Below are 122,898 nucleotides of genomic sequence, written 5' to 3' on the forward strand. Positions count from 1 at the left end.
TTTAAAACCGAAAACCGAAATAAAATCGAACCGAACCGACCGATGAACACCCCTAGTGCCTAATGAAGATAGAGAAAAAAACCGACCGATGAACACCCTATTTCTTGATGAATTTCTTTTCTGTTTTTTTCTCTGTCTTCACTACAACAAAAATGGCTTTTCCAGCCCGCAAATTATCTTATAAAATTATGCGCATTTAGCGACGGTTTTATGCACATTTAGCGACGGTTAAATAACTGTCGCTAAATGATTCCATTACAGCGATGGTTTATAAACCGTCGCTAAATTAGCGACGGTTTTGATATAGATTACGTCGCCAAAATAATCTGTTGCTTACATGGACCTTCGTCCGTGCTTACGAAGCGCGGGAGCGCGGATTGCATTAGTTTTGAAAATGTGTTTTTTTTTAATTATTTTTGAAAAAAATTCTGTGTGAGTTTCATTTTTGTGTGACAATACAATTCAACACACGAGCTCAGTAAAAGGCCAAAATCTAATATAAAACTGCGTTCAACAAGCACTTCCGAGACTTGCATCTCACTTTTCTCCTATCCTGAACCGTCATCTATCTGAGAAAAAAAGGTTCTTCCTTTTCTGATCACTGCTACTGTGTGAGTTTCATTTTCTTGGAAAGCTATTCGAACTCTGAATTTGCTAAATTTTTTTGATCTTTCTCATGGATTTCTTCTGTTTTAACCTGAAATTCTTTCTTGGGTCTTTTTGGTTCCTTCTGAACCATATTTTCATATTCAACTTGTTATTTGTAGATGGGTTGATGGAATTTAGCTGAAGGGTTTTCTAGTGTGTTTGTTTGTCTCTATTTTTTGCTGCACTCAACCGTTATTTCTCAAATAGCTGTACTTTACATGTTTTTGAATTTAAGAATGTTAATTTTAAATTTTTTATCAGTTAAATTCAGGTGGGATGGCAAAGCGTTCGTTCAGGGAAGAGCATGACCTCGGTTTGTGCTTTTATTTAGTCTCTTCAACTTCTTATTGGATTTCCCATTCTTTTTCTTGCGTAATGAATTTGTAACTCAATTGTGTTTCAGCGAAAAGACATGATGAGGCTGCTAGAATCAGGGAGAAATACCCAGATAGAATCCCGGTGCGAATACAGACAAATTTTTTTAAATGCCGATAATTGTAGTTTCGGTTGCTTGTTTGGAAATTTGGATCAAAATTTTTGTGCACGATTGTGTGATAGTTTTCAACTAATCCGAATATGTTTTGAACCTTATCAAGGTTTCAAATCTTTAGGTCGAGCTCTAAGCTTTAACGGATGGATTTCCTTGGTCTCTGTATTTTCTTGTTTCATTGGGTTCGAGGCATATGAAAAGAAAAATCAAAATGCTTATAGTCGGCAGACCATCAAATGATCAATGAACTAATAATTCGATCATTAGTATTGCCCAAGTGTTGGAAACAAGGTTTGTAATGGTGAAGTAACCTCAAGTCAATATCTGGGATCAAGACAAAATATAATTTAATCAATGAAGATTCCTCCACGGGGGTGGGCTGCAGGGTTACTGAGAGATATGACTGTTCACGCTGGAACTTATCGTGAGTGAAGTATATCTTGGTTTGTAAATTGGAATACATGGTAGGTTCTGATATTTTTTTGTGGTGATGTTTCAAAGATTTTTGGAGTTTTTCTTTCAAGAGTGTAAAAACTCAAGCGCCATTTAACGACCTATCAAGCTGCGGAATTTTAAATATTCATCCACAACTTGTGTTTTTATGATGTAGGTGATTGTTGAGAAGGCAGAAAACAGTAATATCCCCAGTATTGACAAGAAAAAGTTGGTATCAGCTCTACCTTATGCAATTACAACTTAATTTTAATTTTACTTTTTACTCAGCTTTCTCAACTTAAAACGGCGATGAGTTGTATGGTACCTAGAGTTGTTGGAAATAAAATAGTTCACCCAATGATGTTTCCCTTCCCTCCAAAATTTCTGTCGTTTTTGTTTTGCTCCCTATGCTTACTTCCTGGCTTCTCTGATGAGCTTATAGATGTATGTTTTGGAAGGCACGAGGATTGATATAATTCACGACATTATCGATCAAGCATCCATTTTATTTTTGGTCGCTTATTATTCATTTGTATTTGTCTGACTTTTAGTTTCATGTTTGGCTAGAACTTGATGGGCTTAGTGAATATATTGTCATACCAATCAATTCATTTCCTCTAGATTACTGATTCTTTAGTTCATTTCAAACATGCAAACCTCTTTAGCTTATAATCGAGACAATTATAGGTATCTGGTACCGGCTGACTTAACTGTTGGACAGTTTGTCTATGTGATACGCAGAAGGATCAAACTGAGTGCCGAAAAGGCAATTTTCATATTTATGGACAACATGTTGCCGCCAACAGGTAGCCCTTTTTGTAAAATACACATACACAAATATTCACAAATATTCGTATACACATGCACACACGGCACATTTATTTGGCTGTCGGCAGTTGCAACTTGCAATTTGATATGAATGGGGTGGATGATTGCTCGTCGGTTACTGGTATCGTGCTGCTTGTTTTTTTCTTCTTCAGGCGCTCTAATGTCGACTGTGTACGAGGAAAAGCAGGATGAAGATGGTTTCCTTTACGTAACCTACAGCGGAGAGAACACAGTTTGGGGACCAGATTCTATCATAGCTGCCCTTGATTACAACATGCTTTGATTTCTTTAACTATACATGGCGCTGCTATATTTGGCTGATAATCATGCTTGTGCATATCGCATCTACAAAGTATTTCTATATATAGTTTCCAAGTCTCGAAGACCATGAACGATGACTGCATTTCCCAATTCCCATTGTGGATACTGTTTTCACTTTCACTCTTTCTTCATTGCTGCGTGTGTTCTCCCACACGAAACTTGTTTAATTCTCGATAAGGGACTATTAGACTTCCCAATGCTGTCAAATGGCTAAGAGAGCAATGTAGATTTTCAATTTCATGTGGTTATGTAGGAACATGAAAGCTGATAGCTAAAAATAAATTCAATCTTGATATTCAATTTCAAAACGATTACTGTTACTTGACATTTTTTGGGGTTTCGTAGGAGTGCAAGTGTTTATATGTTTGTTTTTATTATGTATAATATGATATATAATAAATTAATGTCAGGCACCAAAAGCATTTATAATTTGCAAGTTTGAGGGATATTTTTAAACACATTATAAATAAGATTGATCAAAATATTTGTTGGAGCCCAAAAATAATCACCTTATTGTTTTGAAACTCGTAGAAGGCCCAATGAAGTCACTTTATTTCGTCTGGTGGTACAAAGTATTTTACATGGGATTGTTTCAATGTACAAGGATAGTGCGACAAAATATGAGCAAGTGTAAAAATATGAAATACTCACATGATCCAATGATCAAATCCAATGGCTTTTGATCATAAACTAGATAGCTAAAAACCATCAATCTGAAGTTTTTGAAATGACAAAGGATCGTAGAGATAGATGAGATTTTGGGATGACAAACCACCACCAAGTTCACAACACAACTACGTAAAGGGAACCTAGTAACATTCATGTACTTGGGTAAAAATCATTGAGCCATTCGATGAAATTTCCTTGAATAGAAGAATGTCATGCGAATATATCGAGTCGTGGTTATTCTCTGAACGAAATGATTATGCCAACTCGGATATTTTCCTACACCTGGAAACGGGACACCAGACGGTGTTGTTTCCTTGAAAACAAATAAGGTTGCTCGGTCTAATATTAAAGAAGTAACAGATGAAATTCTCAACTACTGCTACAGTTGACAACAAATGGCTTTACAAAATCAATGAATTGTGAAGTCCTGATCCCCAACTTAAGATCAATTTCTCCACCTCCCAACCAGAAGAAATCTGGTTTGAGCTTCACAATCGCTTCATCCAAAATCACCTGAACATATTTTAGTCAGTTCACCCAACGATGACGTACAGTAAAACATTATATTGTAAGAGACATGCATCCTATTGCAATTACATCAAAGTAATTATTGACGGATTTCAAGTTTCAAATATACTTGTGAGTATAAATTTAGCCAGGAAATCAGAGGAACAGTAATGGTACCATAAAGGCATAAACAGTATATTTTCAATGTTGAACCATGTATATATATAAACTTTATCTCTCTAAATACAATTATTACATCAAAAGGTTATAGATACATGCAAATAGTTTTATTATGCTCTGCTCAACCACATAAAGAGAGCTGACATCACAGGACAGATACCAAAGTGGTATGATTAATGCAGTCACAAAATCCTTCAACCAAGTTTGGAATTCAGTTACCCCAGAAAGCAGGCAGAAGCTCTCTCCCGTAAATAGGCAATGAGAAAACACAAAAACCTTTATACAAACCCTATAACTCGTAACAGAATATAGAAATCCTTGACCTTATGTGGTCGAGCACCTCCCGGAAGAAAGAAGGCCCAAACAAAAAAAAAAAGAGATTAGCCTCTTAATCGATCAATTGATTGACCACTTTCACATGCTTGTCAAAAAAATTGAATTCCATACAAGATTTTTTTTGCGTACCGGTATATCAGTTTTCATGCCAATGCAGGTCACTCCATTGTGTTCATAACCAGTCAACTTTGCCGATGCTGCTTCTGGAGCAAGTCTCACTGCAAAGTTCGAATCTCCAAAATCAATTGACAAAATAATCTCGAGAACTTTTTTTGGTGCATATAACTTTGAAGCGGTCAAATCAGAAAAAAAATAGACATACACATCCCGATTTGAAATCACAGCTCAAACAGATTGATATCTTTACAGTAAAAACTAAGTCCATGGCACATAAATGGGAGATATTGCATGAGCTTGTAGACGATTTAGAATAGGCCATGCAAAAGTTATTTTCCAAGCTATATATAATCTGCTCCCAATATCTCAAAAAAAACTCCAAGAATTTTTTCTCACCAGTTAGGCCTATATGTTTTCTCACCCAGTCTCCAGTTCGGGCATAACTAAGTTACTAACATATTTTCTAAAAACAAGTATTACTAGCAAGAATTGAGGGGTAAAACACAGTCCAATCAATGAAGATAAAGTCTCAATGGTCGAAATTGTTTTGCTGATATGGGATGAGTTCCAAAAGTTGACAACCTCATAATTATTGGCTGTGTAAATGACACCAGGCCAAAAATGAGGATAAAAGAAAATAATCTCACAATAAAGTAGAAAATGAAACTAATTGATTGACAATAGATGAACTCCACAAACCTGAAAAACCTCTTCAAATAGATAACTTTCAGGGACAGTTACTAAAGCATCTGCGCAGGAAAAATGCTATATCTACAATGAGAGTTACAAATTGGGTTACAAAATGCATTTGAGATGACAAAATTATTCTTGCATTTTATTTGAAAAACCCATTCAAAAATGCCTTTATGATAGTTTTGTCATTTCAAATACACTTTGTGACCCAATGTTTAAACCTCATTATAAATGTAGCATGATCCTCTGCACATATACAAAACTAACACATAATTTTTTGCCATAATAAAAAGCCTCTACGTCACACCACGATCTTCTCCATTCCAGACACACACAAGACAAAAAGCGACTCCGAACGTGCAATGGCATAGCAATTTGAAACACCATCACTTCAAAATGCTGCGATCTGTTAACTTACTGTTGATTTTCTTTTTCGATATTTTGCCATCGTTGAGTGCGTACAAAAAGTTCTTGACACTCTCAGCATTAAATCGAGCAGTATACTGCAACAAATGAGATGCACAAAGGATCCATAAATCATGGTTTTCGTTCATAACTTGGGATGGATCTCATAAGAAATTAAGCACACTAAATAACTTTTGTAACCTGAACAATGACTACATAGTACTTGGAATAATTCCGATCACCACAATCAGTAACATCGGAAGGGGCTTGAGTGTTTACCTGTTCAACGCAAATTTACGACTGAATCGCAAAACTACGGAGAAATCACTAACAAATTAAAACATTAAAGCGGGTTTCGAAAAAACAAAGGCTACAAAACTGCATTACACGAAAAAAGGTACGGTCCCATACGAAAATCGAAAGCATGCTTAGGAATGATGAGACTATCAAACAAATTTAAAAGCTAAATACATTTTACTTCAATTCAATATCCTTTGCCCAAGTATCTGATTTATAAAAAAAATAAACAAAAGGAATGCAGGAAAAGCAAGTACCAAAACAATGCTCTTGCAAAGATGATGAATAGAGGCGGCAGAGAGGACATCTCGGCGGGCTTCGAGAGGCCGGCAGTAGTAATCAGAGGGGACGCGTTTGAATGCGAAGTCTCGAACGCCGTTGGCGCAGAGTATGGAGGAGAGGCGGACTTCGGTGGTGACATCGGCAGCTGCACTGGCGGAGGCGGCGGTGGCTGGAGAGAGAGAGAGAGATTGGGAGAAGTGTTGGGGTAAATGAGAGCGTTCGAGTTTCGATATCCGGTGCAGGATTCGGGTCTGGATTCTCTCTAGCTCCGCCAGAGTCTCCATTATGTAGCGTGAGGAACCAAAACAACAGCGGAGTTAACCATTTTGTGCCCCATTTTTTTTTTTTTTAAAGATTTTATTAAATGATAATAAAAAAAATATTTATTCTGTTGTTCATCCATAATCAAGTATGAATGTGCCCGACGGGTTATGACATGTGCCAAAAAAATGACACATGATTCTGACATAGATTTTGTGTCCTGATCATGAACGGACACATGCCGCGGGAGTATGATCCAAGAAACCGGAATTATATTGTGGCACATTCACAAACCACAAAAATTACAACCAGGAATGTGGAGGTTGTAAGTGCGCAACTTTCTTGATCAAAATACTCTGTACATCTTACACAGATTCACAAAATCAATAATGAATAAATAAAACGAAGCAACAACTTGTTGAAGTTTCTATAATATCTGATCCTCTACTGTTTTCATTATATGGATTTTCAGGGTTGTGGGTGAAACACGGCCTGGTTTCTTGGAGGTGTAAAACTATACTGTTCTTGGTGTTGATTTGGGCTGTCGGGTGTGGCGATTATGGCATCTCCATGGGCCTCCATCCCCACATATTGTTGCACGACAAGCACTGAATATGTGGCCGCAAAATCTGATGAGGCCAATAAATCTCCAATGGCACCGAGTTCCGGGCACTCGCTCCAGTCAGTAAGTCCAGCAGTCACCGAGGATACGATGCCCTGTCCTCTACCTACTATAAACAAATCATGGATTGTGTCTATTGATCTTATCGCTGCTACTGTTTCTTCTCCATGATTCACCACTTTCTCAGTGTAGACTACAGAGGAATCATGCATAGTTCTTGCCCGGAACTCGTTTATATAGTCCTCGTCTAGCTGTTTTTCTCTATCCTTATCGGTCACTACAGTCAAGATTTGGCGGCCATTTTGATTAATTCGGCCTTCCTGAGTTGGTTCCACTATACTTTCTCCGGGAAGGAAACGCAATACGGAGAGACTGATCCTGGGATGTTCACACATCCTCCATGCATATGCTAATGCTTCTCTGTCGTCTGCTCCACCAAAGAATAGTACCGCTACATGGTGAGTTACTTGATTTGCGGCCAATCTTGTGGATCCGTTGAGTCCTCTATCCACAAGGATCCCAACCGAGCAAGGGGCATTGGCTAATACATTTTGGTTAATTGTTTGAAATGCTGGATTGGTTGCTTCCATTCCTCCATCCACTGTTTGTTGCTTATGGAAAGGGATTATGATTAAGGCAACTCGCTTGTCCTCTGAGACGCTGCAAATGTCTTCATGCATGGTTGAGTAAGGGGATATGGCGGTGAGGGGGTTGACGGAGACGAAACCAGCGTGTTGCTCAAAGTTTTCAAATGCGTTGATGATGTGATCGGATTGAGCTTGCGTACGGTTGAGGGCTGGGCGTCCTGATTTCCTAGTGTTGTGCACTATAAGCATGGCTGATGCACGGCCCGTGAGCTCGACAAGGTGCAGAATGTATGCCCCAATGGGGGATTTCTTGGTAGGATGAGAGGCTTCAAGGAGGTTGATGACAGTTGGGACATTTCTTGGAGAGTGAACACACACGAGGACACGAAACTCGCCGTCCCGTTTCGTTCTCTGAATCGTTCTCCTTTTGTATGGTATGAATTTTCTCGCCGGCCTGTAGATCTTGATGACAACTGGTGCGATTATCGAAGTCATAATCACTGCTGCAACTACCATGACAGAAAAAGACTGATCATCCAAGACCTGCATTATGGTAAAAACATCACAGAAATCAGCTATTAGTATTTTTACATAAAATGTGATTTATTTATGCCGATATCAGCTGTGCATCTTATACCTTTTGGTCTTTGCCGACGTTGAGAACAATAATCTCTACAAGCCCTTTCGTGTTCATCAGGAAACCTAGAGCAAGCCCTTCGTTGAACGGCATCTTGTAATAAAGAGCGACGAGAAGTGTTCCCGCGATTTTACCGGCACATGCAAGAACAATTATAACGGCTAAAATGGCCCATGTTTTCACTCCTGTTATCAAAGTAATATCTGTTTTGAGGCCGCTAATGGCGAAGAAAAGGGGCAGCAGGAGCCCTGAAACGAAGTCTTCAAGCTTCTCTATGAGGGTTACACCAAGAGGTCCATTGGGTACCACTAAGCCAAAAACGAAAGCTCCAAAAACAGAATGTGTTCCTATAGCATCTGTGATGAAACCGGATATCATAACCCCGGTGAGGATAAGGCAGATGTAGAATTCACTGATGGATTCTCCTTCTGGGGTCCTTCGTATCAACCATGAAATGACCGGACGTACCACATAAACACAGAAAATAACAAAGGCTACGCTTGACAATATCACCCAAACTGAAGCCAATGACATTGCCTCATTCTCAGCCATGGCAATGGCAAATGCTAAGAGAATCCATGCAAACATGTCATTGATCAGAGCCGCAGACATGGCAATTCTTCCGATGTCCGTGTTGAGAAGTTTAAGCTCTGCTAATATACGCGCAAGAACAGGGAAAGCGGTGACAGAAAGCGAAACCCCAAGGAAGAGCACGAAAGTGCCCATCTTTAGGATATGTGTGTCTGAAAGCAGAATAAAAGCGAAAGCAAAGCCAACAAGAAACGGTAAAATCATGCCCGCAGCAGCAATGACTAAAGCCTTTTTGCCACTCCGACGAATCACAGCAATGTCCATTTCTACTCCAACAAGAAAAAGGAAATAGAGAAGGCCTACATTTGCCATAGTTTCAAGAACCATTACACTCCTTAAAGGAAAAATGGTGTTTGCGAATCGGGTGCTTTGTCCTAGCAGTGATGGACCCAAGATCACTCCTCCCTGCAACAATTCGAAAAATACAACAATTTAATATTTTCTGTTAGAAATGGAAGACATCAAATCCCCTAGTACTTGTCTGATTATCTTCACTTTCCTTCACATGTCAAATTAATCCTATCATATAAGTTTATTTTTTCACATTTCATTGTACTGTGGAACTCTTATGAGTTCGTTACGCAAGTATTACAACAGACACATTGAAAATTATATCAATCGATTTGCGATTCAACAAAAACAACCATTCACGTCAAGAAATTGAGTAAACATAAGGCAAATGACAGAAAAGGTTTAATAGCTAGACTTACAAGGATCTCAGAAATGACACGAGGCTGGCGAAATGGTTTCAAGACGAAAACAAGAATACGAGTTATGACGACGACGAGCGACAATTGCAATATGAAGAGTGGCAAAGAATAATCCAAAGGGTTATCGCCTTGCCAAATCCCGTTGGTGGTTATCATGGTCGGAGCATAGCATATTATCGTATCGTCCGTTTTGTTGATGGTTGTCGCCCCTGCATCCGACATTTTTCGAAATTTGGATAAAAAAAAAGTTGCACACACCTCCCTCCTCCTCTTCTTGTTGTTGTTCTTCTAGCCCGGCCTTATATGATATACATATAGAGATCTAACCTTGTATGATCGATATATAAGCTTGTTTGTCTCCGAAAACGAGTACTTGCCAAATCTTTATCTTACGTTAATGTATGTATTGTCTGAACTAGTGCATCATCACTCCATAAAGATGCAGATTGGGAATAAAATATTTTAGATTAGGAGAAGGATAAAAATGAAACAGAAACTGTAAAAAATCATTATGCTGCATGTCTTGGTGTTTGATGTGGTTTGAAAAATGTTAGGTTCATTCGGGTGGTGGCCCGGTTAATGAGGGTTCTAACTCATGTGTGGTCGATACTTTTCTAGACAAATTTAATCTTGGATTATGCTTATACAATGTACCGTAACTATTGGAAATTCATGGAAAAACTATGAGCTTGAAAATTAGTAGAAACTTTCATTGGTACGATATTTTTTTGTTAAAATACATGTATAAATCTATAATGATTTATGTTAAAGTGAACAATATATTATCATCGTAAAAATAATTGATTTGATAGATATTATACTCTTGCAATTTGTGTCCGTTTGTAAAATTTTGAGATTTTTTTAATGAGTAGATCTATTGTGAGACGGTCTAGCAAATATTTATTTATGAGATGAATCAACTTTACCTATATTCACAATAAAAAATAAAAATACGACCTTGAGATCTTCTCACGTAAGTTTTTACATATTTTAATAATATGTGCAACTTTCTAGTTTAACTATACCACTTGTATACAAGTAGAATTTGAACCCAAATCTGATTTGTTTGGATCTCACCCTCGTTATATGATACAAATATCACTGACTTTTAGAGTCCTAAGAACGCCAATAAAATTAAAAAAAAAAATTTGTTATATGCAACTATGATTGAATTTTTTTTTTGATAAATCAATTATTTCTTACAAAACCACCGAAAAAGTTGTATATATCGTTCGTTAAGGTAAGAGTGGACAAAGAGAATGGATATGATCACTGAGAAGAAAGTGCTGGAGTAGATCCAATCTCATCATCAACTGAATGACCGTAAAAATCAATGGAGTGAACGAAGTTTTTAACTTTCTTGTCTAATTTCATCAAATCAGGTCAAAGTAGCAGCTCATGACAATAAACAGCCCCACCGCGACGGTCCAGTTCTCCCTCCAGGCAATGCCAGTGATCGCCTCCAGAACAGTAGCTGTGATTGGCGCTGGCGCTGCCGGTCTCGCTGCGGCCCGGGAGCTTGTGCTCCAAGGCCATAGCGTCGTGGTTTACGAGCGGGACACACAACTCGGCGGCACGTGGGCCTACACTCCCGAGAGCGAGTCCGACCTTATGGGACTCGATCCGATGCGACAAATCGTTCATTCCAGCCTCTATGCATCCCTCCGTACGAACCTCCCCCGGGAAGTAATGGGTTTCAGGGCCTTCCCGTTTTCCGCTAGCCAAAAACCCGGGAGGGATGCTCGGAGGTTTCCGGGCCACGCGGAGGTGTTGGAGTATTTGAAGGATTTCGCGGATGAGTTTGGGTTGCGGGACTTGGTGAGGTTTGGGTGTGAGGTATGTCATGTGAGGATGATGGAAGATCACAAATGGATGGTGAGATCAAGAAAGAGAAATGAATTTGGTGACAGTCGTGAAGATGATAAAGTTTATGATGCTGTGGTAGTTTGCAACGGACATTATACGGAGCCTCGGATTGCTGAAATACCAGGTAGTTTCGTTTAGCGCAAGATAAAATATTGGATGATGATTACGTTTTTCCGGTATATGCACATGCTTGATTGTTGTTAATTTGATTAATGTTCTTGTTTTCAGAGTTTTGATTAACTTGGTAAAAATTCAGGAATCTGCTTTTGTACAAGTTAAATTGAAGACTTTGTTTGCATCCAACACAGGTTTTGAAACTCTTTGTTTTGGTACATGCTGATGGGGGGGCTAGAACTCTTGTATGTTTAGTTGCTAGTGCATTTTTGTTTTATTTAATATCTTCTTGTAATGGCATTTATTTAGATTTTATTATTGGAGCACTTTTTAAATGCTCTGTAGCTGTAAAAATAGGAACTTGAGTTGCAACACGTTGTGCATTAAGTTTTAGTGCTGGGGTTGGCATCACTGCAGTCAGCAACCTTGACCTTTCTCTGCTGCTGCTTAGAGTGGTTACGAGTACTGCTGAAAGGTTATGTGAAAGAGATCATCTTTGCATGTTTTACACAACTCACTATTAGTTTCAGGATGCTCTTTCAACAGGGCTTACCAAATTTGAAAATTGAAAAAAAAAAATATGTTCTTTCTGTTGAGAAAAGAACACGAGATACTGGATTTTATTTTAGTATATTGTTTCATTTTCAAGGTCTGGAGTATTATTTTCCCTATGAACCTGACAATATAGGTTTTTTTCTATATATTTATCTCAGCCTCTCTAACTTTCTTACTTCTTGATATTATCAGAACTAAAGGAAATATTTGTTACTACATACCTGAAAATTGATTTGCTAGAAGCAGAGAGGACCAACTCGTGTGGATTTAGAGAAACATATTAGGAGATTTAAAATTTTTGTCACGAGTAATTGCAGTCTCTGGTGTTCTTTCACTTCTGTACAACGTGCAACTTTGTATTTGATCCTGGAACAAGCTTTTGAATATAAAATTGTGGTTTCAGAATTCTTATTTTAGTTTTAGAAATGCTTTAAATTTTTTAGTTCAGCTTGGAATTTTGATTGTCAGTCACATTTTAAAACATTCAGGGATTGATGAGTGGCCAGGGAAACAAATTCATAGCCACAATTATCGTGGTCCCGAGCCCTATCGCAATCAAGTATGTGCCAAGTGCATTACTTTAATTTTTAACATACTTGCATGTACTATTTTCATTACCTCCCTTCCATTACTTTAAGATAGATGAAGCCAGTTAGCCACAGGCCCACAGCTTAATTCAAATGAATGACTGGAAGATTCTTAACTGAATCTAGATTAAGAAGGCTGAGCGAACTGTGGATTTGATGATTTGAATGTGCTGTTGGTCCACGAAATTTACAGAAAATGACAGAAAGTCCTGTGAGTTTTAAACGAGTCAAGTAGAGGATGTAATGGAAATGGCTCTACCTGTTCATGAACACACAGCGTTTGTTTTGGAATTTCATGAACTTTAAGCAACGCATAGAGGTTGGCTGTTACGATTTTGTCAAAGAATTGACCCTTAGGACCATAATGTTCAAACTCAAAATGCTGAGGGACCAATTCTATTAAGCCCTAAACATTGGTAACCAATCTGTTTTTAGGGTAATAATTAGGGACAAAAGATTATTCTGCCGCCAAACTTCTAGGATGGCCGCCAAATTTTGACGGATGGTGGTGACAAAGACCTGCTCAAATTTGAAATGTCACACCCAGTCTGTTTTTAGGGCAAAGATAAGAGACTAAATATGATTGTCTGTGCGGTATTTTGCGGGAAGAAAGTGGGTTTCATTTTTGTGGTTATTTCGCAGATTGTGGTACTGATTGGGAGTGCTGCAAGTGCTAATGATATCTCCAGAGATATTGCTGAAGTGGCTAAAGAAGTTCACATTGCATCCAGATCAGTCCAAATTGAAGAACTTGGAAAACTCTCGGGTCATGAAAATATTTGGCTCCATTCAATGGTACAATCAATGTGTCCTACGGGCCACTAGTATGTGTAACAAGAGACTTGAATTCATGTGGTTTGTCTTCAAATTACCAGATAACTTTGTCATATCAAATTTTGCAGATCAGCTATGTCTGTAAAGATGGTACTGTGGCTTTTGACGATGGAAAAGAAGTGTGTGCCGATGTTATCCTTCACTGCACAGGGTGGACATGAAAATGAGAAAAGATATTCTTATGCTAAACTGAAATGGAGAAAGGTTTGTTTTAACCAGTTTTTGTTTTTTATCCAGGTACAGGTATCACTTCCCATTTCTTGAAACAAACGGAGTTGTGACTGTGGATGACAACCGTGTCGGTCCACTGTACAAGCACATTTTTCCACCAGCCTTAGCCCCATGGATTTCATTTGTTGGCTTGCCATGGAAGGTTTTAATAATATCTTACACTATCCTTGTTTTATAGATAAATGTATTGTGACAATTTTAAAATCGAATTAGAACCACCTCAGTGTTAAATTGGATCCAGGTTGTACCTTTCCCCATGTTTGAATACCAATGCAAGTGGTTAGCTGGAGTTTTATCCGGTCAAATTCCCCTCCCAACAATAAATGAAATGATGGCTGATGTTGAAGGTTTTTACTCATCAATGGAAGCATCTGGCATTGCTAAGCGGTTCACTCATAGAGTCGGCGACCTTCAGGTAAATTACTTATGCACCTAATGGATTCATCCAAAAATAATTTATTACTTCAGATTTTATTGGTTTACCACGATATTAGGTGAGATACTCGTAGATCAACTCTACTTTAAAGGTTATGTTCTCGCTCTAGTTTGCTTGAGTATCTTGTTTCTTTGCAGTTTGTGTTTTATTCTGTATCTGTGCTGTACCTGGGAATAATAGTCGCAGTCAAATGGTACAAATCAAATTCGCTTTTGATCGGTCTACGTTTCGATCATAGATGCTTTTCAAATAAGTTGCTTGTATTCTCCATTTTGAAAATCTTTCCGGTATCAGTAGTAGGCTATGTTCAACTCACCGCGCTTTATGGTTGAAGATTTTATTTTTATAGCAAACCATTGTATCCCAAGTCTGGAATATTAACATCCTTCCTCTGTGCTTGCCCCTTGTAACATCCCAATTCTTGATTGTAGTTCGAGTATAATGACTGGTTAGCTGGCCAGAGTGGCTCTCCTCCAACCGAAGAATGGAGAAAGCCAATGTATTTGGTGGCTAGCAGGAAAAAGAGAAGTGCACCAGAGACATACCGCGACGAGTGGGAAGAGGAAGATTTGATCTCCCTGGCTCATCTGGACTTCGAAAAATACATTTCCAATGTCAAGATCTCTTTGTAGCCTCATCTATTAAATAATTTTTGCACCATGATTTACATAAAGACTCAAACCACGTCTTTCGTAATCGTGGATTAGGAGCTATACAAATATATTTTTTTTGTCGAAAAAAAATCAAACCAATTTGCATATTCCTGATTTGGACATCCCATTTGGGTTATTAGAAAGAAAAATATCGTAATGTAGCTTGAAATATAAACGCATTGCAATATAAATACATAGCCATAATTAATCCAAGAAAGCTTTTTACAGTAAGCGAGAGAAAATTCCATATAATCAACCGGTTTTAGAATAATAAGTTAAAGAAACTACCAAAAGCCTGATCTATGTGACATAAGCATTGGTCACATAAATGGAAAAACTTCGAAGATAGATATACTAAACATGTATCATACGAAGATGGCTCTACACTCCTCTCAGAGTTTCTCTATGCATCATCTTGTTGCACCGTTTTGACGAGGGATTCGAGGAAATATTGGACCTGCATTCATGTAGTTTCAAGTGTTTGCCCCTCAACATTTTGAGGAATATATGCACTATAGGACACGGGTAAAGATATTAATCTAAACCTTACATGATGAAATTTAAGCATGATCATAAGATTTTTGCAATTGCCTGAACATACAAGAACTGTTGGTAAAGATATTGATAAATCTCACCTCTGAAGGGTCCCTCAGAGAGAAGAAAGCGTTGCTTTCTTTAGGGACAGCAGAAACAAGAATCCCGTGTCCTCGATATTCCTTCCTCAGTACCTAACAAGTAAATCATGGAATTAAATCAGTCTCGAATCTCGGTCAACGGTTATGCGTCAAAGATAGTATATCCTCAAAACCATTGTCAAATTAGGATGTTACCTTGAAAGCATCTTCGTCGGTTCTGTCATCTCCAATATATATAGGAAGCACATCTCTATGATTACTAAATCCTGTAAGAAATTTTCCAGTGAATTTATGAATTATCAATCACAATTTTGTTACAACCCATTTTGAAGTGTTACCAACCTAACGATTTCAGAAGAAATTCGACTGCTTTTCCTTTATCCCACTCGATCACCGGCCGAACCTCTAATACCTATCAGAGCAGAAAATAAAAATAACATTTTTCAATAAAAAAAATTTGCCAAGAGAATTCTCTTTTAGGTAAGATTTTGTACGTAAGATTTACACTCCAAGAAGGTTGGGACGTAAAATACCTTTCGTCCATGTGTTAGTCTTAATCGAGGATGTTCCTTCATAATGTCATGAACATACTGTGCAATTACAGGCCAACTCTGCAAGGTCAAACTCAAGAAAATAATTTTAGCACAAAACAGTCTAACGATTCCCAGAGTGATAAAAATTCTATAACATGAAGAAAGCGGGATCAAACGAATGCCTACATTTTCATCTACGTTACGATAATGTACAGAGACGCAAAATTTATGGTTCTCCACTTTTGAACCTTTAATGTCTTTTGTAATCTCAACAAGGGCGGTATAAACCTGGAAAATAGACAAATGAAAAACATGTGACATAATTATTCATTGGTCGAAACATTACTATTTTTTAACATAGCGTTGTTAATTAGGCAAAGCACAATTTACCTCATTGATCATGGGTAAAAATTCACTCGCGGGCTGGAACAGATTCACCTCCTTCCCCTGTAGAACGTGTGAATTGAGAAGATGTATAAGTAGCATGTCATAGAACAAGGAAAAACGAGCAGTGGGAGTGAGGGCTATCAAATTCAAACCTCTGTATCAGTACCCTTGACACAGTTTAAATCGTTTCCAGACACCGTGTCTTTGGCCGGAAGCATGATGTCCATGCCATGACTACCGGCGTAATAGAGTTCTTTAAGTCCTACTAATTCATAAACCTGGGAAAATATTTGAGTTAGTGTTATATCTTGAATCAATAGCTGCACTAGTGTGAACTATGAAACATATATAGGACTAAAACTATGAAATTTACAACTGCTTGTAAAGAGTAATTTCTGCATATACAAACCTTATTTCGGCTTCTTCCACTGATGATGGCTGTTGGAAAATGATTTGCTACATTTTTTACAGCAAGACGCATCTGAAAATAAGATTGTTTTAATTAATATAAGAAAATAAACACAAATTCATTAAGATAGCAATGTTTGAAAGCTCAGAACTTCTTACTTCGCCAGACATAAAAGCCAGATCAGGGTCGTCCACAATGGGGGAAAGAGTTCCATCATAGTCCAAGAATATCACTAATTTCCTATTCCTCGCAACATCCATGATTAGTTGGAAGGAGTTGAGAGCCGATGGATATCTAATCTGCCAGAAGAAAAGAATGCGGTAAATTGTATCAATAAAGATTCCGAAATGATAAATAATTAGATAACCAATCGCTACATCATTAATTCAGAAGAATAGAAACTAAACCATCCAAGACAGGTAAGCAATATCTGTTTCGTCCGATAAACTGTTGAAATCCTTGACAGCCTTTTTACGAGGAGGGGATGATGATATCATTGCATCGAGCCAGCCGTTAGATCGAACATCGTCTAGCTTTCCGGGCTTTTTTCTTGGAGCTGCAGAAATACTATTCGAGAATGATGGTAAGAGACTAGAATGGATCCCCAGCCTCGATTTGTTCACTGGTGTAGGATCCGCAAGAACAGGAGACACTTTTGACGACTTCAAATCCATCAGGTTTTTATATACTTCCAACTGGAATTGGCAGAAAATGAGTTCTGAATTCTCTTTTATCAGATTGTTTTATCAATGGAAAACCAACTCTTCAATGCATTTTTATCACTGATGCAAGGCGAGTGGGAGGAGCAGTCCATTTAGGAGATGAATGCAGTAACACATTTAAACGAGGAACACAAATATTTTTCTGAAAGAATTTAATACAAGATTGACGTAATGTGGCTGGAACACCTTTTCCTGAAACGTGAACCGCTACTAATTATCAGTGAATTATTGCTGAATAAATAGAACCAATCAACACAAAATTGACTGTGAAGCACAAGCACTCGAAAACACGAACAACAAATAAAGTTGACATTATGCTAGATTCTCTTTTAAATCAATAAAATTTCAGATTCACACAAGTTGTGGAAAGTAATTAAGGCAAATGATCTTCCCCAAGAGAGTGTACATCATATTTCACCCTGAATCTATAAATTTTAACCATATTTTACTCATTTTGAATCCGAAAGAACAAATTAGAACAATATATTTATAGAAAGATTTCTGGATGATAAATACAAGTATCTCTGTCAAAATCAAGCTAAAGCCAAAGAGATTTAAAAAAATAGAAACAGGAACAAAAATTAGTGAAATACATGCTTGCAGCAAATATTCTAAAAGTCTCTTGCTTGCTACTGATAGCTGCAAACTCACAATGTGCGTTATATTTATGCTAAGTCTCCCTTATTTTATAGACGAAAAAAGCAATCTATGAGATAATATGTTCAAGTAACCTTAAGGAACAAAACAAATTTTGCCGAGCCCGAAAGTAGTTGAAACAAAATGTAAGAGCAAACATCACACGTGATACAAGAAATGCTTGCGTCGGTATCTCCTTGGTCACAAAGATGACGGAATATGCGCGACTATAATATTGCTTACGTTATGTCATTGACAACTGACTTACAGATCTATTTGTTAATTTTGTATCAATGTTCCTAACAAAAGAAGAAATTAAGCGTATGTGAAAGAAACTCCCATTTTTCACGAGAGTTTTTTCCCACGGTTTTTCAGTCTCATCATATACAAAAAAATCCCATTTTGCTTCTCCAAGTATTTAATTTTTAAGATGTGGAAGTTGGAACCTTCCAAAAGACCAAAAATGTGATAACTAAGACACAATTTAAGGAAGAAAAAAGTATATTTTAAATCTCTAAAATAATCTACGATAAAGTAAATTGAATTCGTTTTATAAAAAATCTCCAAGATAAAGGGCTATCTCCTTTCAAGAGACAACTAGATTATACACATGTATGTCTTCATTTTCTCCTTAAACGGCATAATAGAAAGCCCTTTGTCAATAACATGAATCATAATAACAGTTTTCGTTATGTTCATTTCTTGACTTGCGTAAGATCCCGTAAAAGGACAACATTTTAATGTAACTCCTGCAATCTGTAAATCAACTTTTCGAATCATGAATGACTTTGGCAGAACATATATCAAATCTAATCTAATTATCTAAATAAAGTTAAGAATTGAAGTAAACTCATATTTCAAGTTCTTTGCACCTTCTTATTATGAGGGTATGACTCCACAACTACCTAAAGCTTATTAAGGCAGATCAAACAAGTAGTTGTTGTTTACTAATTACTTCCAAATATTTTAAAAAAAAAAAAAAAAACCAAAGAAAAATCAAGGCAATGTTTGATTATCATTCCGGAAAATAATTTTCCCACATTATTTTATAAATATTTCCCAAAGATATATTTTCAACTTGGCAAAAACTTGTGTGAGACGGATCTCTTATTTGGGTCATCCATAAAAAAATATTACTTTTTATGCTAAGAGTATTACTTTTTATTGTTAATATCGGTAAGGTTGACCCGTCTCACAAGAGACCTACTCTTTCAACTTACATCCACATTCCTCGATACAGTCATTATTTATATCTAATTTTCGTTAGGCTTCAAAATTATTCATTATTAATATTGTATTCTAAAACAATACATTATATCATAAAATTTTAAAAAACAAATATATATATATATATTTATTTAAAACTTAAATAAGTGTTAATTCTGATGTAACATGACATTTATGGTAGATAACATCTCCTTCCTGAAACATAATCAAACGTACTCCACGATCTCCGATTTTTCCAAAAAAATACTGGAAAACTAACCAAATATACCCCCAATTCCCTTGAATAATTTATTTATGGAAAATATATTTCCTCTAAGCTTATATGAACCGCTTAACTTGTATGATTTTTATGTTTCTTTACGAACGAACGCATAGAGCGGTCATTAAAAATCATTAGGAAAAAACACAGTAGGCCTATTGGATATGATTTCCTCTACTTTTCTTGTAAAAGCACGCCTAGCGCGTTTTTTTCAAAAAAAAAAAAAGGGGAAACGAAGAAGAAGAAGCAGCCAATTGATGTGCCATCTCTCTATGACAGTTTTAGGTCGACCCATCACCATGAAATAAAAATTTGCCATGGACCATGCATAGTGATGGTCCTCACTTCTCCTTTTTCACATTCATATGCCAGAGAAATTATATTTTTTTAAAAAAAAATTGCATCAACTGCCAGCTGTGACGCTGAGACTTAGTTATATCAGAAACAAAATATACAATAACAATTCTTGAAAAATAATCCCAAAAACTAATTTTCCAAGAACATTAAGAGCCTATCACGAAACTTTGAACATATTCAAAAAAGAGCTAAAATTTTATTCAACTTGATTCAAATTAAGAAATATCAAAGAATTAACAGTAAAAATCATATGTCACCCGTCCCCCAAACATAAAAAGTATTAAGAAAGAAAGAAAGAAAGAAACGCAAAACATGTTCAAGAAAAAGCCAGGCTCGTTGGACACATCGAAACGGCGGTTTAAATCTCAAACAGAAAATGGATGCCAGAGACAAACTAATCAAAATAAATGGATTAATCAATCTCTCTTTTTTTATCACGGGGAACCACGAAAAAAAGGTTGAAAACGACATGAATAATCAAATATGTTTTCTCATACCAACCCAAGAAAAAACTGATTAAGACATCTAATCACACAATTAACCGACAACGTAAGAACCAACAAATAGTGGCTCTTGAAAAGTAGCTTTTCAAGACCAGGTTTTCGATTCTGCGAATGATCCAATGGGCCCCGAGTACACAAACTTACGCCGAAAGGATTAGTCACACGCATCGTAGCACAATCCGAAACATTGGTTACCACGAAAGGCGGTAAAAATAATCCGCGAACCAGATCAATTCAACCATTCTGGTGAAAACCCAGATAGGAAAAAAAATAAGAAGCAGCAAATTTGACCAAAATTGCTGATGCATGATTCCACAAGAAACAAATCCAGACCGGACAAAAGCAGATCCCATTGGAAGATTTATCACAAAAAGGAGACTCCATAATTTTATTTTTTTGGTTAATGATTGATTCACTAGAATATTAAAAAATCTCACACCTGAAAAAATACCCAGCAAAAAGATGACAAAGCTGATTCCGAACCTAAAGAGACTCCAACAAACCGAAAGACTCCATCAGAATAAAAAATAAACGCAAAGAAGAAAAGGGACACGAAAAACGAACAAGACAAGAGAAAGGAGAAAATGTTGTACCTGTGAAAGAAAAACCAGGGCTGGTGTAGGAGAAACCCTATCGTAACAGAAAACAGAAAAAGCAACCGGACAAAGGAAAAATGGTGTGGGAAAAAGCGAAGAATTTATAGAATTGGATGGCCGAGAAAAAAGACGTGCAAAACAAGGCAACACCTTCCCTTCCGGTCCTTGAGTTGGGAAACAATTCAATAAAATATTGTGATTTTATTTTATAATAATTATGTCTCCTCGTCTTTTCCTTGATAATAATGTTCCTTTTAATTTACATTTAAGTATGAACTCGTACGTTGTTTGAGTTATCTATGAAAAAATTACTTTTTATTTTAAGTGTTTTACTTTTTATTGTGAATATCGGTAGGATTGACCAGTATCACAGATAAAGGTTCGTGAAACGTCTCAGAAGAGACTTACTCAATACTCGTAAAAACTTGTGTGAGACAGTCTTACGGGCCGTATTTTGTGAGACGAATATCTTATTTGGATCATCCAAGACCGTATCACAACTCACAAGAGACCTACTCTTATATAAAACAATTTATAGCATTAATTTATTTGTTTCCATAAATATTAAATATTTTTCCTAAATTGTAGAGATATGCGCCTTATTTTAAATGCAACATATCCAATTAAACCATCAACAAAAATTTATATATCGATTCATCATTTATTTAAAAGACGGTATACTAATACCAGTATACCACATTATTTTTACCCAAAAAAGTAATAAAAAATCATTTGTTGGAAGAAAAAGGTTATTTAGCGTACTGGACACACTATATCACGAACAAAGCAAGTACTGTACTGGAAACTCCAGAGACAAAAAGTACTTTTGGACTCTAAAATACGCAAAAGCAATTCGAAGATTTTTCCTGGACGTTTGAAGAAGCAAAATAAAGGAAGCGATGACTTTTCCAACCCTCGAAATCAAAATAACAACACATTGAAGATCGTCGCTTACGTAAATAATCTACATTCAAGGATTCGTTCAGTTATTTTATTATTTGAAATTGAATCACGTGTTTTTTTCGGTGCGCATCAGATAAATTTGTCAACTAACAAAATATCTTGCAAACAATTAGATAAACTTTGTGTAATAAGTTTGTCCCAAAAAATGTCCACCTTGGATATTTTATTATACATAGAATTATAGATATTGTTATTTTATTGTTTATTTAATTTGATTTCAAATTTTACTCATCTCAAGGAGTTGAAATGCATTTTAGTATCATTGGCTGCCCCACCTTGGGCATTATATGTTGAATTACCGAGACAAATTCGAATCAAACGCGCCATATATTCGTATTATGATAATCATTTTAATATTTAGACATGTTTGTGTTGTGATTTTTCTAAATTTTAGTTTTGATCAAACCAAATATTTTCTGGAAATAAATCTAAAAATATTATATCCCTTGATGGTTTTCATCTGATTTTTTTTTTTATATAAAAAGATACTACGGATTGATATGATCTACAAATACATCATCAAAGAACAATATTAAAGACTATTTTTATTAGATTTTTCTGAATATATTTTGCACTAATATTGTTTGCATATTTTCCTTTTATTCTAAATGAAATCTTGCTTCATTTTTATTTATGAAAGCTGTGATTTGTAGATTATAATCACAAATTAGAAGTTATTGTATATCGAGAAAATATTATCATATATCGTCCGCATTGTGTATGAGACAAGTTCGTCTCAAAACAAAAAAAAAAAATCATGTCTCGAATTCAAATTTGGTGACATAATTTTACGAGTCTTGCCATACCAACACGTTTTCTCGTGTGTGAGGTCTCAAGCATCAACATCGAGCAGTCCGATTTTGAAATAAAATGTTAAATTCATGCTAACCTTTTAAGGTAATGTTCCGAAGATTACACTGAAATTTCCGATTGAATTCAATTTAACATTAACATATGTGCATCTAATAATCCAGGTTTATTCTTATATACGAGGTCTGTGATTTTTTCTGTATATCTCACATGTAAAAATGAATAAAGATAATCGAGAACAAAGACTAATATCACGTTGGTTAATGATATGCTATCGTTAGAGTAATCTTTAATCATGTATCAAATCGTCGATATATCAGCACATATTTAATATTTTGGTAACGTCAATATTGTAGCAAAACGTAAATCATTAGATCAAATCTTACAATAATATTTAAAGTTGATGTGGACCCGTGATAAGCAGTTGATGTGGTGTCCATGAATTTTTCTTATTTACAGTTTTCCCAAGCTGAAATAGTGTGATTTTGAATCCCTGATTGGTTTTGTACGTGCCCTTAATACACTCTTCAAACGAGACTGGCCTTGTAGTCCAATGATCTCACTCTCTTGTCGGTTTAGTCGGTTCTTCGGGTTCGATCCTCCCTTCTCGCGTGAGTTGTAATAAAAAAAAAAAAAAATACACTCTTCAACCTCTCAATTTTTATAACCTTCTGTTTTCACCTACCTCAGAAAAGTGGCCATTTAAATAATTATTCATAAGTTTGCTCCTCGTATAATATTAAAAAAATGCGAATTTATTTATTTTTTTAATCAACTAAGTCGACAATTTGGTTAAGTTATTGTTATTTATTTTGAAATTTTTTATTTTGGTTAACGTTTTGATTTTTAGTTGTTTTAAATTGAACAGACTAAACAAATCAAAATTATGGATAATTGTTTAATATGATTCGTGTCTCAATTACTTGTGTTTAATTTATCCCCACTTAGAATTTTCCAGGCATTACAATTTACAGCACAAAATTTTCGAGCCTCTACAGGAAAAAAACTCAAAAAATTCAATAAACTATATTCAATAATGGTACATTATCGATAATTGTAATTAATTCATTTTATTTAGTAAAAAAAAATGCTAACTTATGCATATTTCTGTGTTAATTTGACATTGATTCTAGACTGTGGTTAGATATAATTATATATACCATGAATTTTTTCTACTGATGTCAATTTTTATAATATTGTGTTTTTGAAAACATTAATGTTTTTTTCCCATAGGAAAATAGTATAAAAATATAGTAAATACTTACGACAAATTCCAACCATGGAAATTAATTATATTGGTGATTTGATATGTATCTCCTCTAAAATATTCAGTATTCTTTTCATATTTGAGTTTTCTAAAATTAATTAACTAAAATTTTCATTTAACACGTAATAGACCTAATTTTATTTTTTTTTAAAAAATGATTCTTATTATCCAGTTTAGTTTCCATTTTCCTAACTCAACTATGAACTGTGTCTCTAAGAAACTATGTAAGTAATGGGAAAAGTCCTGATTTGGCATTTGTGGCCATAGCAGGAACATTGTAGCTGTTTGGGATTCAAGTCGATCCACAATATTACAAACAAAATGTTTCCTTTTAACGTCAGAGCATACAAATTCGTTAAAAACGAAAAATAAGATATTGTAAAATCAATATAAAGGGATGGAAACGGGAGGTTTGGCTAAATCCGATACTCGTCTCACCTTACTTTAGACTGATATCCGTTAAAAATTATCTACTTTTTTAAAATTTAGTCATTATGTAATAAAAAAAAACTTATAAAAATTAATAAATCATTCAATTTAATTTTCAACTTTATATTAATAATATTTAAAAAAATATATCATCATAAGTTAAAATCTATTAATCTATATTCAATTTATAACTAAATACAAATTAAATTAGATATTTTTATTTTAAACAAATCATTATAAAATAAAATTGTTTCAATCTTAAAATATTGTGACTTAAAATTAAGATTTAAGATATATATTATTCAATAAATAAAAAAATATAAATTAAATATATTCGTAATAATGTATACATATGTCGATTGAACATTATTCAAATTATATAGAATAATTAAATTTTATTGATGAACATGTCGTTAATTTTAGAATAATAATAAATAAATCAATTTTATCAATTAGGCTGAGAAAAAGACTCATATCCTAGCCAACCCTCAAATGGGACAAAATAAAAATAACATAATAATATGTTTTATTTTATTTATTAAATTCGAGATAAGATAATTGTTTTTTCTATCAATTATTAATAAATATAAATAATTAAATAAAGATAAATTTAATAATTTGGTTGAGATTGGATATATATATATATATAAAATCCAATTTTGAGGAATAATTTGGTATAATGGTGAAGACTGTCACCCTTTCTAACTCCATCTCAGATCACGGGAGCTTGGGTATTTTCCACTTCATAGTGACAAATTGAAAATGTTAGCTGCTTTGCAATCTCCGCTATCCTCTTCTCTCCTATCTTCTTCCTCTCTCAAGGTAAATCTTGCAAGCTGACACGCTTTCGTGCCTGATTCCTGCATGCAAAATTCAATTCCAGGCTTTTGATTGTTATAGGTGTGTATTCTGTTGCTGAACGTCTAAATTTTTATTGTTTGATTGATTTGTGTAATATTTTTGTTGATCGGAACAGGGGAGGAAACTCCGATTAGCAGCCCAACCGGCGAAACCAAATCTCAATTTGGAGCCCCTGAGTGTTTTTCCTTTGATTCGAGCTTCTATTAACTTATCTTCGTCTCTCGACATTAGTAATATTCCAGTATCTGATTTACATTTCGTCCGATTTTATGCATTTTTTGTCGTAATTTATACCGTTGAGTTGTTTTTTTTTTTTTTTTTGTATTTCTAATAGGGTTGAGCACTGAGTTGGATGCAGTGACTAGTTTCAGTGAGATCGTTCCTGATACCGTCGTTTTCGATGATTTCGAGAGGCTAGATTTCTGATTATTTCTTAAATATAAAATTTCGTTATGCTTGCATCTTTCTTTGGGATTGTGTCATCCCAACGGATATGATTTTGAGTTTGGCCATCTGAATGAGGCGATGATTTGAAAACGATATTGGCCATAGGTTTCCTCCAACTGCTGCCACTGTCAGCTCGGCGCTACTTTTGGGTATTTGTAGCCTTCCTGACACGAAGTTCAGGGTAATTATATCGTTTATATTTGTTATTATTTTTCTGTGGAACGGACAAACAAACTCGAAGCATATTTTCTAAGAGTCGTGTACGGGCAACTATGTCGATGTTGTGTGCTGTTATTCGACTAGATTAAAATTGTAGACTCTTGTAGCAGTGTATGTCAGTAAGATGTAGGTTAAGATATTAATTTTTTTGAAGAGTGATATAAAAAGGCTTTTGATACATAGTAAGTATATTCCTCTTGCACACACACATTGCTATAATTTTTTTTTTTCATAATGTCCAGAGTTCAGTCGACTCTGCATTGGCAGATCCACGTTGTTATGCCTTAAAAAAGTCCGATGATCGCATGTCTTACTTCTTTAACAAGGTAGTCTTCTATAAATTGGAATATTATTAAAGTGCATGCTCTTGTTATCTTGAATGAAGATTTGATTGGGTGATCATAAAGATTGATATATGAATTATTAGGCTTTAGTAAATGTTGGGGGCGATCTTGCAAAGCTTGTACCTGGCCGTGTTTCTACTGAAGTTGACGCTCGTCTTGCCTATGATACAAATGGAATAGTCAACAAGGTAATTGTTCTCTTGGAAATTTCAACAGATTTTGTTAATACCACAATTTTTCTTATTTTATGCGTGGTTAAATTATCATAATTTTTGTTGTATGAATTGTACTTAGGCGTTAATAATTTATATTATATGCTGCTATCCTCATTACATTTGTTTTTGATCCATGTGATGAGACATCATGGTCTCACTGCCTCACTCATCTGTAATTGATTGTTAAGTTTCGGAGAGGGGTGAAACTTCTTTTGTCACTGAAATTTCTTTCTGCTCCATAGGATTTGGTGGTTGGCACCTTTGAAGTAGCCATCGAATGCTCTGAATGAGTCTTCCTTCTAATTAAATTTGGTTTGATGCATTGACATGCTTAGTCTACTGATGTCCCATCGCCTTTAATCAGTTATTTTGTTTTTAAATCTTTTCAGGTACACGACCTTCTGAAACTGTATCAAGAAATTGAAGTACCTCCAGAACGTTTGTTGTTCAAAATCCCTTCAACTTGGCAGGTTAGTGTCATAGGTCAAGGTTATTATTTGTCTTTTGAGGAGGAATGCAGGAGTTCTCAATGAACATTTCCTTCTTGCAAGTCATGCTGCTTCACCTTTGTATCTATATTGTTTGCTCTTTTCTAGGGGATTGAAGCATCACGGTTACTCGAGTCAGAGGGCATACAGACACATATGACTTTTGTCTACAGGTATAACATGATTTCTAGCCTTATTTTATTCAAAGAATTGAAGGTCTTGGTGAAAGATTTTGAATATTGCATGACATGGAAAAAAATGACTGCAGCAGTCCTTTTGATGTTACGAATGTATATAATGTTTGAATGTTTGTCCGCAATGTTTGTTTGTTTTTTTTTCCATTTGGCATAGGTCTTTTGCTCTTTCTCCTACTAGCTTGTTCATCCTTTAATCTATTGTTCTGGTTTTATGAGGGTTGGGGATGGTTTAAGAGAAAGCATTTACTTTTATTGGTAATTTCTTTGGCAGAGATTATGTACCATCTTTTCAATTGCTAAGAACTGCCTCAAAAGTGTAATTGGAGATGAAATGGAGCTTCAATTACTTTGTTGTGCTTTCTCTTGATTTGCTCTTACATGGTGCGAAAGCTTCCAAGAACTAGTTGTGAGTTGGTGGTGATCTTTATTTCCTTGTTTTAGGAAATGTTTTATGGTTTTTATACTTAAATAATACTGTTTGTTTATGCACCGACCTTGATAAGTACACTGTGAAGGCCAGTATCCATTTATAAACTAAGCAAACATTAAAATTCTTATGAGAGGTCCACAATCTTGTTTCTGGGAATATCAGCATCATTTCCGTAGTCCTGAGGTTCTGATTATTGGTATTGGTAATCTCCAGGACTGCCGTTTCAGCTCGTCTTGCTTTTAGTAATTATATATGATCTACTCGCCAGATTGTAAAACAATTCCACGCTTTTTCAAAATGTTCATCCAAGTGTTTTTAAGAATATTCATTTCTTATGCTATACTTTTGTAAAGTCTGCAGTATCTGTGATTACTGTGACTTATATGACTTACTAAAATTTCCAAGTCTTGTGCCACATTTAGATTGTATAAAGGTAATAATATGCCCCAACTTTGCTTAACTTTATGTCTTAAAAATCATGTTAGTGCACCCCTTCAGTTAATGCTGTTGAAAAAGGGTCCTGGAAGTATTTCCCTCTTTGAAGTGCTTAAATCTGGCGGCTGATACAGTTTTACAACCATCTTTGTTCTGAACCTGCAGTTTTTGTCAAGCGGCAGCTGCAGCTCAAGCTGGCGCTTCTGTTATTCAAATTTTTGTTGGTCGACTCAGGGTAATATTTTTCTCTGTAATGTGCTCGTTGACACTTTTACTGTTATAATAAAGATATGGTCATAACCTTGTGTAGGACTGGGCACGGAGTCATGCTGATGACCCTGAATTAGGAAATGCTCTTAGAAGAGGAGAAGATCCAGGGTTGGCCTTGGTCAGTTCAATGATCTGCTACTTTGCATATAACATTCACACGTTAATGGTCTCTACTCTCTACATGCTATCAAGTATGCCACATTCCACCGGGTTGATTGCCGCAATGACGGTGGCATTCATTGAACCAATGACTAGAACCTCTAGGATGCATTCACACTTGAGAAACAGAGAAATCACATTCCACCTTTTTTTCTCAGCATATAATTCAAAAGTTAAAGTCTTGAACGTTAAACAAACCATGAAATAAAAATGCACGAGACGTCGATCATTGTCATGCTTATTCATGTTTACTTTCAAGTTTACCTATCTGCTTAATTTTTCACCTTACTTTTCTCAACTTGTTAAAGGGTAAATCATGTTCTCCCTTCATAAATTTGATTTACTATGGTGACCCTCATATTTTCTTTCTTTTTCCTTACAAAGAGAGAGTGGACCAGAATAGTTGCTAATGCTTTGCGTGGTTTATATCCTTTGCCAAATAGGTGACGAAAGCCTACAATTTCATTCATAAATATGGACATAAGTCAAAATTGATGGTTGCAGCTATTCGTAACAAGCAGGATGTCTTTAACCTTTTAGGGTATTATTCCTTTGACCATGTTTCATTCTTTTTCAAGGTCTGGTTACCTGTTATATATTCATCTTTATATGCATGCAGGTTGACCACATTGTTTCTGGTTACCGGAGTTATATATTCATTTGTATTTGCAGGGTTGACTACATCATTTCCCCATTAAAGATATTGCAGTCTCTAAAGGATCCTGTGACACCTCCTGATGAGAAATATTCTCTCATAAGGCGGCTATCTCCACTGTCAGCTGCCTCCTATAATTTTAGTGATGAAGAGGTTTGATTTATATTCTGATCTTTTATTTTTCATGAGAAGTTGCCTCAATTGAAGAGTGTTTATTTTCTTGCCCTTGACCTGTCAAACAGTTTTACTCTTAATCAAATAAGTTAACTCTATTTCATTTGATCATTCCCGAATAATTTTCAGCTTGTTACGTGGGACCAGTATAGCTTCTCCTCGGCTATGGGTCCTGCGGCAGTGGAGCTTCTAGCTACTGGAATGGATGGGTACGCTAATCAATCGAAACGAGTGGAGGAATTATTTGGAAAGATGTGGCCACCTCCTAATGTGTAAGGTATTTGGCGAGTAACTCGTAATAAATGAGCCTGCGCTCGTGCAGATCCTCGGAAAGCCCATATATAATAAGAGTCGGTTTGCCGATGTTGAATTGAATCCTTTCCAATCTCTGGGCAGTGAAACTTGGTTGGTGTTCTTGGTACTAGATTGTACCTAGCTTGTTTCCAGTTATTTGAACTAACATGTAGCTCAATTTTATTTTTGTATATTCGTGATTTTTAAGCACAAAATATATATGATGATAAAATGACAGCTGTTCGTATATTTGCTGTAGTAAAATGTAGGATTATTTGGAATAATAGTCCTGTATAAAAAACTTTAAAAATATAGATCCCTTGGTGCAACGTATTGTATTGTAGTGTGTAAAAGTGAAATGAGGGTTTTTTTTTTAATTATATATATATACGAGTCTATCCTTGCAAATGACATGTAAAATGTATGTGGTTTCGGTTATCATGTACATCGGGATTGGTCATTTAATGACTAATATCAGGTTTTGAAGTATGGTTAAGATTTTATATACTAAATATTATATTCTTCGTGAATGAATTAATAAAAATCGTTTATTATTTCACGAGGAAAGTTTCTTTCGTATTTATCGGATAAACTATCGGGTTAACACAATAATTTGTAAACCACGTTAGTTAGGTAAATCGAATTAGGCAAGCTTTGTGTGAATGTGGTGACCGAGGAAATTGAACTCTTGATTACTTATCAAGCATTCATATGCACATCAACTTGGACACTCTTGAAATGCATTGAAGGAATAAATTCTTAGAAGAGATTTTTTTTTTTTGAAAAATTAAAAATGGGTTAGCACTGATTTTTTGAAACCAAATGGTACGAATTTGAGCTTTAAGATTGGTAATGGAAAAAGGGGAAAAGGGTGTAAAGCAAAAAAGTTGGTCTAAGTTTAAAACTAGCTCAATCACTGGGGCACAAAATCTTTCTGTTAAAATTGATGATGATCACACCTCAAAAAATTGACTATTTCTCAGCATTGGGGACAGTTTGTTAGTATTTGGGATGGTTCGTCGAGTAAGCGCTCAACTTTAGATAGCACGACGGATCGAATTAACATTATGAACAATACAAATGTATAGGATAAGAGGACCGACCACTGCAGTCCATTTTATTTTAGATTCATGCGAATTTGAGTAAACCGGCTATGATCTATTACTAATTCTGCTGGCCATTCACTCCCTTCAGCTCAAATCTATGACAGATTCCATTGAAGCGAAATTCATCGTAGCTCCTGTTAATATACGTACGTGATGACATGGATGATGGCTTGTAAAATCATGTAGCTTTTTGAACACTGAAGTTTTGGCCTTGACAAGGAGAGCTAGGCAGGCCATTGGCTGAATCAAATTTCTCTTTGCATGGAATTTTTGTTTTTTTACCAAGCTTTCTAGTCTGTGTTCTGATGATAAACGGTTCTTAGTTTCGAAGGTTTTTTTATGCCGATATGATCCGTCATTGGTATCTTTCGGTGACAAACCCCGAACATTTTTCTGATCTTACTTGTTAGGCTTCAATCTTCATGCTTAATTTCACTTTCTCTATCATGCAATGGTCGTTCCATGTTTGCATGTTGGATCAGGGTTCGGGGTAGCCAAATCTATTTATCTTTATATATTTTCATGAATAAATAACTTAAAATATATAATTTTTAACAAAACAAATTGATAGAGAAAACATAAAGAATACAAAAATATTTTTTAAACAAAAAAACTTTATTATTGGTGATCGGGCTGGGCTGATAACCCCGAATAAAAAAGAAAAAGAGAGAGAGAAAGAGACTCCGGATATGAAATTTTATCTGGTCGAATCTAATCAGATGGAATCCCATCAATATGTTTCGGATGTCCGGATTTGGGCAGACAACCCTAGCCAGTACAAAGGTAGGGTCTCAGCTTTCGTCATTATTTACTTAAACCAGCAGTCAAATTTGAACATGGAAACCTCTGTGCGCTACTTAGTTTTTATCGTTTTTGTTTTCAAAAAAAAAAAAGCTTTTATCGTTTTTGGTCATACATTTGCATATATTTTCTATGATGTAAAATTTAAATTTTAGTCTTATGTTTTCTAATGTTTTTTAATTTTTGATAATTTTAGTCTTTAAAATTGCCTTTAAATTTTAGTATTTAAATTACCTTTAAATTTTAGTTTTATGTTTTCTAATTTTTGATAATTTCAATATTTTTTTCGTGAAAATATTAATATGACAATACACATGTGTTCATCACATCAACCAGTGTCGCATCAACATCACGTCTTACAAAAGACTAAAGCTTAGAAAAAAAACGAACTAAAATTGAAATTTGACATTATCAAAATCACAAAATACAAATATAAAAGCACTGTTTTTCAAATTTAATTAAAATTACAAACCTTTTCATTAATCTAAATTCTTTGGTACTTCAACTGAGATATTTTTGTGTTGAATCGTTTTGCTTGACTTGTAATTTTCTACCATTTTTAAAAGTACAATTCGAGTAATAAAAATTAATCAACAAAAGGAATCTCATTATTAAAAATTGGTAGAAAATATGTTACAAATGAGGAGGCAGATGCGTTTGATACTAAGATTGTAGCCTTTCATTACAAGGGAGAAGTTATTGCTCAGCTTTAAGTAACACTCCCTTAGTTTTATCCCCTCAAAAATAAATTATAAAAAAAACTCCCACTGTATAAATTTATCACCATCATTCATTCAACAATGTCTAATTCATATTTACCAACTTTCTTGATTGTTAGAACAATCAACTTAACCTTGCCACCACCTTCAGCAAATTTTTTTACACTTAATTCGTGTGATCAGGCGGTAGGTATTTGGTTTCTCCACATTGCCTTTCATTCTCCACGGCAGAAAATGCGACATGAATGGAGCTTATAAAAGATAACTAATTCTGACCTAGGGTAGCATGGGGGTTTCGTCGAATCAACGAATCCGAGTTCTTCCAAGAGATGACGCTCCAATTTCAGTCTCGGTGTTCTGTTATATAACATTTTGATTGCGTTAGGTATCTTATGTAACAAAGAGTTGGGATATTTTACGTGGCACAAATCTGGAAAATAGCATAGCATACAAAACCAAAACATTTACCTTTAACCATATAAGGTTCAGCTTGTAGCATAACATTTATTTGCCTAATTACCGGACAAGACTATAGTACAAATTTCTGCGTATCTTTCATCAATTTTTTATGTCATAAATGGCGTGTTGTAGCCACCGCTGATTGCTGAATTTACATGTTGACGTTTTTTCCTGGTCCGGTATTGTAGGACAAATTCATACAGTATAAAGAGATTCAATATTAAGCAAGTATGCAATTTTATTTATCCCATGACTGGAACACGGAAAGGACAATCTTATACCTCTAAAAAGCTAGCATATTGAAACAGAGAACTCACCTGAGACTTGGGAGAAGGAAATACAGTCCAGAATCTGAGTGTTTCATCTCCTGCTCCAGTCACTATTGTCTGCAAAGATCATCAACATTATGATAAAGCAAAATCAGCTAATTAAATTATTACCGATAACAGTTAAGTCCATTAAAAAATCATATAAACAAAAGATAAAGGGAACAGCAGTTTCATTAGCATACCTGTCCATCTGGAGAGATAGCAAGATAAAGTACCCTGTATGTATGGCCAGTGAGAGTTGCCAGCTGCATTTTGGTTCAGAAAAATTATTCAAATTATTCTAAGACTATAGGATTCGTACAAAAATGGAGATCCCATATATTTCTTGCTCATCTACGGTTACCTTTGACATCGAAGGATATCTCCACACAATAATTTGATTCTGTGAATAACCATGAGTGCTAACAAGTTCATTCACATTCTTGGACCACACAAGGTTGCACACCTGCAATATTTTACATTTAAGGCAGAAATTTTTAAGGGAAATTGATTATTCTGGTCTATTTCAAAGTCATAATTTCAAAATTGGACTTTTTTATTACACATTTTGCATTATGTCTTATTTAATTAAAAAATCCTAAAATACCTTTTTTCTATGAACATACATGTTCCATTTTCATGATTCATTTATTTAATTATCTATTATTTCTTTTAAGAGTTGATTTAATATTTGTTCTGTTTTATTTAATTTATAATATATTAATTTTTTTAATACTACTTATTTATATCAATAAACATATTTTAATAAAATAATGAATTGTTAGTTTGAATTAGTGTATACGAAACCACCAAGGTTATAATATTTAATTATGATTCTTGCTAATCTAAAATAATATAAACAAAATCACCAATCACCATGGTTATGAAACGTAATAATTACATCAATGTGAGTTTATACAAATATAAACAAAAAATCTGATGATCTCAATTAAGTTTCTACTTTATAACATGCTAACAATTTATGAGTATGCACAACAAACCTTCAAAAAAATAAAATGCATAAAATGATACTCGACAAAAAAATTATCACAAATTATGACCACTCTATGTCCAAATGCATGAAATTCATAAGATTATTCGAGAAATTGCGAAATCAAATAAAGAGTTTGAGATAAAGAAATTGATGGTGAATAGAGTTTAAATGATAGGGGATATCTATGTAATTTGATATGATAAAAAGACTATTTTGGTAAATTAATTTAACTGAAGACTAAAATTGATTATAGTAATTGTGTGAAGTCTATTTAAGAAAATCTCCCAATTTTAAAAACTTCCATTCCTATAAATGGAAAATTCAATTGTGTCTTGCAGGAGTCTTTTCCTATCATACGGGGCGGAGGGTGGGAAGTGTGGTGGAGAAATAACATGTCAGGCATGTCACATAGAGCAGACAGTACTAAATCCAAAATAAAAAATACAAAAAACCACAAGATTAAGGAAATATATAAATTTCAGTTTCCCTCATTCTTTTAATCAACAAAGATTAATGAAAATTGAGAAATAACGCAACATGTCAAATTGAAGTTATTCAATCATATAATAAACTACCGACATTACATTATCATCAAACAGTTCACAGGCTACAAAATTCACCCGGAAACGTAAATACAGGAACATTACCTGACTCCCTGTATCCACACAACTTAGCTGTGAATTTGTAGTTGTGTTCCAGAAACGAATGCATCGATCTGCAGTGCCACCTCCAGAAGCAAGAAGTCCATGAAGGTGAGGCGACCAGGCTATAGCCTTTACAGCAGCAGTGTGTTCACAATATTTTAGTATTGGCTGACTCGAGTATTGGTTCCATACTAAAAGCTACAAAAGAAAATGGTAAATCCAATCTGAATGATTCGGATCAACAAACATTAATCTAAGTCAAATCAGAACAAAAGATACTCAAATTCAAGAAAAGATAACTAGTTACTCGATTGTCATTTCCACCAGATGCTAATTCGCGGTTGTCATAGGACCACTTCAAACCACATACCTAAAACACAAATGATTGACGTTAAATTAATGAAGCTAGCCATAATAGAAGGCCTGCTAAAAGTAGGTAAGGGTCTGACCTCTGATTTATGTCCACTCAGCTTACTAACATAGTCGTCCTGAGCTCGTACGTCACGCTGAAGAATACATTTGTCCCGGCTTCCTGATGACAGCAGAGATGAACTCCACACAAGAGCACCAACTCGCAACCGATGTCCCTCCATAGTTCTTATCTTCTTACAACGAGAAGCATCCCACAACTGCATGGCATAATGTTGTATCAGTTATCGTCGGAATGTGGAAATAAATACTAGACAAAACAACAATGACTGGTTTAGGCTTTTCAAAAAGCATTTTGATTCAATGCAAAGCAAAACAATTCAGAGCAAAATATTTAGAGTATATAACAAGAGACACAAAATTGTTCATTGCATACCTGGACTTTGCCATTGCTAGAGCCAATTGCAAGGTGTGTACCACGTTGTGCCCACCCAACAGAACAAACACTGTCGTCAATTCCCAACTCACACAACTTCACAACCTGTACAATTATTGATTAAAAAATCCTTCATTCCATGAGTGTAATGGCAAGAAAAAGAGAGTGAAGGGACAAAACTTACCTTGCTGCTAGAAGCATGCCATAGATAAACACAGTTGCCCAGCCCAACAGCCAACACATTATGTGAAGACCAGTCTACAAGATTAAGATAAAAATCGTCTTGCAGTGCTGGTGCATCCAAAACCTACGACAAAATTCCATACAACCTATAAGTTCTAAGCAGCTCAAATTGGCACACCCCGACAATAATATCCAACAAAAATGTCTCTAAAAAAAAACACAAGTTTTCAAAAGTAACTAAAATAGTCAAAACAACGCGCTAACGAGAAAAATACCTCACACAAAGCTAAGAACACATAAGAAATAGTAAATTATGCCACCCGGATTCAGTTAACCTCAGGCAAAGGAAACAAACACAAAAACACTATCGCACCTCAACGAAACCCCAAACCCATCGGCGGAGGAACCATAAATTCATAGCACTTCACAGCACTACCTCCACTTAAATGTATAATCTAAGAAATCCAAAATACGAATCTCAAATCGTTGAACAAAAGAAATATTTTATCAAGAGATTCTTTTTTTTTTTTGGGGAAAAACAAGAGATTCTAATAAACAAGAAATCTGGAAAAAAAACAAGAATAAAAAACCCTAGGAATTATAAAACTCTAACCTTGTTGGGAGACCTGGGAACTTTTCTGGGAACCTTAATAGGACTATGGGACACCCCAGGAAGCTGATCATCAAACCCAAACGGCGACAGAGAATGGAAAGATTTTCGAGTCTCGGTCTTGTACTTGAAAATGTTACAATTAGGAGGAGTAATGTGCCAAACGTTACCGTTATTATTAGCACCAAATCGACCCGTGTGAACAGATTTCTCCGGAGTCGATGGCTGAATCCCGTTAGCACCACCAGCGCATTCGGGTCCGAAAAGGGCAGACTTCAAAAGGGTAGTGTAAGCAGAATTAGAATCGTCAGAAGAAGTATCGGCATTGGAATTAGGCAGATTAAATAGGGCAAAGTTGGAAGAGGAACGGCTAGGGATGAAGCGGTCGCTGTAAATCGTGCGGGAGGATGAGGGGCGATGATAGGAAGAGCTGAGAAGCTCGGATGCGGTGATTCTCATTGGAGTTTTTGGGTCTGTAGACAATGCACTCGTGCTCGGGGTTTCCATATTTTTCTGGGACATTCTGAATTCCTATTCGAGAGGAAGTAGTACCTTTGCCGGCGGCGGTTGGGAGCGGCGGGTCTAGGTAGCAGGATGGGATGCGGTGGGCGATCGGGGGATGCCTTCTAGACAGCGCTGAGTAATTATGTTTACCGGGAAAAATAACAGAACACGGTTCAGAGTTGCGGGAAAAATTAACCGGTGCATAAGGGTAATTAAACCATTAACAAATAATTTTATTTTACTAGAAATTCACAAAAACTTTTGGCTTGTTAGATTTTCTGCACATAAATTTTGTGATCTCCATCTAAATTAACTTATAAAAAATATTATTTTTATATTAAATATATTATTTTTATTAATATTTTTTATGATGATAATAAATCGGATAATCTCACATATAAAAATCTCTGCCAAAATACTTATTTTTAAAAATTACACTTTCTAAGGAATTATAATTATAATTTTATCTAGATTGAGTTGGGTTTTTATAATTATTTATTTTTTACATAAATAATATAAAAAAAAGCATAAAAGTTTTTGTGTATAAATAAATAGCTAAACAAGTATTTTATTATTTCAAGGGCAGAAAATTATAAGATAATGCGAATATAAAATCTTTAAAATAATAAAAAAATTTATTAATTGAGTAACCTTATTGGACCGATATTATTAAAATAGAAAAAAAATCAGCAAGGATATAAATCAAATTTCATCCGGTTTAATTTAATTAGATCAAATTTTACCAAATTAAAATTGACTTTTCGAGTTTCGAAATTTCAGATGAGAACCATAAGATGATAACATGAATCAATAATTGTGTGTCTTGAAAATAAAAGGGAAAACTTAATTTTGAATAATGTATTTTTATTATTCTGTGATTTTGATCATCTATTTATCAAATTTCAATTTTAATTTTGTATCTTTCAATTTTTACAACTTTAATCTTTTTCATTAATAGTGTTGATATGTCACTGCACAATTTAGTGTTACATCATTATTATATCTCAAAAAAGGACTAATTTAAAAAAAAACAAAAATAAAAATGACTAAAATTGTTTAAAAAAATAAATATGATGGATCATTACTTTAAGTTTGAAAATATAAAAAAAATTAAAATTGACACATAATCAAAAATACAATTTTTCTAAAATAAGAACTGAGTATTTCCACTTGAAATAATTAAACCAATGAAGTAAAATACGATTTCCTAGGCTTCTTTATTAATCAAGTTCTAATACTTTTTAAAAGATAATTCAAATGTATGTTCTCTTTGGCTGATACAATGAGATCGAAGTAGTGTGCATGGTGAGTTTCACCAACCACCTTTGCATGGTGACTGAAACCTCTTCAACAGTGTTTCCATCGGTGTTGTTGTAACATCCATTGGAGGATTCGAACTACTACCCTGTTTTGGTATTCTTCGGGGAGGCATATCTGATTACCAAAAAGGTTAGTAACCAAATACAACAAACATGTTTCAGTCCTCCACTGACTGCTGATCAAGAATCGGTTCTGATTCATTCTTAATAATACACGTTACAAATCAAATCAGATAGTCAAGTAAACATGTATTATATAAAGCAGTAACACATGCTAGCAATCACAAGCAAGGAAAGAAAACTCATTCTACCCCGCTCACTAGCTCATATCTCAGTCTAAAGGATCTATCGCTCTGATACCACCTGTTATGGGGACCCGGACGCTAATCGTATTCTTAATCATCATTGGGACAACTTAATCAATTATAATAAATAGGGTCTAATTTTTTTTTCTTTTTAAAATACTATTATTAAATGCGGAACGTAATGACATACCTTCTAATATATATGTCAGTATTAAAGTACAAGTCTTGTACTATATACAATCATTCAAACTAAGGTTTAACGACTACAAATCAAGTGTTTAAACTCTATCTTAATCAAAGTCCGTAGTCTCCACTCTAATCACGATCTCTCTTCATCTCCTCGACCCTGAACATGTCCCACCTGTTGTCATGCACACATACAAACACGACAACTGCCAAATAACTCCGGTGAGATATATATCCCAGTATAAACAGTGTAAACATGCAGTCATATAAAAGCATATATAAAAGCATGAAACACATATCAATAACATGTATCAAATCTGCAAAACATGTATCAATACAATCTCTGAATCACACTCTGTGACTCCTAGACTCTGACTCGACTCATCGTAATCTAGGGATCCCGATCTGAATAAGAACGCAACGTTCTCCCATCTACTTTACCCTAGCTAGATGGTGGTACGTTCTTAGTCCCAGACTTTGGCTGTCTATATTGAAGATCTGCAATAGGAGTCGGTCTTCTCCTCAGTCTATCAATATATATCCAAAAGTCCAGTAACTTGGCGGTTCTACCAAAGACTAGGCGGATCTGCCCAACTATAACTCATGCTTTGCTACAATTCAATAGAGTAAGCATATCAATATCAAGCATTGCAAATATCAAATGCAATAATCATTCAGTATGTGATTTTGGGAAACTCAAGTCAAATCTACTCGAGTTCTGCAATCCCGAATCAACATTTATTTATACCTTTCTTTCTGTCAATCTGACTCTGTCAAAGTCCCGAACTCAAATCTGTCAATACTCAATCTGACAATAACAATAATGAGGAATACAATATCAATACCACACTTAATCAATACTGGATATAATCAGAATTGAATCAAATCCTGTTTCAACAGCATCACTGTACAATCTCAATATACCCAGCAATATCCATCAACATATATCAATTCCAACATCTCATAATCGATAGAATACAAATCTGATATCAAATCTCAATCAAATCAACTCCGAAAATCATAGCAATTCTATACGGTATCCGTTCTTCAATCCGGTTTTGATTATACGATGTCTAACATATCAGAAACACCATATATGAATCATATCTGATTCCTTCAACATCATATTTTCAAATCATATCAGAACATAATAAAACTTACGTCCAGTTGAAGCCTGCGTCGATAGAACTCAGTACTGAAGTCGGATTCAAAATCAGACGGACGGATCGAAATATAAAGGCGTAAGAATTCTTCAATTCTTTCTCGTGCTTCCCTTTCTTCGTTTCTTCCTTTTTCTTTCTGAGGAATGAATTTTGATATGTTTATATATATCCTGCATGTTTTTAAGCTAGGTGGCTCATTTCTTTGCGCAGCACGTCTCGCGCATATGCGCGACCCTCCTCGGCGCATATGCGCGAGACAATATGTCTCGGCGCGTCTGTCTCACGGTAGCTCGCGCATATGCGCGTCCCTCTTCCGCGCATATGCGCGAGGTCCTCTGGAATTTTACTTGGCTTCTCGGATGACTCGCGCAAATGCGCGCACCACTTCCGGGCATATGCGCGCACCACGAGGTTCTCTGGACATGGTGTTTGCCAATACACCTCCTCGCGCATATGCGCGAGGTCCTCTGCCTTCCTCGCGCATGTGCGCGCATCATGTCGCGCATGTGCGCGAGAGACACTGTCCTTGTACATTCGACCTCACATGCTGAATCAAATCGTGTCCCGATTAATCCTCTCCTAATCATATCAATTCACAATAAATCATTTCGTAGATTAACGGATAAAAATTCCGGGCATTACACCCGGCCAACCCAATCATAAATAATATTTGAACAAGTATTACACCAATTTTCAAATATCTAACTATGCAAACACATCGACAATAATTACGTTTATTAACATTATTAAAATCCAAACATACATGAGAAATTATAACTCACTCATTCCGTTCTTGACTTCTTGCATAAGCAAGTTTCCAAGCACTCGGTCGAAAGACCGGTGTCGAATATCCGACAGCAGTTGCAGCAATCAACATCAAGAAGAAGCTAAGCAGTCGCCATGTACGAATCAAAGAAGCCATGAATTTTCCTCAGTTCATCTCTCCAATATATGTCCAAATTGACTTGAAAATGTAATATTTATACATATCAGAAATAGAATACATGAAAGTACAACCTTAGTGACCATCACGAACATGTGGCTGCTCAAGTCAAAGTAGAACACTAAACATTTTATGACATATAAAAACGTAAAAACATTGATTTTCATGATTAATGCATAATATGGAGCGATTTATCAATTATGGGTATATGATTTGGTTACATTTTGGAAATCTTCGCTTTCAAAAATTATACGGTAAGCAAATCCAGTGTAAGACTTCCTTGCAATTTCGATCAAATTTTGTGACCAAAATTGAAATTGACTATCGAAAATTGCTTAGCTGATCAGATATGTAGATTTTTTTAAATAAATCCCACTTAAGCAAATAAAAATCAGTTCAATAATTAAGCTGAGATAAAAACAACTCGCGCTGAAATTCAAAGTTCACGTCAAGCCGAAACTAGTCCCTTTTCTGAGATTCCAATAGGCTAGAAAAATTCAAGCTCAAACTCGAACAATTAATTCAGTTAAATTTCTAATTTGTTTATTTTGTTATGAACATACGCATGATACAAGCTGCCACATATAAACACTCAAAACTATCAAGCATTTGCCATTATAATCTTTTTTGAGCTGAAAACTCTTCTTCTCTAAATATATCCTCAGATATACATAATTTGTACATTTTCTCCTCTTCCACATCCATGTATCCACTATATTCTGCATAAAATTCGAAAATCTTCGGTTATTTACATAAATAGACTGAAGAACAAAATCTCATGCAGGTTTCAAATGAAAAAACTGCCTACTTGAGAGAGGGAGCTAGCCGGAGCGTACGTACCAGAACTCATGCCTCACTTCCTTCAGGCAATGTGATCAACCGTGACTTCGAGTCGTACAACATCTCCGTCCCACAACTAAACAATGTTTCATGATCACAATTGGAAAGGGGAACAATTTAGCTAAAGTCCGAAACTAGACCCGAGCACAGTTCAAATTGAACTGTGAATCGATATCAAAAAAATTGTCATAGCTAGAGAAAGGCATAAAATCATCGAACTTACTTTGAACATTTTACTTTGTTGGTGTCACCCCCACTTGATACAGATAATATGGTACCAAAGAATGAATTGTTTTCTGTGCCACAGTTTGGACAGAGGCCCTGAAATATTAAATTTCATCCGTTGAAGAATATGTAGCGCGAGATTGCAAATTTCATATCTTTATTCAAATCTTACCACCAAGATCAAGAAATCTTTCACAATGAAGTTTGTGAGCGTGTAAGACAACCATAATATCACGGGGATAGCTGCAAACCATGTGAAAATGAAACTGAATGGCTCTGGCAGCTGCAATGATAATGCTTTTAGAGTTTATGCAACAGAGTATCCAAGTTAATGTAGATCATCCGAAGCATCTGAATATTTATTTGAATTAATATTCCAGTTTGAGCAAGTGGATCTTTGTGTCAAATTGTAGCAATACGCGCTACCGTATACAAGGAACATTTTGTATAATGCTGTCAGATGCAAGAAAGATCTGTCTCCAATTAACAGTTTTGGTATCGAGAATACAAAAGGATTATCAAATTTGTACTACTTTATTACCTCTAAAAGATAGGTGATTTCAAATCCCGTCAAATCGTCAAGAAAGAAAAACCTAAAAAGGAGAGTTGAATAAATCAGTTAACACAAGTATTATGTTCTTCACAAAAAGAAAAAACAAATGATACAACACCAGGGTAGGTATATTAGAATCCAATAATAAAGTTGATCTTGATTGCATATTAATTCAAAATCTTTAAAAACTCTGCATGTAAGAAGTTATCTTCTCGAACTTCATTCATTGTTGTTAGCAAGAATTCTTTTAGAATGCTGTCATCGAGTAATTCATATAAACTACTTCATTGAAGCTTCCTTTGGGTCAATGAAATTCGATTTTGCGAATAAAATAAACATTCATACCAATATTTGGTCACTTACAATCCCAAGGCAACCACCGCTGCTGGTACATTCAAAAGAAACATTTTGAGATAGTCAACAGAGAGATCGCTATAAACCTGCAAGATAAAGAAATACAATTCAATAGAGAGCACAAACGTGCTAAATATCCGAATCGCAATTGCATCCATCACAACTGATACCATAAAATAAGATTAAATACAAATGACGAAATAGTATAAGCTAAACCAAGAGAACTATGTAAAATCACTAATATGAAAAACAGAGAGAAGTCGAGAACCGCAAGGAAACAATCCAGCTACTGAAGAAGAACTGAAATGAGGAATTATGTTTCCCAATTATAAATGTCATCTAATGAACTGAGGAACTATGTTTCCCGAATATAAATGTCATCTAATGGATAAATCACCGCCTTTATAATATTTCAAATTCGCTAAAAACGACCTCTGAAAATCAATTAGCTAAAACTCATATATTCTTAAATTTTTCCAGCTGAATACCGACCTGTGAAAAATTAACAAGTTATAAACTCGCATGTCCCTAAAATTGTAGCCAAAAACCACCTGAGAAAATAATCGAACTAAAATCTCCATTGTTGATAAATTTCATAGATTAAAATTCAAATGAAAATACAGTGAGTTAAACACCCTATTTCTCCCTCAAAAGCTAAGGCTCATCAAGTGCCTAATGGAAACTTCAATTTCCTTAAAAGTGTCCAAGTCACACAGAACTAGGGCATAAAGGAAAAAAAAAACAAAGAGTAAATACAGGAAAAAAGGTGAGGCACAATAACTAACCTTTTTACTACGAAGACTGCAACGAGGACCTTCAACCACAATATCACTTCCATCCATCTACAAGATGTTAATGGAAATGATAAATGGAAGAAATGTAAGGAAGCCAGGGAAAAAGTAAGACAATATAAAGTATCACTTGAATACTCAAAAGATATGCTGGATGGTCATATGATATGACAGAAGCTAAACAATATAGTTAGGTTTCTAAGATGATGACTCATTCAAGTACTAAGATATCACGCAAGAACATATTTTACTTTCTTTATTAAATGTTTTTTGAAGAAATACTAATCGAATGATAAACACCGTCACCGATTTAAAATATATTATTCACTTTCTGAAGTTCATTCTTAAGTTAAACAAACCTTAAGTTTCTGTTTCAGTTCGTCAAACTCTTTGTCTGTCAAAATTTGGTTCCCAGATACATATGCCATTGAAGCTTCCAAAAACCTCTGTTCATTAGCACCTTCATTGCAAAAAATCCATTTACAAATTACACAATTGATTCAAATTCAAACATTACAAATAGCAAGTAAAAATAAAAGTTGGGATAGAAGTACTGTACTTAGCATTACAACGCTGCTCCCCTCCCACATTAGTTCTTCCTTGAGGTTGTCAAATTCCTCATTCGACATGGTGGATTTTCCTTCATAATAGAAAGCCTGCAATAAAGCAGCAGATCAGATTTCAAAATATGAATTCGACAAGTAAAAATCGGAGGAAAAGACCTTCAATCATCACCTGAAGTGCCTGAAGAAATTCTTGTTCCATCTCCCCAATAGTCTTTTTTCGTTTTCTATCTATGCTACAATAGGGTAAGACATTGCTGTCAACCACATCATCTTCTTGGGCCTGACCTGAAGGGTACATGGGATTCAATAACCTGAATATCGCAAGTATTCCAAGGACCAAATCTTGCCATCGGAATAAGAAATCGAGAAAATCTACCACGTCTGCGGCATGTTAAAGAGATTTTCACAGGAAATAAATGCTAATCCTTTGCGATACAAGTCCTGAAGATGATCAATGAAACAGAAAGAATAACAATTTGTTCAAACTGCACATGGAAAGTGTCTTCTTTGATAAAACTTAACAAATAGAACTTTTTAAGCTCAGTAGTCACTAGCCATGTCTCTGTTGATTTTAACTAATTCTGTAGACCTATAATTTTCATTCATGTATCATTGATTTAAACAACAGATGGTGGTTCAGGCTGCGATACACATCTGCATGATTGACGTTAATTGATTTTTTCACAAACAAGATGTTTTCTTTCACAAAGCAGGAGTTTTCTTTCACAAATATGACACAGGTGCCGAACTATAAGTCGGTATCATATTCTTCTGCAATTAATATTTCTATATATATATATAAAAAATCAACGCCTAGAAACTAACTCGATAGTCATTGGCTCAAGATCAGAATCCTAACCTGGCTTGTCAGTAGTGGACTTGGCGGAAACATCCAGTAGTCTACGTTGAAGCGACAACTTGGCGGCACCAAAATGAATCGAGTGAGCTCCTGGAGCAGAAGATGGTAAGGAAGAAACAGAAACGAACGGTTTCCTGATGTGAGCCATTAAAAATATCGGCTTTGCTACGGCGAACCCAAGTTTGGAACCCATTTGCGGCGGCGGCGGAAGGAGCCGAATTGAGAGCAGGGGACTGAGAATAAGCAGTGCATCCGCGTAAATGAAGGCTCAGTGTAGAAGATAAGGCGATCGAAGAATGAGTGGACGGAAACAAAGATATGTTGTCGGAGTTTTTTGTCGTGATTCCAAGGAAAATATTGTGATTTGGTTGGGATTGGTTGCTTCTTTCTATTTCATCCATAATGACGTTGAAAAAAAGCGACAAAAACTGGTGTGATAGATCTCGAAGTCGTATTTCGTGAGATATATTTTTTATTTGGATTATCAATGAAAAAATATTATTTTTTATGTTAAAAATATTATTTTTCGTTGTAAAAATCGGTATGATTGACCTGTCCCACGGATAAATTTTTTTTTTTTTCACAAAAAACCTACTCTAAAAAATTACATTTTTTCCTCCTTTTTTTGTTTTTAAATTTCTATCGTTTTTTCACTTATCAACACATCATTGTGTTTTTTTTTTTGTTATTGATATCATTTTCTAACATCACAAATGACAAAAATTGAATAAAAAATGCAAAGTAATTGTATTATTTTCTACTCTAAAAACAAGATTAATCATCATTTTAATTATATTGATCGATTAAAAAATAAAAGAATATTTAACATCAAGTTTTAAATAATAAAAAGACAAATCTCTTGATAAAAAATCGGCGCACGTGAAAGTTTTTGCACTTGATTTTCTTCGTAGTTTGAATACGTGTATTTTAATTTAATATAGATAAAAAATATATATATTTATATTATTATATTTTTATCAATCAATATATCAAAATATATTTTAGTGTGTTTATATTTTATTTATTGATTTTTATTTTATCAATATATAGTATATAATTGTAATACTATAATATAGAGAAAAACAATTATCATTTCATTATATATTTATATTAATCTGAGAATATAATTATTAATTGATATATATATATATATATATGATTAATAATTTAGTTTATACAATATGGCAATATATTTAAATAAAAACAATATTTTTTTAACAAACAATTAATAAAATAAATTTAGAAAAATGTGTCGTTGATTTAATTTTTTAAAAAAAGTAATGATACCCAGGGATGAACCCATCAAGATCAGGTAACCCATCAAGATCCGGCCCAAACCCTTGGCCCATCCCAAGCCCAAATGGAAGACAGGCCCATCAAGGGCCCAGGTATTCTCCTATAAATACCGGGTTTGAGCGTATGATATGAAATTCAATATATTGTTTTCAGCAGCACCCTTAGCTGCTCCCCCCATAGATCCTCAGTCTCTGACTTGAGCGTCGGAGGGGCTACGCCAGGACACCCTCCTGGCCCCCTCCTAACGATCTTATTTGTGATTTCAAGCTTAGGGTAATTTTGGAACCTGCGTCTGGATTAGTGACACTTGCTGGAATCGGACCCTAAATTTCCCGTGAGTATCACTTGGCGCCGTCTGTGGGAAATATTTGAGTTGAGACGTAGAGATGGTAGGGAGGAGAGGGAGTAGAAGAGTTAACTCAGCGTCATCGCGTCCTCAGAGGGGACCCGAACAGTCTCATGCTAAGGCGAGGCAGGAACAACCCCATCAGTAGACAAGAACTGAACAACCTCGTCAAGAGACCAGGGTCGAGCAACCCCGTCCTAATGAAAATGTGGGGAACTTGACCCTGGAGCAGTTGGGTCAATTTATCACTCGGACAGTGGATGAGGCTATGAAGAGTAACCAAGAAGCTGTGTTCATTGAAGAGCAGGCCACTCGCCAGGAGCGAGAGGAAAATGTTGAGGGCCAGCAGAGCAGAATTGAAGAGACCCAGCCCCTCCCAAGCGAAGGGAATGCAGAGATTGGAGAGATGTGGAAGGAAATACGGATGTTGAGACAACAGGTGGGAAGTAGAGCGCCGGCCCCTAAGAAAGGAAGTCCTTTTTCGCTTGCCATTCTGAAAGAAGGACTTCTCCCGAGTTTCCGACAACCGAATGTTGGAGAATATGATGGACATACCGACCCCGAAGAGCATTTGGGGAGATTTGAGAATGCGGCTCTGTTGCACCAATATTCAGATGGAGTCAGGTGTAGGGTTTTTCTGGGCACGTTGGTGAGGTCAGCCCAGCAGTGGTTTAACACTTTGCAGCCCAACTCTATACGTTCTTTTGAGGACTTCTCAGCTGCCTTCTTGCACCGATTTACTAGCAGCAAGAGACACCAGAAAAATTATTTGAGACTGTTCGTGATGAAGCAGCAAGAGAATGAAACTTTACGAGAATTTGTCCAGCATTTCAACAGCGCAGCGCTGGAAATACTAGCGGCTACTCCTGACATCATGATAAGTGCCTTCACACAAGGATTGAGGGGAGGGGAGTTTTTCAAGTCGCTGGTCAAGAAGCCCCCGTCAAGCTATGATGAACTGTTGGCTCGAGCTGAGAAATATGTAAACTTGGAAGATGCCCAACGGTACAGAAGGATGGAGAACCGGCACGGAGGAAGTAGAGTTGAGGGAGTGGAGAAAGGAGGAAGGAAGAGGGGTGCGGGGGAAAGAGAGGAAGACATAACTAGAAGTAGAGGACAATTCTCATCACATGTTCACCTGGATAGAGTCATGACGAGGTGATGGAGGTGAGGGAGCCCGCGAGGAGGTGGGAGAAGTCACGAAGGGTTGAGTGCAGTGCTAGATTTTCTTCGCGGGACAGACGAGAAGGATCCGCATCCGGGAGTCGACCGAGGTCTCACCCGTCCCCTAGACGTGGTCAAGGCCCTCCATGGATAAATCAGGGGGTTGGGGAGCAGAGAGGGGAAGGTCGAAGTCAAGATGTCCTTCAGGAGCCCGTCGAACCGAGGAGGGGAACGAATGAGGATAATCACCCTACGAGAGGAATGATTCATATGATCTCGGGCGGTGCTACCAATGGAGGCTATGGGCGAGCTCGGAAAGCACATGGGAGAAGATTGGAGAACTTTGAGATATATAGTGGTGCAGACTTACCACAAGACCCCGTCATCAGCTTTGGGCCGGAAGACCTCCGAGACATTGTGACTCCACATAACGATGCCTTGGTGGTGACGGCCACCATTGCCAATTATGATGTGGCAAGGATATTTATTGATAATGGAAGCTCTGTGAACGTCTTGTTCAAGAGCACGTTAGATCAAATGAAGGTGGAAGAATTTGAGTTTGAACCGATCTCCACCCCGCTGTATGGGTTTGCAGGACATGCCATCCCGCCGCTGGGTCAGATTACTCTTCCCATATCTTTGGGACGTGACTCTCGGCGGGTGACAAAGATGATAACATTTACCGTAGTGAATACTCCCTCATCGTATAATGGAATCCTGGGACAACCAGCCTTAAAAGATTTTAGAGTCGTAGCTTCCACTTATCATCAGAAGCTTAAGTTTCCTGTGGGAAAAAGGAGTTGGAGTCTTGTGCGGGGACCAAAAAGTCGCACGTCGTTGTTATAAAAGAATCGTGTAGGAAGAAGAAAAGAGAGGTCGCGAGCATTCGCATGGAAGCTTGAGCTCAATCTTACAGTTGTAGAGTCATTCGCAGAAGCTTCTAAGTGGGTAACTTTGTCCTGTGGAGATACAAGAGGAGCAGAGTAGAAAGTTGGAGAATGCGCTGGGTAATGCTCTAAAGAGGCCCGAGAGCACTTATCACCTTAGAGAATATTAATCTTGACTTGAATTTTGCTGTATTTCATTTCTGAATTTGTCTTATGTTATCAGTTGAAAATTAATAAAGTCAAGTTATTCTATTAAGTTCGTGGATGTTGTTGTATGTGAGGATGAGAAGAATTTTATTTTCCTGCTAAGGCATCGCCTAGCAGAGGAGCAGAGTGGAGGAGAAGATTTTTATTTTCCTGCTAAGGTATCACCTAGCAAAGGAGTTAGAGGTGGAGATGTTGAATTTTTATTTTCCTGCTAAGGTATCACCTAGCGGAGGAGTTAGAGGTGGAGATGTTGAATTTTTATTTTTCTGCTAAGGCATCGCCTAGTAGAAGAGCAGAGGTGAAGAGAAGAAAAATTTTATTTTCCTGCTAAGGCATCGCCTAGCAGAGGAGCAGAGTTGGGGTAGAAGAGAAATTTTATTTTCCTACTAAGGCATCGCCTAGTAGAGGTGCAGCATGTAGAAGAAAAGTTTTATTTTCCTACTTAGGCTGCGCCTAGTAGAGGAGCAGAGTTAGGGCGCGAAGAAAATTTTATTTTCCTACTAAGGCATCGCCTAGTAGAGGAGCAGTGTGTAGAAGAAAAATTTTATTTTCCTGCTAAGGTATCACCTAGCAGAGGAGTTAGAGGGTGTGGATGTTGAATTTTTATTTTCCTGCTAAGGTATCACATAGCAGAGGAGTTAGAGGGTGAGGGTGTTGTATTTTTATTTTCCTGCTAAGGTATCACCTAGCAGAGGATTTAGAGGGTGGGAGTGTTGTATTTTTATTTTCCTGCTAAGGTATCACCTAACAGAGGAGTTAGAGGGTGAGGAGGTTGAATTTTTATATTCCTGCTAAGGTATCACCTAGCAGAGGAGTTAGAGGGTGGAATTGTTGAAAATTTTATTTTCCTGCTAAGGTATCACCTAGCAGAGGAGTTAGAGGGTGGGGAAGCAGAGGAGTTAGAGGGTGGGGATGTTGAATTTTTATTTTCCTGCTAAGGTATCACCTAGCAGAAGAGTTAGAGGGTGATGAGGTTGAATTTTTATATTCCTGCTAAGGTATCACCTAGCAGAGGAGTTAGAGGATGGGAGTGTTGTATTTTTATTTTCCTGCTAAGGTATCACCTAGCAGAGGAGTTAGAGGGTGGGAGTGTTGTATTTTTATATTCCTGCTAAAGTATCACCTAGTAGAGGAGTTAGAGGGTGGGAGTGTTGTATTTTTATTTTCCTGCTAAGGTATCACCTAGCAGAGGAGTTAGAGGGTGGGAGTGTTGTATTTTTATTTTCCTGCTAAGGTATCACCTAGCAGAGGAGTTAGAGGGTGAGGATGTTGAATTTTTATATTCCTGCTAAGGTATCACCTAGCAGAGGAGTTAGAGGGTGGGAGTGTTGAAAATTTTATTTTCCTGCTAAGGTATCACCTAGCAGAGGAGTTAGAGGGTGGGGAAGCAGAGGAGTTAGAGGGTGGGGATGTTGAATTTTTATTTTCCTGCTAAGGTATCACCTAGCAGAAGAGTTAGAGGGTGAGGAGAATGAATTTTTATTTTCATGCTAAGGTATCACCTAGCAGAGGAGTTAGAGGATGGAAGTGTTGTATTTTTATTTTCCTGCTAAAGTATCACCTAGCAGAGGAGTTAGAGGGTGGGAGTTGTATTTTTATATTCCTGCTAAAGCATCACCTAGCAGAGGAGTTAGAGGGTGTGAGTGTTGTATTTTTATTTTCCTGCTAAGGTATCACCTACTAGAGGAGTTAGAGGGTGAGGAGGTTGAATTTTTATATTCCTGCTAAGGTATCACCTAGCAGAGGAGTTAGAGGGTGGGAGTGTTGAAAATTTTATTTTCCTGCTAAGGTATCACCTAGCGGAGGAGTTAGAGGGTGAGGAAGAAGAGGAGTTAGAGGGTGGGGATGTTGAGTTTTTATTTTCCTGCTAAGGTATCACCTAGCAGAGGAGTTAGAGGGTGAGGATGTTGAATTTTTATTTTCCTGCTAAGGTATCACCTATCAGAGAAGTTAGAGGGTGAGGAGGTTGAATTTTTATATTCCTGGTAAGGTATCACCTAGCAGAGGAGTTAGAGGGTGGGAGTGTTGTATTTTTATTTTTCTGCTAAGGTATCACCTAGCAGAGGAGTTAGAGAGTGAGAGTGTTGTATTTTTATATTCCTGCTAAAGTATCATCTAGCAGAGGAGTTAGAGGGTGAGGAGGTTGAATTTTATATTCCTACTAAGGTATCTCCTAGCAGAGGAGTTAGAGGGTTGGAGTGTTGAATTTTATTTTCCTGCTAAGGTATCACCTAGCAGAGGAGTTGGATGATGGGGAGGTGTTGAATTTTTATTTTCCTGCTAAGGTATCAGCTAGCAGAGGAGTTAAAGGGTAGAGGTGTTGAATTTTATTTTCCTGCTAAGACGTCGCCTAGCAGAGAAGTTAAAGTATGAGGGTGGAGAATTTTTATTTTCCTGCAAAGGCCCGGCTTAGCAGATGGGTTATGAGATGATGATGACTATTTTAGCTGAGTAGTCAAGGGCGTGTGAAGTGGAAACTATTTCCCTTCAAAAGGTTAGTAGATGACCTTGAAGATGGGGCGACTAGGGCATACTATGTGCGGGCGAGCAGGCGCTCGGGCGAGCGTGACAGGGGCGAGCATGGAGGGGCGCCGGGCGAGCGTGAGCTAGGGCGAGCAGGAGCTCGGGCGCTCGGGCGAGCGTGACAGGGGCTAGCATTGAGGGGCGCCGGGCGAGCGTGAGCTAGGGCGAGCAGGCACTCGGACGCTCGAGTGGACGTGACAGGGGCGAGCGTGGAGGGGCGCCGGGCGAGCGTGACAAGGGTGAGCGTGGAGGGGCGCCGGGCGAGCGTGGCAACTGGGATGCTCGGGCGCTCGGGCGAGCATGATAGGGGCGAGGGGGCGCTCGGGCGGCAGGGCGAGCGTGATGCGCGAGGGGGCGAGCGCTTCGGCAGGTTGTGTGGCGAGCGTGGGCAGGCGCTCGGCAGGTAGCGGGGCGAGCGTGGGATGGGCGCTTGGGCGAGCAGGGGGGCTCAGCTGGGCGCTCGGCAGGAGGCGAGGGGCAGGGGACTCGGCTGGGCGAGCGTGGGCAGGGTGCTCGGCAGGGCGAGCGGGAGGATCGCGAGGCGCGGTGCGCGGGGCTGGGCTCTTGGACGCGTGGGGCTGGGCGAGCTTGGATGGAGTTTCGGCGAGGGTAGCAAGGCAATGACTCGGGCGTGGGTGGGGAGAGCTGGTGAATGAATTGAAGAGAAAACTATAAGGAGATTGCGATTTGATTTGTTATCAAATCTTTGGAGACTGACGAACGGCAGGAAAACTGCACGGCCTCACCCTTGCGAGTGCTTATTTCTGGAAAAATTATGGGGGCATTGCCCCCACACCCCCACGACCTGACCGGGCAGATCGATCCCCGCGACCTGACCGGGCAGGTCGATCCCCGTAATTTTCGCAGCGGCAAACATCGTTCGTTAACGACAAACGAAATAAATTTTTATAATACGGTACGTCCTAGTCGCCGATAAACCAAGGACAACACAACTAATCGAACTTTGAACCTACGATTCAGTTCGATTCGGGAGGGGGAGACTGGTGATACCCCAGGGATGAACCCATCAAGATCAGGTAACCCATCAAGATCCGGCCCAAATCCCTGGCCCATCCCAAGCCCAAATGGAAGACAGACCCATCAAGGGCCCAGGTATTCTCCTATAAATACCAGGTTTGAGCGTATGATATGAAATTCAATATATTGTTTTCAGCAGCACCCTTAGCTGCTCCCCCCATAGATCCTCAGTCTCTGACTTGAGCGTCGGAGGGGCTACGCCAGGACACCCTCCTGGCCCCCTTCTAACGATCTTATTTGTGATTTCAGGCTCAGAGTAATTTCGGAACCTGCGTCTGGATTATTGACACTTGCTGGAATCGGACCCTAAATTTTCCGTTAGTATCAAGTAATTTGACTTAAAAAAACAATTTAGGTAAAACATAAAATCGTATTTTTAAATGAATCTTGAATTAATTGAGATATTTGTCTATATATTCAACTAGACACATAGAAGCCAACTGCTCGTAAAAATATCCAAAAAACTAAATAGACAACGCTTGCATATTCTCAGAGTAATATCATTTTTTTCTGCATCAGATACCTAATTGAGTTGAGACAGTTTAAATATCCGTGACTAACAAAAGATGAAATAATTGATTTTTCTTATTGATAGATTTGATTTGGTGATAATGTTGGCATGATGCATTTTTTAATTCCGTATGTATTTTGAGTAAACTTAAAATATTAACACAGTTTGTAAATCACTCTAATCAAGTAAATTACGTTAGAATGCAAACAAAAGATGAAATAATTGATTTTTCATATTGATAAATTTGATTTGGTGATAACGTTGGTGTGATACATTTTCTTAATTTCGTATGCGTTTTGAATAAACTCAAAATATTAACAAAATTTGTAAATGTGATGAAGTAGATTATATTAGATAAGTAATGTATGTGTTAAATTGATATTTGAAACTATCTCAACCTCAAAAGCTAGCTCAAGGGAGAAGGATTGTCCAAGACCGTATATACAACTTTCAGGTATTTATCCAACCGATGTGGGACAACTAACACACCCTCCTCACGCCCAGGGATGAACATATGGAGCGTGAAATTTACAGATGACCCAATTATGGGCAGAACAGATGACCCAACTATGAGCAGTCCAACACATAACGGTAGAACCTGAGCTTTGATACCATGTTAGATTGAACTTGGACCTAACTCAACCCCAAAAACTAGCTCAATGAAGAAGGATTGTCTAAAACCATATATATAACTTTCAGGTATTTATCCAATCGATATGAGACAAATAACATTACGACATAATCAAACTAACTATGACATAATCAAACTAACAAAAAAATTAATTAATTATCTGATCTTTTGATAGATGTCCATCTTACACTGCAATTTCAACTATCCCCAAGTGACCATACAATTAATTTCTTGGAGATAGGAACCAACTGCATCAATAAATATCGTTGATTGGAGACCATTAATACTCAAGTAAAAGATAAGCTCATATTGATTGAATAGACCCACGGATAGTGGGGAAGAAGACATCTGGCTACTTCCCTCTACATTGAATTAATTGCATATAGTTTCATAAAAAAAAAAAAAAAAAAAGCAAAAAACCCAATTGCGTTTATAAGAAGAACTTGGGAAAATCCCAAACATTTTTTTTTGTATTTTGTGAAGGATTTAAAATTGAATATCGAATTCAAAATATCGATTTAAATTTCAATATTTAATGTCAGACGTAATATAAGTATGCACAATTATACCAATTCTAGACTTTGGTCCCAACTTAGTTAAATTTCAAAATGGTTGCATTCAGCTGCTTGCATCAAAGCAATGCGCGAGAGTTGGATGCGGGAAAATGGTGGTCGTCTCCTTTTCTAAATCGTGTTTTTCCTATCTTACATTCTATATAAATTTGTTATGATCTTATTTGTAAATTATACACATAGATACATACACAAACCTTTTAAAAACGACGGAATTGGTAGTCGCTAACTTTCTTTGAATAATGAGTAAATCGACGAAATTAATATTTCAATGATTCTGTTCAAACTGTTTTTTTTCCACAAAAGATTAAAAAATTCATTAAAAAAATATTAATTATACAAACATTTTCCAATTCTACTCTATTAAGAAAATATTAATATTAATAAATATAAATAGATGTTTATATATTTATGAAAAATGAGAAATGAAGTACATAATTGGGATGGACGACAATGTCAGTATATATATCTATATTAATGTGAACAAGCCAACCCGATCCAAAGTATTAAAGAGACAGAAGCTTCAAATTCACGGTAGACAAAGAAAATGTCTCTGTTGATGGAGGAGGTGGAGACATTTGTCAAACATAAGGACAAAAAGCCATGCAAGTTGAACTTTGTAGTTGAGGTGTGAATAGATAGATGTAAATGTAGATACACATGGTGAGTGTGTGTACAAAGTCTGCTTCTCTGTGAGAGAGATGAAAGTCCACTTTGATCAGAATTAAATGTTTTGAAAAATCTAGAATCCATTTTCTTTTATTGTTTTTTGGATTTTTGAGCTTCGAGTCGATTTATTACGAGCTCGTCTCGTCTCATCTCTTCTCTAGATTATTTATAGCTTTTGGTGAAGAGCCGCAAAGTACGAAAACAATGGATGACTACTATTCACGGCATCTTTTCCACCGCCATAGCCAAAACTCCGAAGACGAGCAAAGCGAATCCAGTGGCAACGGCCTGAACATGGGCCAGAAGCGAAGTCGCGAGGAGGGAAACGCTGATTCTTCCGGAAAGGATGGCGGCATAGCGGCAGGAAGAGGAGAAATGTCTGGGTCAAGAAGGCCTCGGGGGCGACCCGCCGGTTCGAAAAACAAACCTAAGGCACCGGTAATCATCACCCGTGACGGTGGCAACGCGCTGCGAACCCATGTCATGGAGATATCCGATGGCTGCGATATCGTCGACAGTGTCTCCAATTTCGCGCGCCGCCGCCAGAAGGGTGTTTGCATTATGAGCGGAAGTGGCTACGTGGTGAATGTAACCCTAAAGCAGCCTGCCTCCCCGATGTCGGCAGTGACTTTACATGGTCAGTTTGAGATATTGTCGTTGACGGGATCGTTTCTACCGCCACCTGCTCCGCCTGCAGCCACGGGGCTTACTGTATATTTATCCGGCGGTCAGGGGCAGGTGGTGGGAGGCAGTGTGGTGGGGCCGCTACTTGCGTCGGGACCGGTTATTCTAATGGCTGCTTCATTCAGCAACGCTGCATATGAAAGATTGCCGATTGAAGAAGAAGATGATGCTATTCCAGTCGAGGGAACCTCACTTGGATCTCCAGCGCAGGCAAGCTTTGGTGGGCAACCGGCGCATCCACAAAACCAACAGCAGCACCAAATTTCAGATGACTCTTCTTTGTTTCAAGGTATGCAACCAAATTTTCTAACCTCAGATCAGATGCCGAACGAACCATTTTGGGCTGCTGGCCAGTCACCGTTTTAGCTCAAATTCATCGAAAGTTGACATTGTTGGCTTCATTTTGTAGCTTGTTTAATCATTAATTTGGTATTATCATCCTTGAAAAGCTTACAAGATTGGATGAACTTGTGGACGTTTTCTTGTGGTTCATCTTCTTAACAAGAATTTTTCCCATTTAGTTTTTTCCCCCTAATGTGAGTTTTTTGATGATCAGATTATTTCTATCGACTCCAATCAGTACATCCAATGCAAGTCACATTTCAGTGTGATGCAATAATTCGGATAAATCAGTTGTAGCGTCGTTCAAATATTTTATTATTTCTAAAAATAATTAACAAAGCCGTATGTTAATGAAAATATAACATTATGAATTAAATTTCACTAAAAAAAATTCATACGAATGACACGACAAAGATTTCAGGACCAGTTGAGCAAAAGTAATAATTTGTTATTTTTAATTAATATTTTTACTACAAAATACAAAATTATGGACAGATTATACAAATATAAAATATGGTATATTAAATATAAATATAAAAATTATATAAAGGTGCGAGGTTGGAATTGAGTAAATTTGGTTGGCCTTGAACTTTTCTTTGTTGTCGACCCAGACTTTTCATTAATATGGTTGAAAATATGAAAAATATCTGTGTTGAAAATTATAATGTTGAATGTTGAAAATTAGGTAAAATTAGGTGTTGAATATTGAAAATTAGTGTGTGATGATGTATGTAATGATGAAATTGTTTTTGGATTGTTTTCCAAAGAAATCCAATAAATGGGTCTCCATTTGTAAAGATTTGATACAATTGAGTAGAGAGAAAAATATTATAAAGTGTGTAGTTTGGTAAATTTTGAGAGTTTAAGATTTTTACTTTTTACCATAAATTTTTACCTTTTCACAATACGTTATCAGCACGAAGCTCTAAAAGTCCTCCATACTTTTCCAAGCTCCAAACAGAAGAAAAAGATAACAAAAGTAATAATATTTATTTTACTGTTATTTATTTATTGTGTATATATTTAATATATAATATAATGTTATTACTAGAAATAATAAAAATAAATTTTTCAAAACTTGTTATAAATCCTGGGAGGATGTTAAGACGACATCCCACACTCCCGGTAAGGGATACGATAAGTATAAAAGCCTATAAGGTTTTTAAACAAAATAACTTATGACACTTCATTATAATAATGTGATATGATATACATAATTATTTAAACATGACTAATATTATATACACCATATTATTACCATAAAATTATACGAATACATACATTTATTTTTTTGTACACCAACGGTAACAAAACGACTAGTTTTTGCCCTATAAATATGATCACACAAACTCTTTCAATCACTCCAACTTTCTCATATTCTCTAAAAATTATTCTTAATCAAATTTTCGAAGAAAAAAGAAGATGGCTTTCTCAAGGTTATTTTTAATTATTTTGGTTATCATACTCACGAGTCTTTTATTTATCGGAGAATATCCTCCTCGTGTGTTTTCTTTATTTTTACAAATGCTTGTACTTGTTGTTTATCCATTACTTTGTATTGCAATATTCATTAACTAATAAAATGCATCATAATTTTTTAGTATCACCATGTCAAATTTGACAAAGCTCGAATTTGTTGCGCTCGACATAACGGGAAAAAATTATATGCCATGGACTCTCGATGTAGAAATGCATCTTGAGGCTTTGGGTCTAAGCGAGACCATTAAAGAAAATGATATATTTTCATCACAAGAAAAAGCAAAAGCTATAATATTTTTGCGTCGACATCTCGATAAAGGTTTAAAATGTGAATATCTCATCGAAAAAGATCTCATGGCTCTGTGGAAAGGATTGAAAGAAAGATTTGAACATATAAGGGAAGTTATACTTCCGACCGCCCGTGATGAATGGAATATGTTAAGATTCCAAGATTTTAAGAAAGTCGGTTATTATAATTCAGCGATGTATCGAATAATCTCGCAGCTAAAATTTTGTGGGCATGAGGTTACAGAATCGGAAATGCTTGAAAAAACATTTTCCACGTTTCACGCATCAAATATAACTTTACAGCAACAATATAGAGTGCGTGGATTTGCGAGATATTCTGAACTCATCGCCTGGCTTCTTGTGGCGGAAAAGAACAATGAGCTATTAATGAGAAATCATCAGTCTCGACCCACTGGATCAACAGTATTTCCAGAAGAAAATGCTGTGAGTAAAAATGAATTTAAACCTGGAAACCAAAATCAAATACAGAGACAAGGTTTTGGTCGAGGTCGAGGTCGTGGTCGTGGACGTGGACGTGGAATTGGTCGTGGTCGTGGTCGAGGCCGTGGTTTTGAAAGCAATAGAGATAGTTATTTTTATATCTCATCTCAAAAGGGCGTCACGAACCATCCACAGAAAAGGCATCATGAGAACATGAGTGTTAATGAAAATCCCTCGAAAAGATTTGAAAGTTATTGTTTCAGATGCGGCACTCCAGGACATTGGTCTCGTATTTGTCGAACCCCTGAGCACCTTTGCAAGCTCTATAAAGAATCGATAAAGGGGAAAGAAAAAGAGACCAACTTCACTGAACGAAGTGACCGTTTAAGTGATTCAACTCATTTTGATGCTGCTGATTTTATGAATGATTTCTCTGGAAATGATCAATATGTTGGTGGGATAGAAATGAACAATATTGATACTACAGATTTTCTCAATGATTTCTCTGAAAATGAACAATATAATGATAGAATATAAATGTACAATAATTTATTTTTCATGTATTCATATAATAATGTTTTATTGTACAATTATGATATGTGCATTGTCTGTAATTTTATTTCATTGCATATTTTTTTTGAAGTTCAAATATGGAAAATGATATGAGCAAAGCTGAAGTTTGAATACCCAATAGTGGTACAACGCACACTATCCTCCGAGATAAAAGATATTTCTTGGAACTAAAACCAACAAAAACAACGGTGAATACAATATCAGGTCCTGTAGACTTGATTAAAGGATGTGGTAAAGCACAATTTTTGTTACCTAATGGTACAAAATTTTTGATCAATGATGCTTTATATTCACCACAATCGAAAAGAAATTTGTTGAGTTTTAATGATATATATTCTCATGGTTATGATACTCAAACAATGAATGAAGGGAATGAGAATTATATGTGTCTTATCACATATAAATCAGGAAAGAAATATGTGATTGAAAAACTACCAATGCTCCCTACTGGATTGCATTATACACATATAAGTCTCATTGAATCAAACATGGTAGTTGATAATTCTTCAATATTAACCAATTGACATGATCGATTAGGACATCCTGGTTCAACAATGATGCGAAAAATTATAGAAAATAGACATGGTCATCCACTGAAAGACCAGAAGATCTTTCAAAATAATAAGTTTCAATGTAAAGCATGTTCTCTTGGAAAACTTATTATAAGACCATCACCAGTCAAAATCCAAACTGAATCACCAATGTTTCTTGAACGTATTCAGGGTGATATTTGTAGACCAATCCATCCACCATGTGGACCATTCAGATACTTTATGGTATTGATTGATGCCTCCAGCAGATGGTCACATGTATGTTTATTGTCAACTCGAAATGTTGCATTTGCAAGATTACTTGCTCAAATAATAAAATTGAGGAATCAATTTCCCGATTATACAATCAAGAAAATTAGATTTGATAATGCTGGTGAATTTACTTCCCAGACTTTCAATGATTATTGTATGTCTATGGGAATCATTGTTGAGCATCCTGTTGCTCATGTACATACACAGAATGAATTGGCTGAATCATTGATTAAACGTCTGCAAATGATTGCTAGACTAATGATTATGAAAACAAATCTCCCTATTTCTATATGGGGACATGCAATTTTACATGCTGCTTCATTAATTCGCATCAGACCTAGTGCATATCATAAATACTCCCCATTGCAGCTTGCATTTGGTAAAGAACCAGACATTTCTCATCTGAGAATTTTGGATGTATGGTGTATGTGCCTATTGCACCACCGCAACGAAAGAAAATGGGACCTCAAAGAAAGGTTGGAATTTATATCGATTATGATAGTCCATCAATTATTCGATATCTTGAACCTCAGACAGGCGACGTGTTCACAGCACGTTTTGCTGATTGTCATTTTAATGAGGAAATCTTCCCAATGTTAGGGGGAGAACAGAAACATACCGAAAAGGAAATTACATGGTATGTATCATCATTGTTACATCTGGATCCAAGAACAAAACAATGTGAAAAAGATGTACAGCAAATTGTGCACTTCGCAAAGAATAGCAAATCAAATATCAGATGCATTTGCAGACACAAAAGGGATAACTAAATCATATATACATGCTGCAAATGCCCCTGCTCGAATTGAAATTCCGAAGAAACAAATTGAAGATACTCATGATGTCATTAAACGCCTGAAGCGTGGAAGGCCAGTCGGTTCCAAGGATAAAAATCCTCGAAAAAGAAAATTCATAGAGAAACACGATGATCACAAAATAAGAATAATGTTCCTGAAGAAACACATGATGATCACAAAATAGAGAATGTTGTTCCTGAAGAAACACATGATGATGAAAATGTTCTGTCAGAACCACAAACTGACGAGAATCATGAAATCTCTATCAATTATATTAATACTGGAAAAATATGCAACCGAAAAGACATAGAAGAAACTGATGATATATTTTCTTATAATGTGGCAATCGACATCATAAATAATAATGAAGATCATGAACCAAAATCTTTTGGTGAATGTAAAAATCGGCAGGATTGGATAAAATGGAAAGAAGCCATCCAGGTTGAATTGGATTCGCTAAATAAACGTAATGTTTTTGGACCTATAGTCCTTACACCTGAAGGTGTAAAACTTGTTGGATACAAATGGGTTTTTATTCGAAAGCGAAATGAGAAAAATGAAATAGTAAGATATAAAGCTCGACTTGTTACGCAATGTTTTTCTCAAAGGCCTGTAATTGATTATGAAGAAACGTATTCTCCCGTGATGGATGCAATTACGTTTCGGTATTTGATTAGCTTGGCGGTATCTGAAAATTTAGAAATGCGTCTTATGGATGTTGTTACAGCTTACTTATATGGATCACTTGATAGTAATATATATATGAAAATCCCTGAAGGATTTAAGATGCCTGAAGCACAAAGTTCAAAACCCAGAGAATGTTATTCTGTGAAATTACAAAGATCATTATATGGGTTAAAGCAATCCGGTCGAATGTGGTATAATCGACTAAGTGATCACTTGATGAAAAATGGATATGTAAATAATTCAATATGCCCTTGTGTTTTCATTAAGAAAACAACATCTGGATGCGTAATTATTGTTGTATATGTTGATGATTTAAACATCATTGGAACGAATAAGGAAATTCAAGATGTTGTGTCATACTTGAAGGAAGAATTTGAAATGAAGGATATTGGAAAAACCAAGTATTGTCCGGGTTTACAAATTGAACAAAAAGAATGTGGAATATTTGTTCGCCAGACAAATTATACAGAAAAGATTCTTAAACGTTTTAATATGGATAAATCAAATCCTTTAAGTACTCCAATGGTTGTTAGATCATTAAACATAGAAAATGATCCATTCCGTCCATGTGAAGATGATGAAGATATTTTTGGTCCAGAAGTACCATATCTAAGTGCTATCGGTGCCCTTATGTATCTTACAAATTGTACAAGGCCTGATATATCTTTTGCCGTAAATTTATTGGCAAGATTTAGCACATATCCAACAAAGAGACACTGGAACGGAATTAAACATATATTCCGTTATATACGAGGAACGACAGACTTGAGACTTTTGTATTCAAAAGATGCTAATCCAAGTATAATTGGTTATGCCGATGCTGGATACTTATCTGATCCACACAAGGCACGTTCCCAAACTGGATATGTATTTACTCGTGGAGGCACTGCAATTTCTTGGCGTTCACAGAAACAAACGCTTGTAACAACTTCATCAAATCACGCCGAGATTATTGCACTACATGAAGCAAGCCGTGAATGTGTGTGGTTAAAATCAATGAGCCAACATATCCAAATCTCATGTGGATTATCATTCGACGATAAGCCTGTGATACTATATGAAGATAATGCTGCATGTGTAGCTCAAATGAAAGAAGGATACATAAAAAGCGATAGAACTAAACATATTCCTCCTAAGTTCTTCACATTCACCAAGGAGCTTGAGAAGAATAAATGTATTGATGTTCGTCACATTCAATCAAGTGAAAACTCATCAGATCTCTTCACAAAGGCACTTACTACGACAATATTCAGAAAACACATATATAATATTGGGATGCGCAATCTACGAAATTTGTGAAAGAATTGTTCATGTCAACATGAAGGGGAGTTTACGTGACTGCACTCTTTTTCCCTTACTATGGTTTTTATCCCAATGGGTTTTTTCTAGTAAGGTTTTTAACGAGGCAGTACAAAATCACGTATTGAAGACATCATCGTATCATGATCATCATCACAAGGGGGAGTGTTGAACATATGAAAACTATTTGTGTTGAAAATTATAATGTTGAATGTTGAAAATTAGGTAAAATTAGGTGTTGAATATTGAAAATTAGTGTGTGATGATGTATGTAATGATGAAATTGTTTTTGGATTGTTTTCCAAAGAAATCCTATAAATAGGTCTCCATTTGTAAAGATTTGATACAATTGAGAAGGGATAAAAATATTATAAAGTGTGTAGTTTGGTAAATTTTGAGAGTTTGAGATTTTTACTTTTTACCATAAATTTTTACTTTTTCACAACAAATATATATATATAGTTATTAGTATTATTATATTTAGTTATTTTTCTTCCAAAAAAAAAAAACCACTTCTCAAGAATTTCTTAGATGGTTGTTGAGGTGTCGCGTTGGTTGAAATAAAGACAAACTATTCATTTAAAAATGGGACTAGATCAAATCGAGATTGGGTCAACCCAAATCAATTTTATAATTATTTTTATAATATGTTAACCATAAAATAAAACAAAGTAATAGTAAATCTCATGTATATTAAGAAACGTTATTTACGTACTGCTGAATAAATAAATTTATTTGAAAAATATATAGATTTTTATTATATATATTAAGATAATATTATTATTAAGAATCTGGAAAATATTGACAAATTTGGTGTCTTATTTTTTTTTTCATTTTATTATTTCAAATTGTTACATAACCTTATTTTTTACAATTTCAAATTATAATATGAGTTCATTAGTTTTTGCAATCATGATATCATTCTTATTTGCGTATAACACACACAAAACTAATATGATATACTCGCACTGGCGGAGCCAGAAATATGGTTATGTCCGGGTTAAAATTTTAAACTCTAAAATCTTTTAATATTTTAAATTGATCTTCCCAGACTAATATCATATTATTCCGAAATTATACAAAATTTACATAGCGCGGGTACACAAGTACGGATCAAGTATATCCTACTCAAATCCTAAAAATTATATGCGTGGTAATTTTTGATATGTTGTCCCCTCACGTAGAAAAGTAGTCTTTTGGGCTTGGAGTTTCAAGCTTACAGAACACCATTGTTGCTTTCACTGAAAGTCCCATGTGGAAGAGGATTTATTTCATCCTATCCATGTGGAAATTGTCCCTATGATAGGATGGATGACCAAGATTTGCCCATGCATATATATGACCCATTTTTTTTTTGAAATTGTATATGTGGCAATATCTTGCCCGTTGAAATGAAGTGAGGGTAGTGCCCACGTAAGTATGATCTCATAGAAGAGGCAACTTGAAACGGGCTACAAGTGGCCATGTAACTTGTGATCACATGGTAGGCTGGATTTGGGTATATACGCTGAAAACTGATAAATGAACAGAATGGGCCACCTTGGAAATTGGCTTCTCAAGGGTCAGGTAATGGTACATGTCATATTGACTCGATGATAAATATTGAACGGTGTGAGTTCCTTGTCACCAAAAAAAAAATAAAAAAAATAAAATAAAAATTGAAATTTGAAATTGTCAACATAAACCTGACTTAACTTATCTTTAGTTTTATTAGACGAGTCGGATCGTCATTTTGATGATCAGAAAATTGTTAGTTCAATCCATTTATTTGACGGGATTTGTCAACTTCATTTTGATGGTTCTACCTACATGTTGTTAAAAAAAATTATTTTATTTGAAATACAATATGAAATATATGTGTTTAGCGATTCTAATCATACCATTATATTCAATAATAAAGTTTGTTTACCTTGAGCTAAACATTTATCATAAAAACTTTGTTGTTTTCTTGGAATATTTTGACCTTGAGGATAATAATGCTGGCTTACTCGTAATACGATAAATCAAATTCATAATCATCCGTACTATGATTAAATAATAATAATTAAAAGTATTACAATGTAGTACTAGAAAATAGAAAAAAAGGATTTCCCGTGATAAATGACATTGTTAAATTATAAATCTTCTGATCCACCGTTCAATCGACCCAACTTTTTCAATTCCTTGGATAGCTTTTCAAGTGATTCAAAGCTGAAGTGAACCGTCTATGCTAAGTCAATCCTTTATAATTTGCTCGAAAAAGTCGACAGATTTTTCAATAATGAAGTGATTCGTCTGAAAATCTTGAAATAGTTGCTCTTTTTGTGGGTAAAACGGGTGAGAATTTGCAACTTTTGCGAAAATTTCCCTACGTTGTCTGGAAATCATGAAAACAAAAAATGAAAAGAAAGCAGCCCGAAGTACATAAATTTATACGTCATACGTTTTTGTAGAAGCAGATAAAAGAAAGGTCCATTTTGTTTTTAGGCTGAGAATGGCATGACAGTGATATTTGGAGGTAGGTGTCATTTTGGAGACATTGGCTGATGTCCAAATATCGATTCGAATAAGAGACGTAATTGTAACAAATTTTATCAGTAAAATACAAAGAAAAAAAGTCATCACGCAATTCCAAGCTTGACGGTGAAGTCTCTCTCATCCCCCTTCCCACACCTGTCTTCCTGCACGACACGTGTCTGGAAAAATACCCGTTTTAGGAGATTGTTCATTTGGTCGAATTTCCCAAATTAATTAAATACAAAAAATAGCATATTTATTATACATGTTTGTTCTTAATAATTTTGATCTCATATATTATTAAATTTTAATATATATACTTTTTGGTTTAAATATTGTTTTCATAAAACTTTATTTGAAGTTAAATATAAGATAAATAGTTTAATATGATACTAAAAAAATAATTAATATAGTATTTAGTTTGATTGTTATGTATGGAAGATCAGGTGATGCATAGAAAACAATATTTAATATAATATTTAGTTTTACCATGATTATTTTCTCCTATTATTGATTTGATTTTTATTTTTTTGAAAAACATATTCCAAATTGAGAGAAATTCATTGTGGCCAAATTTTATACTATCGAAAGATATTATTACCATAAAAAGAAATTTAGTTCATTATTTTGCTTGCAAAATGACAGCAAATCACTAATCAGATTAGCTAATTTTTTTTACCAAATTCGCATGCAGCGGGAACAGTTAGGAATGTAATCGAGTCGAGCCGAGCCGAACTCTTGAATGCTTGAGCTTGGTTCGTTTATAATCGAGCCGAGCTTGAGCTTTATTTAACGAATATATGCACAGCTTACGAGCTTATTCAAGCCTTTATCGAGCCTAAACAAACTTAATAAATATGAATTATACATTTAAATTTTCATTATATTAATTAAAAATAAATTATATATTTAAAGAAAAATATATTATTCTTATTAAAAAATTTGTAAATTTATTATAATAAATAAATTTAATATATTTTTCTATATATTTCATAAATAATATTCAAAATCAATAAATCAAATATCAAAACTATTATTTTTTCATCTAAAAGATTACTAATGAACTTACCAACGAACATGTTCAAGAGCTAACGAGCCGAATACTGTAAAGCTTGAGTTTGGTTTGTTTATCTTAACGAGCCTCATTAAACGAGCTAAAACGAGCTTTTATCAAATCAAGCTTCGAATAGCTCACAAACGATTTGGTTCGAACAGTAAGAAAAAGGGTAAGAAACGAAAAAAAAAATCATATATCTAAATTTTTTTTAAAAACTATCAGATTTATGATTTTTATTATGATTTATATATTATTATTAACTAATTTCTTGAATTATCAAATGCTTTCCTTTATTTATCGTCTTCAATTCTTTCTTTCTTCGTTCTTGTATAACCGACCAAGGGAATATTACTCTCCACAAAACGTAATTCCCTGTTTTTCCTAACCATTCTCTTTCAATCAACGTCTCACCTCTGTTGCACCTCCATTACTGCCTGACGAATCCTTCCTGTATTATCATTTATTGACGGAAGTTTTTGAACAGATCGAACGGATTTATTTGACCGTTGCTAATTTGACCCGGAAACCCCTCAAAATTTTGTTCTTTTGGGGGGTGGTGGGCTGGAGGGGACCCAATTCGTCTTATTTTTTCCTTATTTGAGGATTATAGAATTGGGTCTTTTTTTTAAATTTGATCAGAAAATCGATTTCCGGGTGTGATGACGTACAATGTAGCCGATGAGGATCCCGGGGTTGCAGGGGATTACGTTAAGTTAGAGGAGGGTGGTGGTGGTGACGCGGTGACTATATGCGATACGGAAACATCGTCATCTTGCGGTGGTGGTGGAGGCGGTGTAGGGTGGTGGTGGTCTTTGTGGCGGTGGGCTAAACTAGTGTTGGTGGTGGTGTTTGTTAGCCTGTTGGGTGCGGTTTATCTTCAAATGGGTCGGACCCTTTTTCATGGATAAGGTTATTTTTCTTATGAATTACACGAGATTTCTTTCATCTAAATGCCAACAAACTCTCACACACACGCATATAAATGCTTTGTGAATACGTGCAATTATGTTTGTTATTTATCCTCATTCAGGCGTGTCAACATGCTAATTTTTTGTGATTTTTTGTGCGCATGTATGTTGATACATAGCCGAATAAGGCGGATTGCTGAACTTTATATGATATCAAAATGCTGATGAGAGGGGATGACTGATCTTATGAAGTTTGGATGCTGGGATGTTTTGGTCTTACAATTAATATTATGTCCAAATTTATGTGTTCGATTCCTACTAGTTGCAAGTTGGCGCAATTGTTCGGAGTGGATTGTTGGGAACAATAATTGTAGAGCAATCGAAATGTAATTTGAGCTGTTTTAGAGTTTTAGAAAAAAGATGTGAATTCTATCGCTACCTTCTGCATTAGCTTTTGGTCAAGTGATAGGAGTGTGATCTTACGATGTTTGGACTTTATTGACCTGCAATTCTTCTTGTTCTTTTCTTTTAACTTAATCCTCGCGTTAATCCAGCTTGTATGACACTTTGCTCTTTGATAGAAGCTTTGAATGCGTTTGTTACAAATGAAAGAATTGCCGTTTTTGCTCTTTTACATTAGCTCCCAACGGGAAAATTATATTACCATATACTATACTTAGCTGCTCAGGGAGAGCCAGAATATTGGTTTACAGAGACGAAAATCAAAGAGCTAATTCACATCAAGTCTGGAGGATTTACCTCTGGGTGGGGCTGGGTGCATGAAAATGGTGGGTAAACAGGTTTTCAAAACCAAAATTTCAAAATCCCGGAAAAGCTTCTTTCAGGATGTGGCCCTTGCATTTAGAAAGCACGTTTACAGATTCTTTCTGAGTTTACATTTTGTCTTCCTTTGTTCAGCATCTTACATCATGATAAACTTAGCTTAGCATGTGCAGTGTTCAATTTGTGACATTTAACATTTTAGTTTATCACTGCATCTCTTGACCATTTTCATTCTAGCATTATATAATTGTTTCATGTACACCTTTTTAGGAAATCATTCCCATCATAAATTGGGAGAGGGAAGCATTCAGCTCCAGAACGCTAGCCCTTATTGTATTTGGTTCTCTGGCAATATTTCCAGCTCTTCTTTTACCTTCTACCCCATCCATGTGGGTGGCTGGAATCACTTTTGGTTATGGTTTTGGATTTTTGCTTATCATGGGAGCGGTGATAATTGGTGTCTCTCTTCCGTATTTCCTTGGGTCACTTTTCTATCGCAAAATCCAAGTATGTATGTTCGCATATTCTTGCTGTTTTTTCATGAAGTTTTAGCTTTGATTTTAAATTGTTCATAAGCTTCTTTAATACAGATGTGGCTAGAAAGACATCCCAAAAAAGCTTCTATCATAAGACTAGCAGGTGAAGGAAATTGGTTTAGTCAGTTCCGAGCCGTTACATTGATTAGGATTTCTCCTTTTCCATATGTCGTGTACAACTACTGTGCTGTTGCGACGGATGTCAAATACTGTCCTTACTTGTTGGGGACACTGACAGGAATGGTGCCAGAAGTATTTGTCGCACTTTACACGTAAGAACACTCTCTCTCTCTCTCTCTCAAATTTCTTGCTAGAAGAAACTTGATACTTCCTGTAGTTGACTCACACACCCGGTTTTAACGTAAAGACATGACTTTCAGTATGATGGTGTTCAACTGTAGTAACTTCTGGGTAGAAAATTTTAATCTTAGGTATACTCTTTGATGGTAACATATCAGTTCTCTTTGTTCATTTGATGAGTGTGTCAATCTTTTTGAGTGAACTTGCATTCAGAAAGTTAAAATTTACGTCCGGATTGGTTTAGCATATTCATGTCGAGGTCTCTCCAACACAAAGGAGACTTTTGGACTAACGAACATACCCCACGACTATCTCCCTTGGAGATGTTGAGATTTGTTGCCATATGTAGTGAAACTGCCTGTTATGAACTTGTGTGTGTGGCCCATGAATTTCCCACCTCTTGCTTTATATGTGTATTGTGTGGTTGTATAATGTATATATCGGACATCGAGCTTATTCTTATGTTGATTTTGTCTTTTGTTCTACTTTTTCTTTGTTCTTGATCTTGACATCTTGTGTCAGGGAATACTCCCAAGAAATAAACGGTATTTTGAAGCATGATTTCTTGGGTTGGTCTGTGTTATCTCAATGACCTGTTCTGCTTCAGCTTGCCGAATTCTTTTTCAGTGGAGTCAGATTGGGATAAGAGAGCTTCACTTTAGGAAACATTTTATATAATCTTGGGTTTCTAAGCGGTTATTTTTTAATAAAAAATAATAAAAAAGCGATTTTAATGTTCAGATACTACTAGTGAAAATGGATCTGTTTTAAGAGAAGTGGAAGCAGAAGACCAGAAACTACATTCTCTGGCTTCTAGAGAAGTCCTTTTCAAGTATTTTTAAAACACCTTTTTCCATTCCAACATCACTAGTTTGTTTAGTAACTGCGCTTTTCTTTTTAAAAAATCAAAGCTTATCAATTAGTGGATTTCTTCTGTCACGCTCCACGACCGGGGTTAGTCGACATCGGCGTTGTTTATCAATCACACAATCGAAAACAACCAGCCTCGTAGCACAGTATAAACCGAAACCAGTTTATTTCATAAATCTCAAAAAAATACCAATGTCTTTACAACTGAAAAGGATAAAATGCAGAAACGTTTTACAACTGAAATTACGAACATTCGAAATCCAAATACTACAATTCTCGAAATATTACGCAATTCACCAGCCCCAAAATTTTTCTGATTCTTCTTCCTCAACCTGCTCTTCGGATTTATCTGGGGAGGGGAGTAAGGGGTGAGTATTTTGGGAAATACTCAGCAAGCGGGGGCCGTTCGAATACAAAATAACAATATGCATAGTATTTCAAAAACACATAACTTGTACAACATTCACATCACATGCATAACATTTTCCAGACACTGAGATTCCTCAACTTTCTATGGTTTACTGATATCAGTCCCTAATTTTTACTCCTCTAAGGGGGCGAGGCCGAATCGGTTATATCCCCACCGTATGAGGGTCATATCATGGTTGGAATTCCTACCCATCGGGTTGAATCTTCACAGTGTCAAAACATAACTCATGCCAAAAAAATCGTAACCAGAATGTGGTAGAAGAAGGACTGTACTCGACCGAATCTTTTAAAAACCGAAAATACATGCACCGAAAATTCACACTTTAAAACAAGCCCACTTACCTTAGGTCTTGCAGAAAAAGACGTGAGAAAGAGAGGACCCTTGCACTGAAATTTTCGAAATTCCTGTTCCGGCGGCTAGACGGCGGCAGCGCTTCGCTGTACTCGAAAATCCTAAAGACACTAGAGGGGAGTCTCGAAATTTGAGAGGGAATTATGGTGTAATTTTCGAGCTATAGAGCCCTCCTATTCGGGATCGAGTGATATCGCGTTGAAATCTGACTCAAATCTTTTATCTCGAATCGTGATCTATCTATCCGTGATTTGGGTGATAACCGAATTCCAAATCTTCCATCCCCTAAGATTTCGAAATTTGCATAATATATATGTACACTGATTAATTTGAATTCTAGTGATTTTATTATCTCATGCTTGATCTTTATCTCGGTATCTCAATCTCAACTCAAATCTTGGATCTTTAGGTGCTTATTTTCGAAATTCCTTAATAAATTCTTGGATGGAGATAGATTTATTCCTCCCAAGGTTCAGGTTGCACGATAAATAATATCATCTTAATCTCGAGCTTCAAAATTCTGCACACGATAAAATTATCTACACGACTTAGATAACCTTGCATCAAATCTTATATTCTGAATGATAATGATAACATTAATATCTAAGATTACACCATCCTAGTATAATCAAATTATTAATCTGATATGATCACGATTGTACAAAATCCCGGGTTTTACACCTTCCCCCCCAAAAAAAGGAGATAAATTACCTAGACGTACTAAACTAATACATTCCTTACCCATCCATCTTCAGATCATGGTCTCTTTTGTGCCGGTATAGCTTCTTTTTTGTGATTATACGTACTTGTTATGAAGTGTAAAACTTAGCCTCTTTATCTATTTTTCTGGTATTTCCAAGTTCCTTTACTCTAATGGGGTGTTTGTTATGTTCAACTTGCAGTGGCATACTTATAAAAACTTTAGCTGATGCTTCACACGATCACCACACACTGTCAGCTCCTCAAATAATCTTCAATGTCTTTGGCTTTTGCACGACTGTGGCTGCAACAGTTGTAGTCACCTTATATGCTAAAAGGCGACTCAGGGAATTGCAGAAGGCAGAGGAGCTACTGCTGCAGTGATCTTTCGAAATTTCCGGCTGCCTGGATCAAGCTCTCAATGGGAACCGTTCCCCAAGTAGATGAGCTAGCGTATATATGTTTCAAAATATGAAGAATGTGGATCTTGAAACGGGTTTTACTAAACGACTGACAAAAAAAACCCGTGCTATGAATTTTTAATGTTCGTACTATGTTTTCTCATATCTTTCATCATGAATATGTAAGCCACGTTAAAAAATCTGGGTGGATTTTATTTTATTTTTTAAAAGAAAACAATTCGGTGGGGGAGTCTTATTTGTCAATTTTTGTATCCTTTTGGCACTGCGCTTTCGTTTTCACTACTTTGGTTGGATAGTTAGTTTTGTTGGTGTAGTAAAGTTATTAGTAAAGTCAAATTTCAATTTTGCAACACGATATGATCATTTAAATTCATTTTTAATTAGTTGTACACGATTTATATTGAAATTTTGGTTAATCGATGCGTTGCTATTTTTCATTATTTATGTATATGTACATTTTTAAATTTTATATATAAAACAAACACAAGATTTCGAAGATTCATATGTATGATATATTTATTTATGATATGCATCGTCCGTTGCAGTTTAAGGATAGCTTGGCCCAACAAATGTATTCGAATCATCTGATTTTGGAAATACAATGAAACGATGATCATTTACATAGGAAATATACAGTTTTTGTATAATCTGAATCTTTAGCTTCCGGATATTATATGCATCAGCAACACTTCGACTAGGAGATTTACAGCATTCAGAAACGTCCCCAATGCCTTTCATGACTAAAAGAATGCCCTTTTCATCTAGTGAAGTAAAGCATAGACCAAACCACCCAGGTTCAACACAGCGACAAGAAAATCCCGAAAGCGCGATGATCCTGCCTATTCTCGACGGCTTATCCCACAGCTCTACTTCGTCTTTTTCGCTGTATGGGAAGTCTTAAACTACTCATATCAACACACATCCTTTTGAGCTTTTCTTTATCAAGGTTGATCGTTTGTTGAATGAACTTGGTCTCAGAAAGCATTGTGATGAGCAAATGTTTGGTTGGGACTGAATTCGTTCGATCCTACCTGTACTGCCCCACAAGATTTAGATGGTCCAGATTTAGCCAAATGTGTGATTTTTTAAAAAAATAGTGGACCCCATGTACTTGTGGCTAAATCTAGACCCTGAATCTACACATGGGGCACTGCCCCCACATGTAGGGTGATATATTCCCTGAAACCAACGAAAATCTTGCTTGTTTCCTAGCTGGAGACATTGCATTTATGTTGAACTTATAAATTACAAGAGAGATGATATGATAAAAACATTGTTCTCGTATTATAGCTAATATTCTAATTTTAGTTAGACAACATGGATCCACGTATTTTTATAGATCCGACATATCCAAATCGATTTTAGACACTTGAATTATGTATTAGAATACTATCATTGTGCTAACATAAGCTCAAAGCATGACATCAACCCATCAGTAGTCAATCAAAATTTTTTTTGAAGTACATTAGTTTATCTTAATTTGTAAATCATATTCAACCATATCGTATTCATTTAAAAATCGAGAAGTGATTTTCAATTTTCCACACATTCTGGTCACCATTTTTACAAAATATGGACATATCGACCCATTAAATTGATCAAATATATTTTATGCACTGACTTAATTTTTTTTTATATCATTTATATTTTTCGAATAATATTATAATTTTTCGAACGAATAAGTTTTTGAAAATAGATTTTTTTTTTGCTTTCGAGTCTCACTTGGGAAAAAACAAATGGTGTCAGTGCATAGAGAGTTGACTGTACGAAAATTATCTTAAAGGCAATCCTATGCATGCATTTTTTAAAAATCCGATGATGGGACCAGGCAAACGAATTAAACCGTTAGGGCTACTTTCGTAACATCACATTCCACCGGTTTCCGTTGAATGAATACCCGGATCCTGACCCATTTCCCTGACCTCATTTTCAAAATTCCCCGATTAATTACTCAATTAACCCACATCTCATTCAATATCCCAACATTTATTTTGTCGTTATTCCTAAATTCGATAATTTTAACATTTACACGTTGATCCTTTTTTATTCATCAAAATATCCTGAAATTGCTATGATAAATCCAGTACACAAAATAAATTATTCGAATCCAAAACGTATTTTACATTAAAAGTAGGAGTAATTTTTGAAACCTTGATTTATTTTAAATAATTATATATTTTTATATTATATGTCACGCTCCGAACTCAAAACGTGGCACTGACACCATTCTTAAAACCTTTGAATAAACATTTAGAATATTTAAGTTTCAAAGATACAAATATTTCTAAAATCAGTTTATTTTATTATAAATTATCTATGAAGTCCTTGCAACATATGAATTCAAAATAACTGAGAAATTGAAACCCTCCCTCGAGTAGGGATTGTCGAAGTATCTTTTCAGATTTTACTAACCCAAAAACTACAATTTCCCATTATTTTTTTTAAAAAAATTCCAGTTTTAATTTTTTAAATTATGCTATTATTATTTATTATCTCAAATACCACGAGGGGGATATAACCGGGTTATCGGGTGCGAATCTTCCCATATCCATTATGTTTCAAATTTCCGGATCCCCTTCTCTTCTGACAAAACCAAATACATACAACTTCCTGTCCAGAAAGCTTCGCTTCAAACCTTCAGCTTTTTTCTCCATCAAGTCGCTACCCAAAACACTTTATCGATTCTCCTGAGGCGCGGGACCTGGGAGAAAGAAGCAAGCTAAAAATGGACGAAGTTGCCAAGGGTACTGTGTACGAGCAGGAGGAAATGGAATGCACTTTCACGGTGTATGAGATTGATCTTGATTATGAGTTCGACGCCGCTCGCTTCTTCGACTTTGCCCGGCTAGATTCGCCTCTGGAGGCGCGCCAAGCGGAAGTCTGGTTCCACTCAGCCGGAAGCTACCCACCTTCCCGTAATATTTATTTTGTTATTCTCCTCTTTTCCGTTCAAGGCTAACTATTGTCCAATCTATCTCTTGCCCGGCGGAAGGGGTTGCACGCTACGAATTGAAACTTATGAGTCGACTTGGATGTGGGATTTCTGCTGTTTCTTGCCGTTGCTTTTGAATTTTTGTGTCTTTTATGCTAATGCCATCAAAAGTACTCTTTTTGGAGCTTGAGGTAGTAGCACCAGCACCGAACTGTTTTACAGTCTTCAAGACTGTGCTGGGTTTTGATGATTAGTTATGACATAATATGTATTGAAATGGGGATTTTTTTATCTTTACCTTTTCCTCGTTTCATTGTATTCAACAATCTGTGTACATTTTTTCAGCTTTTGTGGCAAACTTGGTTCCAAGAGATGAAATTTTGATGGGAAACATATGTATCTCCCCCAAGTTTAAAGGTGTGGAGAACATGAACCCGAGGGAGAGTGTCTCAGATATTGAGGAGGACGAAGAAATTTCTGTTGTGGACACAAATTACAGAGGTACTACTATTCATAAACACATGATATTTTCCTTTTTTGCTGAATGTGTCCCAGTTTAACAAATTTATAACTTTGTACCTTTGGCATTGGTTTACCCATGATAATGCTAAATAAGATGAATACAGTGCCAAATTACGATGATGTTCTGAACTATATTTGCAGCATTTTTTCCTGGATAACAATCAAACATTTGGAGTATTCTCTACATATGATAATTTTTAGTTTCTAATCAGGTTCTTGACCTATCAGAAAGTATGGGCAAACACTTGAGAGATTTTTGATCTCAGATACCATTATCTTGACAAGAAGTCATATTTATAAGCCATTTTTTTGTATATCAGCAACATACTTTGTGCTCACAGGAAGAAGCATTGCATCTTTTGGCTATGGCTTTTCTGTGGGTCTAGGAAATTAAATTTTATTAGATTTCCTAACATAAACAGCTAATTTGGTCTATAGTTGTAGATGATAGATTGACATCTGATCCTTTTGTGCTGCCTTGTGAGCCAAGAAGAATCCAGGTTCCAAAAACTATTTGGATAGGTTGTCCTTATCGTAGTTGGAGGGATCGATGTTATCTATTGGCTGCTAGGTTTTCAATAAACATAGATAAAACAGTGCCATAGGTTAAATCAATAATGTGAATCTAAGTTGTTTCTTGCTGAGTTTATCGAAGTTTGCTGGTAGAAAGGGATTTATTGGAAAAAAGGGAAGGGTTTTATTGGAATAGATTCAAACCCTAAAATTGTTCTGGTAAATTCAAACAATGATATCGTTTCAGAGTGCCATATCACCCCTTGGTTAATTCTATCTTGTATATTCTTCTCATATATTTTGAAGGAAATGCCTCTCTACAAATTGGCAGCATGACAAAGCTTCAGAATCCATCTAAAAACCTACCCTCAGGTCTTCTTTCTTCTATGATGATTTTGTTAGGTAAAATTGTTTTGTACTTTACCATTTTCTAATCCTTTATCTGTGCTTCATTTAGTTTAAGTTAACTCCAATCTAATATGTAATGAGGGTTTCTGATCAAAGATCTTAGATCTTCTACCTTTGTTGCGTAACAGTGTTCGTGTCTGTGTTTTTTGGGGTTTTCCGTATTTTTATTCGCATATATCTGTTTGTACTTTCAATGATATACCTGGGTTAACAATCACGTGACAGGCTATTCTAAATCAAAACCTCACACAAAGTTGTTCATGAAGCCTTGTCCAAGAACTTCAACTCTTCTGAAGCCAACAGCAAGCCAATTGGCCAAGCAAAATCACCCACTCCTGGCTGGTTATTCTAGGTTATTATTCTTTTTTGATTCGAAAGCATTAGTTTATGTAGCATTTACAATTTAATAAATTTATGACTATTACAATTTTTTTATGACTTTTCTCTTCATTGTATCACCTGTTGTGTTATGTCAAAGGAAAAATTTGAAAACTCAAAACTAACCTTGTTATATAGGGGGATTCTTCAACAAAAGCCCAGTCTTCATTTTACCAAATACTAGGTCTGATTAATGATAGAAAATTTGTCTGTCATGAGGATGCATCATATGGGCTTCTCACATATCATGATTGCTATATGATCGATTCTTCCATTAACTGGCAGGTCAAATATGTTTGTAGAGAAAATAGATAAAAGCTCAGTTAGCAATTTTGGGGTTGAGAATCATGCTGCGAAAAGGCAAAAGCTTGAGGATGGTCTTCTCTGTAAGGTACACATTCATCTCTTCCCTCTTACACATCACGTCTTTCTTGTTCTCTTATTTAATAATTTTCTTGCTCTCTATAGCCGCATCCTGTAAAATGACCTAAAATGTTTCTTTTTAGTACTAAATCTCGGGTGATAACTGGTAGGCACGAGGTTGTTATCACAACTCTTCTATCTTCTTTCCTTCAAGATGATGCTATGCAAACTTTTTTTAGTCAATCCGTTATTTGTAATTGGATGAAACTTTCAGTGACTAAAATCAAATAGTTTCATTCTTTTAATGTTTCTTAAAAGCTTGATAACTTTACTTAATAGGTTGTGGACGCAGAGCAGCTGCAGCAAATTAGTTTTGTCCATAAGGTGCCAAAGCGGGTATGCTGTGTACATTGGAATATTTACTTTATCAGCATCAAAATCAGGATCTGCTGTATAAATCTGAGTGTTTTCCCTCATTTCTAAAGTTCCATAATTAATATACTTGTTGATAACTAAAGAAATGTACATTTTGCAGTTTCAATGTTCTCTCACCTCTCTCATTATTTGTTTCAATGCAATGATACAAGAATCAACCAAAACAGCTTCACAATTAAAAGACTGCACTCGATTAAACTAATTTATTTTAAATGATTTGAAAGGATGGGATCACAAATCATACCAAGACGAGAATCACTATTCCAAGAGAGCCGGATCTTGAAACTGCACAGCGGGCTCTGAAGACAAGGTTGGTTTGATCCACACAAGAAGGATTTCTATTCTGACGATTTTGTTGTTGCGGGGGATTTATTATTTTACTCCATTAGTGTTCTGAGCGCCCTGCTTGGTGGTCAATTTTCAGGCCAAAAACTATTAAAGAAGCTGAAAATGTGGCTTCCACTGTTTGTAGGTTCAAAGCTCGTCCACTAAATAGAAAAGTTAGTATCTGAATTATATTAATATAGCATGCTTACTTTCAAATTACTTAAAGATTAAAATTTTCAATTCCTTAATTTTTAGATTCTTGAGGCACCTTCATTACTTCCAAAAAGAAGCATTCCTGTTTTGCCAAACTTTCAAGTGAGTGCTTGCAAAAATTATTCTTTTCCGACATTTTCTTGTGAGAAATTATTTATTTCAATTGAGTCGTGTGCTCATTTCCTTGGCAAATTTGGCTCAAGGAATTTTACTTGAAGACATCAGAGAGGGCGATGCTACATAAGTCAGTAGTTCCAAAATTTGCAGTGCCAGGCCATCAGCCTGATAAGGTTATTAATCGTATACTTCATCACAACATTTTGACATGTTTTATTGAGTTTATTAATATGTCGATGTTTATCTGTTTTAATCTCCCAATTTCATGGACCAAATATAGGCTCTGGTCAACTTATTGACAGACAACACGAGGCCTCTTATTTTCTTCCTTGTTGAGTGTCCCTAGGGATTTGACTTGCTTAAAGCTACTGTTATGCAGATATATTTATTCTAGTTAAGATTGTGTTCTAATTAAATTATTTTCCTAGCCTTTTTTTCCCGGGCAGGCATCACACAAATATTCCACTAACATTACACCAGATCGAGGGAACAGGGAACCTGAAAGGTAGTACTTGTTGATCCTTCCATTGAGTTCCTCAGGCCATAATTTTCGTTTCTACTGCTCAGCCATGAACAGCTGCATGTCTTTTATTATTCAAAATTTGATGCTTCAAACCTCAGATGTCCAAAGCATCCCTTTGCCTTTTTTATGATTTAGTGTCATTGCTGCTTTATATTTTATTCCTTGATTTTGTGAACATATTCTTTTTATACTGTTGAATTTCTTGTTGTCTAAACTGTTTGTGCTTGTCAGACCCATCCATGTGAATGGTTCAAGGCCTGAGGTTTGTGAGTCATCTCATGGCTTCAAAGCTCTTCCCCTAAATAAGAAGGTACTTCTCTCTGTATCAAGTATCATACTTTAGGCAAGCATCTTAAATTTAATTCTTTATATTTGTAGATATTGACAAGCAAGGGCACTTTTGGAGTTTTTCGAAATAGTAAGAAAGATTCAACTGTGCCAATGGTAATTGCAATGAAAATTCAGTTCTAGAATCCAAGTATTATTAGTATGATGAAATGCCACTACTAAATACAGGGTCTTGTCAATGTCACAGGAATTTAATTTCCATACGGAAAAGAGATTTAATCACAATCCTCCAATTGAACTTTTCAACAAGGTAAGTTGATATATAATTTTCGAACTACTCCAGTGAAACCGTTTCCAAGAAATTTGCATACTAATGCTTTGAATATCTGGACGGTCTAGGGCAATTACTGTAATCCTTTGTAGTCACCGATCTAGTAAATCATTGAAGGAAACTGCATATTTGATTTATCCTCTCTGTTTCTGAACTAGCTCTCACTGGTGCCTGAAACACAACAAACTGCTAATCACAAGTCTAAACTGCAACGTTCCATCATCACATCTGCCAAGGTTCCCTGAGATTTTCTTTATCATGTTAAGAATTTAAAATCACGTCATATTAATGACTTGGACCAAATATGCTAATATTTTACAAGGGTTCAAAAGAGAATAGATTGGGTTGCTTCCAGAAAGATAATGAGGTACTGGATGGCTCCCTCATATACTTTAAATATTATTAAATGATTTGACCCTTTGACAATAGGCTTTCCCTTGAAGAATTTGTCTCATGCTCTTATAAATTTCGGTAATGGTGCGTTCTATAACAGATAAAACAACCATCAAAGCCGATACCTCCCGTGCTTGTTGGAATGCAGCAAATTGGTGTCGAAGCTGCATAAAGCTGCATAATTGAAGTCTACGCTGCTTCTTGCTTTAACTGGTAGCTTGACATATCCTTAACTGGTAGCTTGACATAGCTTTAACTGGTAGCTTGTTCATTTATGCTCACAAGATGCTACTTCAGGAGTAACAGCATTCGTTGAAGGTTTGAAGGGAAGAACATTATCTGTGATACTGATATTTGACTTTGACCGTAAAATTCTTGCGATCTGATTGAAGTTGGCAAGGAGTCTGTGTCTGGTTACTGATACAACCGTATATTTGGTCGGAATCTGAAGCTCATACAGATATGGCGCACAGAGGGAAATCCTTGAACATACTCTGAATGGTTATTATCATAGAGACAGATGCTAATATTTGTCCCGAGTGATATTTACCTTTGGATATACAGTTTCAAATGTAATCTTTCTCCTGATCCATTAATAAAATGTATAGGAGAGAGAGTTTATGTTGCAGTTAGCCTCAAACACAACTTTTTTGGGTGATGAAGTTTTGGAACTGCCGATATATTGTTATCAGTTTAAGTTATACCGATAAACGTCTTGCTGCCATAAGGCATGCTTTCCAAAACTGTGTCTGCCTTAGTAGTTATGATTTTCCTATGTCAAACTTGCTCTGTCTAAACATTATATCTATATATTATTAGAAAAATTTCGGCAGTATCTAAAGTCAATGAATCAAATAGCCGCACATCATCAGGCCGAGGTGCATAAAAATATTGTCCATTGGCAGGAAGAGAAGGGACTAAAAAATCGAGTTTTGCAACTATAAAAAGTGTCCATTGGCGGCAGAATTATGTGTTTTTAACCTGTGTGACTGGTCATAGCCTCAAAGGGGGTTTTTCTTTGTCCAGAGGGAGAAACATTTTAGCATATCCCTCAAATTCTAATCAATGTACCAAGAAAGATATTTTAAAAGTGAATATTTTTTATATATGATATATATATGCACCACCAAGATTTAAAAAAAATAGGTATGTAATTAAATATATTATGAATCATGAAAGCTGTAAGAAAGATACGTTATAGAGGTTAAATTACAACTCATGTCTCATAAATTATCACCATCATAATTACCAATACTTACAGAATCAACAAAGAGCATCGAAAAGTTTTGGTTTGGTTTCAAAGCGAAACAAATAGTTAAATTCGAGTCTATAATCTGCTGATTAAATCGAACCAAATTCTAAAACTTTCTCCACGCTCTATTAAAACTAAAATCCAGACCGATCCAACCAAATTTATCTTTTAATTGGCTTGATGTTAGCATGAAACTTGGGAAAAAATCAAAAAAATAAAATAAAGATTTTTGTGAATTTTGTTTAATTCGAAATCGACAGTTTTAATGAGTGAAAAGCAAAAAGTACCCATACGCAACCTATATATTAACGTTTCTATGTGCTGCCATTTGCATTGTTAAGAGGAAATTTCTTGAGCAGAGAACAATGAAGCAGCAGCTGTCAGCCGGAGCCTCATGTTTAATTTCTTAGCCAATTCGCCATGTACATTATAAATACTCTAATTCATCAACCCCACCAATCACAAAAACTAACTGAATACAATTCACGCTAAGCTGGCCATCCAAGGCCTTTTGACAAAAAAAAACAGTAATGTCGAAAATCCTTGATATGGCCTCGAAAGCTTTCTTGATCGCGGTCATAGTCGCCACCGTGGTTGCTCAGACTTTGGCTACTGATCATATGGTTGGAGATAACGATGGTTGGAAACTAGATGTTGATTACACCGCTTGGGCTAAGGGCAAATTTTTTTACGTCGGCGACACTCTCAGTACGTGATCACATAGTTCAAAGTTTCTTCATTTTTCTTGGTTTGTTCATTGAAAATTTTGTGTCTTCAATTAGCTTGTTATATATGGTTCAGTCTTTCCATTTGGTAAATGTCATGGTAAGTTGAACAGATAATAATATTATTTTGATTGCAGCGTTCATGTACCAAGAGGGAGTCCACAATGTGCAGAAAGTGAATGGATCCGACTTCAAGCAATGCATGTCTACCGACTCATCAAGCAAGCCTTTAACCAGCGGAAACGACGTTATTAACCTCGCCACCCCTGGGAAGAAATGGTACATTTGTGGAGTTGGTGAGCATTGTTCCAAAGGGATGAAGCTCTCCATCACTGTCTCCGTCCAGGGGCCGACTCCCGCCCCCATACCCACACCATGGCCTACTGCCCCGCCGCCCTCTTCTTCTTCCGCCAGTGAAATTTCTCCATTGAAATCTTTGGTGTTGATGGTTGCTGTCATTGCTGCATATAAGATCATGATCATGGCCTAAATTCTTATAATTATTCAAAAATAATTTTGTGACCTTTAATAATCCTTGTTACTTCAACTTCATTTAGAGTTTCATTTTTCTCTTTTGGCTGTTGTCTTTAGAAAAGAAATGTTGCCACATATAATAATAACATGGAATATTATTTTTTGGTATTTGTATTTGGAAGTAAAAGAACTCAATTTCTTTATGAAACAAAAGATTATTGCATTTGATACTTTTACTCAAAAAATTAACGAAGAAAAGCAAACTCAACATCTAAAACTTAGAAGTGACGTTCATACAATGTGACCGATAAAAAATTATTAATTTTTTTAAAAAACTTGATATTTACTCTTCCATTTTGGTTCAAAACAATTTGCAAACTAATTATGTACTAAGCATAATTAATTGCCAACTTGCTAGTCAACGGCATACACTTGCGAGGCTTTCAGTAGGTAATGTTTGAACATGTTATACAAAAATTAAAGGGCTCAAAAAATCTACTCATCACCGAACCTTTAAACACCATAGGCATTTTGATATCCGAGACACTGAAAGGTCACATGCATCATCTCAAAATTATAGTTGTTTTCCTGTACAAATCATTGATAAAGCACAAGGTAAACTAATGAGCTCATGGATATCATTGAGTACACGCTACTGATACAACAAGAATTAAGCATCAGTTCCGATTTCAACGGCTCAAAAGTTAATAACAGCTCCTCAAGTAAGGCAGCTTCGAAGCGGAATGAAACTGATAATAATATGGCATGAAATTAACCAGGAAACTTTTACAATCCTGTTCTTCATTCAAGAGATTGGCGGTAGGTTCGTTTCTTAGAACTGCTGGCTGACTGCCTGCAGAAGACGATAATCAAGTCACAAATCAGTACATCATTTAGAACATAGGCTGTTACATGGTGTTGTTTAAAAGTTTAAGTATTGAGATTGAGAAAACGGCTGTATTAGCTTTTGTCATTGTCGGTAACTGAAGACTAATGGAGTGATTCCAGTAAAAAAAAGTCAATGAAAAGATAATTGTTTGATATTGGAGTGAAATGTTGGTACACTTACGACTCATCTGAACGTTCTTTACTAGATGATGACTTCTGGAAGCTCGCAGATGGTCCACCAACCTGTTAAAAAAACATGATTATCACTTAAACTAGTTTGTATCCGATATAGACCGTCTCAGACGTAATTTGTGCATACTTCTTGAGATTTGGTCCTAGGCGTTAAAAATTTAAGACTGAATGCTGCCCCTTGGAAAGTTAATCCAAGAGCAATATTACCGACAGCACAAGAATTTAAAGTTATTCTGCGCAGATAACTTTGGATTTCAACGAAGGTTTATCAATAAATTTGCTTAAATTTCTTGAAAGTGGCAGTAATCAAATTCTCTCCCCAAACCCACGGTTATCCACCTAAATTCCGTCCCCCACTTCAGAAAGCATCTAATTTACAAATGCTAAAACAAAACCAAAACTACAAGTATCATGGGGCTTTTGAAAGGGTGGGTACACGTGAAGAACATAGCCAAAGTGTTTTTAAGACAAGAAAAAATTAATAAATCACCCTATTGTAACATACTCAAGAAAATATTAAAAAGGATCATGCATCTACAACTGTGTTTCAATTTTAAGTTTCAGTAGCCAATGTATCCACTAAAATCGTCTTTTTCTGACATTAATACACAAGGTAGCAACACAGCAAGTATCAGGCATACTGACAGAGTGGTGCAATTTTCTGCTGCTTTGGCTATGAGCTTCCAGGTACTCTTCATAGCTCTGCATGATGAAATGAACGGGGCAATCATCAGTAAGAGAACTTTCAACTCAAGTCCTTACCTCTGGCAAAAAAGTTTTAACCCCAGAACATACCAGAAATATCTAGAAATAAAAGTTGGCGAATGACGACAGAAGTGAACAACAAAAATGGAAAAGCATCGCATAATTTCATGAACCATCCCAACATCAAATCAATAGAAGATTCAGTGCACTGCAGTGGTTTCAGAAATCTTGAATAGCAGGTTACAAGGTAAGAACAAGAATTGTGATTTCTGATGCACCATGACAGCAATGCATTGATAAAGCTTGATATGAGACACCTATACCATTTCCAGTATATCGTTTTCTGTAAGAGTGCCATCAAGGGGACTCCAATCTGCTGACAAGCCACAGCTATCAATTCTAGAAGAATTATTCAAGCTACTAGTTGCACTTCCATTAATTTGACAATGTTTTGACTGTTTTACATTTGATGTCCCATAAAACATTGATGATTTATCAGGTAAACAGGATCTCTGTTGCTGCAAATGAAATCCACTTGATCCAGATTGACGCTGATAGAGTAAAGGCGTATAAAGCATGGGCCCCATGCGCACTAGAGGTTCGTTAAAATCTTCATCTTGTTTAAAATGAAATGGCTCAATATAAGGTCTTCTTTGCGGGAAATCGTCCCCAGAGGTTTCATCCCTGCATAAAATAAATTGCACTGATAAAGGCAAAAGAAAAAACAAATCACACGGAAAAACTATGAACAATTAAGCTTCAATTTGATAACTGATTAATTGCCTTTTCAATGTAAGAATTATAAATATTATTATGGCTATTATTATTATTATTATTAACTATTATGAAGTGCAAAACATTGAAAATAAAATGTGCCAAACTTTTGACTAAAATAAATAAAATATATTAAAGTATACATCAAATTGTGGAAATTGTTTTCAAATTTTGCTTATAAATAGATGTATTGAGTATGAGGGAAATCACACAAAAACCTCTCCATTTAGAGCAAGCTTGAAGTTTGAAACCATCAACCTTTCTTGAAGTGAAATTTAGGAGCAAGAATTTTGTTATATTTCTGGAAATTCGTCCTATCACTCCCGACCTCAGAATCCGATCTCCACCGTTCATAATACACTTTCAAATGTTCTAGATATCATATCCAAATTTCAGCCTCATCCAACGGTTCAATTTCTGGGAAACGTATCTGCAAGAATACTGCTCGGAATTCAAGCGAATTTAGCAATCTTACGGATTTTCGGACGTTAGCTTCCAGCTTGTTTCTTCCATAATTTAGGAGCACCTTTCAGTAAGTGGGCTTATGTTTTAAAGTATTTAAGTATGTTTTTGAAAATTCGATCGACATGATATATTCCTTCGATTTGATATATGAATATTTCGTTTCGATAAATTGTTGAGCATGTTTAAATCAATTTCAAGTGCATGTTCCTTTCGTTTCAAAATTATGTTGTCTTCGTTTCATGTTATATTCTAATATATGTTCTTAAACACCAATTTGGTGTATTCTAAGAATTATGTTTAAAGGCACTGTTAAGTTAGAAATGGTAAAAAAAGTAAAATTTTCCTAAAACATGATAAGTTTATGGCCCTGATGCGGTGGGTAATAATAACCGATATATGGCCTCACTCCTTAGAGGAATTACATATAGGGGACTGATCAGTAACAACATGGATAATAAGATGAAATAACAGTGTAATACGAATAATATATATGTCTATATGCATATGATAAGTTATGTTTGCTCATTGTTAATATCATGTCTTGACTTTTGTTATGAATTATTATTGTGACATGAAATTCATTTAATATTTACATAAATATATATAAGTTATGTCAGGTCTATCATTTTGTCTAATTATTGTCCCGACGTTTGTTGAGACACGGCAAATTTCGAATTGTTAAGATCTATATATGGATATCCTTGTGTTATTATGATCGATCGGCCCCCACTTGCTGAGTATTTCACAAAATACTTACCCTTACACCTCTCACTCCCAGATAAGAATGAAAAACAAGTTGAAGAAGAAGAGCAAATGCATTTCTGGGGATGGTAACAAGGTTTCAGTTGATCAAGACATACTTTGGAATTTGGCTATTTTTTATTTTTACGTTGTTCGCTTCCGCACTCATTTGTTAAGTTGATTACGTTGTAAAGACAAAGAATGTTTTATGAAAAAGACTGGTTTGGTTGTACACTGTACTACGAGGCTTGTTGAATTACGATTGAATAATTGTAAAACAACGCCGGATGTCAACTCACCCCGGTATCGGGACGTGACATTTAAGTGGTATCAGAGCCCTCCAGGTTCGTAATCCGGCTGGGAAAAGTTTTTGGCAAGACCCTAGCGACTTCCTACCAATGAACAATATTCACTATTCTTATCGTGACATCTGAAAATCGCAAAATTCTATTGTTGAAGCATCCAAAATCACGTTTTGCCATTTTTGGTAATAATCGTGAATATCATAACTCCTTGTTCTAAGCCTTTCCATTTGTTTTATTTCAGGAAATGGCTCTCTGTACTCGTGCTGAAATACCCAAACGTATGCGTGAACTCGCCCTTAGCGACCACGAAATTACGATGGCACATCTTAGAGCGCAACTTTACGAGGAACAACAAAAATATCACGATCAATTGTTAGCCAAAGACTTGGTATATGAAAACTTGAAAAAGGAAAAACAAGAACTAGAAGATATCAAAGACCATCTTCAAGCTGACGTGCAAAGGTTTGCTTATTATCTTAACTCAGAAGAAAAACAGCACGAAATGACCAAGAACAAACTAGAGGTTTTCCAAACAATAGCCCTTGAAATGGATGGATTACGCCAACGAATGTTAGAGGAATCCCAAGCACTACAGTCTCAGATTCAACAAATGTTGCTAATGGAAAAACAACGTCGTCAGCAAGATGAGGCAACCATTCAAGAGCTGTAGAATTCGGTGCAGAATTTGCATATGCAAAATGAACAATTACAGAATCATGTTCATCATCTTGAGGATGCCATCATTATGGCATTGGAGCCGGAAGTAGAACCGGTAGAAGAACAGATGGAAGACGAAATACTAGGAGATGACGAGATTTTAGATGATTGAGTATTTAGTGTCGTGATTATTTGTAATAAGGATTTATAATCCATTTCCTTTCTTTTGTACTTCTTATCTTTGCACTTCTGAAAACTTTGATTTGTAATGCTTTTCCTTTTCATTGGAATCAATAAAAAGTTTATTTGATCTATTTCTTGATTGATTTCATATTTGAGATAATCTTCAATATTTTTGTACATAATTATTCAAACATCTTAGAAATTCTCATGCGTGTAGGAAATGGCAGAGAGACCCCATCGTAGCAACCGTAACCCGCGATATGCCGAAAATCCGTAAGATTGCTAAATTCGCTTGAATTCCGAGCAGTATTCTTGCAGATACGTTTCCCAGAAATTGAACCGTTGGATGAGGCTGAAATTTGGATATGATGTTTAGAACATTTGAAAGTGTATTATGAACGGTGGAGATCGGATTCTGAGGTCGGGAGTGATGGGACGAATTTCCAGAAATATAACAGAATTCTTGCTCCTAGATTTCACTTCAAGAAAGGTTGATGGTTTCAAACTTCAAGCTTGCTCTAAATGGAGATGTTTTGGTGTGATTTCCCTCAAACTCAATACATCTATTTATAGGCAAAATTTGAAAACAATTTCCACAATTTGATGCATACTTTAATATATTTTATTTATTTTAGTCAAAAGTTTGGCACATTTGATTTTCAATGTTTTGCACTCATGTTTTTTCAATGTTTGCACTTTATAATAGTTAATAATAATAATAATAATAGCCATAATAATAGTAATAATATTCATAATTCTTACATTTTCAAGCTAGCAACCATATTATTTCCCTGGTCAACAAGGTCACAAAGAGCTTCACCAATATTCTGAGGCAGCTCCTGAAAATAATAAAACCTGGTGGTATTAATTTATTAACAATAACACATTTGGATAACCTACAAAAGCTAGAATAATTAAATACCTGACAGTCCCTGCTGATTTTTACAGGCTTGTAGTCATTCCATGGATTTTTTAAATGAAAAGTACTCTGGAAAGGCAGATCATGTAAACATAGCCATTTGACTTTAAAACTGCGTCCCCAAGTGTTATTTTTCCCACTACTCTGACTCCAAATGTTATCCCTTCTCCAACCAACGGAAGATATCATTTGGGCATACCCTTGGAAGAAGCCACTCATGTTGACACTAAATATAAGAATCACTTTGCTAGAATTCTGCATAATTACTTTAACTGCATTATTTACATTCATAACATATATTGCCAGCCACAATTTGGCACTATTGACACTAAGAACCTTATATTACATACGAACACACACACACACACACACATGTGTGTGTGTATAATAATAATAAGAATGATAACATGGACCAAAGGGGGCCTAATAATCTTACAAGAATAAAGATTTAAGAGATCTTACTAGAAAGGCTTCTTCAAGAATAGGCTCATTCATGACCTGTGTTGCCCAAATTCCTTGCTTTATTGACAATTGGATATTTTGATGATTCAAGCTCTTAATAATAAAATATCTGGTATTATTCAATTCAGCCCTCTTCATTTTATTTGAAGTTCCTGCTCCATCATAAGAATTCGGTGGATCATCTGCCCCTGAGTGAGAAGCTTCCTCGTTTAATTTACCTCTTGGACTTGCTGCCAAAGATATTCAAATCAAAGTATTTAAATATGAAAGTTGAAACTTAGCATCCATGTCAGAAAGCATATCTTTGAGGGCATATCCAGACCAAGTATGCTAAATAACTCTATATTCATTATCTCTACATTAATAAGTTTGAAAAGTACAGCAGCAGTTCTAGAGACAAAAACAAAGCCCTGATCCCAAGATGGAAACATGATAATAAAGACAGCGTTCATAAGTACAGAATAATCAAGAAATAGCAAACTCACACTTGTGCTATCTTACGACAATTAAAACCTACGCATTTCACTGTAATATGAGAATACTGATAATGAGATGACTTAAATGATATTCACCTGGAGTGCTTGATTTCACTTGGTCTTTTATGCATTCAGTCTCTAATGAATCAACTAAGGGTGTAATTTCTTTTACCGTAGATGACATGCCCATCTGACCTCCTATGTCCAAGGAAGCAACTATATGAAAAACTAAAGGTTAGACATAGAAAATTTGCTTCAGAACAACCAAACTCTAATTAAAAAGGTCTGATTTGAAAAAGAAGTGGAGAGAAAATGAGCAAATAAGGCCCAAGTACCGATAATACAGTGACAGCAAGCATAGCTAAACATATAAAAACCTATGTGGAGAACAATACCACGGGTTTGGATATAATGTGAACAATTTTATAACTCATAACACTAGAATGTACCTTAGCATTGACATTGTAAGCAAAAGAATGATGGAAAATGTTGCAATTCATAAATAATGACAGTCTACTTTTAACACAATGTTGAATTTTCTTTTCAAAAAATGAAGTTGTACAGAAGCTATTTAACTAGAAAATAAATTTACTGGCTAAAGAGCTTACAATGATTTCAAGAGAATCCAATATTAATCCAACGTGCCCAAACCTAGACCAAGATTAAAGAAATTACAGTAAAAAAAGACAACACAAGCACTTGAGAAAGTTGCGGTTTCAGTGAAACCTGTAAAGTCACACATCTTGTATGTAGCACACAGTTTCTCATGATATGCATTAACCGAAAAAGAATCTAACCAAATTATACAAACACACACACTGATCACCAACAGGTACTGTCATTTAATAATGACTTCAAACATGTGTGACAATAAATCGTCTGAAAAATACGTGCAATTGGTTAATCCAAACTAGTGAATGCGAAGATTCCAAAAGTATAAGACGATGAGGATGCGGGCTCCAAGTGCCAATGGAGTTTATACCTCCCGTCATAAAAGTCATTTGGGCAATCTAGAAAATGCATCCTTCCATAATGTTGAACAACCTTTAAATATATTGTTATTTGAAATTTTAATTGATATATCAACTGCAGCCAAAATATTAGCCAACAGGACCAAGTTCTAAATCGAGTTACAAGGGTGTGTGTTGCAGGAAAAATCAAAACTTCCAATCTCACCAGTGGCTGCCGCCAACTCACTCGCCTTTCATTCTTACAAATCGCATGTGATATAAAAGGTAACTTCGACCATAACACGCACAAAAAGAAATCAATCAATCATACACATCCCAGCAATATAATCAACACTGAAGACAATACATTCAATTAAATTTTGCAACTTCAAATTCCAACACGTACAACTTCAAAAACAGTCTAAAATCAAGTAAACCCAGAACTGTCGTTTCCGATTGGTGCACTTTGCTGAAACATTCTGCATTGAACTTCACTGTTGAAACCCCCACGAGAAATGAAAATGAAGCATGCTCCCCATTACAGTAAACCCGCATGAATGGAAACAAAATCAATCAAAAAATAATAAAGGAAAACGAAAAGAAAACAGCAATTACACAGGAAAATGCATACCCGTACAAATAAGCATCAGAAGCCGAAAAGCATAACGACATACCTTGTTGGAGATGTGGAGGGATTGGAGATAGATTAAAGAGCAGAAGATTTGAGTGTGAGTTTTGATAAAGTCTCTTAGGTTTTTTATTTTTTCTTTTTCCTCCTCTCAGACAAGAACACTTGAATTTACAGGAGAATGATGTGTATTTCCTAAATCACTTGTTCCAGGCTGAGAAGAACATATTGATTCGATTTTTAACAAAACTCGAACCAACTCATGTTAATCGCAGTCGGTTTTCTTTTACCAAATAGTAAAACTAAATCAAATCAATAATCAAACCAAACCTAGATTTTCGATTTGGTCGGGATGATCGTCAAACTTTGAACCCAAAATTTTTGTTTCTCATCAAGCTTGTCACTCTATGACTAAAGCATCACAAGAACATTGAGGTTTACTAGATATTATCATTATGCAAGATTAAAAGATCTAATTTTTACTTGGTTAAACTTCGTTCTTTTTTTCACTGACCTTTTGTACCCTAATCAATTTTAGATAATTAAACCTAACATTATAATTTAGAAAATTGTCCTTATATTAACAACTCGACACATTAATCATTCTCTTATTTCATTTTTTTCATCTGGACAAAGACGAGAGATCTTGAGCGACTAGGTGTGATGAACCAAACCGAATTAAACAGTTATCTTCGGTTCAATTAAAATAGAAATTATTTCGGTTTTTCAATTAATCTGTTTTTTATTTTTAAAAAATTAAATTTTATTTATAGTTACTTATTTGGTGTTTTTGAGATAAGTTCATCGTACAAATTTTTTCTTAAAAAATAACCAAGCAAGTGCAACCTGATCCAAAAACTCATACATTAACATAAAAGTAGGTCTCTTGTGAGACGCTCTCACGAATCTTTATCTGTGAGACAGGTGAACTCTATCGATATTCACAATAAAAAGTACTAATCTTAGCATAAAAATTAATATTTTTTCATGGATGATCCAAATAAAATATTCGACCCACGAAATTTATCTACGAGACAGTCTCACAAAAGTTTTTGTGTTAACATAATATATTCATAAATCACAAATTCACAATACAAGCAATTCTTTACGTTATTATAGTAGTCCACAAGCCAACAACCATAATTTACTAATTAGAATATTTTTATTTTTTTTAAAAAAGCACTCAACATAATCAAACAGAAAGAACTTCTCAAACTCCACAAAATTCACTCCAATCTTCACTTTTTAACAATTTGATACATATTAACGCTTTCGTCTGGGAAAATTTAACATCAAATTAAAGATCTAAAAGTAGTTATAAAATAAATGAAACATGAAATAAAAGAATACAATCTCGCTGGTCTAAAAGCTATAAGCTTCAAACATTATCTTATTATGTAAACAATATTAATTTTGAATGTATTTAGATTTAATCTTTGAACATTATCTTATTATTTAATGAACAATCGTCCTATGTTCGGCAATTCCTCTAGAGTACAATCTCGCTGGTCTAAATGCTATAAGCTTCAACAAAGGTTGTTACATTGGCCAAGAACTTGTTGCTAACACATACCACCGAGAAGTTGTCCGAAAGCGCTCGATCCCGCTCAGATTTCTGAATGATAGTGGAGTAGGTGAGTTCTTATCAATGATAATATGAACAGTCGTTCTTTTTTATTGATGCTAATTATGATAGCTGAATTTATCAGCTCAGAGGTCCAGCAAAAGGTTGCTCCGGTTAACGAAGTGATTGATGCATCATCTCAAAAGAAAGCTGGCACTTTCACAGCTGCACTTGGGTCTCGTTGTCTCGGGTTTCTACACCTGGACTATGCTTTCAAAGGGACTGGAAACTTAACCATAAAAGACCAGGAAGATGTCGATATAGAGACCATTAAACCCGAATGGTGGCCCGTCGAGTGGTTTCTCGGTCAGCAAGAGCAAAGTGAAGCTGCTTAGATTGGCTGCTACTTATTCAACCTCGTTGCTTCCGATGTAATGAAAAAAGCGGATCGATTGATCTTGGAAATCAGATATGACACATTCATTATATACCATTGTCATACAAGTTGGATCGAATCAACCCATTTTGCCATGCCTCAATCAACTTATTTTTCCATGGACAATCGCAAGCACTAACATTTTTCATGTATTGATAAACCCGTAAAGAAAAACGTGCTTTGATACAACTCAAGGTAGTAGTCATACATTTATCACAGAAGAACGTAAATTTCAGGACAAAACATCTCCCCTCAGGAAAACTTACAAGTGGCGATGACAGTGGACAAAGAACACATTTACAGCACCGGCCAAAACTTCCTTATAACACTTCTGGTTAAAGTACAAGGTGCCTAGGTGAAGATTAAGCAAATTATGAACAATACACTCACACGATATGATATGATCCCGCCCACGAGACCTTTGATTTTTCCCGATCTTTGAAACAAGTAATTGATAGATGTGACAATCGCCTCTAGATCACGCGGTCTAGCACCAATTAATCAACGATAGAAACAATCTCGTTCAAGAAAACCTCCAAAGAACCCGTCCTTGACAACCCTCGTGATATTCGATTGACAAACGCCACAAAAGATAAATCTTTTGATAAGTTTGATTTGATATGACGCAAAAGTTATAACGAAACTTAAGTTTGTTTTGAGAGGATTCTCAAAGAAAAGTTTTATAAACTCAATCAATAATGAACAAAGTTGTTTACAATGATGAAACTTTCGAGTATATATTGTCTCAAAAATCAAAAGATATCAAATCTACTTGTCAAAATAATTAAAACTCTAAAAAGGAAAAAATATTCTCGCCCAAACGTAAAGGACACGGACCCCGTGTAGAGGTCCGGAAGGGGGTCCGTGTAGGCACGGTATTTCTCGTCCTCAAATGTAAGGGACACGGACCCCGTGTACACGTCCGTGTAGCCTCGGTCTGGCGGCTCAAACTTCCCGCAACGCGCTAAATCGCAAGCTTCCAATTCATCATCTACTTGATTGTGATGCAACCCGAACCCTTCGAGCCTTGTTTCCAAGCTTTCATTGGTTGGATGAAGAGCAACATTCAACATCTTCAAGCGTACTATCGGGATTGGTTCTTGGAACGCATAGTGGCTGGCTAGATTCATATCATACTCCCTTTCTTTAAAAAGATTTGTCCTCAAATCTTGTCTTTCTTGATAGCTAGGAAGATCAATACATTTCATTTCTTTTCCACAATCCTGCAAGTAGAGTTTAACAATGCTCGGGATCGAACCGGCTATTTCAATAAAATAAAATAAACCAACCTTGCACAGATGTACATGAAGTGGTTTATTCAAAATAAAGAATCGCTCATCCTCACTCTTTTGGGCCATACATATAATTTCTTTTTTTGTTTGTTGGGCCTCTTTTTCACACAACTCTTTTTTTCATCGATGGCCATCTTGTCTTTTTTGTCACTCTCTTTTTCGGCCATCCCATTTTCTTTTTCTCTCAACTCATAACAAATTGATTCATCAATACATATAACATTCGTAGATAGTTGAGCAAAAGAAACAACTTGCACATCATCTAACAACTCACCCTCCACAACACAACACTCAGTACTCGCATGAGACACAATTGGAGTATCAACCTCAACATTCGAATCATCCACAGGTTTGGCGTCAAAGTTGAAAGTTGAATCCACTACCTTCACATCCTCATTTGGACAATGATGAAAATCATGTCCTACCTCTAGACACCACAAACATCGAATATCAGAAATACAAAGATGTGAGAATTGCGATGTACCTTGATATCCACGTTTTGAACTCCTCGCTGGTGTCGCCATGCTTCTCGTCTTTACTCATCCTTCCACTCTCATCCACTCGCCCATATCTTTCACGCAATAATAATTAAAACTCTAAAAAGGAAAAAATATTCTCGCCCAAACGTAAAGGACACGGACCCCGTGTAGAGGTCCGGAAGGGGTTCCGTGTAGGCACGGTATTTCTCGTCCTCAAATGTAAGGGACACGGACCCCGTGTACACGTCCGTGTAGCCTCGGTCTGGCGGCTCAAACTTCCCGCAACGCGCTAAATCGCAAGCTTCCAATTCATCATCTACTTGATTGTGATGCAACCCGAACCCTTCGAGCCTTGTTTCCAAGCTTTCATTGGTTGGATGAAGAGCAACATTCAACATCTTCAAGCGTACTATCGGGATTGGTTCTTGGAACGCATAGTGGCTGGCTAGATTCATATCATACTCCCTTTCTTTAAAAAGATTTGTCCTCAAATCTTGTCTTTCTTGATAGCTAGGAAGATCAATACATTTCATTTCTTTTCCACAATCATGCAAGTAGAGTTTAACAATGCTCGGGATCGAACCGGCTATTTCAATAAAATAAAATAAACCAACCTTGCACAGATGTACATGAAGTGGTTTATTCAAAATAAAGAATCGCTCATCCTCACTCTTTTGGGCCATACATATAATTTCTTTTTTTGTTTGTTGGGCCTCTTTTTCACACAACTCTTTTTTTCATCGATGGCCATCTTGTCTTTTTTGTCACTCTCTTTTTCGGCCATCCCATTTTCTTTTTCTCTCAACTCATAACAAATTGATTCATCAATACATATAACATTCGTAGATAGTTGAGCAAAAGAAACAACTTGCACATCATCTAACAACTCACCCTCCACAACACAACACTCAGTACTCGCATGAGACACAATTGGAGTATCAACCTCAACATTCGAATCATCCACAGGTTTGGCGTCAAAGTTGAAAGTTGAATCCACTACCTTCACATCCTCATTTGGACAATGATGAAAATCATGTCCTACCTCTAGACACCACAAACATCGAATATCAGAAATACAAAGATGTGAGAATTGCGATGTACCTTGATATCCACGTTTTGAACTCCTCGCTGGTGTCGCCATGCTTCTCGTCTTTACTCATCCTTCCACTCTCATCCACTCGCCCATATCTTTCACGCAATAATAATTAAAACTCTAAAAAGGAAAAAATATTCTCGCCCAAACGTAAAGGACACGGACCCCGTGTAGAGGTCCGGAAGGGGTTCCGTGTAGGCACGGTATTTCTCGTCCTCAAATGTAAGGGACACGGACCCCGTGTACACGTCCGTGTAGCCTCGGTCTGGCGGCTCAAACTTCCCGCAACGCGCTAAATCGCAAGCTTCCAATTCATCATCTACTTGATTGTGATGCAACCCGAACCCTTCGAGCCTTGTTTCCAAGCTTTCATTGGTTGGATGAAGAGCAACATTCAACATCTTCAAGCGTACTATCGGGATTGGTTCTTGGAACGCATAGTGGCTGGCTAGATTCATATCATACTCCCTTTCTTTAAAAAGATTTGTCCTCAAATCTTGTCTTTCTTGATAGCTAGGAAGATCAATACATTTCATTTCTTTTCCACAATCATGCAAGTAGAGTTTAACAATGCTCGGGATCGAACCGGCTATTTCAATAAAATAAAATAAACCAACCTTGCACAGATGTACATGAAGTGGTTTATTCAAAATAAAGAATCGCTCATCCTCACTCTTTTGGGCCATACATATAATTTCTTTTTTTGTTTGTTGGGCCTCTTTTTCACACAACTCTTTTTTTCATCGATGGCCATCTTGTCTTTTTTGTCACTCTCTTTTTCGGCCATCCCATTTTCTTTTTCTCTCAACTCATAACAAATTGATTCATCAATACATATAACATTCGTAGATAGTTGAGCAAAAGAAACAACTTGCACATCATCTAACAACTCACCCTCCACAACACAACACTCAGTACTCGCATGAGACACAATTGGAGTATCAACCTCAACATTCGAATCATCCACAGGTTTGGCGTCAAAGTTGAAAGTTGAATCCACTACCTTCACATCCTCATTTGGACAATGATGAAAATCATGTCCTACCTCTAGACACCACAAACATCGAATATCAGAAATACAAATATGTGAGAATTGCGATGTACCTTGATATCCACGTTTTGAACTCCTCGCTGGTGTCGCCATGCTTCTCGTCTTTACTCATCCTTCCACTCTCATCCACTCGCCCATATCTTTCACGCAATAATAATTAAAACTCTAAAAAGGAAAAAATATTCTCGCCCAAACGTAAAGGACACGGACCCCGTGTAGAGGTCCGGAAGGGGTTCCGTGTAGGCACGGTATTTCTCGTCCTCAAATGTAAGGGACACGGACCCCGTGTACACGTCCGTGTAGCCTCGGTCTGGCGGCTCAAACTTCCCGCAACGCGCTAAATCGCAAGCTTCCAATTCATCATCTACTTGATTGTGATGCAACCCGAACCCTTCGAGCCTTGTTTCCAAGCTTTCATTGGTTGGATGAAGAGCAACATTCAACATCTTCAAGCGTACTATCGGGATTGGTTCTTGGAACGCATAGTGGCTGGCTAGATTCATATCATACTCCCTTTCTTTAAAAAGATTTGTCCTCAAATCTTGTCTTTCTTGATAGCTAGGAAGATCAATACATTTCATTCTTTTTCCACAATCCTGCAAGTAGAGTTTAACAATGCTCGGGATCGAACCGGCTATTTCAATAAAATAAAATAAACCAACCTTGCACAGATGTACATGAAGTGGTTTATTCAAAATAAAGAATCGCTCATCCTCACTCTTTTGGGCCATACATATAATTTCTTTTTTTGTTTGTTGGGCCTCTTTTTCACACAACTCTTTTTTTTCATCGATGACCATCTTGTCTTTTTTGTCACTCTCTTTTTCGGCCATCCCATTTTCTTTTTCTCTCAACTCATAACAAATTGATTCATCAATACATATAACATTCGTAGATAGTTGAGCAAAAGAAACAACTTGCACATCATCTAACAACTCACCCTCCACAACACAACACTCAGTACTCGCATGAGACACAATTGGAGTATCAACCTCAACATTCGAATCATCCACAGGTTTGGCGTCAAAGTTGAAAGTTGAATCCACTACCTTCACATCCTCATTTGGACAATGATGAAAATCATGTCCTACCTCTAGACACCACAAACATCGAATATCAGAAATACAAATATGTGAGAATTGCGATGTACCTTGATATCCACGTTTTGAACTCCTCGCTGGTGTCGCCATGCTTCTCTTGTCTTTACTCATCCTTCCACTCTCATCCACTCGCCCATATCTTTCACGCAGTAATAATTAAAACTCTAAAAAGGAAAAAATATTCTCGCCCAAACGTAAAGGACACGGACCCCGTGTAGAGGTCCGGAAGGGGTTCCGTGTAGGCACGGTATTTCTCGTCCTCAAATGTAAGGGACACGGACCCCGTGTACAGGTCCGTGTACACGTCCGTGTAGCCTCGGTCTGGCGGCTCAAACTTCCCGCAACGCGCTAAATCGCAAGCTTCCAATTCATCCTCTACTTGATTGTGATGCAACCCGAACCCTTCGAGCCTTGTTTCCAAGCTTTCATTGGTTGGATGAAGTGCAACATTCAACATCTTCAAGCGTACTATCGGGATTGGTTCTTGGAACGCATAGTGGCTGGCTAGATTCATATCATACTCTCTTTCTTTAAAAAGATTTGTCCTCAAATCTTGTCTTTCTTGATAGCTAGGAAGATCAATACATTTCATTCTTTTTCCACAATCCTGCAAGTAGAGTTTAACAATGCTCGGGATCGAACCGGCTATTTCAATAAAATAAAATAAACCAACCTTGCACAGATGTACATGAAGTGGTTTATTCAAAATAAAGAATCGCTCATCCTCACTCTTTTGGGCCATACATATAATTTCTTTTTTTGTTTGTTGGGCCTCTTTTTCACACAACTCTTTTTTTTCATCGATGACCATCTTGTCTTTTTTGTCACTCTCTTTTTTGGCCATCCCATTTTCTTTTTCTCTCAACTCATAACAAATTGATTCATCAACATATAACATTCGTAGATAGTTGAGCAAAAGAAACAACTTGCACATCATCTAACAACTCACCCTCCACAACACAACACTCAGTACTCGCATGAGACACAATTGGAGTATCAACCTCAACATTCGAATCATCCACAGGTTTGGCGTCAAAGTTGAAAGTTGAATCCACTACCTTCACATCCTCATTTGGACAATGATGAAAATCATGTCCTACCTCTAGACACCACAAACATCGAATATCAGAAATACAAATATGTGAGAATTGCGATGTACCTTGATATCCACGTTTTGAACTCCTCGCTGGTGTCGCCATGCTTCTCTTGTCTTTACTCATCCTTCCACTCTCATCCACTCGCCCATATCTTTCACGCAGTAATAATTAAAACTCTAAAAAGGAAAAAATATTCTCGCCCAAACGTAAAGGACACGGACCCCGTGTAGAGGTCCGGAAGAGGTTCCGTGTAGGCACGGTATTTCTCGTCCTCAAATGTAAGGGACACGGACCCCGTGTACAGGTCCGTGTACACGTCCGTGTAGCCTCGGTCTGGCGGCTCAAACTTCCCGCAACGCGCTAAATCGCAAGCTTCCAATTCATCCTCTACTTGATTGTGATGCAACCCGAACCCTTCGAGCCTTGTTTCCAAGCTTTCATTGGTTGGATGAAGAGCAACATTCAACATCTTCAAGCGTACTATCGGGATTGGTTCTTGGAATGCATAGTGGCTGGCTAGATTCATATCACGATAGCCGTGAAAGAACTTCGGGCGCCAATGCTAGCTTGAAGCATTCAATGCTGATATTGGATATCTGGGTGTTGCTGAAACTTTGATTATCAAGATTACCGGAATTTGGATCTTCTGAAGCTGGAGGAGGTCCACTTGCATCTTCAGGGCCACTCCTATCATCTTCTGGTGCATCATCGGCATGTGTACCATCATTTTGGTCATTTGAGCTACTCCTACCAGGTACATCTTTTTGGACTTAATCTGGTTTAGCTTCCACACCAACTCGCCTTAGGTGTAGCTGAATAAAACGAGATGGTGAATGAGACCTTCAAACTAAAGCGTACATTTCCTAACAAGAATTTTTTTACCTAGATAATACTTTTTATCTTTCAGAAAAATATTTTCTTTGTCGTGGAAACATAGACATATCCATATTCTTTAACTATTCTTACCAAAAACTTACTTTCAACTGGCTTTCGCATTCCCTCGTACCGTTATTATCTTCTATTCAAAAAATTATTTTACTACTATTTGATATTCATAATAAATTTCAAGGAATAAAATGATTCAAAATAATATAACATGGCGTGACATATATGGTAGAAAAATGCCTTCTTCCAATTCCAAAAACACAAAAAAATATACAGTTCACATTCCAAAATCATTTCCTAGATATGTACCTGAAATATTTTTTTCGGAAATATAGGAAATATACAAAAAATCTCCATAGTTTCCTCCCACTACCTAAACGAAATAGGTTCTATAAATTGAAATGCTGCCGCCTCCCTCGATCAGAATCGTCATTCTGTCGAGGCACTTAGAATAGTCTCATGTTTTAGAGGTTCGATAGTCCTGACCCAAATAAACATTTGACAGAGTTGTTCAAATCACAAAATGAGAGAATTTTCCAGAGTGCTACCTGAAGATGAAGATTTACTTCATCTGGTCTTGAAAGGAAGGGAAAATCACCACCGTACTTGAGGTAGTTGTCTGGCACCAGGGTATCTTTCTGTCACTTGATCTTTAAGTTGTCGAAGAATTACACAGAAATCATTTGTCTTCAGGCAGAGGATGAACCCGCCCGAAAAGAGAGAGGAGAAGTCAGAAATAAGTTTAAGCGGATAAGAGTTTCTTAGAGAAGATGGAGTAAAATAACCAAGAACTCTAAATCTGAGCCTCTCTAAGTCCGTTCTTACTGTTTTTCAAGTGCTTTAAGTAAAACTAAAAAGCCCAACCCTTTATGCATACAATTTTTCTAAATTTAATTTTTAATGAGACAAGCATCAATATCCCAACGCTCCAAGTGTATGCAGCATCGCCACAGTAAAGGAAGGTTGCTTACTTGATTTCATCAGTGGTGCACGGCAGATATTGTTCAAAAATTAACTGTGTCACGCGAATATAATAAATACTAATTTTAGCAATAATAGACTAAAAAACCTGTTATTATTTAGCTAGAATTCTGCAAAATTACTTAAACTGCATTATTTTCATTCATGATATATATTGCCATCCACAATCTGGCACTATTGACGCTAAGAACCTTATATCACACACGCGCACACATGTGTGTGTATAATAATTAAAAGAATGATAACACGGTCCAAAGGGGGCCTAATAATCTTACAAGAATAAAGCTTTAAGAGATCTTACTAGAAAGGCTTCCTCAAGAGACAAAAAACAAAGCCTTATGCCAAGATGGAAACGTGAGAATAAAGACGGCGTTCATAATTACAGAATAATCAAGAAATAGCAAACTCAAACTCGTGCTATCTTACAACAATTAAAACCTACATATTTCACTGTTATATGAGAAAATACTGATAATGAGATAACTTAAATGGCATTCACCTGGAGTCCTTGATTTCACTTGGTCTTTTATGCATTCAGTCTCTGATGAATCAACTAAGGGTGTTTTATCGTAGATGGCATGCCCATCTGATCTCCTATGTCCAAGGAAGCAACTATTTAAGAAACTAAAGGTTAGACATAGAAAATTTGCTTCAGAACAACCAAACTCTAATTAAAAAGGTCTAATTTGAAAAAGAAGTGGACAGAAATGAGCAAATAAGGCCCACGTACAGACAATACAGTGACAGCAAGCATAGCTAAACATATAAAAACCTATGTGGAGAACAATACCACGAGTTTGGATATAACGTGAACAATTTTATATCTCATAACACTAGAATGTTCCTTAGCATTGACATTGTAAGCAAAAGAATGGTGGAAAATGTTGCAATTCATAAAAAATGACAATCTACTTTTAACACAACTTTGAATTTTCTTTTCAAAAAATGTAGTTGTACAGAAACTATATAACTAGAAAAGAAATTTAGTGGCTAAAGAGCTTCAAAATGATTTCAAGAGAATCCAGTGTAATCCAACGTGCCCAAACCTAGACCAAGATTAAAGAAATTATAGTGAAAAAACAACACAAGCACTTGAGAAAGTTGCGGTTTCAGTAAAACCTCTGAAGTCACACATCTTGTATGTTGCACACAGTTTCTCATGATATGCATTAACCGAAAAAGAATCTAACCCAATTATACAAACACACGCACTGATCACCAACAGGTACTGTCATTTAATAATGACTTCAACGTGACAATAACTCGTCTGAACAATTCGTGCAATTGGTTAATCCAGACAAGTGAATGTGAAAATTCCAAAAGTACAACAAGACGATGAGGATGCGGGCTCCAAGTGCCAATGGAATTTATACCTCTCGTCATAAAAGTCATTTGGGCAATCTAGAAAATACATCCTTCCATAATGTTGAACAACCTTTAAATTATTTTTATTTGAAATTTTAATTGCCATATCAACTGCAGCCAAAATATTAGCCAACAGGACCAAGTTCTAAATCGAGTCACAAGGGTGTGTGTTGCAGGAAAAACAAAACTTTCAATCTCACCAGTGGCTGCCGCCAACTCACTCACCTTTTACAAATCACATGTGATATAAAAGGTAACTTAGACCATAACACGCACAAAAAGAAATCATACACATTCCAGCAATATAATCAACACTAAAGACAAACAGTATAAAACCAAGTAAACTCAGAACTGTCGTTTCCGATTGGTGCGCTTTGAACTTCACTGTTGAAACCCCCACAAGAGATGAAAATGAAGCATGCTCCAATTACAGTAACCCGCATGAATGGAAACAAAATCAATCAAAAAAATAATTATTAAGATTGAGATTTGGATCTAAATCATAACCATAAGCTAGCTCTATTATATTGCAATATTCAATGACAACTTTTTCGCATATTTTATCAACACTACCCCCTTCTTCATTATCGCCGACGATTTTCTTTTCTTCCTTATTCCGGTAAACAGAAGAGCCCAGGCGGAACATTGGTGGTAATTTGTTGTAATAATCGGTAGTACCGGATAACTGAGCTAGAAGTTCATTTTTGTCTTGAACTTGAGTACCCTTCAAATAAGTTTGAGCTGCGCTTTTCGTCTTTCCAGACTTCACAAGCATCCAGAAACACGTATTGTAGTGATTGTTGATGTGGCAATCGACTTGTCTCCATGCTAGATAATCTCGAAGGATTTGAGAGGAGGGGTAGCAAACAGCACGGCCATCAAAATATGGTGCGTACATCATCTCTTTATGAGGGAAGAAATCCTTCCATTTCATGATGTACATCGATGAAAAATAAGATACTATTGCGGAAACTATTTCACTGGCACGCCTTCCATATAGTTGGGACTCTTTCTTCAAAACAAAGCTGTACTCATCACTAACCCCATAAGAGAAGACAATATCATTAAACTCTTCTAGTACGCCGACTGCACATGAATTCATGAGGTTGAGAGCTGCTTCATCATTTGGCTTCTCAAATTTATGAACTTCGGAAAACCTATGAAAATGGCAACCATCAATACGAATAACAATCCAAGTGGACAACAACAACCTGCTCTCATACTGAAAAGACTTGAGATACTCAGTTTTGGTTTTATTAACATCTTTAGAGAAATGACCTAGCTCCTTCAAAAGATACAACTGATCATTCCAGAAACGTCTCGACGCAATGTTTTCCACGTGAACTATTGTGACCCTCCTTTTCGATCTTTTTATGGGACAGCAATCATCTTTGTATTTCACACAAACTTCAACCTCTGTCTTGAGAACACATGTTCCTTGGCGAAATATCTGTGGAATGCTTTTCTTATAGTTGATATTAAACCATTGGTAAAGCAACTCATTTTTGTCTTGCTTATGAGATCCCTCAAGCATTTCTCGTGCTTCCTTTTCAGGTTTTCCACACTTAATCAACTGCCATAGACAAGTATTATACAGGTTACTTAGGTGGCATTCATTTTGTCTCCATGCAAGATATGCTTGAAGAACCTCCACAGATGCACATAAAATAACACGTGCTCGAAATGAAGGAGAATATCTCAAATCCTTTTCAGGAAAAACTTCTTTCCACTTAGTGACATAAACAGATGTAAAGAACGACACAATGACGGAAAGGATTTTGCTGGCCCGTCGTTGATAAAACTTGGTTTCCTTCTTGAATACAAAACTGAATTCATCACTGTAACCATAGGAGAATATTATATCTGGGAAGTGCTCTAAAACAACTCCGGCGCACTCATTCATCAACTCCAATGCTTTCTTACAACTTGGTTTCACAAACTCGTGCGCTTCAGAAAATCTGCAGAAATTTCTGCCGTCGACACGAACTACAATTATATTAGGGGGCATGACTTCATCCTCCACCTCATATAACTTCACGTACTCGTACTTGCTATTTGCCATTTCAATAAGTTATCCCGAGCTAGGTGCAGTTTGCCTAATTAGGAACTTAGCTCTTTTGAAAAACTGGAGGATGACCGGACTGTACAGAATTCGCCGGAGAATGTGGTCGTGAAAAAGAGAGAGCCTTTGGCGATTTCCAGCGCAAATCCACGAAATTTATGAGAGTTTGAGATGAAAAATGACAGGAATTTGAGAGAATGGAAGAAGAGTGTAGGGTGAAGTGGGGAAGAGAAAAAAAAAAAGGGGATTTAAGAGGGTGCGCGGCGCCAAAAAGAAAAACGAAAAGAAAACAGCAATTACACAGGAAAATGCATACCCGTACAAATAAGCATCAGAAGCCGAAAAGCATAACGACATACCTTGTTGGAGATGTGGAGGAATTGGAGATAGATTAAAGAGCAGAAATTTGAGTTTGAGTTTTAACAAGGTTTCTTAGGTTTTCTTTTTCCTCCTCTCAGACAAGAACACTTGAATTTGCAGGACGATTATTTGTTAAATCACTTGTTCCAGCCTGAGAAGAGCAGATTGATTCGATTTTTAACAAAACTCGAACCTACTCATGTTAATCGCAATCGGTTTTACTAAATAATCAAATCAATAATCAAATCAAACCTAGATTTTCGGTTTGGTCTGGACAATTGTCACGCTCTAAACCCAAAAATTTTGTTCTCGAAACTCTCTGCATAAAAACATCACACTAACATCGGGGTTTATGAAATTTAAAGATCTAATTTTTATTTGGTTACTCATACTTCATTCTTTTTTTCACCAACCTTTCGTGTCCTAATCAATTTTGGATAGTTACATCTAACATTATAATTTAGAAAATTGACCTTATATTAACAAGAACTCGAAACATTAATCATTCTTTTATTTCATTTTTTTCATATGAAAAGAAGAGAGATCTCAAGAGGTAATGAACCAGGTTAAAAATCGAAATTTTTTGATTAATCAGTTTTTATTTTTTAAAAAATTAAATTTTTATTTATAGTTATTTATTGAGTAGGTCTTTTGTAAGATGGTCTCACGAATCTTTATATTTGAGACGAGTCAACCATACCGATATTCACAATAAAAAGTTATACTCTTAGCATAAAAAGTAATATTTTTCATCGATTATTCAAATAAGAGATCCGTCTCACATAATACGATCAGTGATACCGTCTTACACAAATTTTTGCCATATTTATTTGTATTTTTTTTGGATAAGCTCATCACTCGTCCACATTTTTTCTTATAAAATAATCAAGTATTTGAAAAGGAAAAAATAATATATTAAAATCAATCAATTTAATTTGCACCACCTATTGTAAATAGGTAACATTGTTACAATATTTATTAATTATTATACCATAATGTTTTAATTAAATAAATTTAAAAGGATTTAGGTTATAATGTAACTTGAAACATGAATAAAGTGTTGCTGTATTTAAATATAACCTCTGAGTTCTCGATATATTTAAAATAACGTCTAATTCAAAACATAAATCAAAATAAAAGTTAAATATATTACTATCTTTGACTTTGATTATTGTTCAGACACTCGATTTAATGATATATTATGGGTCACGTATGATTTTTTTTTTCAAGTTGTCTGATGCATCTCTCTGTGGAAATCAGATATGACTCATCCATTATATACCATTGTCATACAAGTTGGATCGAATCAACCAATTTTGCCATGTCTCAATCAACTTATTTCTCCATGGACAATCGCAAGCACCAACATTTTTCATGTACTGATAAACCCGTAAAGAAAAACGTGCTTTGATACAACCCAAGGTAGTAGTCATACATTTATCACACAAGAACGTAAATTTCAGGACAAAACATCTCCCCTCACGAAAACTTACAAGTGGTGATGACAGTGGACAAAGAACACATTTACAGCACCGGCCTAAACTTCCTTAGAACACTTCTGGTTGAAGTACAAGGTGGCTAGGTGAAGATTAAGCAAATTATGAACAATACACTCACACGATAGCCGTGAAATTACTTCGGGCGCCAATGCTAGCTTGAAGCATTCAATGCTGACATTGGATATCTGGGTGTTGCTGAAACTTTGATTATCAAGATTACCGGAATTTGGATCTTCTGAAGCTGGAGGAGGTCCACTTGCATCTTCAGGGCCACTCCTATCATCTTCTGGTGCATCATCGGTATGTGTACCATCATTTTGGTCATTTGAGCTACTCCTACCAGGTACATCTTTTTGGACTTCATCTGGTTTAGCTTCCAAACCAACTCGCCTTAGGTGTAGCTGAATAAAACGAGATGGTGAGTGAGACCTTCAAACTAAAACGTACATTTCCTAACAGGAAATTTTTTACCTTGAAAATATAGGTAATACTTTTTTATCTTTCAGAAAAATATTTTCTTTCCCCTGGAAACAATTTACATATCCATATTCTTTACAATTCTTAACAAAAACTTACTTTCAACTGGCTTTCGCATTCCCTCGTAATAATATAACATGGCCTGACATCCAAGGTAGAAAAATGCCTTCTTCCAATTCCAAAAACACAATAAAATATACAGTTCACATTCCAAAATCATTTCCTAGAAATGTGCTTGAAATATTTTTTCGGAAATATACCAAATATCTCCATAGTTCCCTCCCACTAACTAAAAGAAATAGGTTCTATAAATTGAAATGCTGCCGCCTACCTCTATCAGAATCATCATTCTGTCGAGGCACTTAGAATAGTCTCATGTTTTAGAGGTTCGATAGTCCTGACCCAAATAAACATTTGAGAGAGTTGTTCAAGTCACAAAATGAAAGAATTTCCCAGAGTGCTACCTGAAGATGAAGATTTACTTCATCTGGTCTTGAAAGGAAGGGAAAATCACCACCGGACTTGAGGTATGCTTGTCTGGCACCAGGGTATCTTTCTGTCACTTGATCTTTAAGTTGTCCAGGAATTGCACAGAAATCATTTGTCTTCAGGCAGGGGATGAACACGCCCGAAAAAAGAGAGGGAGAAGTCGGAAATAAGTTTGATCGGATAAGAGGCGAACTAATCAAGGTAACACAACCACCATAACAACTACGTGAATATAAATCATAATAAAACTAGATATAGTTTCTTATCTTCCAGGATATTGATTTTGCAAGCATTTTGGGAATGTTAAACTCATCAAATTTGTTCAAGTGTCCACAAATTTATGTGATTTTGTTGATTCCCATTAATAGGAAAATGTCTTCCTTGCTATTTTCATCCTCATTTGCTTTGTGTTCTCTTTAAACTAGATATAGATAAAAGGTTCTCCTCGTTATTCACTTCATTGAAATCCAGGAAACTATGGGAGACCTTGAATATTTATTAAGGCAGTTTTTCTCTCTCTCTACAATGTTCAAGAGATAAGAGCTTCCTCCTCTAGATAGTAATCTCTGATCAATACTATATGTGAAAGGAAAACATACAAGTATTTGAAATGTTGAAATATCTCTAGCCTTCAGACTTGTACAGAAAGACTTTTAAATTCTGAATTTACCCTGCTGAGAATCCCTAAAGAGACTGGTTGCAAACCAAGGAGTTAAACAAGATAAGCTTCATCCAAATTTCTTAACTTAATTTTGCAAGAAGTTTCTGATGGTAATTTACTGTTAAATTCAAGAGCTCACCATCCATCATTATTGATAGTATTAAGCAGTCCACTTACATCCATTATAGTAATTAAAGAATCTGAAAGCAAAAGAGGGCCAACAGATGCTGCATCAACTGTCAGACTCAGCCTGGAGGCCAAGTCATCTCTTGAAAGGGTCTCAACCTGCATCACAGTCAAATTAACATCATAAGATACGTTCACTTCCAATTTTATCTTAAGAATCAAAAGAAATTTGTTCTATAAATTTTGTAAAACAAGCACTCCTCGAGTAAATGAATAGTTCTCAAACTAGGTAACCGACCAAATAACTAATATTTTATTTACATGCCAAGTCACTTGGACCTGTTGGGGATAGAGATCAGAGGTGATATTGACATCAATGGCTTCTTGCATCCGAAGGCATGCACACACTCACTTTTTTTTTCCTTTCACACGCAACTTGTCAATAAACCATTGATGTGAAAATATCAACAAAAACATAAAAGACTGTCACATCATATTAGAAGACAATGATTGGATCAGAATCTTTACATCTCGGAAAGTACGCGTAGATGCTAGTAGCCATGATTAAAAGTAATAAAAGAACTAATGTAGGTTCATACGGTATATTTACCTGAGCAACGATGAAATCCACGGAATCTGCAATAAAAGGTTCATGAGGACCATCGTGAATTCCAGTTAGGACATACCGCTTCAATAGAAATGAAGGTGTCCAGCCTACACTGTTAAATATTGAATTCACAACAAATCCAATTACATTAGGATAAATATAAACTACAGAGATTGATATTCAAACAACTCATCCCACTGACAAATCACACTCATTTCAACAATTGCATAAACCATTGATATGTAACAGTTAAATAGATTTAAGCGCCCATGGCCCTTCAAACCTCAACCAAGTTAAAAAATCTTTGAAATGATTACTTGGTTATTTAACACACCTAGCTAAATATCCCCCAATTTCAAGGTAAATCTGAAGGTGGAAATACAAATCATTCACTAGTATTAAATGCTTAAAAGGCATGAAGTGAAGAAATCAAATCTCAAAAGTTATAATTCAAAACCTATCTGAGAGCATTAAGAGACAGGATTTGGAAAATAAATAACTAATAACTGAAATAAGAAATAGTCTGAAGGTTTTGTGGTGTTAGAAATTGAATGACAGAGATCAAAAACCTCCAAGTAACAAATGATTTTCAGTATTGTCCCAACTAAAGCCTCAAGAAAGTCCTTAAACGCTGAAAGCTGGGATGATGGAACAGTTGCAAAAAACACGAGGATGTGTTCAAAAGCCAAAAAATGCTGAAGTTGGTATAATCAAGCAATTTCAAGACCACAAAATGTGGGTTCTTTTCAAATATTATACTTCATGAGAGGAGTTTTCTAGCAAATAATGAGTCAAACAAAGACCTTAAAAAGTAAAAAATCATGCAGAAGCACACGTAGCAGTGACCAAAGGGTAGAATGGAATATATGATAATATGAAGTCCTGGACTTCCCGTACGATGGGTACTTGAAAGATTAGTTGTCTGTTAATACATAGAAGCACCTCACTCAAAAAAGGGTTTCATTAAAGATATTCATTTTTCAGTAGAAGCAGAAGTAGTTACATTTTGACTTTAATGGTTAAAAGGCCTTTTTCTACTTTTTGAGTTTCTTAGAGAAGCTGAAGTAAAATAACCAAGAACTCTAAATCTGAGCCTCTCTAAATCCGTTCTTACTGTTTTTCAAGTGCTTTAAGTAAAACTAAAAAGCTCATCCCAACATCAATAAATTATGCATACAATTTTTCTAATTTTTAATGAGACAAGCATCAATATCCAAATGCTCCAAGTGTATGTAGCATCGCCATATTGAAGGAAGGTCGCTTACTTGATTTCATCAGTGGTGCACGGTAGATATTGTTCGAAAATTAACTATGTCACACGACTAAAATAAATACTAATTTTAGCAATAATAAACTAAAAAACCTGATATCGCTGCAAGAGAATCTAAAACTGGATAGTGAAAGGGAAAGAGAACATAGAGCAGAGTACTGACACATGAATGATGTAATATTTCCGCGGAAACATAGGACAGTGACATTGTAATTAGTATTATCATTGATATCTTGGTATATTTTTTTGGGAAAAAAGACGTTTGCATTTGAACCAGATTGGTAAAGAAACAGAGAGAAAATTGAAGTATGTACAGGGGAGCCCATGGCATAGCCGCAGAAAAACTACTCGTCTCCAAAAATGTATTTGAGAGAACCAAAGATCGAACTCGACGTGGCCGGTGCTGAGCAAAGAGTTGAGCTAAGAAGCCCCCAAGAGACGTACCATATAAATGTATCTGCGATATGGAAAACAACCACTGTAATTTGTCATGATGCCAGCTAATAAAAAAATACTAAGAGAAGAGGCAACAGTCAATCTAAGATAATGAATAACAAGAAAGGAATCAAGGATATGCTTGGTAAAATCTCTAGGATCCAAAAGGGAGATAATTTCTCACGTTTCCAAATAGCATCTACTTACTAGGTGTCGGGCGCCTGATGTATGGGAAAATAAAAAAAAAGTAATTTTTTTGAAAAAGTAAAAGTGAATGGTCAGCTTTGATTTCATGCAATATTCGTGTAATTCAGTAACTACCCCATTTTGATCAATCAAAATTAGTCAAGGTCACACATATCTGTACAGCGAAATTATCTGAATTATGTGATTGGGATAGTAGATGCTAGTCCAACATAGAAAAACCCCTGCTTTTATCCACAAAATGTTGTATCCAAATTAATCCATTTTGTAAATGCAAGGATAACAAAACCTATAGATGCTTGAAAATATTTAACTTGTCTTGTTTCTCACCTATGTCATCCGAACGTCGTCATCATCTATTAAAAATTATAAACATTATTTATCTTTCCATTTTTCTTTTGATAGGAAACAGATTTTATTAATTGATAAGTAGTGATTACATTAAGCGGATAAGGAATCCGCACTATATAAAGTAAATAAAACCAAAACTACAACGCCATAATCATGACCATACAAATTTCCAATCCTTAGCTACATCTGAGATATCTTTCCATTTTAAAATTCCTACAAATTCCATCTCAACATCAAAGGTTTCAAACAAATAATATCTATGTACAAATAATTATCGCTTGCATCCTGATGTTTATGATTCTTTTATGATATCCCAAAGTTTAGGCAGTAGGATTTATTGGTATCTTATTTCATGATTTTTGTATATTATTCTAAATTTCACTACCTCGATTATTTTTTGCTCTGGCTTAAAAATAACACGTTTCATAGTTGATGCATCACATTCACTGGAATGTTTATGAAGTGAAATTTATAAAAGCATATCTACCTAATTCAATCACGTGAGAGAAATTCTAAACTTAAAAATAAGAATAAAAATTGATACATTAAAGACAGAGGTAGTAGGAATTCTTTAAGAGGTTGAAAGCAAAAATGACATAAATTGACAGTTCGAAATGAAGTAGTGGTTATTTGTTTCATTAGATTATTATTTCAATACCTAGATAAAAATGGCAACTGGGTGTGGAAAGCTTTAAATGGTTTTCAATTAGCCACGTAATTATTTTCCACACCCTTCTCAAAGATAACAGCTAGAAATGATAATGATCTAAAACAAGGCTATATTTGGTAGGATAATACCAGTCTATGAAAGTAGAAAGACCCCTTCATTTTCGATATGAAATAGAAAGTTCCCTGCCAAATTTCTAATGAGTAACACCACATCCTACAATAAAGAACACCTTCCAATAGAATCATTGTATCACTACTTGGAAGACAAATTCAACATGTTAAGGTAGTAACTCAACATGAAACAGGGCACGGGGGAAGGATCAGAAGTTTGACAGAAGAACCTGGCAAGCTCAGATCAAACCCGTGTATTCAGCTTAAACATATCATAATGCATAGCACTTACATACCCAATGCAAAAAATTGACCCAAAGTCTTTTTAGACAGGAAAGGAATTGATGTTCAACATCATATAGTGCAATAATGACAAGGAAATCTTACATGATGAACATTAATAACATCCAAAAACTTCTCAAATGCTATAATCCACTCATGGTGGTTCCACACTCGGGGAATATCAACTGATATCACTCGATAACCCTGAAAATGGAAAAAATAATTACATACCCAACGCTAGTTGGGGCATTACAAGCATACTGATCGATAAGATTATTAAAATTTACTACCTTCGTAGATAATGACATGATTTGTTTATAAAACACGTCGGCAGTTCCAGCAGTACCAGGAAGACAGATCAGTGGAGGCACAACTTTTGGCCCAAAATCATAGTATCTCCATTGCTTTGAGCCAATCTACACCAAATTTTGCAAGCAAACATCATTTCTACAATTTATTGAATGCTCAAGAATAATCAAAGTCACGACTGAAATTTGCTTACGACAAACGACGTCAATTATGTAATAAAGACCAAACTACATAGATAACTTCCTCGTAAACATATGATTATCGGAACATATAAATTCCTCGTCCCAGTAAAAACTTATACCCCATTAACTCCTTTGCTTCTTGAAGATATGAATCTCTATGAGAAAACGAAAGGTAGCAAGATCTCACTCCTCATTAAAATAAAAATAAAAGGGTAGATAAGAATTAAGAACTATGATTTTAAATTAATTAATTCACTTGTTTCAAACTTCTTAACGTTGACACGCTTTACTTCTTCCAGAATAAGCTACAATATTTAACTAATTAAAATAGCGTATTGATCAGTTAGCCAATAAGTATTCCTATGTCCAAGAAATAAAAAGGATGTCTCAAATAAGTTTAGCCCTTCATTTGATCAGCTTGTACAAAAAATATATATTTCTCAGATTTATTTTGCTGGCATTCTATCCATTTTCCTATCTTCCAGAAATGGTCGTGTTAAGGGGTGTTAGATGATGCATGATTCCAGGATTAAGCTTTGGAATCTGCTTGCTTCATGTAATCCAAAAGAAGAAGTTCCATTTGCAATATTACGGGACTAGAGACACATAGATGCACATTCCCGGCACATCATAGACCTCGATCTGCATTGGCAACTCCTAGAAATCAATAATAGTAAATATTCATCTCTGTCAAATACATGGAGCTTTTACACTTTTGGCATAGGATTAAGTCTCAAATGTTTCTTCAATACTACTTAATTGTGGACGCCATTTTTGAGATGATTCGGTTGAACCAAGTACCTCAATAAGAAGCTATTACATCCAACTACCACACATTCCGAGCTTTTAATCTTTGTAACTTGTAAACCACTAGATTTTATTTCTATACAAATTGAAATGCAAATATCTCAATACTTGCAAGAACCCATAACAACATTAAATACTTGGAGCAAATTCCTATGAGACAAGATTCTGGGACAAGTGAAATCAGATAAAGATAAGATTTTGATTCTTGAGTCCAAATGATCAACCAAATCAGACATGAGATCAAATCTAAAAAGATTAATCCAAGTACGTAAAGAACTACAGGACCAGCAAAATGAAGCTAAAGAGCAAAGCCCGTCATTCAAAAACTCGAAATAAAATTGAATAAAAAAAAGAAATAAAAAAATACAATCAAATATGTTTATAAAAAAACAGCAATCTTACAGGGATCTTGTGAAGAGGGACCTGAGACTTGAAGTAGATGTAATCACCAGGCGCCGAGAAGACGCCTTTCATCGCCGATGTCAACGCTGTCTGCTGCACAGTTCTCACAAACACGCGAGCGAAGTATGTCTGCAAATCTAATATTTTTATGTATGAATGATCGTATTAACAACGTAATTGTGATGGGTTTTCTGAGTTTGCTGGTTTTTTTTTTTTTTTTTTGTTGACTCAAATTTGATGGATTTAAGAAATGCAACGACGGTGTGAGCTGTGCATGGATTAGTGGGACTCGACGAGGCTGAGAATGATTGGGCTCAATCCCGGGTGGGTTCAATGAAAAATTTCATAATTATCTTTCTTGTACATTATCTAAGCAAATCTCGAGTCATTCTGAATTTTACATTGAACAAAAATTTTAAACAAAAAATTTCTTTTAAATTGAACAATTTTCTTAAATTAAAGACAATCTCGTATTAATTATTTAGTATTATTTAATCAATTTTAAAAAACGTAATAAAACACGTAATTTCATGTGCATCTTTCACTAATATTTTTGTAAAAGTGTTGGTACGAATTCAATCTATCACGGATGATAATGTATCCAAACCTATCAGGTAAATTTGTATTTGACTCTTTCAGGTCAATAATATTTTTAAAAAATGGAATATTTTCATGGGTTGGACTCGTTAGACAGTTAGGAGTTTTTTTTTTAAAAAAAATGGTTTATTAAAAATAATATTTCCTGCATATAATAAATAAGTACGTTAATCGATTGATTTGCTTAATTTTTTATGTGTGCGTTGCATGTTTTAATTATTTGAGAAATTTTTAGCGTTAATCTCGTCATTTCAAGTTGAGTATTTTTTAGAAAGATTTGATCTTCGGACTTCCATAAAATATTCGTGGATCTTTACTTTATTGTGTTTACTTATTTTTATTCTTTTAATAGTTATTGTTGAAATATTTTATGCGTGTAGGAAAATGACAAATTTTTACATACAATATATTTGAAAAAAATGTGTCAACCAAACAATTTTTATTATTTCAATTTGCATTATTTTTAAGTGATTTCCAAAATATTTAATTATTTTTTAGATGATTATATTGAGTGTCATTCGATTAGTTTATAACCAAACTCGATATAATATCTTGGTGTTCGGTTCAATTATGAACATTCAAGAATGATCTATCGCAACTCTTGAAATTTGTAAGGTGTTTATTCACACTCTCATAACACATTTTCGATCCTAATATCCTTGTAAAGTTTTTTTAAAAAAATGGAGCAAAGATTTAAGATGTTGGCCCTCATAAAAAAATTAAATAAAAATAAAATTCGAGTTCAAAACCTCGACCTCTTATTAGAAAATTTAAAATAAAAATGGGAGATGAGTTTCAAGGCCCTGAATTTTCATAAGTAATTCCAACTCAATATCCAAAGTTTTCGAATCAACATCTACCATGAAATACTTGACATTCTCATCAACATTCACTTGAGGATATCTCTAAACTACATTGATATGAGTCTGAGTCGACCCATTTGTTCTTTGTTTTTTCAATAACAAGTATTTGATATCTATTTTTCTTGAAAGATCTTTCGTCATCTTTAGGATGTTTTTTTCCGAATAACTTCTTATCATGTTTCTTCTACATTTTGCAATTTGCAATAAAATGGTCTTGCTTTCTACAATTAAAACAATCCTGATTAAAACAACAATGAAACAATTCGATATTGTTATTTGTCAATCACCAAAATTTAGGGCAATAAATAAATCCTCCACTCAAAGAGAAATTTGCAGAACACTATTCTATTTCAAACATTGCAGAATACATCATTCGAAGAAAACTCAATCACACAAAATATAGATGTTCTTCGTAGAATAATTGAGTGATAATATTTAAGACAATAAAGAATATTTAGTTTGTTGTTGACTTACTGTCAAGTGACATAGTTCTTACCGAGAGAATGCCATCGTTTGAATCGGGATAGTATGTATAAAATTTACCTTATTTTTTACACACTAAATTGTCAAACATCTCTAAGCTCTATTCACAAATTTTAAATACATTTTTATAGAATTCACCATATTTTTTACCCATTTAATTGTGGTACATCTCTCAGTTTTATTCGCAAATTTTAAATATTTTTTTTTACTGTGGAAAATAATTTTTTTTCTTTTCAAGAAACTGTTGATATATAATATGACCACGTATTTTCTTTTTTCCTTTTATTCATTTTCCATTTTGTCTGTATTTGGTACTCATAGAAATAAAAATAATATACATTGATAATAATATGATAATATACAAAGATGTAATGTTTAATGTACATATCCAATGTATTCGATTTATTTATTGAAATTATATTTTTTTAAAAGAGAGTGATTGCTGTCTTCATGCCTTGGCAACCAAATTTCACTTTTCCCAACCACAATTACTCTTTTTTATTATTATTTTTTAATTTTTATTTCCCCGGACTTCAACCATTATAAACCAAAATTCATAATTTCTTTGCTTTCTAATAAAATTTCCTTGAAAGGCCCAATAATTAATAAATTATTTAATAATTTACAATTTTTCTAAATCTCAAATTTGGACCGTCTGAGTAAAGTTAGGGGAACCTAAATTAAATTAAATCAGATACAACCCCAGAAAAACCCATATTTTCCCATTTTTCTCATTACCGCAGACCCCAAAATTCAATCTTTCCCGATCCCAATCTCAAAATTTTACCCAAAAATTAATCTTTTTTTTCGCTGGAAAATTCCTTGCTATTTTTTGTTATTTTTTCCCCTTGTTTTCACTGATATGTAAACTATTTTTGTGTTAAAAAACATCAGCTTTATCTCACTTTTATGTTATAGTTTTTTTCTTTTAGCTCTTTTAAGACTGATTGTAGCTTGTCAAGTGATAAAGGTGAAATCTTGGGAACTTCTGGAACTTGATTTTGTGTGTTTTGAGGCATTTCCATTTTTATTTATTCATTAATTTCTTTTGCAAAACAAATACTTCTAATTAATCTCGTAGAGTTTTCTCAAATTATTCGCAAGAAAATAATGGGGTTCTGAGAGAAATTTGATTGGAAGTTATTTTCTTGGAGTTTGGATTATGGAAGGTGCTAATACTCTGGTTAGCAGCGGGGTAACTGTGGTGGGATCAGATGCACCCTCAGATTACCACATGGCTCCCAGGACCACAACAGAAAATCCAATTCAAGGAACCGGATCAGCGCCAGCTCATGTGACCGTGGCGCCACCACTAGTTTCCATCACTCCACCGGATACGACTACCGCAGTGGGCGGAACAGCCACTTTGAAGAAGAAGAGGGGCAGGCCTAGGAAGTATGGACCTGATGGTTCCGTGGCAGTCGCCCTTTCACCCAAACCACTTGCTTCCTCGGCACCACCACCGGTGATCGACTTCTCCGCCGCTCAGAAAAGAGTAAAGGTCCGGTCTTTTGGGTCTGAAGCCAAGCTGCAACCTCTCAGAACGGAGACTGGGAGTTCGGGTAATGAGTTTGATTTTGATGTTGAGCAGCATTTTACTATTTATATTGATGTTCGTGAAACTTTGCTAGTCTAGTGATCTGTTTTTGGTATGTGAAGCCTAGTGTCAATTATGTCTTCGGAGCATTTAGTTTTTTTCGGGGGAATTATAAACATAGGATTTTGAATGTAGATGTGGGACCAGTGAATTGATGTGTCATATTCTTGGTGCAAATGGGTCGTTGAATAGTCAAGTGGGATTCAAGGAATCTTGAAATATTTCGGTTTTTGTTTCAGCGCTTTTTCCTTTTGCAGTGAAGGATCTTGGTTTATGATTTGTCTTCTTGATAATTGCACTTAAGTGAGCGTTTACTTAATTATGCATTGGTATGCGCTTACCTTAAGCTTTGACTGATTCAATTTTGTCAATTAGTTATCACGTGATATGGGCTCTTGCAAATTTGATAGCTAGTATGTATATTCCTCGTGGAAGTGAATAAAGTCCCTAGGATTCTAGGTGGGGAAGTCTCATAAACATGCTAGGCACCCACAGCTACTTGTGGAATCAGTTTGAGGTTTGGACACCCACAGCAGCCTAGAGAACCTCTCGATCTTATAAGCTATCACAAAATTACTTGTAGAATGATTGCGGGACATGTAATGGGATCAAATTTATGGCAGCCGTAAATAGTTTTCCTGTCATTATTGCTGATGTTGATATTTCTTTTTCAGGTGATCAGTGGGTTTCATGCTCTGTCGGTGCCAATTTTACACCTCATATCATCACTGTTGATGCTGGAGAGGTAAAATGTTGAGCTTATCTAAATGTATATATATTTTTATAGTAATAATAGTTGTACAAAGCAGAATTTTAAATGGTATTTTCCTTTCCTGTTAAGGTTAACTCAATTACTAACTACCAAATTTCTTTGATTATTTTTTTGTTTATTAAGACGACTTTACGTCGCTGTAGAAGTTGAGTATGCAGAAGTTGTTCATGTCAAACTTAGGATTTTCGTCATTTTATCTTTTGGTGATCTTAGGATGTCACGATGAAGATCATATCTTTCTCTCAACAAGGGCCCCGAGCGATATGCGTTCTCTCTGCTAATGGTGTAATATCGAGTGTCACTCTTCGTCAACCCGATTCTTCCGGTGGTACATTGACCTATGAGGTGCAAGCTGATTTTGAAATCATATCTTTTGATATTTTTTTCCTGATGTTTGCTGTTCTTAGGCGTATTGGTGTTGCATGTGAGTAACCAGTATTCTTATCCATCCGTTTGGCCATGTTGTTTAGGGTCGCTTTGAGATACTGTCATTGACAGGATCGTTCACGCCGTCTGAGACTGGAGGAATTAGAAACCGATCTGGTGGGATGAGTGTCTCTTTAGCTAGTCCTGATGGGCGAGTTGTCGGGGGTGGAGTCGCTGGTTTATTAGTAGCTGCCGGCCCTGTGCAGGTAAATTCCATCCATGTCTTTTTCAGGATATAGCTCTTGCGTGATTTACAAAATAAACCTTACCAGTCGAAACCATACTGGTGTTTTATCGTGATCCAGATTGTGGTGGGTAGTTTTCTGGTGGGTAACCAGCACGAGCAGAAGACGAAGAAACACAAACCAGAGTCCATGGCCATCATACCTACTGCTGCTATTCCAATCTCGAGTGCTGGGGTGGAAGACGCATATCATACTTCCTCTTCTTTCCGCGGAGATAGCTGGTCCTCGATGCCTCCGGAATCGAAGAATAACGCCACTGACATCAACGTATCTTTACCCGAGTAGTAGGCCTACACTGGCCCCAACTCTTCAAACATAGTTCTTACTGACCACATTGGCATTCATGTTTCTCTAGTTCATTCAACTTCGAATCTCTCTTCCTCGGCAACGCCCGTAAACCAAGTAGCAGCACGAGCGCATGCCGATCGCAACCCGTTTTTCGTCCTGCCGGTTGTGCCGTTGGATGAATTCGTCGTCAGATTTTACACTTCTATGTTGAACCCTAATCTTGTAGATTTTCTGGCATATGTTGATTTGGTTAATGAAACTTTTGTGATTTTAATTGTCGGATTTAATTTTAATAAAAAGTTGATTTCGATTAAAAAAGTTTAAAATTCAACGAAGCTAAAAAAAATTAGGTATTTGAGAAAATGAATATGGTCAATCATTTAAAAATAATAATTTTCTCAAATACATTTGAAATGTATTTCGTAAGATCATTTTTTTAAAACTAATAGTTGATCAGTGTTATATATTTTCTTGATTATATCATACATCTTAAACCATTTCAAATTCAAGTACAATTTTTAATACGCAAATTGCATATAACAAAAAATTATTTATTAATTAATATACAATAATTTATATGTAAATCTTCTCTTGAATAAATTAGATAAGAACAATCAAATGATTATTTAATTATATTTTTATTTTATATTTCGCCCCTCATAAAAACATACGTGGTTGCTAGATTTCAATAAGTACACTTAATAAATATTATGTTTATCTAACCATATTTTAAAATTTGCTCTAAAATTTTAGAATGACTTAAAACTTCGTTTTTATAAATACTTATAAAAAAATTAAAAATAATTCTACAAAAATGTTTTTATAGATAAAAATAGTTAAAAATGTATTTGGATAACTATTCTATACAAACTTTTTAAATGTAATTTTTTCTCTCATTTTTTTATTGTTTTCGATTTATTAGCCGTTTGACATGTTTTTTTATTTTAAAAATATCAACAAATATTTCGCAATTAATCTTTAAAAAATACTTGAAGAACAATTTTTTTTAAAAAGTATTTTCAAAAAATGTTTATACAAATCTTATCCAAATAATTTTTATTCGCTAATGAAACATAAAAAAAAAAGGTTTTCCTTAAAATTTTGTTATTAATTAATGGAGCTCGTATCTATAAGTCAAGTCTCATTTCAAAATTAAAATTTATGAAAATATTTTACCAACAATAATTACCTATGGGTACAGCATAGACTAAAAGAAATTATTACCAGATAAGCAACTATATCATTTGTTAGTCAACTATGACCAAATGTAAAGTTAGTAAATATAAAATTTGAGAAAATTGATTATTATATCTTCTATATTTTTTTTTTTACAATTTTAGTTCTACCATGTTATAGCAATTTTATCATTTGTAAGTCAACTATTACCAAATGTAAGGTTAGTAAATATAAAATTTGGGAAACTTGTATATTCGGTTTTCAATGTCAAATTTTTTTTCCCATTTTGGTTCAATCATAGATTTTCAGTTTTAATCTGTTATTTTTCATTTTGTTTGTATTTTTTTACAATTTTGTTAGGATCGATTATTATGATCAAAAATAAATTTAGTGGGGATGAATAAATTTATCTTAAATTATTTCGGGCAATACTGAAAACAGTAAGGTAGATAGATTAAAAAATAAATAAGCAGAAAGTTGTTTTTGGATGTTCGTCGATTTTAAGACTTCTACGAAACTCCTTCTTCTTTATGGAAAGTTTACACTAACTAACTAACTTTTGTAATTAAAAGTAATTTGAAATCGCCGACTTCAGTAGGACTTAATATTGCTTAACTGAAACTCTTAATAAAACTTCAATCTAAATACTTTGGGTAGTAAGACTTCTCAATATCAATTACATAGATTTCACAGAAAAATTATAAGCACAAATTTAATTATCAAAACGATCAGATGACTTATCAGCATGTGTTAACCATTTCAGTTTAGGTCGTAGAAAGCTTTTTTCAGAGGAGATAAGTTAAAAAAAAAAGTTCAGAGATAGAGCGTGATTATCTTACTTTTTGAATTTGTTCTACTAGTCTTATTTATAGCTATAAACTACAACGATAATATTTTCAAAATATGTCTGTTTCTAAATTCAGATATCATTGTTGTCATGTCATCGTCCTTTCTGACATGTTCTGTTGGCCTTCATCAGTCGAATTTGAATCGGTTTGGCTATCATCATTTTTTTTATGTTTTATCAGTCTGACTTTTAAATCAGTTAGGCTTTTTAGGAGGCTTCTTATGACAATTCATTTTACCTTCTTGAATTCAGTTCAGTTAACTCGTGTAATTATCCATTGGATCAACAACCTTGTTCAATCACCAAAACTAAAAATGTTCCAATAATTTATCTTTTTTTGGTGTTTGAAAAAATCATGCCGGGAAATATTGAAATCACTTATTCTTAACAATATAGACCTAAACTATCTATCTGACTGACTATATGGACACTATTATTCAAATATCATATTCTAAATTGACAAGAGTTTCAATAGGTTTTTTTTTTCGCATCAATAGATTTAGGCTGAGTAGAACTAGTTGATTTTTTTTTCTTTTTTCTTTTTTTTTTAAATTTAATTATTAAAGGACTGTACTTATTGAATTTTTTAAAAAAATTCAAAAATTATAAATGAAAGTGTGTCATGTGTCTCGACTATTACCGGATCAAAAGTCTCACATGTTAAATAATTGAAATCCCTAAATCTTTTAATTTACCTTTACATCTTCTCATTTAAAGCATACACATGCTCTCAAACTTCTTGCTCCATATCACCTCAAAAAATCATCTAATTTATATAGCTAAGAACTTATTTCAGAGATAGTCGCTCCAACAACTCCTTCCTATATCATGAACGTGCTTGCAATCGATTTCAAATCAGTTTACTCTATGAAATATAGAGATGTCTCTCAAGTCTTCAAAGCTATTGAGTAATCTGGACTCAAGAACTTTCTCAGTTCATCTTTGGACATCTATGTAAATGAGATGAATAATTTCTACACAAGAAGAAAAGTCACTGATGATGGCAAGATTCTGATGCAATTGGTTGAAGAAAGTTTGATGATCGAGCAAAATTATTTCTCTGCATTGTTTCAATGTCATTGAAGGGCTAATTGACTTCTCTCTAGTACCTCAGCAAACAGTTGAGAACATGAAACTGAAGTTTTCTACATCTGGTGGTATTATCAAGACTTCTGGGAAGAAGAAACAAATGAAGTTGGAATAACAACTTATGTCGGATGTTGTGGTCAAGCCAATTCTGGCAAATACAGGCTCTTTTAATGCCTATACTACTGAAAAATTTCTGGTAATGACAGAAATTGTCACATGAATCAAGGTTAAATGGTCAGCTATTTTGTTCCAGATTCTGAAGACGATGATTCAGAATGAAAAATAATAAGTTGGATTCGTCATCCACTTGAGCATATTTTTCGAACATGCAGAGGAGCCTTGCTGAGCGACTCTGTGACTGCACAAGTTCAAGGCTCTCACTGCACCCAATATTACCTCTGGCAAAAAGGACAAGACCTGAATATCTCTGCTCCTAGAATGATGGTCATCAAGAAAGAAATTAAAGAAGAACTAGCTGCTGAAAAGAAACCAGTTGAAAAGAAGAGCAGCAAGGGAACTAAATTTAAGCCAAAGAAGAAACTAATTTGCAATCTAGTAACTCTGAAGTAACAAGTCCTTATTCTCTTCTGAAAAATGTCATAACAACAAAAACCAGACCAATGTCTACACGGATCAAGGCAGTACCTATCTCTCATATATAAATAATCAAAGATACTGAAAACAAGGTTGCTTAACAGCCAGCAAAAAAACTGAAACTGATAGCGATGACAATACCTACACCAATCAAGACGGTACCTATATCTTAGAGATTATTTTTTTATTCAGTTTCTAATTTCATTACAAATCAACATTATCAACATTTTTCTTTGTAGTGGAGTGTACTTGAAGACTAAAACATTAAAAGTGGGACAACGTTATATTCCGTGGAGCCGCCTCTTGAATTTTATCAACTCCTAGTTGAAGTTTTATGCTTTTATATAATGGTACGTGATGATGATATAATAGCTATTTATTTTTCAAAAGTAAATAAATAAATGATGATGATGATGATGATGATGATGATGATGATGATGATGATGATGATGATGATGATGATGCATTGGGTTTCATCTCTCACTCGATGGGTTTCATCACTATCATATTTCTCTCTAAACTTTTTTCACCTAAACAGTATCATATTTCACACCTTCTACATGTTTGGACGTAAGTATATATCATTAGATTTACATGAAACATCAATTTTTAAAAATATATCGTCGATTCTCATGAACGATACGAAAGCCGATTATTGTTTCGGTTTTATTTATTGAGAAAATTACATTTTTGGGTCATGTAATTTATAATTTTTCTATATTAATCATGTTAATGGTGAATTTGAATTTATAATTCTGTAATTTGCAAGTTTTTATTTATTTATGGTTATGTTATGGTGAAATTTTCATTTTTAGTCTTATAAATTATATATATATATATTTTTTTTTCATTTCGACTCCTTCAACTTGTATGTTTTTTCATTTTTATTTTTTTAATAGAAGACACAATGGATTCGAGTAAGAAAATATAAAAAATGAAAGAAAAACATACAAGTTACTGGATTAAAAATGAAAATTCATCGTAATATGACAAAAAAAGAAAAAGAAATACAAGTTACATTGCTAAAATATAAATTCATTGTTAACAAGAACAAAAACGAAAAGCATGCAAAGTAAATGACCAAAAATATAATTTTCACTCATTTATTTCATTCAGATTTTAGGTAAACCATGCAAAGCTTTAAAGTAAAGTAAAACGGGTACACAATAATTTGATGTGGTTTGATCGAATGACCTATGTCTACATGTCAACTCCCACAGATAAAATAAATCCATGAAAATGCAAGCAAGGTCAAAATAACGAATCAACACTATAGTCTATACTACTGATTTAATCAAATTGTGCGTCATTTATGTGTAAAGCAATGTTATTTATAAACCTTGTGCTCGAAGTAGTGTAAATTTTATATTTTATAAAATAAATTAGAAATAATAATTAATAATACTAGCTAGTAGAATAACACCACTCATAATTAATTAATTTCAGCTAAGCTGAATAATTCAATCTCCTATTCTTGCAAGAAACATATACATGTATAATTTTGATATATTGTTCATTTACCGTGCTCACATCTACGTCTACTAAAGATGTGACACTCACCTATTGGATGTGATGAAACATATAAAAATTGTATATC

The 122,898-nt window shown here is 35.4% G+C and overlaps 15 protein-coding genes and 1 pseudogene across 45 annotated transcripts; 8 read left to right on the top strand and 8 right to left on the bottom strand.

The window, feature by feature from the left end:
• The first annotated feature begins 451 nt into the window (after positions 1–451).
• LOC142552174 (autophagy-related protein 8f-like) lies at positions 452–3,000 on the top strand. Of its 4 annotated transcripts, none has more exons than XM_075661831.1 (6): positions 452–582; positions 910–961; positions 1,052–1,107; positions 1,749–1,801; positions 2,261–2,379; positions 2,554–2,999. In XM_075661831.1, the coding sequence occupies exons 2-6, from the start codon at positions 925–927 to the stop codon at positions 2,682–2,684; spliced, it is 396 nt and encodes a 131-aa protein (XP_075517946.1). In that variant the 5' UTR covers positions 452–582; positions 910–924; the 3' UTR covers positions 2,685–2,999. The 4 variants fall into 4 exon arrangements, with proteins under 4 accessions (XP_075517946.1, XP_075517948.1, XP_075517949.1 ...); XM_075661833.1 differs by having other exon boundaries at positions 482–611; XM_075661834.1 differs by having other exon boundaries at positions 496–611; positions 920–961; positions 2,554–3,000.
• Positions 3,001–3,575: 575 nt separating this feature from the next.
• On the bottom strand, positions 3,576–6,546 carry LOC142552176 (uncharacterized). 2 transcript variants are annotated; one of them, XM_075661837.1, is made up of 5 exons: positions 6,184–6,542; positions 5,831–5,908; positions 5,643–5,727; positions 4,544–4,632; positions 3,576–3,904 (listed from the first exon to the last, which is right to left on the bottom strand). In XM_075661837.1, the coding sequence occupies exons 1-5, from the start codon at positions 6,490–6,492 to the stop codon at positions 3,761–3,763; spliced, it is 705 nt and encodes a 234-aa protein (XP_075517952.1). In that variant the 5' UTR covers positions 6,493–6,542; the 3' UTR covers positions 3,576–3,760. The 2 variants fall into 2 exon arrangements, with proteins under 2 accessions (XP_075517952.1, XP_075517953.1); XM_075661838.1 differs by lacking the exon at positions 5,831–5,908 and having other exon boundaries at positions 6,184–6,546.
• Positions 6,547–6,590: 44 nt separating this feature from the next.
• On the bottom strand, positions 6,591–10,117 carry LOC142552175 (cation/H(+) antiporter 15-like). The gene is made up of 3 exons (XM_075661836.1): positions 9,617–10,117; positions 8,316–9,311; positions 6,591–8,221 (listed from the first exon to the last, which is right to left on the bottom strand). The coding sequence occupies exons 1-3, from the start codon at positions 9,836–9,838 to the stop codon at positions 6,938–6,940; spliced, it is 2,502 nt and encodes an 833-aa protein (XP_075517951.1). The 5' UTR covers positions 9,839–10,117; the 3' UTR covers positions 6,591–6,937.
• A 705-nt stretch (positions 10,118–10,822) lies between these two features.
• Positions 10,823–15,008, top strand: LOC142552177 (flavin-containing monooxygenase FMO GS-OX-like 4). Its single transcript, XM_075661839.1, has 7 exons — positions 10,823–11,606; positions 12,640–12,710; positions 13,381–13,533; positions 13,641–13,723; positions 13,810–13,945; positions 14,045–14,218; positions 14,671–15,008. The coding sequence occupies exons 1-7, from the start codon at positions 11,015–11,017 to the stop codon at positions 14,869–14,871; spliced, it is 1,410 nt and encodes a 469-aa protein (XP_075517954.1). The 5' UTR covers positions 10,823–11,014; the 3' UTR covers positions 14,872–15,008.
• LOC142552178 (putative trehalose-phosphate phosphatase F) lies at positions 14,707–21,297 on the bottom strand. Of its 4 annotated transcripts, XM_075661842.1 has the most exons (13): positions 21,154–21,296; positions 21,000–21,043; positions 17,264–17,770; positions 17,015–17,155; positions 16,857–16,928; positions 16,600–16,725; positions 16,451–16,507; positions 16,247–16,348; positions 16,061–16,138; positions 15,870–15,939; positions 15,723–15,793; positions 15,528–15,620; positions 14,707–15,349 (listed from the first exon to the last, which is right to left on the bottom strand). In XM_075661842.1, exons 3-13 carry the CDS (start codon positions 17,528–17,530, stop codon positions 15,296–15,298), a joined length of 1,131 nt encoding a protein of 376 aa, XP_075517957.1. In that variant the 5' UTR covers positions 17,531–17,770; positions 21,000–21,043; positions 21,154–21,296; the 3' UTR covers positions 14,707–15,295. The 4 variants fall into 4 exon arrangements, with proteins under 4 accessions (XP_075517957.1, XP_075517955.1, XP_075517959.1 ...); XM_075661840.1 differs by lacking the exon at positions 21,000–21,043 and having other exon boundaries at positions 21,154–21,297; XM_075661844.1 differs by lacking the exon at positions 21,000–21,043 and having other exon boundaries at positions 17,264–17,809.
• A 3,991-nt stretch (positions 21,298–25,288) lies between these two features.
• Positions 25,289–30,062, top strand: LOC142552179 (uncharacterized). 2 transcript variants are annotated; one of them, XM_075661846.1, is made up of 14 exons: positions 25,289–25,447; positions 25,602–25,716; positions 25,821–25,899; positions 26,039–26,114; positions 26,395–26,478; positions 26,580–26,684; positions 27,101–27,181; positions 27,308–27,372; positions 28,427–28,496; positions 28,572–28,649; positions 29,134–29,231; positions 29,363–29,498; positions 29,649–29,796; positions 29,916–30,062. In XM_075661846.1, exons 1-13 carry the CDS (start codon positions 25,388–25,390, stop codon positions 29,793–29,795), a joined length of 1,194 nt encoding a protein of 397 aa, XP_075517961.1. In that variant the 5' UTR covers positions 25,289–25,387; the 3' UTR covers position 29,796; positions 29,916–30,062. The 2 variants fall into 2 exon arrangements, with proteins under 2 accessions (XP_075517961.1, XP_075517960.1); XM_075661845.1 differs by having other exon boundaries at positions 29,649–30,062.
• Positions 30,063–32,310: 2,248 nt separating this feature from the next.
• On the bottom strand, positions 32,311–37,066 carry LOC142552180 (B-type cell cycle switch protein ccs52A-like). Its single transcript, XM_075661847.1, has 10 exons — positions 36,446–37,066; positions 35,834–35,956; positions 35,650–35,754; positions 35,294–35,473; positions 35,152–35,214; positions 34,848–35,042; positions 33,571–33,672; positions 33,410–33,472; positions 33,216–33,284; positions 32,311–32,796 (listed from the first exon to the last, which is right to left on the bottom strand). The coding sequence occupies exons 1-10, from the start codon at positions 36,962–36,964 to the stop codon at positions 32,743–32,745; spliced, it is 1,473 nt and encodes a 490-aa protein (XP_075517962.1). The 5' UTR covers positions 36,965–37,066; the 3' UTR covers positions 32,311–32,742.
• Positions 37,067–41,345: 4,279 nt separating this feature from the next.
• LOC142552181 (PGR5-like protein 1A, chloroplastic) lies at positions 41,346–45,379 on the bottom strand. 2 transcript variants are annotated; one of them, XM_075661849.1, is made up of 11 exons: positions 45,051–45,379; positions 44,361–44,476; positions 44,185–44,281; positions 43,985–44,085; positions 43,620–43,676; positions 42,844–42,920; positions 42,469–42,520; positions 42,100–42,210; positions 41,926–42,023; positions 41,671–41,778; positions 41,346–41,581 (listed from the first exon to the last, which is right to left on the bottom strand). In XM_075661849.1, exons 1-10 carry the CDS (start codon positions 45,241–45,243, stop codon positions 41,709–41,711), a joined length of 972 nt encoding a protein of 323 aa, XP_075517964.1. In that variant the 5' UTR covers positions 45,244–45,379; the 3' UTR covers positions 41,346–41,581; positions 41,671–41,708. The 2 variants fall into 2 exon arrangements, with proteins under 2 accessions (XP_075517964.1, XP_075517963.1); XM_075661848.1 differs by having other exon boundaries at positions 41,703–41,778; positions 45,051–45,378.
• A 9,530-nt stretch (positions 45,380–54,909) lies between these two features.
• LOC142551031 (AT-hook motif nuclear-localized protein 24-like) lies at positions 54,910–56,104 on the top strand. The gene has a single exon (XM_075660080.1). It carries the CDS (start codon positions 55,099–55,101, stop codon positions 55,942–55,944), a length of 846 nt encoding a protein of 281 aa, XP_075516195.1. The 5' UTR covers positions 54,910–55,098; the 3' UTR covers positions 55,945–56,104.
• A 10,047-nt stretch (positions 56,105–66,151) lies between these two features.
• On the top strand, positions 66,152–71,157 carry LOC142552183 (uncharacterized; annotated as a pseudogene).
• A 2,594-nt stretch (positions 71,158–73,751) lies between these two features.
• LOC142552184 (protein TPX2-like) lies at positions 73,752–79,643 on the top strand. 7 transcript variants are annotated; one of them, XR_012821713.1, is made up of 18 exons: positions 73,752–74,054; positions 74,417–74,572; positions 75,413–75,478; positions 75,740–75,866; positions 76,178–76,283; positions 76,595–76,651; positions 76,915–77,000; positions 77,115–77,190; positions 77,273–77,332; positions 77,434–77,520; positions 77,776–77,852; positions 78,102–78,180; positions 78,249–78,314; positions 78,406–78,468; positions 78,648–78,725; positions 78,822–78,856; positions 78,983–79,095; positions 79,189–79,643. XR_012821713.1 is itself a non-coding variant. In XM_075661851.1 (18 exons), exons 1-17 carry the CDS (start codon positions 73,865–73,867, stop codon positions 79,052–79,054), a joined length of 1,491 nt encoding a protein of 496 aa, XP_075517966.1. In that variant the 5' UTR covers positions 73,752–73,864; the 3' UTR covers positions 79,055–79,095; positions 79,189–79,641. The 7 variants fall into 7 exon arrangements, 5 of the variants coding, with proteins under 5 accessions (XP_075517966.1, XP_075517965.1, XP_075517967.1 ...); XR_012821712.1 differs by having other exon boundaries at positions 79,180–79,642; XM_075661851.1 differs by having other exon boundaries at positions 78,812–78,856; positions 79,189–79,641.
• A 984-nt stretch (positions 79,644–80,627) lies between these two features.
• On the top strand, positions 80,628–81,349 carry LOC142550806 (stellacyanin-like). The gene is made up of 2 exons (XM_075659856.1): positions 80,628–80,842; positions 80,997–81,349. Exons 1-2 carry the CDS (start codon positions 80,665–80,667, stop codon positions 81,347–81,349), a joined length of 531 nt encoding a protein of 176 aa, XP_075515971.1. The 5' UTR covers positions 80,628–80,664.
• A 461-nt stretch (positions 81,350–81,810) lies between these two features.
• Positions 81,811–103,736, bottom strand: LOC142552186 (uncharacterized). Of its 11 annotated transcripts, XM_075661860.1 has the most exons (11): positions 103,696–103,736; positions 89,725–89,892; positions 89,495–89,588; positions 88,197–88,316; positions 87,625–87,854; positions 87,166–87,417; positions 87,006–87,082; positions 83,442–83,802; positions 83,059–83,115; positions 82,403–82,464; positions 81,811–82,186 (listed from the first exon to the last, which is right to left on the bottom strand). In XM_075661860.1, the coding sequence occupies exons 3-11, from the start codon at positions 89,526–89,528 to the stop codon at positions 82,135–82,137; spliced, it is 1,245 nt and encodes a 414-aa protein (XP_075517975.1). In that variant the 5' UTR covers positions 89,529–89,588; positions 89,725–89,892; positions 103,696–103,736; the 3' UTR covers positions 81,811–82,134. The 11 variants fall into 11 exon arrangements, 10 of the variants coding, with proteins under 10 accessions (XP_075517975.1, XP_075517978.1, XP_075517973.1 ...); XM_075661863.1 differs by lacking the exons at positions 89,495–89,588; positions 103,696–103,736 and adding an exon at positions 88,709–88,751 and having other exon boundaries at positions 89,725–90,097; XM_075661858.1 differs by lacking the exon at positions 103,696–103,736 and having other exon boundaries at positions 89,725–90,097.
• Positions 91,829–112,584, bottom strand: LOC142552188 (uncharacterized). 5 transcript variants are annotated; one of them, XM_075661870.1, is made up of 9 exons: positions 112,325–112,581; positions 111,219–111,270; positions 110,915–111,040; positions 110,730–110,828; positions 108,887–109,029; positions 107,306–107,414; positions 106,747–106,854; positions 105,884–106,024; positions 104,835–105,343 (listed from the first exon to the last, which is right to left on the bottom strand). In XM_075661870.1, exons 2-9 carry the CDS (start codon positions 111,237–111,239, stop codon positions 104,981–104,983), a joined length of 1,110 nt encoding a protein of 369 aa, XP_075517985.1. In that variant the 5' UTR covers positions 111,240–111,270; positions 112,325–112,581; the 3' UTR covers positions 104,835–104,980. The 5 variants fall into 5 exon arrangements, with proteins under 5 accessions (XP_075517988.1, XP_075517986.1, XP_075517985.1 ...); XM_075661873.1 differs by lacking the exons at positions 104,835–105,343; positions 111,219–111,270 and adding an exon at positions 91,829–98,602 and having other exon boundaries at positions 112,325–112,584; XM_075661869.1 differs by lacking the exon at positions 111,219–111,270 and having other exon boundaries at positions 112,325–112,579.
• Positions 101,393–103,680, bottom strand: LOC142552185 (tRNA(His) guanylyltransferase 2-like). 2 transcript variants are annotated; one of them, XM_075661857.1, is made up of 2 exons: positions 103,443–103,680; positions 101,393–103,207 (listed from the first exon to the last, which is right to left on the bottom strand). In XM_075661857.1, exon 2 carries the CDS (start codon positions 103,081–103,083, stop codon positions 101,479–101,481), a length of 1,605 nt encoding a protein of 534 aa, XP_075517972.1. In that variant the 5' UTR covers positions 103,084–103,207; positions 103,443–103,680; the 3' UTR covers positions 101,393–101,478. The 2 variants fall into 2 exon arrangements, with proteins under 2 accessions (XP_075517972.1, XP_075517971.1); XM_075661856.1 differs by having other exon boundaries at positions 103,400–103,680.
• A 2,357-nt stretch (positions 112,585–114,941) lies between the features above and the next one.
• On the top strand, positions 114,942–117,869 carry LOC142552189 (AT-hook motif nuclear-localized protein 1-like). Its single transcript, XM_075661874.1, has 5 exons — positions 114,942–115,829; positions 116,539–116,609; positions 116,850–116,981; positions 117,107–117,268; positions 117,368–117,869. The coding sequence occupies exons 1-5, from the start codon at positions 115,430–115,432 to the stop codon at positions 117,590–117,592; spliced, it is 990 nt and encodes a 329-aa protein (XP_075517989.1). The 5' UTR covers positions 114,942–115,429; the 3' UTR covers positions 117,593–117,869.
• The last annotated feature ends 5,029 nt before the right edge of the window (positions 117,870–122,898 follow it).

Source organism: Primulina tabacum, chromosome 7 (assembly GCF_025594145.1).
Source record: "Primulina tabacum isolate GXHZ01 chromosome 7, ASM2559414v2, whole genome shotgun sequence".
Taxonomy (NCBI): Eukaryota; Viridiplantae; Streptophyta; class Magnoliopsida; order Lamiales; family Gesneriaceae; genus Primulina; species Primulina tabacum.

Coding starts and splice junctions, on each gene's coding strand:
- LOC142552180 (XM_075661847.1), bottom strand. CDS start 36,964: ATGTCCCAGAAAAATATGGAAACCCCGAGCACGAGTGCATTGTCTACA. Junction 33,673..34,847: donor GTGTGGATACAGGGAGTCAG/GTAATGTTCCTG, acceptor AAAATATTGCAG/GTGTGCAACCTTGTGTGGTC. Junction 33,285..33,409: donor CTATCTCTCCAGATGGACAG/GTATGCTAATGA, acceptor TGATCTTTGCAG/ACAATAGTGACTGGAGCAGG.
- LOC142552175 (XM_075661836.1), bottom strand. CDS start 9,838: ATGTCGGATGCAGGGGCGACAACCATCAACAAAACGGACGATACGATA. Junction 9,312..9,616: donor GTGTCATTTCTGAGATCCTT/GTAAGTCTAGCT, acceptor GAATTGTTGCAG/GGAGGAGTGATCTTGGGTCC. Junction 8,222..8,315: donor ACGTCGGCAAAGACCAAAAG/GTATAAGATGCA, acceptor ACCATAATGCAG/GTCTTGGATGATCAGTCTTT.
- LOC142552179 (XM_075661845.1), top strand. CDS start 25,388: ATGTTAGCTGCTTTGCAATCTCCGCTATCCTCTTCTCTCCTATCTTCT. Junction 26,685..27,100: donor CAAATGGAATAGTCAACAAG/GTAATTGTTCTC, acceptor AAATCTTTTCAG/GTACACGACCTTCTGAAACT. Junction 29,499..29,648: donor ATAATTTTAGTGATGAAGAG/GTTTGATTTATA, acceptor AATAATTTTCAG/CTTGTTACGTGGGACCAGTA.
- LOC142550806 (XM_075659856.1), top strand. CDS start 80,665: ATGTCGAAAATCCTTGATATGGCCTCGAAAGCTTTCTTGATCGCGGTC. Junction 80,843..80,996: donor TTACGTCGGCGACACTCTCA/GTACGTGATCAC, acceptor TTTTGATTGCAG/CGTTCATGTACCAAGAGGGA.
- LOC142552184 (XM_075661851.1), top strand. CDS start 73,865: ATGGACGAAGTTGCCAAGGGTACTGTGTACGAGCAGGAGGAAATGGAA. Junction 77,521..77,775: donor CAGGCCATCAGCCTGATAAG/GTTATTAATCGT, acceptor TTATTTTCCTAG/CCTTTTTTTCCCGGGCAGGC. Junction 78,469..78,647: donor CAATTGAACTTTTCAACAAG/GTAAGTTGATAT, acceptor TTTCTGAACTAG/CTCTCACTGGTGCCTGAAAC.
- LOC142552174 (XM_075661831.1), top strand. CDS start 925: ATGGCAAAGCGTTCGTTCAGGGAAGAGCATGACCTCG. Junction 962..1,051: donor CAGGGAAGAGCATGACCTCG/GTTTGTGCTTTT, acceptor ATTGTGTTTCAG/CGAAAAGACATGATGAGGCT. Junction 1,108..1,748: donor AATACCCAGATAGAATCCCG/GTGCGAATACAG, acceptor TTTATGATGTAG/GTGATTGTTGAGAAGGCAGA.
- LOC142552185 (XM_075661857.1), bottom strand. CDS start 103,083: ATGGCAAATAGCAAGTACGAGTACGTGAAGTTATATGAGGTGGAGGAT.
- LOC142552188 (XM_075661869.1), bottom strand. CDS start 112,396: ATGAAAGGCGTCTTCTCGGCGCCTGGTGATTACATCTACTTCAAGTCT. Junction 106,855..107,305: donor TGGATTTCATCGTTGCTCAG/GTAAATATACCG, acceptor ACTGTGATGCAG/GTTGAGACCCTTTCAAGAGA. Junction 106,025..106,746: donor CTTTAATTACTATAATGGAT/GTAAGTGGACTG, acceptor CCCTGCCTGAAG/ACAAATGATTTCTGTGCAAT.
- LOC142552176 (XM_075661837.1), bottom strand. CDS start 6,492: ATGGAGACTCTGGCGGAGCTAGAGAGAATCCAGACCCGAATCCTGCAC. Junction 4,633..5,642: donor ATCGAAAAAGAAAATCAACA/GTAAGTTAACAG, acceptor CGAACTTTGCAG/TGAGACTTGCTCCAGAAGCA. Junction 3,905..4,543: donor GCATGAAAACTGATATACCG/GTACGCAAAAAA, acceptor AAATATGTTCAG/GTGATTTTGGATGAAGCGAT.
- LOC142552181 (XM_075661849.1), bottom strand. CDS start 45,243: ATGGGTTCCAAACTTGGGTTCGCCGTAGCAAAGCCGATATTTTTAATG. Junction 42,521..42,843: donor GCGGTGGTTGCCTTGGGATT/GTAAGTGACCAA, acceptor TCTCCTTTTTAG/GTTTTTCTTTCTTGACGATT. Junction 42,024..42,099: donor AAGATTTCTTGATCTTGGTG/GTAAGATTTGAA, acceptor TTAATATTTCAG/GGCCTCTGTCCAAACTGTGG.
- LOC142551031 (XM_075660080.1), top strand. CDS start 55,099: ATGGATGACTACTATTCACGGCATCTTTTCCACCGCCATAGCCAAAAC.
- LOC142552178 (XM_075661840.1), bottom strand. CDS start 17,530: ATGGATTTGAAGTCGTCAAAAGTGTCTCCTGTTCTTGCGGATCCTACA. Junction 16,929..17,014: donor TGGCTTTTATGTCTGGCGAA/GTAAGAAGTTCT, acceptor TCTTATTTTCAG/ATGCGTCTTGCTGTAAAAAA. Junction 15,621..15,722: donor CCGACGAAGATGCTTTCAAG/GTAACATCCTAA, acceptor TTTACTTGTTAG/GTACTGAGGAAGGAATATCG.
- LOC142552186 (XM_075661860.1), bottom strand. CDS start 89,528: ATGTTTCAGCAAAGTGCACCAATCGGAAACGACA. Junction 87,855..88,196: donor AGTGAAATCAAGCACTCCAG/GTGAATATCATT, acceptor TATCTTTGGCAG/CAAGTCCAAGAGGTAAATTA. Junction 82,465..83,058: donor GCAGAAAATTGCACCACTCT/GTCAGTATGCCT, acceptor TTTTTTTAACAG/GTTGGTGGACCATCTGCGAG.
- LOC142552177 (XM_075661839.1), top strand. CDS start 11,015: ATGACAATAAACAGCCCCACCGCGACGGTCCAGTTCTCCCTCCAGGCA. Junction 12,711..13,380: donor CCGAGCCCTATCGCAATCAA/GTATGTGCCAAG, acceptor GTTATTTCGCAG/ATTGTGGTACTGATTGGGAG. Junction 13,724..13,809: donor GTTATCCTTCACTGCACAGG/GTGGACATGAAA, acceptor TTTTTTATCCAG/GTACAGGTATCACTTCCCAT.
- LOC142552189 (XM_075661874.1), top strand. CDS start 115,430: ATGGAAGGTGCTAATACTCTGGTTAGCAGCGGGGTAACTGTGGTGGGA. Junction 115,830..116,538: donor AACGGAGACTGGGAGTTCGG/GTAATGAGTTTG, acceptor TTTCTTTTTCAG/GTGATCAGTGGGTTTCATGC. Junction 116,610..116,849: donor TCACTGTTGATGCTGGAGAG/GTAAAATGTTGA, acceptor TGGTGATCTTAG/GATGTCACGATGAAGATCAT.